General features: G+C 45.0%; 1 protein-coding gene across 3 annotated transcripts; it reads right to left on the reverse strand.

Annotated features, from left to right (window-relative positions):
• Nucleotides 1-2,978: 2,978 nt before the first annotated feature.
• On the reverse strand, nt 2,979-110,865 carry ZNF532 (zinc finger protein 532). Of its 3 annotated transcripts, none has more exons than XM_082853603.1 (10): nt 110,757-110,865; nt 108,097-108,206; nt 59,057-61,419; nt 46,907-47,088; nt 42,314-42,490; nt 34,986-35,148; nt 30,812-31,093; nt 7,924-8,036; nt 5,587-5,734; nt 2,979-4,207 (listed from the first exon to the last, which is right to left on the reverse strand). In XM_082853603.1, exons 3-10 carry the CDS (start codon nt 61,400-61,402, stop codon nt 3,713-3,715), a joined length of 3,906 nt encoding a protein of 1,301 aa, XP_082709729.1. In that variant the 5' UTR covers nt 61,403-61,419; nt 108,097-108,206; nt 110,757-110,865; the 3' UTR covers nt 2,979-3,712. The 3 variants fall into 3 exon arrangements, with proteins under 3 accessions (XP_082709729.1, XP_082709728.1, XP_082709727.1); XM_082853602.1 differs by lacking the exon at nt 110,757-110,865 and adding an exon at nt 108,291-108,401; XM_082853601.1 differs by lacking the exon at nt 110,757-110,865 and having other exon boundaries at nt 108,097-108,405.
• Between the last annotated feature and the right edge of the window lie 15,338 nt (nt 110,866-126,203).

Raw genomic sequence — 126,203 nt, forward strand, 5'->3', positions numbered from 1 at the left:
CCAAGTCCTCATGCCCATGTGGACCACTGTGTCGGCACCATAGCTACTTCGATTTCAACTTTATTCCTGTGATGGTCATTTATGCTGTGCCAGTATTTTCAGTCTTCTGCTTTCCGGGCACATGGTAGGATTGCACTTCTTGACCTCCTTGTGATTAGGTGGGACCATGTTACTGGTTTTGGTCAATGAAATGTGAAAAGTGACATCTGTCACTTCTGTGCCAGAACATTCAATTGCACTTTCTGTCTGCCCCAATAAGCAGCAATTTTGTTGCAAGTGGGGTAAGGGGATCAAGAGATTTGGAGCAACGTCTCCAGTCTGAGCAAGAAACAAGTCTCAGGGGACTTCCCTGGCGGTCCAGTGGTTAAGACTCTGCACTTCCGCTGCAGGGGGCACAGGTTCAAGCCCTGGTCAGGGAAATAAGATACTACATGCAGTGGGGTGCAGCCAGAAAAAAAAAGAAAGAAAAATAAGTCTTGTTAGAAGCCGTTAAGATTCAGGGTTATAACCATAGCATAACCTAACTTATGCTGATTGATACACTCCCACCATCCATCTCTTTTTTGTTTAATAAATTTATTTATTTACTTTGGCTGTGTTGGGTCTTCATTGCTGTGCGCAGGCTTTCTCTAGTTGCAGTGAGCGGGGGCTACTCTTCATAGCAGAGCCTGCGCTCGGGCTTCAGCACTTGTGGCTCGTGGGCTCTAGAGCGCAGGCTCAGTAATTGTGGTGCACGGGCTTAGTTGCTCCACGGCATGTGGGATCTTCCCGGACCAGGGCTCAAACCTGTGTCCCCTGCATTGGCAGGCAGATTCTTAACAACTGTGCCACCAGGGAAATCCCTTCCACCCTCCATCTTAAGCACTGTCACCAATTAATCTGGTAGTCACTCCCCTGTCCAAATAATTCATCTCTATCAGAGTACAAACCCCCGAAGATTGTCATTCAAGGCTTTTTACACCTTGGACCCAGCCTACTCTGTCAGCCTCGCCTCCCCTTCCCCACCAAGAGGAAATGGGATTCCTAAAAGTTCATGGAATGTGCCCCAGTTTTCTACCTTTGGTCTATGTCCTGTTTCTCAAATGCCCACATTGACAACCACACCCAGTATCTTCAGCTAATGAAAAATGGGTAGAATTCACAAGTCCCAACGTGGGTTTTTTGCTCAGCATTCACCATGTTAACCCAAGTATTCATGTCTTTTCATTAACAGCTAAGAATTTTCCACACTGGCTCTCTCCAGTTCCTTCTATTCCCCCTCTGGAGCTCCTATGAAACTTGTTAGAGCTGCTTATTTCGTCCTGGACTCCTATGCTCTTCCATATATTTCATCTCCTTATCTCTTTGCTGCATTCTAGGGAATTGCTTCACAATCCATCTTCCAGTTCATCAATTCTCTCTTCAGTTGAACCATCCAGGTTTCCTCCCAGGGCTACAGCATTGGGTGCTGTTTTTCTACTCTGGATTTTAGTTTCTTCTTCATTTTGGACCTCTGGGCCTATTTTAAAACGTTCCTGGATGCTCATCTAGGCATTTAATAGATGCTAATTTCATATTACCCAGCACATCTGGGTATTTATGAGTAGACAGCCTCCCAAGTTATCTTATAAAAGTCATAGTGCCACAAACAAAAATTTCTAGTATTGTGTTTTGCATACTTTTTATTTGTTGAATAAAGGAGTATTTGTGAATATGTACATAAACACATAGAGCGAGCACTAGATTTAGAGCAAGAATATCTGGGTTCTAATACGCAAAGCCACTTACCAGCTCTGAGGGCTTAGGCCAAGAACTTAATGAGTTCAGCTTCCTCGACTGTAAAACTAGGCTATTAGACCCGTGCAGCCCACCACACAGGTTTATTGCAAGGTTCAAATGCAGAAACATATGAAAAGTGCTATGAATACAACTTAAGAGCAATACAAGTATAAATATAACAAGTAACAGCAACTGAATTTCAAGCTGAGGCGTACTTAATCACACCCTCGGGTTATACCGATGTACGGATGGAGTCGATATGTTAGCTGATTGCTAACAAGAATGAATATGCCGCTCTCCTGAGCAGGGAGAATTCTGCAATATCCCGTAGCCCAGCCCCGCAATGAATCACTCCCTAAACTTCATGAAGATGTCAGCGACCCACCATCAATAACTCTCTCACGGAAGCACAAGGGCCAAATGTCCCACGTTTATTTACATATGAAATGTGTTTAATACAGTTAGGATGGATATGGTTAGTGCATGACACCTGACAGCAGCAAGACCTTCTGAGGAACCGAACATTGACTACAGTATATCATGCAAGTATATCTATATATACACAAAAGAATTTCTTCTCTTAAAAAAAAAAAAGTACAAAACATGTTTAGGGATAAATACAAGATATAAAATGCAAAAGAAAACACAAAACACAAAACCAAAAAGGATAACTCTCCCAGAGAACTATAAACGTTTGGAAGGGACAGAAGAGTACCTCGGCTGCACTAAGAAAGCGGAACTACCGATGTTAAAGATACTTATTTAAATGGCTGAACTAAACCCAGGTGGCTCAGTGCTGACTCGAACGGCCAATTGCGACACGCCGGCTGCTGCATCAATAAGGTGGAAGTTGTGCATCCCAAGTCTAAGTACCAGGACGTATGGCAGTAGCACCCTGAACAGGAAACGCCAACTCTTTAGACAGCAAAGGGTTAAGTCAATTGTGATTTTTTTTTTTTCCTGTCAAGAGCCAGAGAAATACTTGATATTTTTAGTTGTGTCTTTGCAATAGTTAATAAATTACATGACAAAAGCTCGACTATATAAACCTATTGGTCTAACTACGTATTTGTAACTTTTACAGTAGTCCAGCCCTTTCGCTGCTGTATCTCCTTGTGCTCTTTAGAAGTCAGCCTTGCAAATCGGCCCAGAAAGCCACCGCGGCCCCCAGCCACCCCGCACCCCCGCGTTTTCCCTTTAGGATATCCTTCTTCCCCATTCTGAGATGGAATCAATCCACGCTCCTTACTGGATTTCTGGCCCAAGTTTTCATCCCCCCACTGAGAAAGAAGCGACCTGCAAGGCTGCTTTCGACACAGTTTGGCCTGGAGAAGACGCCACACGCCGGGCTGCGGTCCTGACGGGGCCGGCACCCCCTGGCGGAGCAGGCACGTTGAGGATAGTGCTAAGACACTTAAAAGTCCCTAGTGTTTTTGAGACCTACAATCACCTACGATTTATGTAGTGAATTCTAAAAATTAAAAACACTAAAAAAGGCATTATCGTAGCCTGTAATTAGTTAACCCATTCAAATCTGTGACATACAAAATGGTTTATTTGAATTCAGGAACTGCCCCTGATACTAAGAACTGTTTTAAAGAAACAGTACAAAAAGAAAAATTCTAACTCAAATTAAAAAAAAAAAAAAAAAAACCAAGAACGAAACAAAAAAAAAACTTCAAAACATTTTCCACTAAATACTGATATAAACATGTAACAAAGAGTATAAAAAGTTATTCATTTAAATATATACAAACTCTTTTCAACTCAAATACTGTTTTAATACTTAATCGAGGAGGATATACAGGAGGAGGCGGAGAAGGGAGTGGAAGGAGGATATATTGCAACAGCCTAGACAGTACTGTTAACTCTATGATAACTGCCAACTTTTTGTAAGAAAACTGTCTCTTTGCTTCCAACGTGGACCGGGACTCTCGGCGGGAAGGGTGCGCGGCTACTTCTCCGCTGAGCTCACTCTTTTGGATTTGATGAAGGCCATGCCGTGGGTCCGCATGTGGGCGTTTAAGGCAGCTTCCGTCTCGAACGTCTTTGCACACACTTTGCACGTTCTGTCCGACACGGGGCCGTCGGCCGGCGCGTCCTCTGGGCCAGGCTTGTTCTCCTGCTGGCTCTCCTCGCCGGCCCCGTTCTGCTTGGCCGCTGGCTGCGGCTCCTTTAGTTTGTGGACGATGAAGAGGTGCCGGGACAGGGAGACGTGCGACGTGTAGCAGAGGCCGCACTCGCGGCACTGGTGGGACGAGCCGTCTGACTTGTGCTGTGGAATGTGCTCGTGGAACTGCAGCAGGTTCTCCGTGGTGAAGCCGCACACGGCGCACTTGTGCACCTTGAACACATTGATCTTCAGCTTCTTCAGGGGCTGCGTGATGGCTCCTCGGGGAGGTCTGAACTCTAAAACGGGTTCTTCCAACTTCCGCTTGGGACTGGGAACCTTGGAGAAAAAAACAGAGCGGGTGACGCACTGAAAACCGGTCTCTGGGCGGGTGACGGGCGGTTGGTGCTCGCGGGCTCCGGGGCTGCGGGGAAACGTGTCCCAGGAGCGGGGGGGGTGCGGGCTCCTTACGGCTGTGTGGCCGCCACCCCACCCAAGGGTCGTGCCTTCCAGCCCCCCAACAGTTGAGGTGGACTCAGCTCCGGGATGACCAGGCATCCTCCAACAGCCGGCTTGGTAGGACAGACAGGTCCCAGCCCTCGTGGGACACAGGCGCCAATGGAGTGACGAAGAGCCACGAAGGAGCCAGCGTGCAGTGTGGCAGGGACAGCCTGAGCCAGGAGGCCACACGGGGAAAGGGGCCCAGGAGGCGGGCCAGGGGGCCCAGGGCAGGGCGACCAGGTGAGTGTGCAGATGAGGCCGAGGAGAGGCAGGGGGCGGGCGGACTGAAAAGCACCTCGTGGAGGAGAAGATGTCCGCACCTGTGCTTCTCCCGAGACTCAGGCGGAGCCACCTGATGCCCTTTCCTGCCCACTCACCTGCCTCCCACCCCTTCCCCTCTGGCCTCATCAAATGCCCTCCCTTCCAGCTCTCTAAAGAGCCAAGGCGAGGCGCCGCCCTGTCCTCCCAGCTCTGCAGCCGTCCTGCTTTTCCGCCCTGACCTAGGGCCGCTCCTGCACGCACATTCTTTAATTCCACCCCCGCCTCCCCATCACTTGAGGGAAAGGGCTACAATTTAATGCGACACGAGTCTGACTTGTATTCTGATTTCAACGATGAACTCCTTGAAAGCACACACAGGCTTTTACCCAGGAACGTTCCAGACGCAGCACAGGGCCAAAGACGGCAGGTCTCCTAAGTGTCTGCTTTACTGCAACAGCACTTGCGACACACACACACCGTGTACTCAGGTTAGTATACGTTCTGTTGTCTGCTTCATGTTCACTACCTACTGATAAGGCACTATCTACGAATCTTATCTTAATCCTTTATCAGTACAAAGAGAAGCTAAATGGAATCAATTCTGATTAGGTACCTCTCACAACCAATATACTGCCAATGAAGAGGAGTCTAGATTCATACAATCTCCTGGCTGAGAGACCACTTCTGAGTCAACATAACATTTTATATGTAAGTAGATCAATCCCTAAAGTTGTGTCTGGAAGGATACAGAAGAAACTTAATAAAGGTTACCTTTTAGGAGCAAGATGAAAGCTCAGAACGAGTGCAGAGAGAGCTTCCCTATGATTTTAAAGTTTTAGGCACAGTCTGAATTTTTAAAACTGTGTAACCGTAGAATAATTTAAATGCAAAAAAAAAAAATGGCAAAAGCAAGTCAACACAACTTCACTGTAAAGAGAACACGTGCAGTGTTTGACCTTGGTATCTTCTTTTATTTCTGCTTCCTCCTCATTGGTGGCTTCTGTCATTTCTTTCAAGTCAGGATCCTTAATTCCGTGCATGAGTTGGATATGTTTCTCCAGCATTAACCGTTTCGTGAAGGTACGCCTGGAGTCTGGGCAGTGCCTGTGAGGAAAAAGACAAGGAAATAACCTACTTGCTTTAAAGGAACTCACTGAGGCGCACATTCACTGCTGAAAGCCCCGCTCAGAGGGGCCAGGGTCGTCTGCATGAGTACCACTGGTCCAAAGCGAAAGAGTAATTTTGCTATGAATCATAGTTTCCAATTGGTGGGAAAAAAAAAAAAAAACCTCTTGCAGCTTTTGTTAAACGTTTTCTATCAGTTTTTGTGTCCTTACAGGATCAGCCTAATTTGGGTCAGATGGAGTATTTATTTTCTGAGTTTGGTTAAAGTATTACTTAATTCGTTATTCTAGATGGCTGTAATTTTTAACATGGAGAACATTAAATTTCAAGTTTCCTTTCCAGTGACTCAGACGGTTCCCTCAGAATTTACGTCATGAGACACTTTGATAGGAAGAAAGTCCCTGCCTGACTCCTTCACGCTGGTGTTAACGATTCCTGTCCACTCTGCCGTAACACAGACAAGACAGACTGTCTCCCCATCAAATTCCTCATCAGAGCACAATGCAATATGCATGGTTAGAACCGCAGCGCTCAAATACATGTGTTCAGTCAGTCGATTAAAACGTAGAAAACTGTGAACAGATATCCAAGACAGGTCAATTATTTAAACTGTCATTTCAGCTTGTGCAAAATTATGTTAATTACGATTACAGTTCTTCTTTAGAAGATATGAATTTATCATTTTCTTAATCAAACAGGCCAAACACAGGTAAACGGAAGTTAATGACCATGGTGATTACAGATACGCTAAGCCAGACATCAAGAATACCACTGCAGCGAAGGTGGATGGCAAGTTCCTCACGGCTTATGAAGAACCAAATTTGCTGTCTTCAGAGAGGCGTCTAAGCATTTTATGATGACTGGCTCCCAATCCTGGTATGTTAGAGACGCTCTGTGGGGCAGCAGTGGGAGTCAGCACCGACACCAAAGAGCAGAAGAAATAGCTGGACAATCCCGGCGTCTTACTGCCTTACAGGCACTTCACGAGGAAACGAACACCCCCGTTAGAGGAAGGACTGTGCCATCCACGCCAGCATCGCTTTCCATTTTCTCAGCCCAGGGTTTCCTCCTAAATTCACTGATTCTTTCAATGCAGTCTCAACATACAGACTATATTTACAGAATGTTCTCATCTCACCAAAATCACTCCCAGCTTCAATTTCACGGAAGGAGGGTCCCTGTTTTCCTACCCAAGAAACATTCCCTACCTAACCAAGACACAGCAAAGCCCCGGCGATCCGGTGGCTGACTTTCTCACGTTCCCTCAGCCACGTGGTACACGGAGCCCTGCTTTCATCACGGCCACACGCTGGCTGTACGGCTTCTGTGTCGTTTAGTCCTCTTTTATGGGAAGTGCCTTGAAGTAAGTAACCCTGTTACATCACCTCACTTCAGGCATGTTCTGAGTGGGTGAGAAAGCTTTCTCACTAATAATAATATGACAATCTCTGACCTTCACACACAAAGAGTCTCATGGACTGTCCACTCAGTGGGTTGGCCCACTCAGTTCCTTGAATTTGGTCTCTAACCAACAGCGTGTGCTGAGATGAGGGATGCACTGCAGCCAAGGGGCAAACGTCCAGCCCAGGACTCCAGGACTCCAGGACTGGCCCCACCACGGCCTGCTCTGAACCCTGAGTAGATCTACCAGCCCAAACGGCTTACTGATGCTGCTGCCAACTCCCTGTGTGTAAGAGACCGGAGAGCATCTCATTCAACCGTGCACCTACCTGCCCGTGAGCCACTTTTCCAAAATTCTCAGTAATAAGATGCCTACCTCTGTATAATGGATAAGAACATAGGTGGGAATTCCCTGGGAGTACAGTGGTTAGGACTCTGTGCTTTCACTGCTGAGGGCCCGGGTTCAATCCCTGGTCGGGGAACTAAGATCCCACAAACTGTGTGGCCAAAAAAAAAAGAACAAAGGTAACAGATAAGAACATACAAAGGGTGGGCAAGGGACTGCTCCTTTTTATTTTAATATTGTTAAGTGTTACAAACCAAGCAAGAATGGTCTGTCAAAACAAAACACAATTCCGAAAGGAAATCCATACACCATGGAGCAGAGAATGGGAAAATGGAAAGTTAATGGTGAAATGGGAAAAACCCTCGAGAAGTTCCAGGCTAATCCTTTCACTGTGCTTCCCACATTAGAAATCACGACTTACGAGCAGGTATAAACTTTCCTGATGCCTTTGTGCTTGATCCGGTTGTGACGGCACAGGCTGTGGGATGAGCTAAAAGACTTGTCACACTGGCGGCAGGGGTGCTTCTTCATTTGCTTTATTAGGAGAAAAGAGAAAGAAAGTCACTTGAGAGAACAAAAACGGAAACACTTTACAAATTAAAAACTCTTTTGTAAGAGTCTAAGTATCACTGCTGTTTAGCAATACAGTAGCAAGACTAGAAGATTTTAAAGGTGTAACAGAGGACTTCCCTGGTGGTGCAGTGCTTAGCCTGCCAATGCAGGGGACACGGGTTTGAGCCCTGGTCTGGGAGGATCCCACATGCCACGGAGCAACTAAGCCTGTGCGCCACAACTACTGAGCCTGCCTGCGCTCTAGAGCTTGTGCGCCACAACTACAGAGCCTGTGAGCCACAACTACTGAAGCCTACGCGCCTAGAGCCAGTGCTCCGCAACAAGAGAAGCCACCGCAATGAGAAGCCCGGGCACCGCAGTGAAGAGTAGCCCCTGCTCGACGCAACTAGAGAACAGCCCGCATGCAGCAATAAAGACCCAATGCAGCCAAAAATCAATCAATCAATTAAAAAAAAAAACGTAACAGAAAGGGTGGGTAGGGCTGGAGTAATCATGGAGGGGTTCATTTCTAGAGAACACACTTTATCATAAGACTAAAAAACTATTTTTTTCCTTAAAAAGACTTATTGTTTTGATTGAACACAAACACCCAGATAGCTGAAAAGAAAACATTACATAAATTTTCTTTGCGTAAGAGACGTTATTTTTAAAAAGCAGATAACCTAGAAAAACAATTCTTCAGCAGATACCAAATAAAGCCATTAGTTAATTTGTTATATCCAGAAAGAACAGGTTTCCTTCTCCAATATGCCATTTTAAATTACATCTCTGGCTAATTTGAAACATTTTAGCTTCTCCCCCTAATAACTAATTATTGCTTAAATAAGGAAAGAGTTTTCCAAGAATGCTTTTTGTTTTAAATGATACCACTTGGTTATCTCAAGAACACAAGTTTGAAACCACTTTGGGGATATTGCCTGTTGGTATATGTTGTGTGTGTGTGTGTGTGTGTGTGTGTGTGTGCGTGCGTGCATGCAGGGGAGGGACACTGAGAAAGCAAGAGAGCACGATCAAGAGATATATAAAAATCTGGGCTTCCCTGGTGGCGCAGTGGTTGAGAGTCCGCCTGCCGATGCAGGGGACACGGGTTCGTGTCCCGGTCTGGGAAGATCCCACATGCCACGGAGCGGCTGGGCCCATGAGCCATGGCCGCTGAGCCTGCGCGTCCGGAGCCTGTGCTCCGCAACGGGAGAGGCCACAACAGTGAGAGGCCCGCGTACCGCAAAAAAAAAAAAAAAAAAAACCAAAGAGAGAGAGAGATAAAAATCAAAGTGAAAGTTTCGCACTTTGGCTAAGACATAATGTTAATTCAACAGATTCCCATGTGGAAACTTTGAAGTCAAATTAGTGGCTTAACATTTAACACAAATTATTTGGGCATGATACGCACTGCAGTCTGGAAGTAATGTCATATCACTTGAAATGAAATCAAGAAAGAACTGTTCGCCTCGTGAATGAAACACATTTGGCTCATCAGCCCTCGTAAAAAATAGGGATGAAGAAGGAATAAGTTCTCACGTGAAATTGTGTTACTACTTTGGCAGTAAGAAGAGATAAGCAAGCACTTTATCACTGTGACCTAAGTGATAAAGAAATGATGTTTTCTAAAAAATTATTTTTACATTAATCACCTGACAAACACATCCTTATTCAAGCTGGTAAGCAAATCTATTCAGGCGGCTGAGAGGAGTCCCAGAGATGGGCTGGCACCTTTTCTCCACCACTCACTAACCATGTGATGGGGGAAAGTGTCCCAACCTCCATAAACACCCACTCCCCAAGCTGTCAAGTGGGGATCACAGCAGTGCCGTCCTCAGAGAGAGTGCTGGGGGAAGGGGGCCACTGAAGGGCTGGCACAGTGCTTGGGACACAGAGAAATCCTCAATATGTGTTACTTTATTAGTAATAATAAAGTTACATGTCCAAGTTTCATTTTTGAAAAAGTGGAAAACACAGTCTTTTAAATAAAACAAATCAGTCCGGCGGACGCTGAAAAGGTCTTGAACCCAGTCAAAGGCAAAGGAGGTAGTTCCTTCTCCAAGTTAAAGATGAAAGTCGTACCATTGCTTGTACTGCTTTCCTAAGCATATCCCCGGGATATATGCATATACATCATGTATCCCAGACTGTAAGAATCATCTCTGGGGAAAAAAAGACACAACAAAGCAAGTGACCAACTAGTGCCTGAGATATCCTGTCCCTTCTCCTTCATAAAAATTTTCGATCACATTAAACAGGCCATCCCTAGTCTCTTTTATTAGCATATGTAGCCAGAGAATGAATAAGAGGTTTCTTTTACAATAAAACTTTAAGTCAAGAACAGTCAGTTATGAAGAGTTCTACTATGTTTCAATAAAGGTTTTTAACATCTACAAATACCTAACTCCTGTTGAATTCTGTACATATAAGATGGACAATGTTAAGATCACCTGGGAGAGCTGAAACACAAGACATCTTTCTAAAAGCAAGACAGTTGTAGCAAATAATCATAAAGGAGGGAGACAATGGAAGTGTATCTTTCTAAGCACAGAACAGGGTAGAGACCTCAGAGACATGCAGACTGGATTTTCTATTATGGTGAAGATTTTAATATTCTACTTCTTGTTACTGTGTAGTTATATTAATATCAAATCAAAATTGTAATAGAGAAATATCAATAAAGAAATCCTCAGAAGATAATAAAATAAATGAAGAGCAGTTTAGCTAAATCAATAATTATTATTTTCAAAAAGAGTTGACGATGTATGAGATACTCTTTTTCAACATCTTCATGAAAAAAAATTGCAGAAATGAACTGTGCAATCTCAAAACAATGGGGCAAGGTTTCAAAATCACTGGTGACAAGAAAACTACAAGTTAAACTCCAGTTTCCAGATCAAACCTGCCATGTTCACAATACCTATCAAGACAAATGACTTTCTTCTTTGTTAAATTTTAAATACTAACTTGTTTAAAGGTGCTTTGCCTAATTTATCTTCATAACTTGTATCTTCAATATTATAATAGTTCATACTGCTACTTTATGACACAGGGAGCAATTTTTAATCAAACAAACATGGGAAAAAACAGTATTAAGAAAGTGTAGGACTTCCCTGGTGGCACAGTGGTTACGAATCCACCTGCCGATGCAGGGGACACGGGTTCAAGCCCTGGTCCGGGAAGATTCCACATGCCACAGAGTAACTACGCCCGTGCGCCACAACTACTGAGCCTGCGCTCTAGAGCCTGCGAGCCACAACTACTGAGCCCACGTGCCCCAACTACTGAAGCTCTCGCGCCTAGAGCTCGTGCTCCGCAACAAGAGGAGGCACTTCAGTGAGAAGCCTGCGCACCGCAACGAAGAGTGGCCCCCGCTCGCCGCAACTAGAGAAAGCCCGCGCGCAGCAACAAAGAGCCAACACAGCCAAAAACAAATAAATAATTAACTTTTAAAAAAAGGAAAAAAAGTGTAAAAGTCTATCATCATTCTGTTTTCAAGACTTTTAATGTCCTTTACTTCTGCTGGCTCCAAGGCTGCATAAACTGATATCAACAGAACCAGGGCCTTAAGTGCACTCTTTATAGTTAACTAAAATCAGAAAAGAAATGTATGAATTATAAATTATTTTGTTTTTAAATAGAACTCTTTAAAGAAACAGTGAACTAATAAGCTGGAAGGGTCTGAAAATTCTGCTAAAAACGTTAGAGCAAAATATCAAATAAAACACGTGGGCACACCTCCTGAACTGTCTCCCTCATCTCCAGTTTCTGACTCTTTCACCTTTGTGTCCTGTAGGGAAGAGAGCATTATTATTAGCTGCTCTTACCAAACAAACTCCTTTGCTCTACATGCCCCAGCCCTGGGCTCAGGTCTGAGCTGTGGGATTTAAAATGCCTCTGAGAGCCATTCTTTTCGGATGGCACTGGGTGGAGGTGGGCGCTCTCACGATCAGACATTTCCATGCTGATAACCAGTCCCTTCCTGTCTCTTGGCCTGAAGGCCTCTGTCTCAGGTGACTCTGAAGAAGTTAGAGGGAGAAAAGCCACAACTTCACACTCCCATCTGGCCAGACACCCACGCATCTCCATCTCTTCTGCGATTCCCTCCTCCACGAGATATCTGCCTCACACCAACACGCACAGGGCCTCCTTGACAACCAGCACACGTCCAGAAACAGCCACAAGTTTAAGATTAAACGGGAGCGAAGTTATTCCCAAAGCACGCTGACACACATCCTTCAGCTCTTATCACAGTGGTTTTTATGAAAAAGGAAAATCAAACCAACTGCATAATTTACGCCTACCACAGCAGCAATCCCTCAGAATTTAACTCCTAAAACCCTGGACCCTTCCACTTGGGAATCTATTCTACAGATAAACCCGCACATGGTACAGTCAGTTCTGATTTAACACAACATACATAGAACACGTGCTCTAAATCACTGAACTATGCAGAATCAGGCAACAAACCCCACAAGACTTCCAGCAACAGTGAAGTTCAGGGCATAACTTTCAAAAACTGCCAATGACCCATTTAATAAAAAACTAAACTAGCATGGATTTGCACATGTTAAACGGTTAAGAAACACATATTAGGTGCTGCAAAAAATGGGGCACTTTACCTCGAAAAAGACCTTCAGTTTGCTTGTGGAAGTGAGCGCCAGGGGGCTTGCTTGAGTTTCTGGGAAGTGGTGTAAGGAGGGTTATCTGAAATTGGAGGGAAGTTGTAACACCAGGTGTGGACCTGTGTGACTCAGCCCACGGGGAGATGAGGTCACTGGTGAAGGCAGAAGATGTGTGCACAAGTGTGCCGGGGGGACTCCTACACAACTCTGTTGCACAGTTTAATGATCACCTAGTGTTTCTCAGGGATGGAATCACACGAGCAAACTCGGAATTCACATTATGCTTCAATTGTTCCCTGATGTATCAACTACATTGGAACAAATCTGTGTTTTCAACACAGGCATTACAGCAGAACTGACTGTACATACAAGGTTATTCACTGCAGCACTGTGTGTAAGGGGAAAAGATGGGGAAAAATGTGGGTCCATCCAAGGAGGAATGGTTAAATAAATGATACACGCTCAAAACAATATTCTTGTCATGCAGCAGTAGAAAAGAATGAAAGATCTCAAAGCACTGGTATGAAAAGAACTGTAACATAAATTACATGGAGATGGAACCGGTGCAGAAAATTAACTTAATAAATTGTGTTCTGTGTTAAAAAGAGGTAAAAATGAGAACACAGATGCATATACGATGATACTGGCATAGAGAAACTTCAAGGGTGGCAAGGGTAGAAATAATGAGGCTTTTAACTGCATTCCTTCATATTATTTGGATTTTTGAACCATGTGAATATAGCTCATATAAAAAAATTATTTTTTTTCTGTTACCTCAAAAAGATCTTAGGTCAGGTTCACTGAGGTATTAATTTACGAAATGTAAAATTCACTTTTTAATGAGTTTTGGGAAATGGATACAGTTAAGTAACTGCTACTACAATCAAGATATAGAACAGCTCCATCACCCCCCAAATTCCCACGTGCCCCTTTAGCGTCAACCCCTCCTTCCTACACCTACATCTTAAAAACCACTCATCTGTTTTCCATCCTACAGTTTTGCTTTTTCCATTTGTCACGTACGTGGGACAATGCAGTATGATGTGTGTGGTTTTGTGAGCCTGGCATCTCTCACTCGGCATCACGCATCGGCAACTCTATCGAGTGCATCAGTAGTCCGTGCTTCTCGCTGCAGAGGAGTACTCCGTTGTGTGGACAGACCCCTGTTTGTTTACCACTTACCAGGTGAAGGACTTCAAGGCTGTTTCCAGTTTTTGAAAAGTATTAAAGTATACAGTATAAACTATAAACATTCATGGACAGGCTTTGGTGTCAACATATGATCTTATTTCTCTTGGGTAAATACCTAGGAATGGGATTACTGGGTCCTATGGTAAATTACATAAGAAACTGTCAAAGTGTTTTCCAGATGGCTGTACTCTGTTTTTCCACCAGCAATGGATAAGAGCTCCAATGGCTCTGCAGCCTTCCCAGCACTTGATATTGCCATTTTGTTTTATTTTATTTTATTATAGCCATTATCAAGGGTGGCTAGTGGTATTTCATTGTGGTTTAATCTGCATTTCTCTAATGACTAATGGTAGAAAGGTAAAACTTTTTCAGTTAACAGATAAAATACCTATTTATATGGTGTGCCTCTTCCTCCAAAGAAAAGCCCTGAACTCTGTTTTTGGTTCTTTATTTTTATTTCAGGAGGAATTTCACTCTCTTGTAAGGTCCTTGAAAACAGAAGCTGTGGATCATTCGTCCTTACAGCCCTGGCATTCAGCACACAGAAAACACTCAGTAAACAGTCACTGTGTAAATGAATAAAAGAAAAAAATAACTGAATACACAATTATCTACTGGAAAAATACGAGCATGTTCTACAAAGTGTTCACAGAATAACAAATTTACCATCAAGTCCTGGACAGAGAGCAAGCACTGCTTGTTTCTGGAAGATGGGTGAGACGCGGGCATGTCTAAATCCTGGTAAGAGCCTCTAAAAAACAAAAACACTGGGCTTCCCTGGTGGCGCAGTGGCTGAGAGTCCGCCTGCCAATGCAGGGGACACGGGTTCGTGCCCCGGTCCGGGAGGATCCCACATGCCGCGGAGCGGCTGCGCCCGTAAGCCACGGCCGCTGAGCCTGCGTGTCCGGAGCCTGTGCTCCGCAGCGGGAGAGGCCGCAGCAGTGAGAGGCCCGCGTACCGCCAAAAAAAAAACAAAACAAAACACTGAGGACAGAGGTGGGGAGACAGGGAGGGACTCACACAGAAGGAAGAGCACATCCTCCTGTGTGACTGGAGATAAGGCTCTGCCCATAAACAGGTGCAATGCTTACACGGCCAGTGGTGGGCGGGTGAAGAAGGGACTGGGAAACGGAAGGAACTCCTGCCTGGCAGCTTCCATATCAAAGTGAAGTGATACGATGCATCTAGATGCTGCAGCGTTCACTTTCTTTCTCTTACTGTTGCCAATTATAAAAATAACAAATGGTTATTGCAAAATAAAAGAGAATGAGATTGCTTCTAATCTCACCAACTGAGGTAACCACTATCAATTTCTAGCTGTATATCCTGCCCATGTCTTTTCTGGATACACGGATTCACGTGCATTTATGAGTCTATATTATACATATTGATTTGTCACCTGATTTTTTGCTTGTAAAGCACACACAGCTACACATGTTTTGATGATTCCACATTCTTCTGAATCCACCATCGTATTCTATTGTATAAATGGACCATAATCCATTTAAATATCTTCTATTAATGATTTAGATTATTTCAACTTTCACAGATAAAATTTTCTATAGTCAACCAATTATTTCCTTTGGATAGATTTCTGAAAATAGACTTTCAAGTTGTAAAAATGTTAAGGCTCTGTGTCCCTTCTTGCCGAACTGTCCTCAAAAAGGACACCAGTGACCTAAGTCGGTGTCTCTTCATCAGGAGTCTTCAACACCAGGTCACATTCTTCAACTCTGCCGAAGTCAATGGTAAAAATTCTACTGCACTTTTGTTTCTCTTCAATGCCTAGTGACGCTGGACATCTAGGCACATACTCCTGAGCCATTTATATTTCCCTGGGGAACTGCCCGATCACATCCTTTCCGCGGTTTTCTATGCAGTGAGGGCTGGAGACAGCAGGTGGGGAGCTCAGAGGGCAGACAACAGAGCCTTGCACACCATGGTGAGGGCTCCGGATCATCCATGAGTGCGAGGAGGGGGCACTGAAGGGTTTGAGCAGAGGACCAATATGACCGACACAGTTTAGATGGGTCACCCCGGCTGCCAAGTGTGGAAGCAGGGAGCCAGGGGAGAGATCCTGTGCCCTGGGCTTGGGGAAAAAGGGTGATGATAAGTGGTTAGATTTGGTATGTACCTCCAGGGTAGATGTATGGATGGGCTGAATGTAGGTGACAAAGAAGAGAAAAAGAGGGGTCAGTCATCACTCCAAATTCTTTGGCCTGGGCATCGGTGGAGCAGAGTTACCAGCTACTAGTTGGGAAAACAGGGGAGAAGCAGGATTAGGGAAGGAGAGGGATCAAAAGAGTTACGTTTTGGATACGTTAAGTGTGAGAAACCCACTGGAGATCTAAGCAGAGATGTTAAATAAATAGGTGGTTAGCGTCAAGTCCGGATCTCAGGGGAGAGGTCTGGCTGCAGATACAGATCCGTGAGTCACCAGGACATAGATGCCACTCTGAGTCATGGGCCTGGATGAGAACTGTCTGAGAGTCAAAGGACACATCAACGTTCGTAAGATGATAAAGACCAAGAAGAGCTATCGATGAGGCAGGATGAGAACCAAGAGAAGACAGTGCTTAAGAGGCCCAGCAAAGAAAGCACTTCTAGGAGGACAGAGCAGACGAGTGCTTCAGGCAGGTCAACGAAGACGCCAACTGAGAAACCCAAGCCCCCTGAACTCAGGGACACGGAAGCACTGGACAGGCTGGCAAGAGTGGCTCTGGTGGAGTCGGGGGACAAAAGTCTAAACGGGAGAAGGAAGCAGAAAACAGAAGGACAGAAAACGATTCCAAGGAGATTTATTATAAAGGGAGGGAGAGAAAAAATGGCAGTAGGGAAGGGGGGTGAGGAAGGCTGCTTTGCTAGGATAAGGGTACCAGGGCAGAGCTTTATGATGCTGAGAAAGATGCAGGAGAGAGTGGACGAGTGCGGGCGGCTGTGACACCCTCGAGTGGTCAACAGGGGGCTGGATGGAGCGTGCAGATGGATGGGCTGCCCTTACAAGGGGCGGGGACGCAGGATCATCCTTTGTAATGGGAGATGACACAGTATTTGAGATCAGATGCAACAGGGTTTTCACTGCACCGTCTCCTTATGTGTAAGGCAAAATCCAAATTTCTTGGCTTTCGAGACGGTCCACAATCTAATCCTCAAGCCACCATTATGACTACATCTCCTGGGACTTCATAAACCTTCCATTCAAAGCCTCTCAAATCCACATCTTCTGGAGACCATGACACATTCCTCCCTGCTCTTCTGAGACAGCCTTCCCTCTCCTGGACGCCCATTCACACCCTTTCCCCCTCCAGCCAGCTCAGCTCTCAGGTCCTTGGTGGGCCTTCCGCTCTCCAGCCACCTGCCTCTCCTTCTCTTGCCCACGTCCCACACAGCTACGAGTGAACCTCTGGAAACACACATCTCAATGTGTCCCTTCTCTCCCTAAAGCCCACCTGGCGTTCTCTGTAGCTTCAGGGAATGAGGCCGTTGGACTTGCCCGCCTCACCCGTCCCAGCCTCCCATCACCCCCTTCCTAGAGCATCACCCTCCAGTACTACGTGCTGGCAGCCACTTGGCAAAGCCGTGACGGTTTGTACCACATATCCATTCTCCTCCTGCTCGTCTGCACACAGGGCAAATCCCTCTTGTGCACCCTCCAAATACCTCTTTGGATAGTATGAGGTAGCATTTCTTCTGTGCAGCCTTCCCTGGCATCTCCCCACCCCTGCTGATGTCCCACGGAACAGTGACGCTCAAATCCTGTACCTCAGATGTAAGTCTAATTCTTCTCTTCCACGTATCAGACCCAATTTTAAAGTTCACTCTATCCGCCCGTGGTTTAAGGCTGGACTATATTTTGTTGCTCGCTTTATTCACAGAGCCTCAACAGGTACTGAGCTAAAATCTGAATTGAAGGCACCTTTCGCTTAGCATTTAATTATGTTCACACCTTGTGATGCTCCTGAGACTCGTTTCATACCCAACTCAAACTAGTTTTAGCTTTAAAAGTATTTATCCTTTATTTTTCTACCCAGCTATAAGCATCTATAAGGCAAGAATGACATTTCACACTTGGAGCTCCCTCATAGCAAACACTATGCAATTTGATAAATATGTACAGAATAAAAGAAAGATACATACGAAGAACATGGCGTAAAGCTAAACATTCCCTAAGTATGACTGAATGGCCTGTTCTAAGCAGTTTCAGAACTGTACATTATTCCTATAATATGCAAGTACCCAGAGGCACCAAAGACTTTAAAAACAAAACAGTCTAGACTGATAACCTGAGCAGGTGAAAAACCTATATATATATACATATAGTCTAATATATGCCTCCTGTAATATAAATTAGCTTCTCTACAGAATAAAAATGTACTCAGATTACATATAAATAACTCAATAAGTTGATTATTAAAAAAGAAATTCACTAACAAAACATGCATCATTAGCATATGTATTAAATAAATAAAAGGTATAATTTGCATTGTGAGGATTCCTGAAACTTTTCACCAGGATAAATAAAAAGTAATGCTTCATTAAGTATTTCATTCATCTATTCCTATTAGATCCGGATATAGTCAGTATGTGCCCACAAAACTGTAAAGCTTTCACTCTGTATGAGTATTACCTACAGTCACGGATGGTGAATCACAAGAAATAACCCTGCTCACCCAAGCCACCTGTGCTCTCTTAGAAAACGGTCTTGTACGTACACAAGTAGAGTAGCCTTCCTCCGAAATCTGGAATACTGTGGGTCATAAATTCTAGTCTTTTCTGAGAGAATTTAATATCTAGGACACTAGTGAGATTTTCCAGTCTCACTACATCTAAGAATAGACAAATAAAAAGGTATTTAGATGAACACAGCACAGGAAGCTCAAACTTCGTACATGTGAAAGCGCCAAGAAAAATAATTTTTGAGTACTAGACCATCCAAGCTTCCACAAACTGGAACCGCGTGGTTTGGGGGAAGTACATACAGAGTATAAATTTAGACCAGAGGTTGGCAGACTTCTTGTGTAAAGGGCCAGATTGTAAATAGTTCAGGCTTTGCAGGCCATAAAGTCTCTGCTGCAACTACTCAACTCTGCCTTGTAGTTCAAAAGCAGCCACCACAGACAATGACGAATAAATGAGTGGGCGTGGCTGTGTTTCAATAAATTATTTACAATAACAGGTGGCTGGCCTGTGAACCAGTTTGCTAACCCAGATTTAGACCCCTGTCTCGTATTCTACAGAAAACAGAGCCAAGTCTCAATCATTCAGAACCAAAACTATTTAACAAAGTAAGTAATCCATCCGGGTAAGAAAAGAAAAAGTCATAACTACCAAGTGAGGAGAATGGTTTCCTTTCATAGGAAGTGCTCAGAACATGTCCCGCGCACCAACAGGATCTAGATTACTGAATGAACACTGAGTGGGAATCTGTGACCTCTGAGTCACCTTCCAGAGCCATCTATTTTATGATTCTTACCAAGTCAACCATGGCCTTGTATTTTCTTTGATGCCCCCACTTCGGGATGTAAAATTATTTTCTGGTTGTTTTGGGCTTCAAGGTAGTATCAGCTTACTGAATCGGGTGCTGAATTATTATTTTTTTAATTTTAATTTTTTGTTGGCGTAGAGTTGCTTTACAATGTTGTGTTAGTTTCTGTTGTACCACAAAGTGAATAAGCTGTATGTATACGTATATTCCCTCCCTCATGGACCTCCCCCCACCCCACCCCATCCCACCCATGTAGGTCACCACAGTCGGGTGCTAAATTCTTAAAATTTAAAAATCTGGTCTGCCAGTTGGGACTTAGGAACGTATTTTCCTAAAGAGATTACAAATGGATGCTGCATTCCTGGTCAAGCGCACAAAAGTCTCCTCACATCACACCACAATACCGCACCAATATTCTAAAGCCTCGCCACCATTCTTGGATCTGGTTCAATGAAGAAACCCAATCCCAGAGCAAACCTGGACACTTCAGGTCATAAAAGAAACTACTCTCCTCCCCTAGCCTCAGCCCACTGGATCTATACCTACATCTGCCTGCCGGGGATGCCACGGGCAGGGAGGGGACGCTGGGGCACAGGAAGGGACTGAGGTTTGACAGAGAACAGGGGGTGGGACCCTGGGAGGCTTCAGTCTGCGTCGGGGGCAGTGGAAGCGGAGAGGAGGAAAACTGCTCATTGGTGACAGCGAGGGAAGTCAGTCCCCGGCTTCAGGCAATGTTTTTAATAACAAACGTTCTTAGGCCAGCAAGTCCTGGTACATTCACCCAAAGCAGACGGAGACGGTCAAGTCTCGTATTTCTCCCATCTGGCAACAGCACCAGCCCAGCATCTAGGGAGCCTCCACTTCCTAAACCTCGAGAGATAAACAGAAAGAGCCCAGGGAGGAAGAGTCTTCCTCGGTCTCCAAAATCACAGCAACCCTGCTGGGCCGTGCACTGCAAGCACCTGAACGTCTGCAAACACCTCAGTCCCTGCAGGCGCGGGAGGCAGCCCTCTCTAACCAGGTGCTGCCTGCACGCTCCCAGGGCAGAGGACCACCGAGCTGTACTTCACGTGCAAAGACACGCTGCGCTGCAAGGAACTATATTCAACACCCTGTGATAAACCGTGATGGAAAAGAATATGAAAAAGAATGTATATATGTGTATAACTGAATCACTTACCTGTACAATAGAAATTAACACAACACTGTAAATCAACTATACTCCAGTACAAAAAAAAAAGATACCTTGTGCTGGTCGGCAGCACCAGTGCTTTAAGTTCGATGAGCTCACACTGATCCAGCCCCTTTTGGCCAGAGGCTTGCACATGCCAGGCGGCAAGGTAAAAAATACAGGTGCTATCCACACTTCCACAAAGGAGTGAGAGTAGCCAGCCAGGGCCTGGGCCTGGCCACACTGAAGGCCCAGACAGCCTGGTTCTCCAGTACCCCATGGGGCCCAGGGCTCTCTGATTCATTCCACACTGTTAACTGAGCTCCTACTTTCAGTCACCAGGATCTCCCTGCTGTGTAGCGGGAAGATCACAGTCTGCTGAAGAAGACAGAAAAAAAATAAAGAGTGGATGTCCCATTTATGACTGCAGTGGCCACAGGCAGGCGGAAGAACACAGAGGGGCCCCACGGGCACAGGGGCACTGCTGCTGGCCACAGTTAGCTGGATCCACCTGGGGGTTAACCAGGCAATGAGGCAAGGACAGGGATTTCCAGGCAAAGGGAACCGAAGTGGCAAAGACAAGGAAGAGTGTGGTGTGTGTGAAGGGACCGTAAGCAGCTCTTCTTGCTGGGACCACAAGGCCTGGCAGGGCAGGTGTGGGAAGGCCCAGGGGAGACACCAAGGGCCTCGGGACTCCACCTCAGACAAACCCACAAGGGTCCACCCGTGACAGACAGACAACATTCCCAGGAGATGCTCTGGCAGTCGTGCGGGGATCTACCGCTAAGCTGTGTTACCTGCTGCTGGGTCTGATCTCCTGAGTTCTGACTGCAGGGCGACTGGTTCTGTTGGGGACCCTCTCTTTTGGGACCACTAGCAGCTCCCGCTCTGGCTCCACCAGCCCCTAAATCCTACAAGACTTTCAGAGGCGACCTCACTGACCTGATGACTGAGACTTAACATATTTGCCTACTACTTTGTTATTATGTTTATTGTACATCTTTTTTTTTTGGCCATGCTGTGAAGCTTGCAGGATCTCAGCTGCCCGACCATGGACTGAACCCGGACCACGGCAGTAAAAGCGCCAAGTCCTAACCACTGGACAGCCAGGAAATTCCCTGTACATTTTTCAATTTGGGGTTTTATACTGAATATCCCATGGAATGTGCAGTGACATGCCATGTCCTACAGTGAATCAGAAAACATTCACTAAAGGAGCTCACAGAGAAAGCCATTCTTATCCTTTAGACCATGTAACTGGGCATATATAGATATATATTTAGGGCTTCCCTGGTGGCGCAGTGGTTAAGAATCCTCCTGCCAATGCAAGGAACATGGGTTCGAGCCCTGGTCCGGGAAGATCCCACATGCCACGGAGCAACTAAGCCCGTGCACCACAGCTACTGAGCCTGCACTCTAGAACCTGCAAGCCACGACTACTGAGCCCACGTGCCACAACTACTGAAGCCCACGTGCCTAGAGCCTGTGCTCCGCAACAAGAGAAGCCACCGAATGAGAAGCGTGCGCACCACAACGAAGAGTAGCCCCCGCTCGCCGCAACTAGAGAGAGCTCTTGCGCAGCGACAGAGACCCAACGCAGCCAAAAATAAATAAATTAAATAAATGTATTTTATAAATAAATAAATTAAAAATATATATATTCAAAGTCCTTCAACTTTGTTTGCAGAAATCTCTGGTGAGTTTACAGAAAATTGTCTCCTAAAATAGCTGCAACGGATGTACGAGCAGATATAAATGTTTTACATCTAAGAGCAAATCTTCTGAAGCATCTGCAAAAAAAATCTCTTCTGGCTATAAACAAAATTTGGAATAATATTTTATAGTCTCATTTGAGTCACATTTTCAAAAGAACTTAATCTTTCTTGAAGGTTTTATTTTTCTTCATTTTCTGTCCCTCATAAATTTCAGAAGTGGAAACTGGTCACTCAACTTGTCCTTTCATCTTCTTTGAATTTAGTGCCAAATCTCATAGCTCCTTCTCTACATCTGTAACTGTATTTTGGTTCAGTAAAACAAGGCAGAATTGCCGGGAAGGCAGGGGCTTTCCAAGTTCTTGTTCAGGGTTCAAAAAAAAACAGGTCTGCTAAAATAGTTTAACTGGAATATATTAGAAACTAACATCAAAGAAGTAATTATTAAGCTTTTTTTTTGGCCGCACTGGGCGGCTTGCGGGATCTTAGTTCCCTGACCAGGGATTGAACCCAGGTCCTCAGCACAGAGTCCTAACCACTGGACCACCAGGAAATTCCCTAAACTTTTTAAATGGAAGGTAATGCCCAAGATAAAAACTTGCTGCTTTCTACATGTTTTAAAAGATATATTAACTCCTAAATTGAAGTTATTCTCCAGTGCCATCTCCCTGTTAGGCATCAGTAAGAAGTGAACAGTGAACACCCTCAACAGCTCATCATGCAGAGTCAACTAACTAATCCCTTCGGAGCAGAACTTCAAGGGACAAATCGAGGGGAGGAGTGTGACCAAGTGTGATGCTGTCACAGTTACCCACGGTGGACCCCACCCAGGTCCCACCCGCCTCTCCACGCCCCAACCCCCCAGACCCAGACCATCAGACAAAACTCTCATCCCGATTCTACTCTCCCTGAGAGCCTCTACTGTAGGTAACTCCTGGAGTCAGGCAGCGGACTCCTCGCATTTCTGCAGGTTTCTGAGCTCTCTTTCTGCAGGAAGATCCTCTATCTCCCAGGAAGCCCACTCCCGCTACAATCCACTCAGCCACAAACACAACCCAGGCAGTCTCTAAGAAAGGGGAGCCACCCCAAGCATCCCGAGACCCCGCAGGAAGACCCGCACAATGAATTAACGACACCTCCCATCACTGCAACCACTCCAGGAAAGCCGTGGGTCCCAGCTAAGGAATCTGAGACTGTTACGCTCAACCTTCTCCCTAAACCATAGACACATGCTCGTTTAAGGATGACATAAACAACTTTAACCAAGACCGAATGCCTAAATTAAAGTGACGATGGATGGAAAGTCACATATTTGCTAACTGTTCCACATCGGTATTGAAAGATCCAATGAGACGAAAAGTAAGCTCTTTTTGAAATATCAGGCTTTCCTGCTCTGCAAACAGTAGCTGCTAGCATTACACTGGGGAGTCTGGATCGGAATCCTCCCTCTGCTGCTTACAAGCTGTAGAGCCTGGGGCAATAAATCAACCTTCCCTAAGGTTCCATTCCTCGCCTGTAAAACGGCATTTGTAACAACGTCCACCTTACAGCCTGCTTCAAGGACAAGTGCACTACTTATTAAAATGGTGCAAGCCACACAGGCAGGAAGTCCTCAAAGCCTGTCATCTCATCACCCCACCTTCCAAATCCGCACAACTCACCAACATCATCAACAGGTGTGTCTTAATATGCTTTCAACTAAAAACGTTGACATTTTTACATTTAAAGTTTTTGAATCACATAGAAGACTTTTATAAAACCATATAAACTATACTAATAAACTATGTAATAGAATAAAATATACTAAAATTATAATAAATGTATAATTTAAATTATATAGTAAAATATAATTAAAATATATTCTAAAATTTTACATATTATAATTAAATTATAATAAAAGAATAAATATATTAACAAAATATCAATTTCAGTGGCCAAAATTAAAAATAAGTCTCCTGAAACCAGCAATGATGTACATTTCTTGCACAAAGCATTAATATACAAACTCTAACTTATGTGACTTTCAACCCTTGGGTTCAAATCTGATGCCAAACATACAATCAGGTGGGAAACCATCCTTCACTAACAACTGACCAGGAATAGTGCAGAATACACAAGTGACTTAAATACACTTCTCCTGAGACCTTGAGAAATCACAAATAAGTTCTAAGCCAAAAAGATACGAGAAACTGATTTTTTTCACCTCTTGCCAGGGTAGTATAATTTTGGCAGAGTTAACACCACCACAGCTAAAAGACTGAGTTTCAGAATAAAAACCTATTCCTCTTCTTACAGTCATATTAATTAAAGGCCTTTTCGTATTGCTAAGTAACGCAGGCATAATGACAACAGGATGAACTCTAACTAAGGCTAAAAGAATGAAAGTGAAAACATCTGGCAATTAACTGCAAACAGTTAATTGCAAACAATATGTTCATACTCTTAACTAATAATCACCACCACAGTAAAGCAGGAAGACAGAAACAAAAAGGCGATGTAACATTTTATTACATAATTTTCTCTAAAAGTGTTTCAGAAAGATTAAGGGAAAAGTATGCCCTATCATATATTTTATAAGCATGGCTAGGATCCAGGTCGGATGGGTGCTTAAAAAAATACATACATAAACACACACACAGGGCTTCCCTGGTGGCACAGTGGTTGAGAGTCCGCCTGCCGATGCAGGGGACGCGGGTTCGTGCCCCGGTCCAGGAGGATCCGGCATGCCGCGGAGTGGCTGGGCCCGTGGGCCGTGGCCACTGAGCCTGCACGTCCGGAGCCTGTGCTCCGCGGCGGGAGAGGCCACAGCGGTGAGAGGCCCGCGTACCACAAAAAAAAAAAAACACACACACACAAACGTACACACAAACAGGAAACTCAGCATCATTTAAAAAGGCAAATGCCAGCATGCTCACATCAATAGCTCTGCTGAACTCCCAGACACTCTCATTGTTTCATTCTCCCATTTTCCGTTTCTGCCATTGCCCCCTTTTCACCTATACCTCTGAGTATGCTGAAAGTGTATTTCACAACAGAAGAGACGAAATAATATCAAGTATTCCAGGTCACGCGCAACCAGTACCAAAAAAGGAGGCGATGAGATCTGTGGACTTTTTTTTAAAGGGTTTACAAACCGATTAGAAACAGAAACATTAAGACATCCTGGAATAGTTTCCAATTAGGCACTGAAGAGTGAGACTCTAGGCCCAGCTGCGCGTCTACTCACTAACGTTGAACTTTGCATGAGTTGTGTCACCTGCATTCACCCGCAACAGTGAGCATTAGGCGGAGTCTCGTAAACAAATGCGCTTGGGACCAGCCTCCCCTGCACCATAAACCAGCAAAGGTGTGTGCTTCAGTCAGATGAGCGAGGGCCACAGCAGGTCCCTGGTGATACCAGTGCTCTTGACCCTGTCTACACACCAGAATCACCTGGCCTAACATGCCAATGCCAGGTCCCATCCCCAGCATCGCCCAGGAAATTGGCCTGGGGAGCACATGGGTGCTGGGATTTTAGTGTTCCAGGTGATTCTAATGCGCGGTCACTCTGTTGGACTCAGTTCCACTGGGGGTCACAATGACTTTGTTCTGCAAGTTCTGCTGCAAATCAGATCAACTGTAAGAAGAAATGCTTTCTGCAGATGGATGGAATGACTTTTAGACTATGATCGCATACAGATGCCTACTTCCTGGTAGCTAGGCCACCATGCATGTATTACTACAGATGCTTTCATTTAATCCCGGTGTGAGTCTGAAAGGCATCCTTTCTATTCCATCCCTTTACAGGTGGTCACTTGGCTGCTGCCTGAATCTACCTGCTCATGACAAGTAGGTAGGTATTTCACCCACAAGGCTCCAGCTCCCCCGTAATTAATCATGCACTGGTCCTTCTATGGAGGATACAGGTATCTAAAGACAGCTATAAAAGCTCCCTCGGACTCCAACTTCTCTTCCTCCTTACACTGTTTCCAGACGCTCACCCTTCCGGTTACCCTCCTAAGTGCTAGTGTCAATACCCACCTTCAGTCAGTGCCATGAGAACCCGGGCACACCACTTCCAATGCCGTAGCCACCGCATGGGGCATGGTAAACGTTGCCTGTCGTTTCCCCCTCCCCGGCCCCCCAGCCGGGGCACAGTGAAGACTACACTGCCAGTGGGTCTGGTCACATGACCTGTACTGGCCAATGGTATGTGTTGCATGTCACAGCCAGAAATATAAGGGCGTGTGATTCTCTAGTCTTTTTTCCCTACTGCAGGAAATGTTGAGATGATGGGGGTGAAAGAAATGGTCTTGATCACTGAGTCACTGGAAGGAGAGCTGCCCCAGAGAACTGCTCACACCTGTAACAAACTCTGCATGGGCAAGAAATAAGCATTTCTCGTACAAATCGATGGGCTCTAGGGGCTTTTACTGCTACCTAGGGTACACCAACGGTTCTCAGAGTGGAGACCTATAAGAGATGCAAATTATCAGGCTCCATCTCAGACCTACTGCATCAGAAACTGTGGGGGGGGATGGAACCCAGAAATAAAGATTTTAACCAGCCCTCCCCCAGGGGATTCAGCTGCACAGTCAAGTTTGGAGAGCCACAAGCTAGCTTACAGCGCCAAATCAAAGGGCATCCGCCTCCCTGATGGGAATGCTATCTCTGCAGCCACAAAGGATGGTGGTCTTAAGATGGGCAAACGAAGGTGGAATGTTTTTTCACGTAAGATGACTAAACCCTATCTTCTCCACGTGATATCAGTGTGCTTGATTTTGTTAAACCTAAATGAAACGTCTGTGTTCACTTGTTAAGATTTACCTTGTGAAATCCCCCCCAGTTTCTTTCCCTACAGTCAAAAGTCACTGATAGAAATATTGGGTAAACTCTGATCCAGAATGGAAGCTTTCTCTCCAACAGAGCAATGAGTCGTGAGCCAGCTATAAACTCAACGTCTCATCAGGCCCTTCTGTGCGATCCTACACAAAGCAGTACTGAGTGACTCTGTCAAAGGTTGTGCAAAACCCACTTACTCTCCACCTCTGGTGTTACTCTACCTACCAGCAAGTACCCTGGTAAACGGAAGAAAATAAAACTTACCTGGAACTACCTGTAGTTAGGATTCACCACATTCTTTTTCCTGGTGCTCAGAACCAAGCTACTCGACAACCTGTTCTCTGAAATGGTTGGGCTCCGTAAGGCCAGAGAAAGAATTCAAACCCAAGTCTGTCAGGCTCTGAAAGCCCAGGCTCCTCCCAATTTCTAGACACAGAACTGGACCACATCTATACCCCGAGAGAACCTCAGCAAGTCTCATAAGGTCCATTTTGATGGCATCTGAGTCCCAGAATTCAGTAAATGCAAATCTGCTTTAGGATCTTTCTATTTAAAAGTTAATAATGGCCCCTTGATGGGTCGGGGTACCTGGCAGCAAATGAGAAAATGGCTACAGTTATCATAGATCACTGAGTAATTCTCAAGATATGAACAAGTACAGACAACTTTCACTTTTTTATTTACTATCAGGTGCCTTAAATTCCAGATTTATTTGATCTGTGAGAATGACCTCAGACACTATCTCATTGAGGGGATCCTAATCTGAGGTCCCCAGGACACCCCTAGAGCAACCAAGAAAGTATCTCAGGAGGTACGTGAGCCCCTAAAATTGTATATAAAATTCTGTGTATTTGTACATTTATCTGGGAGAAGGCTCACAGCTTGGATGAGATCACTGGATTAATAATACTGACAAGCTCATCTTTCTGATTTTATATTTGAGAATAGTTTAAGTTCCTTGTTGAACAGGCTTTAAAGCTTCTGTAAATGATACAAGAAGCTGAAACACTTAGTAAGTGGCTGGATTTCAGGGACTGGAATACAGGAAAGAAACCAAAGCTATAAACAGAGATTTGGAAGTTATCTGCACATATATTGATATATATGAGAAGTGAAGCTGTGAGGATACCTGAAACTTCCCAGAGAGAGAATTACCAGGAGAAAACACAGGAGAGAGTGTACTGTTCCACACTTAAGAGTAGAAAATGCTTTTAGGAAGAACTGTCAGTCAGGTGAAATACTGCAGTGGGTCAGGGACGTAAAGACGGAGAAATGACCACCTGCCTCGACAAGGAGGTCACGAGTGAGGCGGGTCTGGTGACGGAGCCCGCAGTGGTCAGCTGAGGAGCACAGGGGGTGGAAATGTGCAGAAGGCAGGATGCCTGCTGGCTGTCCGAAGGCAGGAGAGAGAAAAGAAGGGGGCAGGAGATCTGAGGAATGGGGACAGGAGGGAAGAAGGAAAGAGTGGGAACAGACACAAGGACGTCTGTAGGTGGGGTGTGGAAGCAGAGGGTCCAGTCTGACTCAGTGCGGAGAACTCGCACTTTGGTTTCTGACTCAAGTTCAACACTCTTTTCATTTCAAAACAGCTTATAAAGATGTGTCTTTCCTTCCCTCCCCACCTCCCTTTGGTTCTTTCAGGAGGCCCAAGTGAACAGAATTGAAGCTGTAATCTAACCTGATGTGCCTCACTCCAAAAGGCAGAGAGTCTCAACTTCTTCAAAGCTAATCCTAAAATCCTGCTAAGCTAAACATTTCCTCGGTGCCGAGCGGTGCCCCGAACGTCAGGGCTCACACCGCGTGCGTGGCGCGCATGCGCACACGGCCGGCTGTGGTCCTGCAGGAAGGTGTGACATTTCATCCCACCAACTCTTTCAACGAGCTGTCTCTTCATGTTATATTCTAGACCCAATAATTGTCAGACGTGCAAGATAAAGATATTAAAAAAAGAAAGAAAATAATTCTGAAAGGTTCCAAGTTGGTTACAGAAATCTCAAATGTATAAGAAATGAACGGTTCGGACTACCAGATAATTATTACCGTCTGCTCTCGTTTCAACATTTGTTAAATCCAGTTTGGATGCCGAGAAAAGAAGACTTTTCCTAGAATCATCACACTGGGCTCTGAAAGAACTACAGGTCGTGTATTTATATACTAGGTCTATCAAGTATTGCTGCAAAAGAACTACCAAATATTTAGCACGAATATTCTAAGATGCTACGGCCCATGAGGGGAGCCTAAGGTTGAGACAGTTACATGAGCGATGTGCTTGCTGCTAAAGCCATTTATATTCTCTAAGTAACTAATTCTTACATGAGGAGATACTGAATTAAGTGTAGCTAGACAAAATATAATAAAAAAACATCTTTTTGCCATCTGTGATCATTGTGATCAACGCTCAAAGGCAAGTTTACATTGTTTGGATGGCAGGAAGGCCAAACATGCCAGCTTCATGAGTACCTCAAATAAACAGCATAAATGAGAATACAAAAGTAATGCTTTTAACTAATTCGTAAATGCTACAGAAACAGACTTTTCAAGGATCTAGTATATACTAATCACAAACCAATTCTTACGCACTTTTTACACAGGTTCCCCAAGAGTAACTATTTGGTTTTATTGGCTTAAATTAAAGCAATAAGATGGTTTCTTTAAAAGTACAGTGTCATCTGAACCAAAAGTAGGACAAGCTGGTATTAGGTGCCTCAGGATGTGAAACAAAAATACAGCAACGATGACGTATTCCCATCTAAAAAATTCAACCTGAATCTAATCCAATTTCTAGGAATTATGGGATAAAGAGAAACAAACAATGTCAAAAGGAAGCAATTACCTAAGTCCAGAAATGTGAGGGACAACTACAGGACAGATAACCCAATTTTTCCAACATATACAGCACATTAAAAAATAAAACAAAATGGAAGAAGGAATGCTAGAGAATAAGAGATTTAAGTTATACAACAACCAAAAGCAAAGCAGACTCTTTGGATCCTAACTGGAACAAACCAACTTTGAGACAATGAGAGTAATATTAAAAAATAATCTTGCTAGTTTTATTAAGGCTAATAACGGGCATTAAAAAAAATCCGTAATAGTTAGAGATGTATACTTATTATTTTAAAAAGAAAAAGTATGCACACTCAGATTTTTCAGAGATTTTGAGTTACAGAGCTTCTCCTGGATGGTTTATGGCTGAGGTCCTTCTCCTATCACCAAACTCAGGAGAAAATCACAGAAGTCAGACAAATGTTACAAACAGTTTTCAAAACACCCACTTTCTTTCTCTCCTTTCTCCTTTGTTTGTCATAGAGCTAACAGGCAAATTCAAATGTTTTTAACCTTGGTTTACCATGGTTCTCCATTTCCTCAGCTATAAACACGGCTGTGGTGGATAATTCCCTGCTGGCCCCGGGGAGGACAAGTGAAGGCGTTATCAGCAAAATCACACAAGATTATAAGGACTTGGAGAGTCTTTTTTTAAAAATTCTTTCGGCCACGGCACGCGGCATGTGGGATCTTAGCTCCCCCATCAGGGATCGAACCCGTGCCCCCTGCAATGGAAGTGCGAAGTCTTAACCACTGGAACACCAGGGAAATCCCAGAGAGTCCACTTTATAGACTAAGAAACTGAGGCTCAGAGATAATGAGTGATTTTAGAGGTCATCCTACTAATTACCGGCAGAGCCAAGCGAGCACCCACGTCTTGGGGTGTCCTCCTTACACTGACAGGGAGGGTTTCACTCGTCACTTACCTTCCCATGCTCCTTCCTCACGTGGGAAATGTAAACATCTCTTTGCGTGAATAACCGGTCACACTCCCAACACGTCCACCCAGGGCTGGCCACTTTCTTGGGTTCCAAAGATTTTTTCACGGGTGATGGGGATTTCTTTTCCAATTTCTCTTTCCCGTTCACGGATCTGGTGTCCTCTTTGTTTTGATTTGCTGAATTTTGAGTTGTGGGCTTAATGCTCAAAGGCAAGTTTATACCCAAGTTTGGAGGCCCTTCAATACTTTTCAATGTTCCATGCATAGACTATGTTATAAAAGAAAAAAAGAAATATCTTTCACAAGCCACACCACTAAAAGAAAGCACATGTGGGCTGTCTTACTACGTTATAGACATTTCAGTATGATTTTATTTTCACTCAGAAATATTTCTTCATATAGCAAGACGAAAACCTAAGCAAGATATACACATAAAAAGAAAGAAAGGAGTATTAACTTTTACAGCTGCTCTAAGTTATGCGTTTCTTGTTCCAAGTAATTTTTAAAAGCTTATTTGCTTGTGCCATTTTAAAATTTGAAAAGAAAGACTTCTGTATTGAGTCCAAATCATTCCTGGCACTCTGTCATCCCCCAATGTACCAGAGTGAGTCCTCTCTACCACAGACCACTTCTGGTGAAGAACATTTTACTTTCACGTCTACCCAAAAATGTTTAAATAGGCTAATATACTGGTAGGGGTTCAAAACCCTTAGCTAACCAACTTTAACAAACACCTGAGACCAATGTGTTAATAGCAAACCTTTCTCCCTCCCTTGAATGTCTTTCACATTCTTGAAATACTTCTTAGAGTTTGGGTTTTTGCTGGGGGGATTTTGGGTAATTTTAATCTCTCTACCCCTATCCCAATCCATCCCTTCTTACTGATAGCACCCAGACATGTGAACTATACACAGTAGCTGCTCAAAAGCCTTTCTAAACTGCCTGTTTATTATCATTAACATAGTAGCCTCCATAGCCTCAACTTAAACTCACAGGATTTCAAATTCCACTGGCGTAAAATTAGTGCAATTTGATCCCGAAGGCCTCACTTTGGTTTTTGTTTTGTTTGTGTTCTAGAAGCCTGGAGTCCAAAAAGAGAAAGCACGCAAATATGTCTGTGCCTCAATTTACAACTTATCTTTGGATGGGGCTGTCTCATATCAGTATCCTCTGAGTTCTTGAATCTTCAGAAAGACAACAGGACACGTCCTAACTCGTGTTAGCACGGCTACTGCCCTGGGCCACGGAGGCTCACACTGGCACAGACCTCAGCTCCCTACTCTGAGTGTTCAGGTAAGAAGCTGTTCCTCTGGCGAACTCACCGGCATACTTTCTCAAGGCAGGCTCTTCTCTAAACTGTACCAAGAATTAACCAACCTTCTTCAATACTGTCTCACCCCAGCGGGGAAAACGGGGCTTCTATAATTTCCTCATGAGCAGAGGTTATAGGTCTCCCCAGACAATCGTTAAACTGGGCTGTGAAAAGGGCCTGGGCTGAATGTCTAATGTGCCTCTGCAAAGAGAAAATCTGGGGAGAGATGTCATCTCTTGACACCAAAAACTGTGCATTTGCTTCTTTTCCACCATGCAGTGCAGAGGCCTCTGTGTTTAAATGGTCCTTTTCAAAACAGAAGCCAAATTTTTACATTTTTAACCACTTAAAACCCAAAGAAAACAAACCCCAAATCTTCTGATATACTTTTCATAAGGTTCTAGGCAAATGCACTTTTACTAACTAAAAAGTTGAAGAGAGGGTAAAGTATCAAAGTATTCTAAGATAGCCTTATGCTATAGAAACTCCAGAAAGGCAGCAAAAAGTGCTGCTGTGACCACAGAGCAATGGAATGTGTGCAAAAATGAGAATTTCTGATTTACTCATTTTGTTTTTATATTTTAAGTAAAAATAAAACTATTTTTTAAGGATGAATGTCTTTTTTAAATAAAAGAAATACAACTTAATTCTTCTGGAATTAATGCTTCCTTAGCTCCTGCAACAATAAAAAACCTGAATGGGGCTTCCCTGGTGGCGCAGTGGTCGAGACTCCGCCTGCCGATGCAGGGGACACGGGTTCGTGCCCCGGTCCGGGAGGATCCCACATGCCGCGGAGCGGCTGGGCCCGTGAGCCATGGCCGCTGAGCCTGCGCGTCCGGAGCCTGTGCTCCGCAACGGGAGAGGCCACAACAGTGAGAGGCCCACGTACCACACACAAAAAAAAACAAAAAAAACCTGAATGACTATAACTTGAAGGTTTACTTTAAATGTAGATGCCAACATGGAGCACAGGGGTCCCACACGGTGAATAAGTCCACACTGTGGTGGAACAAAGAAATTATACAAATTGGATTAAATTGGGCAAATAAAAATCTACCTCTAAATAAATATGTATGTAGAGAAACAGGGTTCCTGGGCTCCTTTCTCTTAATTTCTTCCTCATGAAAAACTGAACAGCACTGGTATTAGACAATGTAAATAAATTCACAAGCTAGATATATACATACATGTAAAAAACAAAAACAGGGTGCCCCTAAAACTAGCTTTATCCTTACCCAGCCCCAAACACATAAGGGCAGGATAATATTTTCGAACATACAGAACATACTTGAAATAAGAACAAAAGTGAGCATTCCCACTGTTTTTGTACCATGGAGTCTCGTGAAGGTTCAGATGAATAAACACAGTTCTCTCCTCCTTGTGGCCACAGGGTCTTACCAGTCTTCTTCAGTCTCTATTTCTTGGAACCTTGTATTCCTCCAAGTTCAGTATTAACACAAGGAAGACCCTGACCACAAGTCGGATGACACCACTTCCAGATGTAACACGAGTTCCAGAAAACAAATACTTTAAAAGCCTCTTAAGAAGCAACTTTTCTTCTTTTCCTCGCACCCCACCCAACCCGCATATCGTACACGTAAAATATCTGGGTCTGATTCCAATGTCCCTGTGTTTTTATTAGCAGTATGTAGTTTCTCCTGATCATGCATTAAATATTTATTGTCAAGATAATTTTGTAATTTTAGTAAGAATCTTTAAAACATCTTAAGAGGATTTTATTGTACTTAAAGTGAGAATGAGGAAACACTTCTCCCATGCATTTTATTCGTCCTAGTAATGCCACGCCGTCACCACCTTCACCTGGCTTCCAGCGAGTGGCCTCTCTGAGAGGTTTTAGGCAGTTATGCTCATATACACTCAATACGGGAACTTTCAAGAATTAAGAGTCCATTCATTTAACGAACATGAGGTTAGAATAATTTAGAGACTTGGTTTGCTCTTTAAACTGACCTTTTCTGTATAATACATTTAAAAACAGAAAAACTAAGGGAAAGAGAGATTGAGTTTATGTAATACTGGGTCTGTTGTTTCTCTTTTTAAAAAGGAAGTCACTTTAATCTCTGAGAGCCAATGGATATTATCTCCTAATGACACAGGAATCAAACTGCTTAACCTCTCACAGTGGACAGTTAAGGGGCTAGGACTAAGCTCTGTCCTTAGTGAGCTTAAAAGGCTATAAAGAGATTTAGGTGCCCCTTTTGGGGACGGGAGAGTGGGTCGTCCAAACTGGACATTTATTCATTTCATTAACTGAACACCCAGCAGGTGCCAGATGCTGTGCTGTATCCTGGACATTTCACTGTCAGTTTACATGCAAACTTGATTAAAAAAAAAAAAAGACTACAAGATCCAGGGCATCAATTATAATGCAAACTTAACTGCTTAAGTAATTTCAAGGGAAAACCTTCATTTTTCTAAACACACCAGTATTTATACAAATTAACATAATTCATCAGAGTCCCTGTCTATTTCTAAATCCTACATAACACCAAGTTCTCAAAAAAGTAAACTTCACAGCCTTCATTTTCACATATGGGGGGAAAAAAAAACCCTAAAGCTTGATTATTCTTTTAAAGTCAGGGCATGCATTTGTTACTTTGCTTTGATTTTTCATGGTATGCAGACCAGGGCTCGGGAATAAAAAGCATCCCTCAGTTAAGTGAACTCGTGATGACAGCATGTTGTAAACTGCTCATTACCAACGACCAGCGTCCATCCCTTCCTTCGACAGAGCACATGCTTTACCGGAATCTGCAGCTCAGCCTTGATTTATGACCAATGAATGGATCTGCGGTTCATTTAAAGGACGTAAGAGATGCGCACACACCTTGATATGGTCCATCATGAGTTGCTTCTGTGCGTATAAGAGAGAACAGTCTGGACACTTGAAAACAGACACCTTCTGGTTTTCGATGTGTTGGTCAAAGTGGCGATACAGCAGGGTTTGCAGGGTAAATACAGTGTCACACATGGAACACTTATATATTATTCTAAAACAGAAGAGGTGCAGGGAAATGTCAGTCAGCCCTCATCTCTCAGGCCAAAGGAACCACTACTTCACACCCAAGAATTCAGGAGGCAGAAGCAGCAAGAACAAACAAACACAATAAAAAGAATAGAGCAGTTTAGCTTTGAAACAAACTTTCGAAGGCAGCTGGCATCACTGGAGTGCAGCTCAACTTAACATTTTGGGTATAGAGGCACTGGATCACATTTGCTTAGAAATCATTCTACTACCCACAGATCTACAACTGACACGGTTTTACAAGGTCTTTACTCGTAAGCTACTTTAACACAGAGCAAAAGCATCCTTGATTTTTTTAAAAAATATTTTTAAAGATCAGACAAGGAGCACAGCCTGATGGTGGTACCCTAACTTGAGAGAATTTGACTGATGAACTAAGCAGGCCCACACGTCTTGGATGCCTGAACACACTGTTACTTGTTCCAGGTTTTCTTTCAGAGTTAGTAGTAATTTTACACTTGAACATCACTATTTCTGTACCTGTTCTTAACAACGAAAGCCCTGCACCAGGAAGCAATTATGCATGAAAATAAAGACGCGTACAACAAAATCCACAAATCAAATGCTGCTTCAACACCTGAGTGTCTACTGTGCTCTAAATGGTTTAAAATACTCACTATCCACTACAAACCATTTCCCTACCTAATATGTTACTACCAAGCAGCCTCCTGAAGTTAACTCAGCAGCTCTGAACCTTCTGGACATAATTCCTTTATCCATCCACACTTTCCTCTGGCCGTCAGGAGAGAGTCCTCCCCGCTGCCAACCTTTGCCCCCAGGGATTTGCTGGGTCACTGGTGAGCGCGTCTGCCCACAGGAGGTCACCCTTTCCCAACAGGGTCGTCCTGGGCCTTAAGGGAGGCCCTAGGGACTCCTGTGTTTCCTCTGAACAACCAGGATCACCAGAACAAAGAATCCCAAAGAGCAGCTTAGGAAAATGGCAGAGAAACACTGACCAAAGGTGTGAGCCACGTGAGAAAGAAAAAGGTGAGGTTGTTTGCTATCTCTACAGAAAAGTTAAAAAAAGGGAATGGCTTTCTTCTTGAAACCACTTGTCTCCTCGTAGGGTCTTCTTAAGAGAGCACTTCTCACGTACCTTCGGACTTCACTCTCTATTTCTATACCCCAAAATTATAGATTTAACTTGTTTCCTCTTTTTCCACATGAAATTTATGAATTTAATTGGCGTGAGTGACATGTTTTTAGAAGGTCCTGACATGTCAGTTACCCTGGCACAGAGCACAAGCACCCTTGATGGGAGAAAGGTTTTTTTTTTAAAGATCAGACAAGGTTTACAGGATTTCATCATTCAGCCCAAAGGTGGTACATTAATGATGTGTCACCCTTAAGTCTACCAGATGCGATGAAGATGTGCATCTCCTCACTGTCTGAAATAGCTTAGAGCTGGAAATAACCCAAACGTCTAGTAATATAAGTAGTTAAATAAGAACAATAATGTATGATTTTTTTTTAATTATGATGCAGACATATACCAATGACATGGAATGATCTTCATGCAAATTAAAAAACAGGTAACAAGACAGTATGCGGGATACGACCACATTTGTTTAAAGGGTATAGAAAAGAAACAGATGGTATATAACTATCATAATCTCTGCTGGATGGTAATTTTTTATTGTTTTGCTTGCTTATATTTCCTGATTTTTCTGTAATTAGCAGAATAGCCTCAAGAAAAGTACTAAGACTTACTAGCTAGGCTAAGTATTTTCTCAGGACTCTATTCTTACACTTTCAGAAATAACTCTTTCATGAAAAATGGCACGGCTTGTTTTATTCATGCTACATTCCTTTCAGGTTTTGTTTGTTTTGCTTTGTTGCCTTCTACTGAACTGCAAAAAAAGTATAAGACAGGACATAATCTATTTACTTCAGCATTTTTCTGAGGAACAGGTTTTTGGTGTAATACTGGAATACACCCTACAAACCACTAACAAATAACCAGGGGGAGGGACTTCCCTGGTGGTCCAGTGGTTAAGAATCCTCCTTCCAATGCAGGGGACGCAGGTTCGATCCCTGGTCCAGGAACTAAGATCACACATGCCGCGGAGCAGCTAAGCCCTCACGCTGCAACAAAGAGCCCGCGTGCCACAACAAAAGATCCCACATACCATAAGGAAGATCCCACGTGCCACAACTAAGACCCGATGCAGCCAAATAAAAAAATTTAAAAAACAAAAATTAGCTATCCTTAAAAAAAAAAAAACTAAGGGGAAATGGTGACCTCACAGTGCAGAAATCTGGCCGCTGCCAACTGGACTAGATGATGGAGGGTAACATCCCTAGAAGGACAGGTAGGCGGTGAGCATCCTCGATGGGATTTGATGAGGAGATTCCTGCCTGAGTATGTATCCTGAGTCCACCTATGAGAAAGCGGGGCAGGGCCGGGAAGGAGGGTCATCCTCAGAACACAAGACCGGTATCCTCTGCTGGATGAGAGGGGGAAAGACTGAGCAGCTGCTCCAGATGGAAGCGCGCTGATGGGCCGGGACAATTAAATGCAAACTGTGCTCCTGGGCTAGATTTTGTACCAGAAAGAAAGGGGAAAAAAAGACAATATCTCAACAACTGGAGAAATTTTCATGGGATCTATGAACTGGTTGGTAATGTAATCCACGCTGGTTCCTGGTTGGGAGGCTAGATGGTAGTAATAATATACATGAGTGTCCTTTTGGGGAGGAGAGGCAGAACACACTCAAATATTTATGTCATGATGCTCCATTATTCCTAAATAGGAGACAAGGAGAGATACAGAAAGAAGAAAATGAAAGGATGAAACAAATGTCAGAAATGCTAACAACTGGGGGATACGGGTGAAGGGGACGCACGAGTTCTCCACAGTGCTCTTTCAACTTTTCTGTAAGATAGAAACGATTAAAAAATTAAAAACTGGGGGCTTCCCTGGTGGCGCAGTGGTTCAGAGTCCACCTGCCGATGCAGGGGATGCGGGTTCGTGCCCCGGTCCGGGAAGATCCCACATGCCGCGGAGCGGCTAGGCCCGTGAGCCATGGCCGCTGAGCCTGCGCGTCCGGAGCCTGTGCTCCGCAAGGGAGAGGCCACAACAGTGAGAGGCCCACGTACCGGAAAAATAAATAAATAAATAAATAAAATAAAATCTGGTGCTAATGTCAAAAAAGAAAAGTCCAAATAAGGGTACCACGAACCTCACAGACATAGTGATAGGCCGTGACCACAGAGCAGACTCTCCAACTATTGCTACAGTGCAGGAAAGAACCACAGGGAGACTGGCAGGCAGAGAGGAGGGAGGGCTTTTGTTCAAGACAAGGAGACCAGGACTTCCCTGGTGGCGCAGTGGTTAAGAATCTGCCTGCCGAGGCAGGGGACAAGGGTTTGAGCCCTGGTCCGGGAAGATCCCACATGCTGCGGGGCTACTAAGCCCGTGCACCACAACTACTGAGCCTGCACTCTAGAGCCCGCAAGCCACAACTGCTGAGCCTGCGCACCTAGAGCCCATGCTCCGCAACAAGAGAAGCCACTGCAAGGAGGAGCCCGCTCACTGCAACGAAGAGTAGCCCCCGCTCGACGCAACCAGAGAAAGCCCACATGCAGCAATGAAGACCCAAACGTAGCCCAAAATAAATTAATTAATTAATTAGAAAAAAGACAGGGAGACCGGTGCGCACAAAGGTGGAGTCTACACGGGCACAGCATGCTGGGGACAGTGTGGCTGGATGCAGGGGAGGTACTTTGAAAGATAAACCTAAAAGTTTGACTTGACCCAACTGCAAGACTGAGTGAATGGCAGGATAACTGGACTAGAACAAAGGAGGGAGGAGGTGGCTGAAAAAAATCTGCAGGGGTGGGGAGGCAGGGGATGGAAGGTAGGGGAAGGAAAACAGGAGGTGGAAAGGAAAAAGTCAATCCAAAAACCCACCCTCAGTCAGGACAGAGTGCTACCCTTGAAACAAATGTAAAAACACATGAGTAAAGGATTCTAAGCTCAGAATTGCTGCCAACTGCCTCCATCGCCACTGAGTGAGTACAGCCAGGTACAAGGCACCGTCCGAGTAGGACACGTCCCCACACCTCCATTAGGTGAATCTGCACCACTGCCCCCTCACAGCTGGGAAACGGGCTCAGAGATCAGAGAATCTGCTTGATGCTGTGTAAATCCCAGGGCCGTGCTTTAAATTCAGCTTCGTCTGAATCAAAGTCCTCCACCACGCCGCTACTGTCGTTTTGTACCGTTTTATTTCTTAGGAACTTGCTCCAAAACTCCATCTCTTGGGACTTCCCTGGTGGCACAGTGGTTAAGACTCTGCACTCCCAATGCAGGGGGCCTGGGTTGGATCCCTGGTCAGGGAACTAGATTCCATGTGCCGCAACTAAGAGTTCACATGCCACAACTGAGGAGCAAGCACGCCACAACTAAGGAAACGGCGAGCTGCAACTAAGGAGCCTGCCTGGCGCAACCAAATAAATAAATCTTTTTTTTTAAAAAGGAAAGAAAGAAAAGAAAAGAAACTGAGACATAAAAAATTAAACAACTTGCCAGTAAATGGCAGAGCAAATAATCTGGATTCAGGGCCCATATTCAATCACATAGCAATCAGCTGAGCACTCATGATAGGAGACCCAGGAGTGTCATGGATGAGGGCACTCAGACTCTTTAAAAAAACAAAATGAAACGAAAAAAAGAACAACTCCATCTCATACAATTCTTCACTTTGATGTCCTCGTTGCTCTACTTATATACATTTGGAAGAGGCAAATGGAAGGAAGGGAAAAGCACCCAAAGAAACGGCTGGTTAATCAGACGTCGAGGAAGATATAAAAACAGTCACAAGACTGTATCCCCATAAAACCTAGTAGTGGACATTCAAAATGATCTTAAATTACCCAGAAAAGATTAAAGGGTGTTCAAAGTTCCCTTTGACACAGCAGGGAAACATGCCTGACCACACACTGGAAAACAAAGCACTGGAATGGTACCTGCACATAATAATCACTACATCTGTGAAATAAAAGTCTTATGTTGTGCTTTTCAAGTTGAGGTGCTGGGACTCTTCATGGGTGTATTTTCAGACTTCCATATATTCTCTAAAGGAAATGGGAGGTGGGATTTTTATATTGATCTTTAAAAATTAATGTAAATCATCTGCATAATTTTGAGTCATTTGCATAAAACCACCTTAACCAAAGATTTTGAGTCATTTGCATAAAACCAGTTAACCAAAGACTGCTGGGAGATTTCATGCCTGATGTTCTACTGGTGTGGGAGCTACTTATTTACGTGGGGCTATAACTTTAACAGAACAGAGATCTAATGTCGAACGAAAGCTTCTGGGTCAAATGTAGGCCAAGCAGCTCCCAGCATGGCACAGGAAGCCAGGCTTTATAGAGTGTGCATAGGGAAAGGTGGCACCTGTAGTACAGGGTGACAATCACAGGGCCGGGGAGCAGCATCTGCTGCTGCAGTGAGGTCTTGACTCATTACCCTGAATTAATGCTGTTAGCTGTGCTCACTGGTCTGGGAGTTTTGTTGTGTTTTACTTGTAAATTTGTTTTAGTTTTATAGTTTAAAACTCAATCGTTAATGCCCATCTTTGGGCTTGCACCTGTTAAAAAACCACTGTAGTAGAGAAAAGTTTTTAAGAAAATACTGGAATGATTTTTTTCCTATACATTACTCAAATTTGAGGAATATTGTTTTACTTTACTTTAATCGTTTGCTATGCTGTATTCCCAGGTAACAACTACTGTTCCAGATTTCATGCACATTCCAGTGAATAAAGTTTTATTTACTTGAATAAAAAAACCAAGTCAAAAACTATATTCACCGGGGGGTTGTGTGGGGAGAGAGTAGGGGGTAGGGCAGACTATGCTATTGTCCGAAAGGCTGATGACCAGGAACACTGAAGGCTGTTTAACTGACGTTTCACTAATGTCTGTCTTCGGAGTCAAGACACCAAGTCGTATGTGGATCCCCTAATTTGTAATGTGTTTCATTTTGAAGATCTACAAAGATCAGAGTGAAGGTCCTATTAGAATAAAATTCCATTTTCTCATAGTTTTTTAGTAAACAGAGTCACTTCTATCGTGTTTAGCCAATGACATTTCCCCCAAACTAAATGTTACATGAAAGCCAGACATACATAATATGGCATATCCACATATCTTCCCCCAATGCTTCCTTGATTATAGAGTTTTAGACAAAACACACCAATAGGTTTGAGGCAGCAAATCTAGCCTCACATAATTATCAAATTCCACACTGCCACAAACAACACAGGAAGAAAGTGAACATCAGGCCTGGCATCTGATCCAGGGCTGTGTGCACATCCAGGGACCAAGGAAGCAGGGACGATGCCGAGGCTACGGGCTCTCCGTGTGCCAGAGAGAGGGGCCACGTGCCGTGCATTTTAAAGACCTCACCCTGCTTTATCCTCACACAAAAATCCTCACACAAACCCGGGGACAGAAGCGTGACCCTCACTTTACAGGGGTCAGTGCCGGCCCAAGGTCACTCAGCTGGTGGGTGGCAGCAGGATTCTGACCCCAGCGCCCTCACTGCCTTGTCTTTGCGAAGCTGGCCACCACTGCAGGCGGGCAGCCCGTAACTGCCTGCTGAAACACAAACTCAACGAGGCAAACACTGACAAAATTAAGAGCGAAATCAAGCAAAAGATGAAATTTACTTTTTACTAATCAAGGATTTACATCGGCTATGAAGTTAAATGCAGGAACCAGTGTCTTAAGTAGACTTCATCTTATAAATGTACTGTGAAAAGTGTTTAAGAAACTATGAAAATTGAAAGAGGACAGTTTTTTACAGTCTTCCAAGAACCTATTAAAATCATCTTAGAAAAAGAACAAAATCATCTTAAGAAAAAGAACAAAAATGATAAACATTCACTTGTTTAGCAGAAACTGATGACAAGCGCATGAATGGTAAGTGACCTTTTAGGGCAAAGAGTCCCCCCTGGACAGGACTGAGAGGTTTAGGGAGTTACGAGCTATACTTCGCAGAGCATCAAAATCTGCACAGCGGCATAACTTTTCATATCTTAAATTATATCCCACAGAACTACCACCTCTTCTAAATTACTGATAAAGGAGTGGGGTAAAAGGCGAAAGGCAGCATGACTTACTTTGGCTCTCCTATCTTGATGCCGGGATGCTGCGTGTAGGCATGAGAATGTGTACTTGGGGCAGACTTAAACGCCATTGGACAAATAGGACACTTGTAGAAGACTTCACAGTGAGAACCTTGAATGTGAGACTTCAGTGCGGCCACATCAGAGTACACAACATTGCAATGCACACATCTGTTAGAAAATAAACACACAGTCGTTAGCACGAGACCACTAAACATGTATAACTTAACTGTGTAAAACTGGGTAAAATGAACAAATAGCCCTTTAAGGTTCTTAAGAGCTTTTTCAAGCGTGCGGGTTTTTTCTGTTTGTAACAGATCAAATTATTTTTATATATTTGAGAAAGAAGATCATGAAGAAGAAAACTATAACTCCAATGGACTATTTTCTGAGCATCTTTCAAGTTTCTAAGAATGAACATCCAGACGCCAGGCTGTGGTGAGACCAGTGGACCATGGGGCCACGTCAAGGCCAGCAGCACAGCAAGACCCTACGACTGCTGGCTTTGAGAGGACCCCCGCACGCTGGATTCTGAGGTTCCCACCCATCCCCAATACCCAAAGGAAGAAAGCTTTGCTATCTAATCCTATATGCCATCGACAGAGGGACCCAGAGGAATGAATGAGTACTGGCTCCAAAGCCACAGCCACTGTGTCGTGACCGCACGGAGGCACTGACCGTTCCTGGAGGCTACAGAGAAGGTCAACCACCTAGTGTGTTTGTCTCCTGGAAATTCAATTTAAGTACACTTACATTTGTTTAACAAATGACGTGAAAGATAAACCATCTGAAAAACCAACCTCCCTACGTAAATTGCCTATCTAACCTCTTCTTGAATTTCTAATAATTTGATGATTAGCTCACTCCTCACTCAAATCTAGTCCTACAGAAACAAACTTTAGAACTTGGAGACACTTCCCCCCAGCCTCACCTTTCTCACGCAAGGACGCCCAGCACCCCTTAACAGTCCACCCATCTACCACCTAGTCGTCCTTCTTTGTTCACACCTGAAAATTATTTGAGAGTGGTCTCTCTGTTGACCCTCGAGGGTCTGCAGGGGCAGACCTTTCACGCACCCGGCAGACGTGTCCTGGGTGTGAATGTGAGGGCTGACCTGGGGGAGGAAGACTGCAGTTGGGGCTGCCTTCCAGAGGCAGCGCTCGATGGCGTTGACACCTAAGACACTTCTGTTCTTAGAAACTCCCTCCAAATTCAAGGAGCAGCTTCCAGAGTCGTACAGGAGTGACACACTCTAAATTACACATGCTCTATAAAGCCTGCCATGTTAAGCTTTGCGGGCATTTCATAAAAATCATAATTAATGCCTTAGCATTTTAAATGACTTACGGCATCATATTCAGCAGTATATACATTAAAAGCACTGAATATAGGAGAATAAATACAGAATGCTCCTCTGTCCTATCTACTTGACCTACTGTTTTAGGCAATGAAGCCACCCAGGCACACTGCAACAATTTTGAGTTAACTAGAACCTGGGTTTTCTTGAACAGGTTACTGATCCTCTCTGGGCTGGTTTCTCATTTGTTAAATGAGAAGAGTTGGAATAGATAATTTTTTAGTCCTTCCCAACCCTAGAAGCCAGTAATTCCTATGAAAGAGGAAGATAACACAAAACAAAAACAGATGGGTTACTAACTATTAAACAAAAGAATCTGCTACATTGTGAATCATAAAGTATTTTCCCCATCAAGAGTACAAAGGTGTATTCAAAGGGCAAAACACCAAGGAAGGGCTGTTTCTCTGAAGTCACCTGGAGAGGAAGATTTAATCTCTAAGAAAACAAGCAGGAGGTTAGAGAACCTACAGCTGATAAAGAAGGTGGCTAAGGCTTGGTCCGAAGAGCCTCATGGAGGCCGAGGGAAAGCCCCCCTCCCCTTAACGTGAGGAAAGAAAGGAGAAAAATTTTAAAGAATTTGAAAGAAAGTTGTAAAATATCTGCCTACAAGTGGAAGAAAAGAGGCCATATGGAACGCAAATAAGACAGAAAAATAGAAGGAGAATTTGAAGGGTTCATACAGCATCCTAATGCTACTAAAAACCCAGTCTATTAATAAATATTTAATATAGCTGAAGCCCTGTGTGTTCTGGGTACCAATTAAGTTTCTCTTCATTAAAAAAAAATTTTTACAGTATACAATCCTATAATTCCCCTTCCTAGATGCAGATCTAGTGGATCAAGAAGCAGAAAAATTCAGAGAAATAAATGACTTTTACCAAATCAACCAGAAGCTAGAAATGGCCCCCTCACTATCTGGGAGATGCAGTGTATGATCAGGAAGAGAGCAGACAAGGCACCAAACCAGGAAGAGGCTGGGATCCTGACAAAGTCAGGCTGGGAGCCACGCCAGAGATGCTCCTCTGGCTAAAAATGAAATAAAAAAGTTTTTTAATTGGAAAAACTATAAAGCCAAAGAAGGAGGGGGAAATGTACAAGGTCAAGGGGCTGCTGAACCCCAGACAAGTAGCAGACTGGACCATTATTTGAAACAACAGGAAAAAAACTCAGGTCGCATTCTGTTCTATTACCTAAAGAGGTAAACATGAACTAAACTTCAGAATGTACAAACATGGTGTTTTTTATAGCTCTGGTAACCCCCCAAATGCAAGAAAAAACGTCTATACTAAAAACACAGAAATTTTAGTAAAAATTCAAAGTGCCAAATTTAAGCAACTCTGTGAATGAGGGGGGAAAAAAAAGAAAAGAAAAGCAAGGGATGGTCTTTTCCAAGTTGAGTTAATTACTTTTAGCTTGCCGGCAGAGCTTTTGTTTTAATTTAGAAAAGATACCAGGAATAGAGCTTCCCTGGTGGCGCAGTAGTCCAGAGTCCACCTGCCGATGCAGGGGACACGGGTTCGTGCCCCGGTCCGGGAAGATCCCACATGCCGCGGAGCGGCTGGACCCGTGAGCCATGGCCGCTGAGCCTGTGCTCCGCAACAGGAGAGGCCACAACAGCGAGAGGCCTGCGTACCGCAAAAAAAAAAAAAAGATACCAGGAATAGCTAGCATTATAGGAGTCTTACTTCCTTTATTCATTCCAACTTAAGTTCACTTTCATTATATTAGAAAAATCAACTATAAATATCTGAGGAAATTGGCATCCGTTAAAAGAACTGCACTTGTAGTTTTATATTAAATAAAGAATCCAGTAATAAGAGTTTCAAAACATGGGATAAGAACCAAAGTATCACTGTGTATGAATTCTGTGGAATCAAGGGCACCTTCAACGTGGAACATTCCTCTTAAGCACTTAGCATGCTTTTGGACTATCCTGTTTTGCTCTGTAACATGCCCACAGAGATGGAGGCAAACATCACACCCATTTTACAGACAGGGCACCAAGGCACAAAGAACACATGAATTAGCACACAATGAGGAGCCCAACTGGTACAAAAACCCTGGTTTCTAAGTTTCCAAACCAAAGGTTTTCTACTAGGGTGGTTGCCAATCCATTAAATATCTGTGCATCACAGGTTTGGAGGCATGAGATAAAAATGTGAAATAAGTCTTAGTGTTAGAAAAATGGACTGAACCACCTGGAAATTGGTGATGCCATAATGTAAATTTAACTGAAATAAAATTTTAAATCATACCGACTGGCCTTCATTTTTATAAAACATCATATCTGTATCACAACTAAAAGAAAAAAAATAATTGTATATTAACAGTCTAACATTAACAATACCAGGTGAACAAATGTTCAAGTTTAAGATAAATACACAATACAGTAATACCTCTATTAACAAAGACACTGTATATCGATGACATGTTTTCTTGGTGGACCTTCACTGGATCAAAATGTACAGGAATAAAATGTTTCTAAAAGGTACAGGAATGCATTTCAGAAGGTCACAAAGTGGAGGATCAAGTTCAAATGCATCATCGCTCAATACGAAACTAACATTTAGATTTGTCAGATGTTGTAAAAGACTAAACTAACATTAGCCTTGGCAGATGTTGTAAAAGACACATCTGAGATTAGGGGGCAGTGAAAGGGGTCACGGTTAAGATGTGCAGAGATGAGGAAGAAGCCTGGACTCAGGTAATGGAGAAGAAGGAATAAAGGAAGGTGATCTGGGGTGGAAGGCTCTTCCACAACGAGCGGTGGTAGGAAAGGACACACACCCAATCCTTTAACAAGACAAGATAAAAGTAAGGGACCATCCATACCCTTTCTGTTTTGATGAGAGCAAATATTCAGAGGTACAGAAATGCACTGCATTCTTGCAGGGCTTCAAATGCAGAGAGCGTGACAACAGAAGTATGCTAGAAAGGGTACAGAAAGTATAAAGGCTCTAACAGTCAATCAAAGCCAAACCTTACCACCTGCACACTTTTGCTTAGAAGGATGGGTCCCATTGACCCTCGGCTTCGTGTGGACCAGAGTCAATACCACATTACAGGATTCACACAGATCAACTCGACTACAAATGAGCCAGGTTCCCAGAGGATCTGTTAATCGAGGTATCACTGTATGACCCTGACAACGATGTGCACAGACCACTCAAAACCCTGTGCCCTCAGACGTGAATAAGCTTTATTTGCACAGAAATGAACGATATACTGACCGAAAACCAACTCTCCGCGTGTAGTGCAGACAGTTCTTGGTGACGTGGGTCTGGAAGTGCACCGACCTGCAGATGGCCCCGCACTCGGGGCAGGTGTAGGGAGATTTGTGCTGGTGGATTCTCTGATGAGATGCGTAACTGCACTGGTTAGGAAGCAGCATCTGGCAGACAGTGCAAGTCTTCTAAATAAACCAAAGGGGGAAACAGGGTTGGTCCTACGAAGTATTTTCTAATATGCAAAGAAGCTTGGTTAAACCTCAAAATAAGTATACAGCGGTCATTTCAAATACTACGATAATTGATTTCCAAAGAAAAAGCAAACTTAAAAGTTAAATGGTCAATGTAAAATGTCCCTGTAAAATGCAGACAATATGTACTATGTAGTCATGCTCATCCCAAAGTACGATGTAAAGAGACTGTTAGCATTAGGTAGACTTCCAATTTTGTTACGTTTACATTTTTTTTTTAGTGTGAAGAAGAGGTATCCTTATAAAGTATGTTAGTAAATCTACTTTAATGTATAATTAACTTTAAAATACAAGTTTATGGGCATCTATCTTGACAGTAGAGCTCCCACAACTCAAAAAAGTTTCTTCAAAATAATAAAAATTAATTAGTGGTTAATCCAGCTTGCTTTCTTTCTTTCTTAAATTTTTTTCACTTCAGTTATTTGAGATCTGAAACACAGGAATGCAAAAAGAATGGCCGCAGCAATCGGTTGCTTCTTTTTTGCACATGAACTGGTTTCTTAAGTGGATGAACTGATCATTATGACTTATGATTAAAACCAACGAACGAAGTTTAGATACATAAATTCAGATATTAAATTGAAACTTCACAGAGCTTAAAATCTAATCACATATAAACTAAAACAGACTGAAATCCTCTTTGGAAAGGGCTCTACACCATTCACTAACCAGGAAAACCTGGAACACACTACCTAGTTTTCAGCCCCTTAGATATAAGCACTAAACAAACATGGCATGTTTTTAGAACACAAAAAACTCAAAGTAAATATAAATAGAGAACTCAATTACTTCCATTCCAAAAATAAACCTAACATAGCAGAAGATAAAATGTGTCTGAATACTATCTGGACATTCGTGCCACAAGTATCTACTACTACCTTCTAAAATGTGTAATTTTTATTAAAGTCAGTTAAAGAAAGCCTCAAAATATAGACTCCAGCTAAAACTGAAACAATCTTTTGTACTGACAACAGAATTAAGACATTTTCAAAAGACTTTTTATTCTTTCAGCTATTGCAAACAAATTAAGGTTTAAACTTCTGAGGAACCTAAACTAAGAAAAATCAGAAACTCACTTGAAAACTCTTTCTTGGTTCTCTCCTGAAAGGCCTAAATTACAAATTTTATCCCATAAAATGTTTATTGCAGTCACAAAATAAGAACATTACAGGCAGCTATGATGAGGTTAAGCATCATTTAAAAATAGCATTCCTTTTCTAATAACACATATTCCAAAGCCACAGCAACGAAAACCAATCAACAGATGCATTAATTATAAGATCCTGGTGACACCTACATTATCACAGGTAGTCTGTTTCTTTGAACGAAGGTCTTCTATTCGCTTTTACCACACCGTCATTCATCCCAGGCAGTGAATGATAATGTCTGAATTTCCACAGACATCTCAGAATGTCTTGCACTTACTTAGGAATAAAACCAGTGTTTTCTACACTCAAGTCAAAACATTTTATGTTTATCATATGTATTGAGCCCATTCCGCTCTAAGCCAAGTGGTGAACTAGGTCCTTTAAACAGATGAACTTCGATACATCACCTCATCTGATTCTCATCATAACCTATGAAGTGGATAAAATTATCTCCAGTTTACAGATGAGGAAATGAGGTTTAGAGAAGTTAAGAAACTTGCCAAGACCTCACAGCTATGAGGTGGAAGAACCGGGATTTGAACTGGGCTCTGAATAATTAATTCCAAGGCCAAGGGAGGAGTAGGGTGGGGGTCCACAAGGAATAAACAAGCAAAACCCCCCCCACCCCCCCACCCCGCCGCTGGGCAAATGCACGTGAAGGACAGAGGACCACTGTCAGGGTTACAGGCCATCCCCCAACCCACCTCCGCAGCTTCTCCTTCTCGGAGAGTGATGTGGTTCTACCACTTTTATTATAGGGAGAGACAGCAACAAAAATAAAAACAGGAGATCTAAAAAGGAGACAAAGTATGTGCTCCTTAAAGCTGAAGAGAAGTTTCACATGATCTCTCATCAAGACATGTTAACAAACACCCTTCACAATACACATAAAATTCACAATGAATTACTTAAACACGCTCCCCTACTGGCTGCCTGTATGTTTGTAACACACATAACTATAAAAATAGTTATGGACCGGCTGGTGGGTGAAAGAGCTCTGTTACTAGCAGGTCAACTAAAATAAGTATCAAAATTATTCAAGAAGAGGTTTTGTTAATTAAAGTGCTCTTTACAATAGAAATGTCTGACTGCAAAGACTATGAAAAATGCTTTAGAGTAACAAGGTCACCCAATTACCAACCTTTCAATAGCGACCTCTCTCGCACCAGTCCTTGGAGAGGGGACGCATTCCCTTCACACTGCACTGTGCAGCGGGGCGTTCCCTGTGGCCCCAGGGCTCTGTGAGAGCAGGCGGCAGCCTCTGCCCTCCCTGTCCCCTCCACCACTGATGAGCTACAGGAATCTGCACTCAGCCATTTCCATGGGCTGAGGCGCCTCACCCACTGTAGGTACAGAAAGAAGTACAGGCGAGGGTGGGAGCCAGAGTGGGCTACAGCCCCAAATCACAGTGCTTCCATATTGCTGAAATGGGAGAATTCAGTCCCTGGGAAATCACATCAGATTAAGTTCTACTCTTTAGTTTGCACACACGGATGCATGTGTATTTGTGCGCAGACTCTGTGCTGACTCCCACGTTTCCGTTTACCTGTTCCCACTCCATTCCATCTTGAGAACAAGCAAGTTGTCTGGACTGCAGACGTTCTCTTCCTGGATACTTGTGTGCTAGCAATAGTTTTAGGGTTTACCTAATTGCTCTCCCTCCAGTTTTATCCACCGCCCCTGTTTTAGATAATGTGCCCTCTCTGCTTCCTGAGACAACGGTGACAGATCTTCACAGCACAGAGGAGCAGATGCCATTAGCTTCTCTGGGATACTGGGAATTCACAGTAATGACACACGTTCTCTGGATCTGCGGAGATGCATTTGAGGATGGGGGCAGGCCAGGATTTCTCTGTGGTCTACAAGAATCTGTCTTTTTTTCCTTACTTTAAATCAAAGAAACAAAAATGTATCTTAAAACTCTAACTCTCTACTATACAAGCTGAGGCTACTTTCGACGGGATAAAGCAGTTTAACGTGACAGTACCTGCCTTCTGAACAGAAAACAGTACGATAAAATGCACTTAAATAGTCTCATGTGTCTTTTGACAGTTTACTTATGTCATCTGAAAATGGAAAACGTTTGCAGTACTTAGGTAATAAGCGGTTAATTTCTAGTCTGGGGCAGACTCATTTGCTCAGAGAACTGCTACTTTTTAAACTAAAACATTATTTTTCAATACTCAGGTAACATGAGAAAGCTGAAAATAAAGCTGAAAAGTAATCACACTCAAACTTGACAGCTACCTGCATTGCACCCTTCTCCGCCCAATCCTAGCACAGAGAGTGAAGGCTAGGCCTCCAACGCAGGCTGTGAGGAACGGGGTACACTGGGGCCCTGGTAAGGATTCAGATAGCTCTAGGGCTCGGCACCCTCTCTGTATACAGGAGGAATTATCTGAGTAACAAGGAAAACAATTCTATGTGTTTCACCTCATGTTTTAGGGAGAAGAGTAGCAAGGGAAAAGATGAGGAAGGCTCGGGAAATGTGAGTAAATATAGCATCTACTGATGCTTAAATTTCAAACAGACCAAAAGCCTGTGACAGCATGAGACCCACTGATCCAGAGGTCAAAACACTGTCAACTTAACAGTCAGCCCAGATGCTAAGTACACTGTTTCTGCCTCATTGACAGCATTGCCTCATTGTAATTTTCCAACTACAGTATAATTACCAAATAATAGTAATAATAATAAAAGTATACCAGTTTGTTTTCTGGCTCTCACTTTCACCCAGTTTCACAATGAGAACACAGACAAAGCACTGCATTTCAGATCTCAGTTAAATGGAAGTAACACAAAGCAAGCATTATAGCAGAAATAACTGTATATGCCATTGTTCCCAATGCTAGCTGTTGGTGCTGGTTTTGTCCTCAAATCATTCTGCACTAAAAATCCCTAATAAAAGTTGACAGTGAAATGAGCAAATTCGCAGAAAGCAGTATGGTCCACACATATAATCCACTCAGATGACAATCGCTCAAGAAGACAGATAAATTAAGAGCTGATAACATTAAACTATCAACTGGGACAGGACTAGCCTGACCAAAATTAATAGTAAACGTTTAGGAGAGCAGGGCCAAAAACCAAGCTAATGATGGTGTTTGGGGTGGGCGTGGGAACTGAGGCGGCCCCACGGCCTCCAGAAGCAGCTGCTGGAGCAGAGTACGTCTAGAAATGAGACCTGGGGGAGGCTGCTCGGGATAATTTAATACACCTGGTATGTTCTAGTAATGATGCCCATAAACTCCCTGAACCTGAACTGAATCAGCAACCCCCCAAAATAAGGACCGTGGCAGATAAGTCACCTTCGCCTGCACCCTTGAAGCTAATCTGAATGTAACCCCAGGGTCCATTCTCAGAGGACTCCTATGGTCCCTGCAGCTGTAAAGTTCTATGCTTCTGCATCTTAGGTTACCAGCATCAGAAACTGGAAAGAATAGCTGGCAATAAAGAAATCTTGCCTCAGGTTCTGAGTTGGCCACTGATTGGGCATTTGTCTCTTCAACTGTGAAATAAAAGAGTTGAGCAAAGGACCTATGACATCCTCTGATTCTACGGCTCATACAGATTCTACGGGAAGAAAACTGATTTTACCGATTCGGAGGCTGTAATACGCGCTTCCAGTCTGTACTTGGCTAAGTTTAGTTGTGGTTTTACCAAGAGGTGAAGCAACAACATTCCAGTAAGTTTAATTTTCAATTATTAAAACTACAGTTGTCAGCTCTTAACTACTTCATGGAGAGGAGGGAAACTTCTCTAGCCCCTCCACCCACTCCTTTTCTCAGTGTGCCCCAAGGCAGGAATTATTAATGGGATCGGGTGGAACATAAACCGCCAACCAGGGCAGTTTTACCGGGGTTAGAAGTCGATGTCCATGTGCTCCACTTCTATTGCACCGCTTGGTTCAGGGCGGCTGGGAAGGGCATGACCCACCCCAGATGCTCCATCGCACCCCCACTCCTCAGGGCTTGCTCCTCGGCAGGGTAAGCAGATGGGGGCAGGGCAGACTAACCTGGGCCTGAGCTTGCCTGGGGTCCTGGCTCGGATTCAGGCTCGGGGGATGCAGGGTGAAGAGGGCTTCCAGCTAAACCACAGCTTCCCACCCGGCTCTCCACAGAGACCTGCATGCGGGTTTGCGGAGCACAGGGCCAGCGAATGATAAAGCAGCACTCTGAGTCCCTGAGTCCATCATTCCCTTGTATAGACTGGCCACACAATACCTTTAAGAGAAGGAGTAACTGACAAGGCAGAATTCAGCAAATGCCACCCAAACCTTACTTTAACCCATGACATGCTGGCTCCAGAGCCTGAGCACGTATGTACGGGGTGACGGTGAGAGGTTTTGCACAGACAGCCACAGCTGGTGTCAAAAGAAAAAGAAATCCTTTACCGGGTTCAAACAAGCACCCCTGGACCAACTTGGAAAAGGAGCCCTTCAAACCATAAACAGGGGTGAAAATATAAATAGGGAGAAAATGAAAGATAAAAAGAGAAGGGAGATGGTGCCTGCACTAAACCAAGAAGTCATTCTCGACAGAAAGGCTGAGGTCTGAGGAGGCTGGGTTCAACACACAGGAAAGGGAGAAGAAGAGACGCTCACTCCTGACAGCTGTCACAGATAGGCCAAGATGGAGGTGACCTCACTGAGCAGGCGACATGCCTCAGGCTCAAAGCGGAGAGGAGTCCAGAGTCAAGCGGAATGCTGTCCTCCCAGGAAGCCTGACTCCAAAGAGCGACTGAGAATCACAGGCCGGAGGGCCTCAGGCAGAGCCCAGTGATGTAACTACACACTCTCTCCTGGAAGACAAAACAGCTGTATTTGAAAAAATAGAGTGAAACTTCCACTTCAAGGGAAATGGACTAGAAGTACCTCTCTCTATTCCTTCCACTAAGTACAACTAACACTCCTGGGCGTTATATATACAACAAACATAATGAGGCTCTGGAAGGCAGAGAGGAGGCAGGCTGGCTAGGCACCTCAGGTCCCTAGTGATGAGTTCTCCGGGGTTCTTTGTGCCTCACGGATCCCAGATTTGGAGCTGAGGAAACGGGGAACCCAGGAACGCCAAGGGGCACAGACAAAAAAATCCCCAACAAAAGCCTGCTATCTTTAGCCAAAGGATCTGGAAAGGGGAAGCCTAGCAGAAGACAATTACTGCTCTACTCCAGCCAAACACCCCAGGAAGCACTGCGCCCTCACCCATAGCACGCCAAGTCCAGGGGGAGCCCAGACCTCCGCTCCTGAGGCTGTAATAAGGTGTCCTAGTACCCTCACCCAGATGGTATCAGAGACAGCAGCAGGGAAGTGGGACCTTCATCCCTACCAAGTGATAATGAGTCCCTCCACCAGCCCAGCGGGTGTTTAAAAAGAAATCCCAAAAAAAGAAATCTCCAGGCCCAGATGGTTTCACTGAAGAATTCTATCAAATATTTAAAGAAAATCTAACAACAATTATAAGTCCCTTCCTATATGAATACAGATGCAAAATACTAACAAAATATTAGCAAATATAATTCACAATATATAAAAAGAATTACACACCTTGATCAAGTGGGATTCATCCCAGAGATGCAAGGTTGGTTCAATATCTGAAAAATAATCAATATAATCTTTCCCCCCAAAAAATACCCTAAATCCAATAACGAGTTTAACAAAGACAAGGGATACATGATAAATACACAAAAATTAATTGTGTTTCCATATATTAGCAACGAACATGTGAACACTGAAAAATATAATACCATTTACACCTGCCCACGTGCAAGGGGGGCAGGGGGGAGGGGAAGCACCAACAAAACGTAAAGAAAGAAGGAAAGCTAGCAAACAAAACATGTATAGGGCTTGTATGATAAAAACTACAAAATGATAAATCAAAGAAGATCGAAATAAATGGAGAGACATTATTTGTTCATAGACTGAAAGACTCAACATAATAAAGAAAAGAGTTCCCCCCAAATTGTTATACAGGTTTAACATAATTCCTATCAAAATCCCAACAAGAATTTTTTGGTAGATTATAGACAAGACTCTTCTAAAATATATATGGAAAGGCAAAATAACCAGAATAGCTACAAAACGATTTTGAGAGGAAAGAATAAAGTTGGAGGAGTCAGTCCACCAGAGTCCCAGAAATGGCTCCACAAATATGCCAGCTGATGTCTGACAAACTGCAAAGGCAATTCAGTGGGGGAAAGGCAGCCTTCTCGACAAGTGGTACTGGAGAAAAAGGACATGCGTGGGGCAAAAGAAATCTCCATCCAAGTCTCACACATTATACAAAAACTAACCCAAAACGGACCACAGACTTAAACGTAAATCATAAAACCAAACTTTTTTTAGAAAAAAAACATAAAACAAGGTTCTCAGGATCTACAGCAAAGCGAACTTAGACCTGACACGGAAAGCACAAGCCGTAACAGAGAAAACTGATAAATGGGACTTCATCAAAATTAGAAACACTTATTCTGCCAAAGACCTAATTAAGATGAAAAGACAAGCCACAGAATGGGAGAAAAGACTTGCAAACACATACCGACAAAGGACCAGTATCTAAAATATATCAAGAACGCTTAACACTCAACGGTAAAAACAAACAAAAAAACTAATTAGAAAATGGACAAAAGAAGAGACATTTCACCAAAAAGCATAGGTAGATGGCAAATAAACACAAAAAGGTATTCAACATTATTAGCTATGGAGGAAACACAAATTAAAACCACAAGATATCACTACACACCTATCCGGATGGCTACAACACGAAATGATGCCACCACCAAATGTCGGTGACGATGTGGAGAAACTAGACCACTCATACACTGCTCTTGAGATTTAAATTGTACAGCCGCTGTGGAAAAGAATTTCTTGTGAATATAAATATGCAACTACCATACAACCCAGCACACAAAAGGATTTATCCTCGAGAAAGGAAAACTCACGTTCCCACAAAAACCTGCAGACAAATGTTTGTGGCAGCTTTATTCATAATAGCCCCAAACTGGGAACGAACTAGTGATACATCCAACAACCTGGATGAATCTCCAGGGAATTACGCTGAGTGGAAAAAAACCAGTCTCAAAGGCTAAATACGGTATGACTCCATTTATATAACATTCCTGAAATGACAAGATTATAGAAAGGAGAAGAGATTAGTGGCTCCTAGGGGTTAAGAGGGAGGCAGGGGTGAGAGGGAGGTGACTGGGGCTCTAAAAAGGCAATATGAGGGACTCTTATGGTCGTGGAAGGGCTCTACGTGTTGACAGCATCAGTGCCAACAGCCTGGATATGATACTGTTTAATAGTTTTGCAAGATGTTACCATTGGGGGAAAGTGGGTAAAGGGTACACAGGATACCTCTGTATTATTTCCTACCATAATCTACAATTACCTCAAAATAAAAAGTTTAATTTGAAAATGGGATGATCTGAGAAGACTCAAGGTGTTAATTAGCACGGAATACTTTCGGCATTATCACATAAAATTTTTAAACTACCTTGGCAATTATAAGTAGAAGGTGGGCAGGAGAAAGGAAGGGAGGAATAGGAATATCCCTGATGGGAGGCAGGGAGGGAAGGAGGAAGGAATATCCCCGCTGTCAGTGAACCGGCACACCTTTCTCTAGGTCTGGTAAACTCACACGTGGAAAGGCACGGAGCAAGGGCCCGGGGGCCTGTTAGTCTTGCCAGGGCCCTGAGGTCACACCCTTTAACCTCCAGAATCAACGCTAGCTGGGGTCAGTACAGGAAGCTGTTGTACATGACTCTAAGCCTACGTGCAGACGTAGGGAAGCCCGGCCTGGGCAGACCTGAGAAGAGCCAGAAGAGAAAACGGGCAGCTGCGGGCCCGCGGCTGACCCTGTAACGGTCCCCACCCCCGGGCAGTGAGGCAGCCTGCTCCGGCTCAAGTTCACGCACGAGTCACCAGAATGGGGAGGCCAACGGAGAAACGGAAAGCAAGACAGAAAGAAGGCACTCAGGCAAAGACTGGTGCTTGAGGTGCCCTTAGATCTTCTTACAAAATTGAGAGGTTGAACTGAGTGTTGTAAGTGCCCTCGTCAGAGAGGAAACAGTTTATACAGGTGGACTTTTTCCCCCACACTTAAATTTAAGTTCACAAACTGTAAACCGGCCAGCGGTCGTGTGAATAGCAAACTGGAGAAGACGAAACGAAGAATTTTTCTCTTTTCTCTCCCGTCCTTCCTGTCTTCAGCCCCAGCCTCCCATCGCCATGGGTACCTGATGCCGCGCCAGGGGCCAACCACAGGTGGGGACCACCCGAGCTCCCGCTACACTTGAGGCTAGGACAGCAGGAGCTGCACGGATGCCACTGGCCTCCTGGGCTGCAGGAGAGACTCGAGGAAGGTGTTAAGGAGGCTGAAGAAGGGGCAGCCGCTCCGCACCCAGGGGCGCAGGCTGGGTGGCCGGGCGACAGACCAGACCAGGCTGCCCCTGGGTGCGCAGAGCCCCCCGCTGAGCCTGAGAAGAGTGGCAAGTTGTGGAGGGGATACCGTGGTGAAGGGCAGGGTTTGGGTGAAAGCAGGGGCACTAGGAGCGGGAGACGTGCCTCGGGTGTGCTGGCGCTGCCAGCCAGGCGGTGGCTGGCTCAGGCGGCAGCTGAAGCTCACTCGACAAAAATGCTCTTCTCGGGTGGGCTGAGTGGACCCTAGCTCGGCAGAGTCAGAGGAAGGAACCAGAACAGGGTGACTGTCCGGCCTAGTATTACCTGGCCCTGGAGTTAACGTATATTCTGCCCTGACTCATCCCTCAGTGCTCCAGGGGAAACGGGGGAGCTGCGCTACACACCTGTCCCAGCAAAATACAAAGAGTCAAGGCAAAGCAACCACCCACACAAGGAGAGACGTCAATCTCTTTCCCTGAGGGAAAGCGCTTCCCTATTTGACCCCGGTTCAGCGGATGAGCCTAAATGGTTAAGAGAGAACAAAAACAAGGGGAAAACAGGGAAGAAAAGGTCCCCAAGGGAACAGACATCTCTCAAGGCAGCTCCACATGCCAATACGGACCAGCACACGTGAGCCGGGACATACTCCACCACCTGCACAAAATACCAGCAGAACAGAGAGAACTACGGAAACGGCTTTTTCTTTTTTTTTTTTAACTGCATCCTTTTAAGACAGAAGGAAAGACTGCCCCTTTGATGAAGCGGTGACCAGGTAAGAGGAACCCAGAAAGAACCCAAGCCCTGTCACCAGGACGCGCTTGGGGGGCTGCATCAATCACTTCTTCTTGAACCAGCTTAACCACCTGAGTGCTTTACCGTCAGAGCCAATGAAACATGTAACATCCAACGTTCTCGATGCAAGAATGTTCTCGAAACTCTTTATCGCCTCCATTTCCATTCAACTGAATGTTCACAGGAAAAGTCACTGAGGTATTCTTGATCTTTTGTTCCCCAAACTCAAATCCTACAAAGAACTTGACTCAGCAGTTACCCTTGGGAAGCTGATCACGGTGACAGTACCAGACGTCTGAACCACAGCATAAAGCTCCTCGTCACAAGACAGCGGAGGCGAGTAAGGGAAAGATCAGTTTACCACTGGGGCTTCCAAGACAGAAGTTTGAGCCAGGGTATATCAGCTCAAACCAGCGCCCCTTCCAATATCACACGTTTCCTGGTTTGCACAATAAATCATATGGTCTCTCTAGCTTGAATTAGTTTCACTCAACATGCCCAGTTACTTCCATATATCTGTAAAACACATTTATCTACTGCCCAGAAGTTGCCTCATGGAGAGAAGCAAATGGTAGAGATAAAACCGCCGACTGACGCGCACTGTGAAATACATCTCACCAACACCAACCTACACTTCACCACAAAAAAACACACCAAAAATGCCACAAACAAGGGATTTCCCTGGTGGCACAGTGGTTAAGAATCCACCTGCCAAGGCAGGGGACAGGGGTTCAATCCCTGGTTCGGGAAGATCCCACATGCCACAGAGCAACTAAGCCCATGCGCCACCACTACTGAGCCTGCGCCCTAGAGCCCATGTGCCACAACTACTGAGCCCACGCACCGCAACTACTGAAGCCCGTGCACTCTAGGGCCCGTGCTCCGCAACAAGAGAAGCCACCGCAACGAAGAACCAACGCAGCCCAAAAAAGAAAAAAAAAAAAAAATGCCACAAACAAACTCAAAGGTATTCTATTTAAATGGACGGGTTTTCCGTTAGAAGGTTAAATTCACTGCAGTGGAGAATATTACTGAATATACCAGACCAACACCTTAAGTAAGCAGGCATGCCTGAAAAGTGGGTATCAACTGGGTGTGTTTAACTGTAAAAGACAGTAATTATGAACAACAACAGGAAATTTTTAAATCCCACAACGGTCGCTAATAAATGACTCAGGAACACTGGTGACGTAGCCTGACTTGAACACTTAATCCAAAGGGTCTATACTATCACTCGCTAGAGCTCAGACTTCCAACGCAAATTCCCATCACCCAACAATTAAGAACTCCTTTACTTACCCCACATCTAAGGTGCCATGACCCAACTAGTACACAGCTTCTGTCTAAAACAACCATCTTCAAAAACACTGATTTTTAAATAAGATTCATATTTCAACACTGCTTTATGCAAACAATCCTCTCTCACATGTGAGTGTGTACACAAATAGACACACACATCCCCCCATTTAACTGAGCTCCCGCCCCTAAAATCAACGGGCATGGTATAGAGCACTCATGTCTACAGATTCATCACCGAAACACCAAAATGTAAATGATACTCTACTTGTCCACTTGTATCTGCAGCCTGCTGGAAGTGAGTGGCCAGCGACGTCTCATCCTGGAAAACTTCATTACACTCCAAACATTTCAGACTATGCCTACAGAGCTTAGATGGGTCTTCATCCAGAGGCATAGCTGGAATGATGGGTGTGCTGGAAGGGGCTGATATGACTGTCCCGGTTATGCCAGACTGAATTTTTGTTACAGTGTGTGTGCCGGCTCCCGAGGAGCTCGGGAGGGCGGAAGATGAAGCAGGAGTATTGCTTGATGGAGAAACAATCATCTGATCTGCTGGGACTGGCTTCAAGATCAAGTGCGAACACTGCATCACCACTCCCTTCTCCTTGTGCCCGCGGGCATGGGACAGGAGACTGCACTTGTTGTAAAAAACGAGGTTCTTGGTGCAGTGGTTGCACGTTACTTCGATGCGCACGCTGCGCCTGTCGTAGTGTTGGGTCAGGCTCTTCTCGAGGGCGAAAGAGTCCCCACACTCCAAGCACTTGTAGCCGCGGGTCGGTAACGTGATGCCCGCGTTCGCGGGAGGACTAAGGTTGGGGATGTAAACTGGGACTGGGTTGACGCTGCTCAGCACCTTGTTGAAAGCTTCCACCACAGAACTCTGCAGGGAGGACACCACCTGGACCCGCGACACCTTCTTGGGTGGCTGTGAGGCCGCGGCACTGATTATTGCCTGCTTTATTTGCTGCTGAGGTTTGGTGAGCACCTGGCGGAGCTCGGAGGTGGCCTGGGCGCCCTGAGGCAGAAGGTTAAGGTTGGCAAGGTGCACAGTCTTTGGCACGAGTTTGGCGTTGGCCAAGCTGGAGGCCGGCACCACGACGGTCTGCTGCTGGATGGCATTGGCGGCTTTAATGATGGCACTGCTGGCGCTCTGCACGGAAGCAGCAGATATGACCGTGGCTTTGACCGTCGTGTTGTTGGCAAGCTTCAAATTAATGACTTGAGACCCGGCCGTCTTCACGGCCGACACCGGGAGGAAGGCAGTCGCCACAGGCTTGATGGTGACCTGTTTGGGGGTCAGCTCGGCGGGGGCCACCGCGTTGGTAACGACCGCCGATTGCAGAGGCGCCCTGGGCGGGGAGGAAAGGACGGCGGCCGAGGTCGGAGACGACAGCAGCGACGTCACGGACGCCACCATGGACCCCGTCTGCTCAGAAGGCTTTTTTCCGGCATCGAGATCGACTTCAGGCAACACCCTCGTCACTGTTCTCTTGATTTCCCCAGAAGACGTCTTGATGGTTTTTATGCGGACTTTGGGAATTGCTGGTGTTGACCCTACAGGAGAGGATGGCGATCCCTTGCTACTGTTCTCACTGGAAATGCTCCTGGGACTATCCGGCTGCTTAAGGGATGCTTTTTTCGTCCCATCGATGAGACTCTGGGATTCCGGAGACTTTTCAATGGCTCTAGGGCTATCGTTTACTTCTTTTGGTAACGGAGAGGCCTCCCGGGAGTTGGTCACTGGTTCTTTAGAGGAGTCCGAAGCGGCCTTTTTAGCACTAAGAGCCGCAATTGCAGCGATGCAGGAAGAGAGCTTGGAGGATGGCTTGGTCCTCGAGGGCACCACACCGCCGAGGGAGGCGTCATTCTTCTCCGAGCTCAGCTTGCCCTCGGGGACCCTGTTTTCAAGCACCTTTTCAGAGTTTTCCTTCAGTTTATCCTCCATTTTTCTGACTTTGAAAGGTTCATAAACACTCAGGTTTATAGAATTTGTTTCCGTTTCTCTCTTGACAACTTTGTTTTTCTCTAGGTTGCCTGGCGTAGAGATGCCAGTTTTGCTTAAGCCTTCTCCCCCGAGTGCCTTCAGTTTGTCATAGTCCTGCTGGGGAACCGACCCTGTCAACACATTCGATCTGAAACCAGAGCGCATGTCCTCTTTGTCTGGGGGGTCGTCCACCTCTATCTTCTCATCGTCGTCAAACTCTTCAGCACTGGAGATGGGGCTGAACTGGCTGAAAGCGGAGTCTTTTAAAGTCACCTCTGAGGTAGGCACGTCTCCTTTCAAGGACTTCGATCCATCTTTACTGTAAGTGTCCAGAGAGGACGCCGAGAGAAACCCATTGTGCAGGCCGTTGCCGGTGGGATTGTGGCCGTCCTTCTCTGCGCCCTCGGAGGAGTCGATGTTCCGCACATTCTTCACAATAACACTGACGCCGACGTCGGAGGAGGACGGCGTGTGGGAGTCGTCATCCACGTGGGCGTTCTGCTTGATGTGGCCTTCCTGGTCGTCATGTCCAGATTCAATAGCTGCTTTGGGATCGACCATATCTGGGATGTCAAATGCTGCCAGGAGGTCATCAAAGTCTGGGGTCTTCATATCCCCCATGGTCATGAATTTGATCAGATGTTCTGTTAAACGAACAGAAAATAATTCCATCAGCAATGAACATGCAGATAAACACCCCTATGGGACTTACACGAACAGTGATGATTATCATGAAAGAGCGAGTTGCCAACTGCACTTATTATAATGTCAGGACATTGAGCCAAAGTGAACAAGCATCTGGAAAACAGGTATAAAGCCCTGACGATTACAGCTTTGAAGTAATTCCTCCAAAAGGCCGTGCAGCACTGCCAGCGTGGAGCCTCTCTAACAAGCTGATCAAAACTATTATAGCACGAAGAGCAGGTTCTGGTGTTAACGACTAGAAAATGTTATTTATCATTGGATTCACCTCACCATTTTCACAAAAAACTACTTCCAAACATATCTTGATCTTGACAGCATTTAATTCTACTGGCAAAACTATTGCTAACACAGTCACCGTCAGATTTGGGGTATCACATGAAAAGCAATAGATTACAGGCAAAACCCCAATTACAGATTTCAATTCATCCACAAAAGTGAGCAGCCCAACCCAGCACAGGCCGTCTACTGCTGATAAAGTTTCAAAAATCCCCCAGGAGCTCATTCCATCACGTTTTACTTAATCTTAATTTCCTCCATTATGTTAGGGAAAAAAAACACTCTCTAGGCAGAAAAGTGCAGTGTCCCTTCCATCTCCCTCCCCAGTCCAGTGGTTTCGCTAGTTAAGGGAATGCACAGCTGTTTCCTAATCAATACTCAGCCAACACAGTCTTGCAAATGGCTGTGGCAGCTGAGAAAGGCCTTCCACGAAATTACTCCCAGCACGTGACAACATGGACCCAAGTACGTGACAGAGCCTGGGGGAGGAAGGCCCTCTCTTTGGCAGCCAGGCTAGATCAGGGTGGACAACAGTCTATGAAGAAGTGCTTTCATTGGGGCTTCCTTGGTGGCGCAGTGGTTGAGAGTCCTCCTGCCGATGCAGGGGACACGGATTCGTGCCCCGGTCCAGGAAGATCCCACGTGCCGCGGAGCAGCTGGGCCCGTGAGCCATGGCCGCTGAGCCTGCGCGTCCGGAGCCTGTGCTCTGCAACGGGAGAGGCTGCAACAGTGAGAGGCCCGTGTACCGCAGGAAAAAAAAAAAAAAATAAATAAGTGCTTGCATTAATGTGCACGAAGCCCTGGATGGTAGAAGGATGGAGAGTTTTAGGAAAATGGACAGTCACAGCCGTTACTAAAGATGAAGGATATATAAATACACAGACTGCTTGGGGTCTTTACAAGGGGCCCTTCCACTATAGGGGAGCTCTTCCTCCTCCCTGAACCCCCGGAGCACTCCATCTTATGATTCGATTATGCTCTGTATGTATTACAGTGTGTGTGTACTTGTCTCTTCTTACCCACTGGCCTGGTCAGCTGCCTGAAGACAGGCAATGTCCCACTTGCCTTTGCACCATAAATGCCAAATAACCAACAGGACACAAGTCAGGGACCAGAACACAGGACTTACAATAAGAACAGGCCTTGACCCTGCTCTGCAGACAACTCACTGCCTCTGAGACCCTCAGGAAGTAAGGGCATCTCTCTGGGCCTGTTCCTTCCTTCTGCCATGGAGGCCAGCAGCCAGGAAGAGAAGGAAAGGGAAGAGGATGAATGAAAAACTGGAAAGGGAAGGAGAGGGAGAGAAAGAAAGCAAAGGAGAAGAAGGGAAGAAGAGAGGGGAATCAAGAAACAATCAATGTCGGAAGAAACAAGGATCACAGCTGATCTTAGGCAACTTTCAATGGAAGAATCGGCCTAAGTGATTTGTAGACACCTAGACTCTTTCCTTGTCAATATTTACTACATTATTCCTCCTTTAAGTCTGCTTTAAATCACTGAGAAGTTGTCTTTCGTATTTTACTAAAGTATTTAATGATTTTTTTCTTGTACAATCTGTAAAAAATCATGCATTCCTAATAAAAATAACTATATGAGGATCACAGTAGGATTTCTACTCAGGCAACAATAAACATACCCGTGAAAATTCACATTAACCATAAGTCCATCATCAGCTGCTAAGACACCCTCAGAATCTTCACCCACTCTGGGACACACCCAAATACTTCAAAGAATTTCGTTGGGAAAAACTACCGTTGAAGATGAGACAAACACTTATGGCTCAATAGGAGCTGAAGAATAAATCACTTTCCAGGGCTTCCCTGGTGGCACAGTGGTTAAGAATCCGCCTGCCAATGCAGGGGACACGGGTTCAAGCCCTGGTCCAGGAAGATCCCACATGCCACGGAGCAACTAAGCCCGTGTGCCACAACTACTGAGCCTGCGCTCTAGAGCCTGCTAGCCACAACTACTGAGCCCACGTGCCACAACTACTGAAGCCCGTGAGCCTAGAGCCCGTGCTCCGCAATAAGAGAGCCACCACGATGAGAAGCCTGCGCACCGCAACGAAGAGTAGCCTCCACTCACCACAACTAGAGAAAGCCTGAGTGCAACGACGAAGACCCAAAGCAGCCAAAAATAAATAAATTATTTTTTTTGAAGTGCATTAAGAGAGAAAGCAACAGAAAATATCATAAATAAAAGAATAAATCACTTTCCATGCACTTATGTCTCAGAAGTCACATGTGCTTTTCTCTAGATGGTTTGCTTGACCTAGAGAGAACACTCTGGGCCACTTTTCTCCCAGATGGGTGCCTGCAGGACCAGACAGGGAATAATGCACCCCCGGCATCAAAGTACAACACTTCTAAGCATATAATGACATGAAAACATCTATATGAAGTCAAATCTAGCGAGAAAGTTTGATATTATGATTTTCTTTTTTAAATGAAGCTGAACTGTAAAATGTGGGCAATGAAAAATCCATCTGTCAGACAATATACCCACTTAAGAGTCCACCCACTTAGGAATAATCCCTGAATGTCACCGTGTTATTTATTTATTTAATTTATTTATTTTTGACTGCGCTGGGTCTTCATTTCTGAGCGTGGGCTTTCTCTAGTTACGGCGAGCGGGGGCTACTCTTCGTTGCAGTGTGTGGGCTTCTCATTGCAGTGGCTTCTCTTGTTGCGGAGCACGGGCTCTAGGTGTGCGGGCTTCAGTTAGTTGTGGCTCGCGGGCTTAGTTGCTCCATGGCAAGTGAGATCTTCCCAGACCGGGGATCAAACCTGTGTCCCCTGCACTGGCAGGCGGATTCTTAACCACTGCGTCACCAGGGAAGTCCCTCACCAGCTTTATTTTTAAGCATCATACGGCCTTTATAAATTGAATACTCACAATAAAACCACCATGAGCGAAGCATCCCTATGATCTATCTTTACCAGCCATGATGATCCAAGTTTGTAGATCACTTTTTAGAGAATTCAAAACATAGACTCATGAACCACCCCCAAAACCCCACTGGAGTCGAATGGGTCTGAAAGGTGGTTTTTTAATGCCACCACTTATCCAAAGCTGGGATCCAGCCTCTGGATGTCCCCAGTGGTGGCTGGGCTCTGCCTAAATCCCTCAACCCTTTCTTTACAGCTACATGGGATTTATGTCATTTGCCCTCTCCTTATGATTTTGGTGAGCAAAGGACGTCATCCAGTTTCACACCATTCATCCTAGAGGGCAGTCGGCTCAGGAACAAAAAGAACATAACAGAAAATTCAAATACTCAGTGGGTGGTAGGCCCAGAACACACAACCACAAGCAATGATAAAAGGGTCACCACGTGAAACACAACTTGCTAAGCGACTGGCAGTTCACACTGGCAGTGCAGCTGGCAGGCATTCTGATGAATACTTGGAAGATTAATACATGATTCGTACCATCTCCCTCCTGTTTACACACAACAGGGACCTGCCTGCTTTATGGACACACAGGTGCTCACATATGGCGGCGACAGCAGCAGCATTAAATCTTATAGTCAATGGTAGGATGTCGCCCACCACACTGCCGTTATCTTTTCCTATCTGCATAAGTAAAGCAGAGTGAAGGCTTAGAAAACCCCAGAGAGGAACTTCCACGTCTGCAAGCCCCCCAAGGAGTCCAGAAGACATTCCTGATGCAGGAACAACTTTTTCTGTGGATATCTAGGCATACCTGCCCCCACCCCCCTTCCTCCTAACGCCTAAGATGTATACACTTTCTCTTTAGGGAAGAAGATAAACCCAGATGAACTCTTTGGGGTGAAGTACTGGGACACTGTGGAGAGGTAAGAGTGAATTAGCAGCAGTTTAAAAACATATGAGTCAGCTCTCCTAGTTCACCTGAAAGAATAAGGTGAAAATGCACAGCGGGCATAACAGGCCAAGTGCAGCGGCCGCTGAAAGCACATCGCATTGTCTGAAACCCAAGACCATAGTGGCGGTGAGTTCACCTCTCCCGGGCTGTATAATCAATGTAATAAACACCGCTGTCTGTAACTTCACACCTCTTTTTTGGTTTATAGAAATGTTTGTCATGCCCACAATCACACCGTCCTATTACTACCCTCACCCTTCCCACATTCTGGAAGGCAAGAGTGAATTTACCACTTGGGGGAAAAAATGCTTAACTCCTGCTTCATTTCTCCGTTCTATCAAGTACAGAGGGAAAGGTTTATGTTTGAAAGTTTTCTTTACTTTTGTTCACCCCAATTCCTAAGTACTGTTTTAAAAATAGATTCTTCTGCTTAAAAACATTACAAAGATAAATCTCAGTCTTCTCGTTTAAAAGATAAGATAAAAAGATCTCATTTTAGCTTCCCTTTCCCTCAACAGCTTGACTTTCAAACAGAATTAGTTTTAGTTATTGCAACAATGTCTTTCATCTCATTTAAACCCTGTAAAATACAGCTTCCTTCAAAGGCACTAACAGTCTTTTAATTTAAAACTAAACCCCCTATAAATAACGTATAATTCACTAACAGCATTTGTGCTTGACGTATAAAAGTCCTTTCACCTTGAAAATGTCTGGGGGGCGGGGAACGCTAGGCCTGTTTATAAAAAAAGAAAATCAAAGAACTCAAGTCTGTCACATGGTCACTCTATTCCCTCCTATGACACAGACAAAACACTTCCTTTCCTACCAAAGTCTCTTAAAATTATAGTAAGCTATTTCATCTTTGTTGGTAAAAGTCAAAAGTTATCAAATCAAAAGAAAAACTTACGAAAAACCCATTCACCCCTTAATCATACTTCTTATACTTTGCAATAAGAAACTGTTCTTCATGAAGGCACTTGTCAATTTCCAACTAGAGGATGACGGCACAGAAGCTCCCAGTCATAAAGTAACCACTGAACCCAACCGCAAATAATCCCCGGATACACGCCTGCAAAATGAATATGCAAAGGTCAATGTGACCGGTGACAACACATCGGCTTCCCCATGTAAATGGAGAAACTAACATTTTCTTTAATGAAAATCAATAAACGCTAAGTCATAATAATCCTAAAGAAAAACAAATCCAAGTCTACAGATGGCCTCAACAGCATTACACAAACTTTTCAAAGAACAACTATGATAATCCAAGGTCTGTTATCCTTCTGGGGGACTGTATTTGTCACTGTTTTCTGGCACTTATCTGGCCACTGAAGCCCTTTTCGAAGAAGTAATTCAACAGATTAATGAATCTAACTCACATTTCTAACCTTCATTTCTTCAAATATGCAATGTTCTTATGTGTGTTGAAATTATGCAATGCTTCACATTTAGTTTGCTGCTCACAGAAAATGACTTAGCACCCTCAGGTTTCATGTCTTCAAAGAAATAAGCAGGGGGTTGGTTTCTCCCGGCCTCTACCTCCCAATCCCTGCCTTTCCCCTCATACTAGTACACACACACCCTTGGGCTCTTCCTTCTTCACCAATCCCTTTTCACCTTTAGCATTTTCAACGCCCTCCATCATGACATCTCTTCAACCACAGAAGAGAAAAAGACATCACATCTCTTTTTCCCCAACTGACCATTTCCTTCTCCCTCACTTCAATCTGAATTGCTTATCAGGGAAAAATATTTTCTCACTGCAATTCCATCCCCAACAGCAGGTTCAGTTACACAAATCTGCTTCATGCTTCTTTGCTCGCTCTTCCTAAACCAGCTGGGAAGAGATGTCAGTTTTGTGGAGTTTAAAACAGAAACAAAACAAAACACCTGATTGGCTATGTCTCTGCCTCAGGGCTGCTCTCTAGGGAAGGGTGGGGGATGGACAACGAGACTGGGCCCCAAAAACTGGCAGACACTTAGGTCTCAAAAAAATAATAACTAAAAAAAATACACTCACTCACACACACACACACACACACACACACACACACACACACACACGAATGGCTACGTGCGTATAGCTTTGAGGGAAAAAATAAGCAATAATAAATGGAGCTATGGAATCTCTTAAATACATGCTAGTGGAAGGCCCCATACAAGTGCCAAAACGCCAGAGAGAAGTGTTTATTTTATCTCCATCCTCCACACTCATCAGGCCCTGGGTTGGATCTGGACGATAAGCCAGGGCACCATGTAGGTCTGAGGCTCCTCTCCAGCCACTGGGAAGAAGTGTGACCCAGGACCACAGAGCACCCAGTCCCTCTCAGCTTCCAGCACTGGCGGGCGTCCCCCCCACTCCCTGCACACCACCTGCTGAGGCCAGAAGAACTTCACTTTCTAAACAGCCCCCACCAGGTTAGCTGCCCATGTGTAAAAAGACAGTTTACACATAAGGTGAAAAGGAAGGAATATACGTTTTAATTCTGTGTGAGTTAATAAGAAATTAGTAAAGGCAGCTGCTATCGTCCAGAATAGATATCTTCTTGTTTCACTGAATCCTGATGGTATCAATATTGACACACAGATACTCTGGCCAAGGCCGTGTTTTCTTCTTCAGTTAATACCTAATATTCCTGACTTGAAAAACCACCGATGTGAAAGTTCAAACTGCTTCTGGAAACATAAACACAGAGGCACTGCATCAGGGCACAACCTTGGGAAAGACAAGAATACATCCAGCCCCTGCCCTTCCCTGCAGGTTATCCTTCACTTTTCCCTCAAGGCTACACCGACGAGCGCCTCCCCTTCCCTCCTCCACCCACCCTTCCTCCCGCAGGAACAGAAGCAAATGGTCCCTACAAACCTCAGCCTCTTCCAGAAGCTCGACTCACAGTTCTTGGCCTACTCCTCGCATCACTCCCCCCAACTCCAAGCACTCACAGGTCAAACGAAAGCTCTGCAGTAAGAAGCTCCTTTGCGTTTTCCACATGGTTCTGCAGCTGTCAAGGGACCTCTAGAGAGGACTGCAGCAAATCCCCGCTCCTCGTGCCCCAGGGCGTCCTGTGTCACTCTGCCCCACCACCCTCTCTTTTCCTTCTCCTTAACTCCCACCCTGCCAGGGGACAGAGGCTGTCTTCTAACCTTCCCCTGGTACCTACTCCACACCTCCTTCTTTCCACAGTCAGCTGCGAAGACAACAGGCAGGACCCCTCCCCACGGTCCACCTGCCCCTTCAGACCCTGCCTGGTCCGCACAGCTGGCCTTTCCCAGCTGGTCCTCACTGGGAGGTTGCTGCCCCGCTCCAGGGCTTTTGGCCACTCCTATTACCTTTACCTACTGGCTAAAGAGACGTCCCCCAGCCTCAACCTGGAGACCCTACCCTTGTGCTCTGTCCATGGGCACGCTGCCCTCACAGTCAAGTTCTCAGTCGTCGGGGAGATCCTACACCGCCCAGCTCCCTCCCCACCCCTTTGCTACCCACTAGCCTGAAACCACTGTTAAAATCCAGGCTGCAGGGGGAAACGTGGAGGTGACAGAACTGTTCTGTACCACAACTGTGGGGCTGGATACACACGTCTATGTCTTTGTCAAGACCCAGAGAGTTTTACTGTGTGTAAACAAAAAATAAAAGCAATCAGGAATGAGGAGAGGCCCAAAATAAGAGACCAAGTGTAACAAAGAACTAACTATATCACAAGCAAATGACGTAACACCCATGCTGAAGAGACCGTACGGAGGAAAAGAACCCACCCAAGTAACTTTGGAAAACAAAACCTTGACTGTATACTGTAAGGTTACAGAGAAAGGGAACTGTACACAAATAGTGTCCTCCACTTAGTTGAAAACTGCTGAAATTTGAGTAAAGTCTATGGTCTAGTTAGCATTATACCAATGATAATTTTTTAGTTTTGATTAATATGTTATAATTATACAAGGTGGCTAGGGAAAATTGGGTAAAGGGCACCTGGAAATTCTTTGTATTATTTTTGCAATTTTTCTAGAAGCTAAAATTATTCCAAAATAAAAAGTTAAATGACAATGCATGCGTACATTTAATAGTGTATAGCTACTAAATGAAATAAAGCGAGTGCCTCACAGCTAGAAAACACTCCAAAAACGGTCCATTCCCATTCTTTGTTGCCTTGTGCTGGTCCTTGTTGCCTGTGTCCTTTCTTACTGCCACTGCCTTTCAGCAGAATTTCATTTTCCAGCCATCTTGTCCTCTCGTGGACCCTGCAAGCACTGCTAGAAGCCCCTCGGGTTTCCCCTGACTCCCTGGCTCTTCCCCTCCTGGGTCCCGTCAGACTCTGTCACCTACCTTTGTCCAAAGGCAGCCTCGGCCACCCCTGTGGTCACAACAATCCCATATATTCACAGAACTCACACATTTCTACCTACAGCCCTAATTCTGCCTTCAGAGCCACCTTTCCAATTGCCAACTTTATATGCACTTGACTCTCCCAACAGGAGGTCAAACTTACACTAAAGCCCTCCTTCGTTTTCCCTCCCAACCTGTCCCCCGTCCAAGTCCTATCCACGTTGTCCATGACACTCACCTCCACTAGGAAAACAGTAAAAGCCCTTCACGTGCTGCACTTCACACACTGCGAAACACAGACCCCAGTTTTGAAGGACCTTACTAGGCTTTTCACAAATGCAGCACTGAAATACATAGAGTAAATGCTGAATTTTTCTACGCTGAACAGATTTCTTTCTGCAGGACAGCCTCTATTACGCAACAAATATTGTAAGTCTCCAAAAAGAGGGATGCTATAGTTCCCAAATTTTGATCTAACCATAGGTCATTTTTTCTGATCTGTGAACACAAATGCCAGAATGATTTCCCAGATGGCTGCACCAATTCTGTTGCTGCCACCATGCATTAGAGTTACTTTAAGCCCACCCTGCCCCCAACTTTATAAATATTTATGACACACAATGATGACTTCTTATACAACTTCTACATTACTAGAAAGTTTAAACTTTTCCTAATACGTTTGCTTACTAGCTGTAAAAGAAATATTTGTTCTGTGACTGATGAATGAATGCATGGAGGGAGATGATGAATTTCCTATTTACTTCTCTCTGCAGCTCCATGAAATCACTTACCGACCTACATTCTTGTCACTTAATAAGCAAGAGCATACAAAAACCCATCCATACAGTTGCCTAAAATAAACTAGTTTCTATGGACAAACCCTGGTGAAGAGAATGAGCTTTAATGTCCTAGCGACAACACACAGACAGCGGGTGTGAGGCCCAATGTCCCTCCCAGCACTAACATTCCCTGTGCTCTCTCTGGCTTCTTTGTGTTGGGAAGTTTTCCACCTAAAAATGGAGATAACAGCATACACCCAACCCCAGGGCTGTGCTATTTAGATATCTAGAGGGAACTTTGTCATGATCAAATACACTACACAAAAAGCACAGAGAGCATAACATTCAAACACGGAGGGCAGGTGGTCAGACATTTTCAAGGCATGTTCCTACTCTTTTCATCCCACAACCAGACCAGAGACCTGCAACCACAGCCAGGAGACCCGTGTGGCTGACAGGTTCCTCGTCAGCGTTTGGATCTGAGCAAGAAAAGAAAGGAGCCTAAGTGGGCAGCACTCTCAGCAGGGGGGCTGGTACCGAGGGGCTAGGGGTCAAAGGTCAGGGGCTCACCCTGTCCAGCACAGAACCCACAGGCTGAGGCGTGAGCCTCAGTCGGGATCAGAATTAGAGGCTGAGATGCAAATGACCCAGCAGGTCAGAACCAGGGGGGTGGACAAAGAGATGCTCAGACCAGAGGCGTGGGGCACCGCCCTCACTTGAGCTCCGCAGCGCCCAAAGGACAGCACAACTATGGACTAGCAACTCCATGGTGGGCAAAGCTTCCCACGAGCAGCGGCAGCAAGCTCGGCAGCCACAGCTGAAAGGATTCTGGCTGCTCGGTGCCCTGCAGAAGACGTACTGTCCTCCAGATGCAGGGAAGACCGGGGGTGAGACCTGCCTTCTCCAAATCCTCAGGACCCTCACGAGTGTTTTCCCCACAGGAGATCCAAGAATTTTATCAAGCTCTAAGTTTTGAGTCTCAGTTAGTAAAATAAAATAAAAAACTGATTAATAGGGCTTCCCTGGTGGCACAGTGGTTGAAAGTCCGCCTGCCGATGCGGGGGACGCGGGTTCGTGCCCCGGTCCGGGAAGATCCCACATGCCGCGGAGCGGCTAGGCCCGTGAGCCACGGCCGCTGAGCCTGCGCGTCCGGAGCCTATGCTCCACAGCTGGAGAGGCCACAATAGTGAGAGGCCCGCTTACGGCAAAAACAAAAACAAAAACAAAAACTGATTAATAATTAATGTGATGTGGGGAACAGAAAAGAAAATGTGTATCTCTGTTTTGAGACAAGGAGTGAAGATGAATATTCACTTCAGCTTACGGTCCCCCCTCACACTCAATAGCAAGACACATGCTCAGAAGGTTCTCAGGCAGGGTTTCCCAGGAAGGTCAAATACAGAGAAGAAATTACATCCGGAAGATGTGAATTTTATATCATTCCAGTTGCCTACACTATAATTAATCTCCTTCATTTAACTATACTGCTACCCTTGGCATTCTCTACCATCTCAGCTGCACCTTAAATTGGGGAATGATAAATGCAAACCTCTAGCTCCCAGGTCCATTTTATTTCAGCTGCTTATCTTGCCTTGATAAAACCAAATGCACAAAAGTTAATTTTAATAGGTTTTTAACTAACTCCCTAAGGTTCATGAATCTGTAAAATTCTTGTAAAAACTGTATTAAAAGACAAATCACAGACCAAAAATATCACCCACACAAATGCAATCTAAATTTGTAGCCAGATTCCTATGTAGTGTTGATACTAGAACACAAAACACGTTTTTAAAATATATAAAAGCAGCTTGATTGCCCATCCAAGGAATAATTTTGTATTGATCTAGGCTAAAATTCTGACAGCTATAAAAACCAGATCTGGGGACTTCCTTGGTGGTGCAGTGATTAAGAATCTGCCTGCCAATGCAGGGGGCATGGGTTCGAGCCCTGGTCCGGGAAGATCCCACATGCAGCAGAGCAACTAAGCCCATGGCCACAAATACTAAGCCTGCGCTCTAGAGCCCGTGAGCCACAACTACTGAGCCCATGTGCCACAACTACTGAAGCCCGCGCACCTAGAGCCTGTGCTCCGCGACAAAAGAAGCCACCGCAACGAGAAGCCCATGCACCGCAACGAAGAGTAGTCCCTGCTCGCCGCAACTAGAGAAAGCCTGCACGCAGCAACGAAGACCCAACGCAGCCAAAAATTTTTAAATTGATTAATTAGTTAAAAAAAAAAACAGATCTGGGCAACCATATGAAAAGATTTGACACGAAAATGAAGAAATGAGTCATGTGAGGTGAACCTAGCACTGGGGCAGATGCCTGGCAAAGACCAAAAGTGAGGACAGCCAGCACCGAGACCTGGGTTTCTAACACTGCTCTCCACTAGAAAAAGAGACCAGCGCTCCTTGAAGAAATGGCCAATTCCAGCACTGGGCAGGAAATGCACAAAATGAGCCTGGAGCATTCTGTAGTGCCAGAAATTAAGGAAGTGCTCCAAAACAAGACAAAAAGAAAGGAAACAAACTGCATTGAGAGGAGCATGTCAGAGGGACACAGAGGTGAACTGAAAGAGTTCCCAACGGCTCAAGCTGTTACAACATAAGCAACAAATAAAGCAATACTGGGTTGTAACCTGAAATATAAAATAAACATCCATGAGTCCATACTGATACAAATGATTGAATAAATGGGGAAGGGCAAACAAATCTGTGCAGAACTCCAAATACTTTAGGTAGATGCCCTACCCTTACGGAGGCGAAGAATAATCCCACTCCTTAAGCGACTCTCCTCCAAAGACGACGGTACGGAAAGGGGAGAGAAAAGAGTAACTCCACAGTGGAAAGGCCTCACCAACACTATCTGAGCCAGGTGACCAAGGGCAACATCAACAGTGATAAGTCATATGGATAGTACGTCCCCTTGATGTGACAGAACAGCAGGTTATCCCAGAAACACATCACACCCCAGCCTAACCACAGGGAAAACAGACAAATCCCAACCGAGGGACATTCTACAAAATTACCTGACCAGTCCTGCTCCAAACTATCAAGGTCACAAAAAACAAGGGAAGTCTGAGGAACCGTCACAGCAAGCGGAGTCTAAGGCGACATGGTGACTAAATGCAATGTGATCTCCTGAATGGGATCCTGGGACAGAAAAAGGACACTGGGTAAAAACTGAGGAAATCTAAATAAAGCATGGACTTTAGTTTTTGTTTAAAAAGTAAGACAGAGATAATGAATAGTTAAGAGAGTGGGGGAGTATTAAAATGCAAAGAAGGGAGCTGGGATGAGCAGAAGTTGGGTACTTCTATCCTTTTACTCCCAAAGAACGTTAGCAAATGGCATTATAAACAAGAAGTAATTCCTAAAATGTTTAAATAACAGCTCTGCATATGTGGAGATTAATTTTCCATTTTATCCTCTTACCAATAAGCTGCCTCAAGGTCAGCCACTGAGTAATCAAAACGGCTTAGCAACTTTTAAACCTAAGTTTATTAGAAATAGAATTTCTAAAAGTTTGCATTCTCCATGCTTTCTTGCACACAAAATGATGGAGACGACCGTTTGCTACTACAGGCAGCCCCAGCCTGTGGCCAGAGATGATAAACGATTTATTTGGTTTCCCTTTATGCCCAAGGTGGGCAGCTGGACTACTGAATCACTGACAGTTAGCCGTATAGAACAACAGCCTATGTGGGGACTTCCCTGGAGGTCCAGTGGTCAGGACTTCCACTGCAGGGGACACAGGTTCAATCCCTGGTTGGGGAACTAAGACCCCGCATGCCACGTGGCGCAGGCAAAAAAACAAACAGCCTGAAAAATAAGTCCCTCCTAGCAATTTGGTTATACAGGTCGCGTGGAAAGAAATGAATCATTTACCCCTCTTGTCATCCTTCAGGTGTCTTCTAACAAGGCCAGCCTTTCCTTTTTTACAATAACAGCATAACTGGGTTTTGCCATTTCAGAAGTTAACAGCTAAAATGGGAACTACTGTTTCCCTTTAAATAAATTATAAGCAGTATAAGTTCCCAACCAAATATTAAAATCCACACATATCACGAAGCCAATGTAATTAACAGCCCACATACAGGAAAGCAAAGCAAGGTACGCATTTCATTTTTTAAAACTGTGATAAAATTTACCATCTCAAATATATACATTTACTTTTTATATGAAATTTTTCTCTCTCACCAAGTCCTGTATCTTTTCCTTGGCAATGTTACATCCATGCTGAACATAATCCCTGTCACTCCTCTCACGGTGGACCATCCCATCTTACACCTAGAAAAACACAACACCCCGTTCTCTATGCTCTCATTCAGAATTGCCGGATTAATCTTTCTAAAACTACACTTTAATCCTATCTATCACTCCCTTCTATTAAAAATCCTTGAACCAGGGATTCCCTGGTGGCGCAGTGGTTGAGAGTCCCCCTGCCGATGCAGGGGACACGGGTTCGTGCCCCGTTCCGGGAGGATCCCACGTGCCGCGGAGCGGCTGGGCCCGTGAGCCATGGCTGCTGAGCCTGCGCATCTGGAGCCTGTGCTCCGCGACGGGAGAGGCCACAACAGTGAGAGGCCCGCGTACCGCAATTAAAAAAAAAAAAAATCCTTGAATCACCTTCCAAATTAAGTCCAAATTCCTTGGCCTGACACCAAAGACCTTATTCAATCAGAGACCAACCACTGTTCTCCTTGGGTGGGGGGGGGGTGGGACACACACACACACACACACACACACACACACACACACACACACACACACACACACCCCTTTCCTCCTAGGGCCGTGCTATTTCTTAACCTAGAATCTCTCTCTCTCTCTCTCTCTCTCTCTCTCTCTCTCTCTCTCACCCACACACACACACAGACACACACACACACCCCTCCATTAGCCAAGGATGAAGAACCCATTCCTCAGGTTTTTCTGAAGAAAGAGCCTTAATTTCCTCATCTTTCAAACGACAACTAATAACAACTTCCATATCATAAGACTGCTGTATTTAAGAAAACAATATGTATGAAAAGAACCAAACACGTAGGTATTAAAATGCTATTTTCTTCCTCTTTGTCTCTTTGTTAGAATAATAAAACAAACTAGGGGGAAAGAAAGGAAAAATGAAGAAATGTTCTTGAGACAAGAAAGTGAAGTAGTTTTGAGGTGATGATGGTCTGACTGGAGAAAAAGGAGGAGGAACATTCTTGGGTACTTACAGAACGATGCCCTGGCTCTTTATCACATCTCATTTCATTTCGAAACGCTGGCCCCTCTCCTAGCGTAGATGTGCCTCCGAGGCCTGCTCTCGGGATCACCCACTGGTGGGTCACCTGGAGTTCATACATTGAAAAGAATACCGTTTCCTCTTCAAGGGCAGCAAAAGGAAACCATAAACAAGACCAAAAGACAACCCTCAGAATGGGAGAAAATATTTGCAAATGAAGCAACTGACAAAGGATTAACCTCCAAAATTTATAAGCAGCTCATGCAGCTCAATAACAAAAAACAAACAACCCAATCCAAAAATGGGCAGAAGACCTAAATAGACATTTCTCCAAGGAAGATATACAGACTGCCAACAAACACATGAAAGAATGCTCAACATCATTAATCATTAGAGAGATGCAAATCAAAACTACAATGAGATATCATCTCACACTGGTCAGAATGGCCATCATCAAAAAATCTAGAAACAATAAATGCTGAAGAGGGTGTGGAGAAAAGGGAACACTCTTGCACTGCTGGTGGGAATGTGAATTGGTACAGCCACTATGGAGAACAGTATGGAGGTTCCTTAAAAAACTACAAATAGAAGCACCATATGACCCAGCAATCCCACTGCTGGGCATATACCCTGAGAAAACCATAATTCAAAAAGAGTCATGTACCAAAATGTTCATTGCAGCTCTATTTACAATAGCCCGGAGATGGAAACAACCTAAGTGTCCATCATCGGATGAATGGATAAAGAAGATGTGGCACATATATACAATGGAATATTACTCAGCCATAAAAAGAAACGAAATTGAGCTATTTGTAATGAGGTGGATGGACCTAGAGTCTGTCATACAGAGTGAAGTAAGTCAGAAAGAGAAAGACAAATACCGTATGCTAACACATATATATGGAATTTAAGGAAAAAAAATGTCATGAAGAACCTAGGGGTAAGACAGGAATAAAGACACAGACCTACTAGAGAATGGACTTGAGGATATGGGGAGGGGGAAGGGTAAGCTGTGACAAAGCAAGAGAGAGGCATGGACATATATACACTACCAAATGTAAGGTAGATAGCTAGTGGGAAGCGGCCGCATAGCACAGGGAGATCAGCTTTGTGACCACCTAGAGCGGTGTGATAGGGAGGGTGGGAGGGAGGGAGACGCTAGAGGGAAGAGATATGGGAACATGTGTATATGTATGGCTGATTCGCTTTGTTATGGAGCAGAAACTAACACCCCATTGTAAAGCAATTATACTCCAATAAAGATGTAAAAAAAAAAAAAAAAAAGGGCAGCAAAATTTCAACTCACAAAGCAACTCACTATGTCTCTGACTGCCCTATAACTCTCTCTTAATTCCGAAGCTCTGTCCTCCCAGTCGAGGATAACCAAGGGCGAGCTGCAGTCTCACCTGCTCCCTGCCTAACCCTGGTCCAACCCACACCTCTGGACCATGTTCACACGCTGACTGACAGGTCACCAGAGCCCAGCTCAGACCAGGCCCCCCTCAGAGGGCTGAGCGCCAGCCTGAGCAGCCACAACACGCCATGGGCGGATGAGCGCCATGCTGGGAGCCCAGCATCATGCCCCCAGCCAGGAACCCCCATCCTAGAGAAGCAGTGTCCAAGTCCTAAACCAACACCAACAAGTCACTGCACCAACAAAAGCTAGAGAAAAACAGGAATGCACACCGGGCTTGGAGAAAAGTCAAAGCAATAGTGGGCTAAGTGCCCCCCATATTGTAGAAGCATCCACCTCGTAGCCACCTAATTCTCTGGAAAGATGAGTTCCCTTTCTTCAGGGAAAGAGGAAGGCAGGCAGTCTTGGAGGTGGGAAAGGCGAGGACCACAGCCTGGCAGGCTGTGAACGCAGTAGGTGAGGTACAGAACCTGCAGAGGAGTCCTGGAGTCCAGAAGAGATGGGGGCAAGCCTCCCTGGCAGCTGCCCCAAGGAGAGGTTAGTATCCACTGTCAATCCCAAAGGCCATGAGAACTTGTGACCCTGTATTCATCACCATTTATAACAGGTGATGTTGTCTGTCTGTGTGTCTGTCTTCTCTACCTCACTGGCTCAGTCAGAGCTCAAAAGTCCATTTTCTAAGACTGCCCAAGGGCAGGTGTTGACTGACTAGTGAATGCACGAGAGTGAGAGCTGTTAAGTGACTGAAAGTAATACCCACTTTCCAAGCTCAGAGCCTCAACCTAGAAGGTACCTGGGGGCCTGGATTCAAAGGCTGACCTGCCAGCTCCAAATCACCTACCCCATACAACCACTATTCAGACACTTGAAAACTCCAGAAGCCAAGAGAACTTGAAGGCCACTCGTCTGGGCTTGGCAATTCCCAGCTCTGAAAGATCAGAGTTTCCGGTCAAGCAAGGGCATTAAACAAGGGAATTAAAAAAGGCGGGGGAAAAGAGAGAGAATACAAGGAAAATTCCCACGTCTGTCAAAGGGTATTTCAGTCAATCCTCAGAATGCAGAAGTAGAGAAATGGGCAGAATGCTTTTATATGTTAATATTTTATACATGGCAAGAACTTGCCACGAAAGAAAGTTGACTGAATTCATGAGTTTCTTTCCCTTCCCTCCTGAAATCCTACAAAGATGACATTAAAAGTATTTTTAGAAAGATAAAAATAGCACATATAGACAGAAAGTAGATATGCGGTTGCTTAGGGCTGGAGAGTTGGGAGAACTAGGGAGAGACAACTAAAAAGCACTGTATTTTTGTTTTTATTTTTACTCCATTTTATTTTACTTTTTTATTATTTTTTAAAATTGAGGGACTTACCTGGTGGCACAGTGGTTAAGAATCCACCTGCCAATGCAAGGGACATGGGTTTGAGCCCTGGTCTGGGAAGATCCCACATGCCGCAGAGCAACTAAGCCCGTGCGCCACAACTACTGAGCCCGTGCGTCACAACTACTGAAGCCCGCACACCTAGAGTCCGTGCTCTGCAACAAGAGAAGCCACCGCAATGGGAAGCCCGCGCACCACAACAAAGAGTAGCCCCCGCTCACCACAACTAGAGAAAGCCTGCGTGCAGCAATGAAGACCCAATGTGGCCAAAAATAAATTTAAAAAAAAATTTTTTTTAATAAATAAATAAAATTGAAGTATAGTCGATTTACAATGTAGTGTTAGTTTCTGGTGTACAGCAAAGTGATTCAGTTCTACATATATATCTATTCTTTTTCATATTCTCTTCCATTATAGGTTAAAGATATTGGATATAGTTTCCTGTGCTGTGCAGTAGGACCTTGTTGTTTATCTCTTTTGTATATAGTAGTTTGTATTTGCTAATCCCAAACTCCTAATTTATTCTTTCCCTGCTCCCCTTCCCCTTTGGTAACCATTGGTTTGTTTTCTATGTCTGTTGAGTCTGTTTCTGTTTCGTAAATAAGTTCACCTGTATAATATTTTAGATTCCACATATAAGTGGTATCATATGATATTTGTCTTTCTCTGTCTGACTTACTTCACTTAGTATGACAGTCTCTAGGGCCATCCACGTTGCTGCAAATGGCATTATTTCATTCTTTTTAATGGCTGAGTAATATTCCATTGTGTGTGTATGTATATATATATATATATATATATATATATATATAGTACATCTTCTTTATTCATCTGTCAATATTCACTTAGGTTGCTTCCATGTCTTCGTTATTGTAAATAACGCTGCTTTGAACACTGGGGTGCATGTATCTTTTTGAATTAGTTTTCTCCAGATATACGCCCAGGAGTGGGATTGCTGGATCATATAGTAACTATATTTTTAGTTTTTTAAGAACCTCCATACTGTTTTCCATAGTGGCTGCACCAATTTACATTCCCACCAACAGACAGGCTTTCTTTTTGAGGTGATGGAAAGCTCCTATATCTGACTGTGGAGATGGTTACACAACTCTTGTGAAAAGACCAAAAACCACTGAACTGTATGGTACAAACGGGTGAATTGTATAGTATGTGAACTGGATCTCAATAAAGTTGTTACCAAAAATATACAGTATACACCCACAGGATAGGGCCATGAGAATGGAGCCAAAGCCAACATAAGACACCAGTAAAGTTTTGGAAAAGGGAAGAGGACAGTGGTCGAGAAGTTATATCCCAAGGTCCTGCAGGAGGGGGCTGCAGACATGGAGGACAGTTAGTCCCAGGGACTTCAAAGAAGCTCAGGCCTTGGAAGGAGTGGGGTGGGGCTGAAAACAGGGAGTAGATGAAGTCCACATGTCCTTGTATGATGGGCATGCCCCTGTAAGAGCCCCTGGATGGTGCCCTGACCCTCTGCTACCTGGCACAGCTGGGGGAAGGGCAAGAGGAAAATTCTCTGGGTTAACCAAAGCCATGGAGGCTCAAGGTTCAGAGCCCCCATGGTGAGACAGGAGATGGAAAAGCCTAGCCTTCCCTTTCCTCCACCCCTAAGGCCAAAAGCCAAGTTTATTCCCCAGGCAGAAGAATGGACCCTGGGAAACGAAAGCTCCAGGTGCTCATTTGGGGGATCCTTCGGTGGAGAGTCCGGCGCCATGACTGATCACAGAGAAGCCCAAGGACGGGTCTGGGCGGGCACCGCTTCCAAGGAGCTTGTCACAGTCTCGTCCTTAAAGATCACCAGACCTGTGGGAAAGCCTCCCACACACGACAGACCAAAGTAAACAAACAAATAAAAGAGCAAAATGAGGACAGGAATGCCTCAAAGAGTAGAGAAACATATGGACATACACAAACACTATCCTCAGAGGAAAAAAGCAGGAAGTTATGAGAAGCAGCACCCAAAGAACAAGAAGGGATGTTTAGAAAGAATAAATATTAATAACTGAAATAAAAGATAAAACAAGTAAAAAAAAAAAAGTCAAGGAAATCAGGGTATCTCTCAGAAAAGAGATCTGGACAATAGGAGAGAAAAGGCATTAAAAGTAAAAGTTCAATCCAGTGGGTCCAACATCTAATAAGAGTGCTTCAGAAAGAGAAAACACAGAGACTATATTATCAAAGAAATAATACAGGAATATATCTCCCAAGACTAAAGGAGCCAAGTCGCAGACTGAAAGGGTCCTCACAGAGCTGCCAGACACATCTGAATTTCAGATAAATGACAATTAGTCTTTCCCTAGAAGTACATTGTTTATCTGGGCATCCATTGTTTATCTGGGCATCTTTTTTTTTTTGGCTTATCCTGGCAAGCCTCTACCTCTGATGGCCCAGCACCTCATATGACAAACGTCCACACCACAGCCAAGTTACAGAACACCCCAAATTTAAGAAACACAGCAAACAACAGTACAGGACTTGGTGTGCCGCAGGCACTGTGGTGAGAGCTCTGCTTGTGATTCCCCGCAACAGCCAGGGGCACTCAGTACCTCTGCCTCCAGACAAAAGGAGCCTCTGCCCTGGGCCCAAGCTTCATACAAACCGTTTATCTAAACGCGGAGGTTTTTCTTTTTTCTTTTTTCAGTCTCATAGCCAAGTTTTGTTTCTGTTGGTTTTTGTTTTTAACTCTGGAAACTGGCTGAGTGACTGGGAATCATGGGAAAGAGAGAGATGGGGTGAGGGAGGAGGGGCATTTGCGTGCAGATCGCAGCCTCTGCCCCAGGGTGGCAGAGCCCCTGCGCCCGCCCCCCCCCCCCCCGAAGGTGCAGGTTTGGGGAGGTGCTTACAACTGCCTGGATAAGTCTCAGTCAGAAAAAGCTCCAGACAATTATCCCATTGGGAGAATCCACCCACAGCCAGGCTCCCTGGGAGGCTTGAGCCACTCGGTCTACAGCTGGTTCAGTGGGTCCAGGGCCAGCGTCCAGCGGGGCCGCCCGTGCAGGTTCCTGCCGTCACTCAGCTCACGGGGCTGCTCCAAGGATGAGGGCGTCTCCAGACTTTGGGTCTTGAGGGAGACGCTGGAGGAGCAGGCTCCCAGGCCCTGGGTGAAAACAGGGGCCAGGCCATAGCTACAGCTTGATTTAAACCTTTCAAATATTTAGGCATATGGTATATACCTTTTAAATATTTAAATGTATCTCTTAAATATTTCATCATCCCTTTTAAATATTTAGCCATCTGGCCTCCTTTTGTGCTCTTACCCCAGGCCCTGCAACATTAAGGGCAGGCCTGGGGGCCATTATTATCATTATCATCCCTGTTTTATACATCAGGCAGGGAAAGTTTAAGTATGTTGCTCAAGGACAAGATGGCCAGTGAAGGGGAGAGGATGGACGAGAACCCAGACCTTCTGCGTCCACAGCCCAGGCTCATCATCCCTACGAGAACAGACAGCCAGAAGGTAATTTCTAAAATGAAGAAGTCCAAATTCAGCAGCATAAGAATATTACTTTGCAATGAGAATAACAGAAGAACAGATCAAAGAGCTGACACTGACTGGCTACAGGGATAAGGACTGGAAAATACTGTTGGATTTTTTTTCATCTATGTATACAAGTATTACTTCAACAAAAAATTTAAATTGTTAAAAATCATTAACCATCTTAACTTCACATCACCTTCCTCAGTGTAAACAACTCAAAAATCACTCTGTTCCTCAAGCCTCGTTTCTCCAAAAATACATCAAATGTGTTCATGGCTTTTCCTAAACAGAAATGCAAATATGAAAACAGTTCACTGATTGTTACCCGTAGGCTGTTCCTGCACTTTGTGTGGTCTCAAAATTGTTTACAGTGAAATACAGCAAATTCTATTATTTGTCCCAAACTGTTATGTAACTGAAAACCCCAAAATAGTCATTTTCGATTCCAAAATTAGGTGTCATGAGAAAGAATTTTTTAATGTATTTTTCTTTGTTAGGTCTCTCTTCCCCAACCTCAATGCTTTTAGAAGACCCTTACTCAAGTGAGAGTTAAAAATCAAGGGAAGGAGGGACTTCCCTGGTGGCGCAGTGGTTAAGAATCCGCCTGCCAATGCAAGGAACATGGGTTCGAGCCCTGGTCCAGGAAGATCCCACATGCCATGGAGCAACTAAGCCTGTGCACAACTACTACTGAAGCCCGCGCCCCTAGAGGCTGTGCTCCGCAACAAGAGAAGCCACCACAATGAGAAGCCCGCGCACTGCAAGGAAGAGTAGCCCCCGCTCACCACAACTAGAGAAAGCCCGCTTGCAGCAACGAAGACCCAACGCAGCCAAAAATAAATAAATAAATTTATAAGAGAGAGAGAGAGAGATGGTCTATCGAGCGATAGATTCAAAAAATAAATAAAGGGAAGGAAAAACGGGGAGAGAAGAAAAGCTTTTGGCATTCAACTACTTTTAGATGATCTATATTCTGAAAAAAATACTTCTTACAAAACTGCTTAATTCAGAAACAGCTTAACTGTTCTGTCAAACTTACCCAATCTAAGAGCAAACATAATGAAATGTGAGTAACAATTCCCCCTTAGACCAGGATCAATATCAAAGAGAAATTCCAACCCAGAGAATTTTTTGTGTTTCTGCCCAAGTCCTGGGGGGTAGAAACAGAAAGAAAAAAGAAAAAGGCTTACAACCGAAGGCTTGACCCCAAAACAGAACTATGGCCCTTTGAAGAATGTATTCTGTGTAGCCTTTTATGTCTCTAGCTAACCAGGCTGCCCACTTTAAAATGGAAGGTCACATAAGGCTGAGATCTTGTCTCCCAACTTGTTCTTTCGCTGGTTTCTCTTCATATGCTCTATTCCTCTGCCTACTCTATCTTCTTCCTGTTCAGAGCCTCCTGAAGACACCTCTCTCTAACTGATTAATCCCAACCTGCTCCAGTCCGTCCCAAGTTACTGGTCTTTTCAACATTTATGTATATCATATGTTGTTTTATCTATATAATACCTCTAAAGAAGGATTTAAGGTGGTTGACAGTAAGAGATTCATATATACGGACCAAAAACTGTGCGGGGGGCTTCCCTGGTGGCGCAGTGGTTGAGAGTCCGCCTGCCAATGCAGGGGACACGGGTTCGTGCCCCGGTCCGGAAAGATCCTACATGCAGCAGGGCGGCTGGGCCCGTGAGCCATGGCCGCTGAGCCTGCACGTCCGGAGCCTGTGCTCCGCAACGGGAGAGGCCACAGCAGTGAGAGGTCCACGTACCACAAAAAAAAAAAAACTGTGTGGGGAGGAGGAATATAAAGATGCATACGACTGAGGATGTCCCAGGTATGTGCTGCAACCCTCCTTCCCACTGGACACCAGGGAGGGTTCGGCTGGGTCACAGCAGACATGCCAGAAAAAAACTGCTACACTTTCCACTTATCTAAGGTACCTGGAATAGGTAAACTCAGAGAGACAGAAAACAGAACAGAAGTTACCAGGAGCTGGGGAAAGAGGGGAAGGGAGAGTTATAGTTTAATTGATTCAGAGTTTTTGTTGGGGGTGATGGAAAAGTTTGTTGAGGGGATGCATTTAATGCCACTGAACTGTACGCTGAAGAAGGGTTAAAATGAAAGCTATTATGTTACATGTGTTTCACCACAATTTAAAAAAAAACAAAAAAACAAACCTGCTGCACTGAACAGGGAGAACAAGTTACAGTCAATTTTTAAATGACGATTTGAGAAGTGTATTCTAACGTCTGGTTCTCTTTTGCAACATCTTCCGGGAAATGGGCTGCTTATCAGCAGAGGGCTTGTAACCTTTAACAACCAGCAGTCTGAGGGGTGGGGAGTCCTGATTTTTAGTGTTTACCCATTTCTGTGATTTAAATACTCCCACCATGATACATTTCCAGGTACTGATATGACAATCCCCGGGGGTTGAGAAGAGGTACCTGCGATGGGCGCGGTGTGCTGGTGAGAGGCAGCCTCAACTCGTTTCCCACCATCGCAAGTCCCCAGAATGTGCTCTCTTTACAGATAGTAGGAGGGAAGGAAGATTCTAGGGTCCAATGGTTAAACGAAGTTTAAACTGGCTTCTTTACCACAAAACATTCCACAAAATGTGGGAATCTTTCTTCCCACCTCCTTTGAGATCTTCAACAGAGCAACATGCATCTTGAATCGCAGAGAAGGACTGGAATGTGGAATGTTTCCCAAATCTATTTGACCCCTGGACCTTCTTTTCCTTGGAGAACATCTCAGAGGTGCTCCATGCCTTCTGGGAAATACCACGTTCAAGAAATGAGTCTAGGAATTCCCTGGAGGTCCAGTGGTAAGGACTCCTCGCTTCCACTGCAGGGGGGAAGGGTTCCATCCCTGGTCGGGGAACTAAGATCCCGCAAGCCGCTCGGCGAGGTGCAGCCAAAAAAATTAAAAAACAAAAGAAAGAAAGAAGTCTATTCACAAGCAGACAGCCCCACACAAAGCAGAGACGGCCAGGCATGCAGAAGATGCCTGGTCTCTGTAGAACACCACCAATGCCGGTTGCGATTGGCACACGCTGTCAGACAATCCAAGTGGGGCAAGCCAACTGGGGTCAAAATTTAGTGACAATTTACACAGAAGAACCCAATTAGAGCCTCTGCTCATTGGCCCCGTGCCACAGGGATGTTAGACAAGAGGGGAAAGTTCGGGTACAATTTCTCTTGCCCTTTCCTGTGGGATATTAACTTTTTTCCAAGTCCCACAACACAGTTCTTATGATTCCAGTAGCACCTCCCTACAACTTTAATGTACATTAACGTCTAAAATATTCCAGGTAGGGCACAACATTAACCTAGATAAAACTGCCAAAATATCTAGAAAAACTTGATAGGCTAGTTCTGATCATAAAATGCCAAGGAGTGCCTGACAATGAAGCGAGTAAAGGGAGGATCAAAACTGCAGAAAAGGGCTTCCCTGGTGGCGCAGTGGTTAAGAATCCGCCTGCCAATGCAGGAGACACGGGTTCGAGCCCTGGTCCGGGAAGATCCCACATGCCACGGAGCAACTAAGCCTGTGCGCCACAACTACTGAGCCCGCGTGCCACAACTACTGAGTCCGTGAGCCACAACTACTGAGCCCGTGTGCCATAACTACTGAGCCCACGAACCACAACTACTGAGCCCACATGCCACAACTACTGAAGCCCGTGTGGCTAGAGCCCGTGCTCCACAACAAGAGAAGCCACGACAATGAGAAGCCCGTGCACCGCAACAAAGAGTAGCCCTCGCTCACCGCAACTAGAGAAAGCCCGTGCACTGCAACGAAGACCCAACACACCCAAAAATAAATAAATAAATGTATTAAAAAAACAAAAACTGCAGAAAAAGCAAATGATTAATTGATTCTTTCAGGAAGAGTAAGGAGGTCAATACTCCTAAAGCCTCGCCAATTAATACCCAGAGCGAGCCATGGTTTATTGGATTTGATTAATGAGAATATTATTTCACTTATTTTATTATTTAAACACTTCCTAAACAGAAGGCTTTTCCACGATGAAAATCATGGATTTATGCTTCTTTGCAAAAGTGCTGATAATGAGAAGACAAATGATGGACTAAGAACAAGAAGACAATGGGGATCCACTACAAAGGTACCAGCAAGACAGCACGGGGCCGTGGAGCATCTCTTCCCTCTCTAAGCAGTGTGAGTCTAGAGCCAGAGGAAATGGCTCCTCTATCGCACTACCAAAGGCAGTCAGTACAGGAGAAGGACAAAGCCACGATAAGCCCAGTGAACTCTGCCGGCTTTCCTGAAGGATTCGGATACGCTGGAACCACCCAGCTGATCCACAGTTAAATTCCAACGGTGCCACCATTCCGCCCCACACAGTCACTGCTCTCTCTGGCTTCCACACGGAGACACATAGGCCAAACAAACCCTTTAAAGATAAAATACTAAAGCCAACCGTTTCATGAGGAAGCTACGTCTTCAAGCAGCTCTAATATATTAAGTAATAAGCACTTAGATCCAAAAATGTATACAGCTTCCTAATTACCTCATTTCTGAAAGCTAACCATTAACGTACTCCACAATGGGAAGAGATTCACTGATGTCTAAAAGTAATGAGAAACTTCTAATTACTCTTTTGTTTCTTTGAAGTACAAATTAGAAATTGCTGATTTGATAGCCTGGAATAACCAACTTGCTCTCAGTTTACTGACAAGCATTCCTTAGACGTTCTGTGTAATGAACACTACAGCAACGATAGGGCAAGAACCCCATCATTTCGTCCGTCAGCAGCAGAACCTTGCGTCCCTCTGCATGAATTCCGCTGCACTAATAGTATCCTACCTCCTCTGTCTTCTTCACCCCCCACTCAGGGACCTTCCAGCCAACACAACCTCTTAGATTCTTAGATTCAAAATCTCTACGTGAACATCGCTAGGTCGTCCTTAGGATCACTCTTAACTGAATGCCCAGGTAGCATCTTTGAAAAGAGCTTTATTTAGACAACAGACTGCCATTTATTCAAAATACCTCTCTTCCTTTCCTGGATTTTTAAAACATTTTTCTTGTAAGAGTAGTATATGCTCTTTGCCAATATTCTAAAAAAAAAAAAAAAACAGAAGTATAAGCAACAGAAAGTAAAAGTCTCCAGGAGGCCCACTTTAATCACTGATAATATTTGGGATACAGACTTCTAAATGCACGCATAAACATAAAAACACATATATAATTTTAACATAATAGGCTTTTTTTACGTTCAACAATATATCAGACAACTTTCTATGTCTATACACGTTTCCATTATGTCACAGACATACCTCCACGTTATTTCAACACACACATTTGTTCAGGAGTACCCTTTTAAATACAGACTTTGATCTATTCCAAAAAGACTTTGCCAAAGCACAGAACCGCAAGAGAAAACTTTCTCTTCAAGAATTCTTGTAAAAATAAGAACACTTCAAAAAATAACCTTTAAGATATACAGTGCTGAGTTTCACCCATTTGCTTTAAAATTCTGAAGATATATTTTTAACTCATGTGATAAAGCGAAAGATGAGGGAAACAGAGACATTGAAACCATTTACTCACGCTCGTAAAGCGTAACCCTTGTTTACCATGTCTCAAAGAACAATTTCTGTCATTCCACTCATCAAGAGACCACATATTCTTGACTTCAGCGTAAACCAGGCTTGCCTACGGTAAGTATCCACATTTATGCATATGCCTGACATTTGGTACTCCTTTACTTTCACTTTCCTAAAGGATCTTAGCCTGAAGGAAATCTTTTCTAGGCAATCGACTACTTCCCCCAAGTCAAGCAAAGTATGAACCCAGGAGTTCACCAAGCCTCAGGAGAGAGGGCAAAGTGGTTTAGGCTGGCGCTTACTGTCCTATCATGCCAGGATGAGACAGAAAATGGTATGGTCGACAATGAAAAGCACTGGTCAGAAAGACACAATGAGGTAGCTAGTCAACTTTCCAAGGCACCTTTAGTCAGACTTGGTATAGATAAATTCTGATTTTATGTAAAAAGTCTTAAGACATATGCAAAACAATAGACCAAAACCAAGTATAAAAAAACTTTAAAACCCCATTTATAAAGCATAATCCATTTTATCTGGTGATTTTTAAAATATCCTTAAGTACAAAGGTCCCAGGTCCCAGGAAAAAGGAGAAAAGGGGAGGAGGAGGAGGGAAAGGAGGAGAAAAGAGGGCTGAACAGAGAGACAGAGGGGGAGGGAACAGAACATGTGTACAAAGACATTCACAGTTAAAAGAGTGGCTGGTAGGAATATAGGTAGTACTTGATATGTAACTCATAATTTTTAAATTTAAATTATATTTTAATTTAATTTAAATTTAAAGTACAAAGTACTTTTAAATTTCTCAAAAAAGGTTGGGGGGAGAATTCCTTTGGGGGAAGGTGGGGGCTGGGATGAACTGGGAGATTGGGATTGACACATACACACTACTGATATTATGTATAAAATAGATAACTGGGACTTCCCTGGTGGTCCGGTGGTTAAGAATCCGCCTTCCAATGCAAGGGACGTGGATTCAATCCCTGGTGGGGTAACTAAGATCCCACATGCCTCGGGGCAACTAAGCCTGCGCAACGCAACTACTGAGCCTGCATGCCACAACTAGAGAGACTGCGGGCCGCGACTACTGAGCTGGCGTGCCGCAGCTAGAGAGCTCGCATGCTCTGGAGCCCACGCGCCACAACTAGAGAGAAGCCCATGTGCCACAACGAAGAGCCCACGTGCCGCAATGAAAGAGTCTCGCATGCCACAACGAAGATCCCACATGCTGCAACTAAGACCCAATGCAGCCAAATAATAAATATCTTTAAATTAAATAAATAAAATTTTTAAAATAAATAAAATAGATAACTAATGAGAACCTACTGTATAGCACAGGGAACTCTACTCAATGCTCTGTGGTGACCTAAATGGGAAGGAAATCCAAAAGAGGGGATATATGTATACGTATAGCTGATTCACTTTGCTGTACAGTAGAAACTAACAACATCGTAAAGCAACTATACACCAATGAAAATTAAAAAAAAAAAATTCCTTCAACAGGGCAATGCAGAGTCACGGAGATTTCAGCAAGCAGATACCAGGTACAGTTAAAGGTCAAAAAACTAACTAGAAGTCATTAAAGAGGTAATAACCACCCTTCTGGTGAAAAAGAGTAGGAAAGAATGTGGAAGCCCGAGGCACAGGAACATCTGGATATGCCCCGGTTATGACAGGGGAGCACTGACAACGGTACTTCATTTTACTTAGGAGTTCATATTTTCTAAGCACCTGCTCCAGTCTGGGAAAATGCCCTTTCAAGTTGAATGTACAAGTTAATGTGATGCTGTTTTCTTAATAACTGTATTTTATAGAAATAAAGTCAAATATGTCTATGAAGAGGCAAGTAAAAGTAATATAAAGAAAAAGTAAAAGAAAGACAGCCCGCAGGATGGAGGGTCCACCCTGACAAACACCCTTCTTTATATGTGATGCCCACCTGGACACAGGGAGCCCACGAGGAGTTTATTCACCTCCACTTACCTAACTTCAGAGCTTTTAGCTCTTAAGTGTTATCTAAATGCTTGGGAAGAAGGGAAGGAAGAGAGGAAAATCAAAGAAAGAGAAAATATGGCCCACAATATGCTGAAGACAGGAGGAAAAGGGAAGGAAAGTCTGAATCACATAATCATTTTTTTAACTCAAAATGAAAATATTCTATTCCATCTTCACAAAATTAGAAAATATGCAACACTGAGCCATGACAGGGTACGTCAGAAGTGGTTCTTTACTTTCACATGGAGTTAAAACTGATTTAATGTTTGATTTTAACTTGCAGTTGGCTAAAATGTTCCAAAATGCCCCCATTTTACACATTTTGCTTTATTAATGAACACCCCGGAGTTCTATCCTGAGTCTGCCTGTAGAAAATTAAATATCCCCTGAAAATTGTGTTTTATTATTCAAGTGACTACATTCCTTTAAAATGCATTTGCGTTTTTGTAACTTAGATCAGAGCATAATCCCAGAAAACCCTCTTTGTGGAAGACAAACTCCTGTTCTTTCCATCTTCTGTTTACCCAGGTACAGGACATCCACAGAAAGACAACTGAAACAGCAGAGCAGTAAGAAATAATTTTTGAGAGCGAAGCACAAAAACATCAAACAGAACTAACAGAAAGATGTCTGCAGAGGGCTCCTTTGATTTCAAAGCCCCTGCCCAGAGGACAACCAATCTGCATGGGATGTCTGCTCCTCCCTGGCTGGCCCCGCGGGACTCCTGGATAAAGCAGCTTTCACAGAGCTCGCCCTCAGTCACTTCCTCAGGAAGTGGGACTAACCACAGCTCCCCCCCCCACCCCCCCGCCCAGCGTGGTCCTGGGATTTGGGAAAGGACACTTTCACCACGACTGGCACATCCCGCAGGGCAGAGGCTCCCGCGCGCTCAGCCCTGGGGTTCTGGCTTGGCTTTGTGGAGGCCCCAGTGGGAGGGGACGGGTCCCGCACTGCTGCCGAGGACCGGTTTATGTCCCTCTTCTGCGACCAGACCACCTCCCCGACACCAAGCGCGGGAGACTCAGGGTGCTGGACTGCCCCGTGACTGAAGCCGCACCCGACATACCCAAATTAAGCAACTCCAGTCCATCCACGTGACCGCTGTTTTCTTTCCCTGCGCAGGAGTCAAAAATAGAGTTGTGCTGACTTGCCGTGAGCGCCAGGGCTCTCAAACATGGAATATCTACTTAACCGAATACACAAAGCGTCCAAAAATACCTGTCCTGTGTTTTTCTTTAGAAAGCAGAATGTAAATTTGAAGGGCAGGACTGCCCTCGGGTTAGCATTTCAACATGATGGCTCTGCTAGAAAAGCTCGAAGGCCGGAGTCAGAGCTGACCAAATACCAAAGCCCTGCGTTCTGCCCAGACAACTGTGTGAAGGAGTAAGCCCCTAAGCGGCCGGCCAAACCCGGTTATTGAAACTCAGCCACCGGTCTTCCCAACGGGTGGCCTTCCTTTCACCTCCAGGAATGCCTTTGGGAACCAGGTCACCTACCTGGGCCGACGGTCTCTGCAGATATCTGGCGCGAGACAGTAAACAGGTGTTCGGGGCAAGGGGCTTGCCCAGACACCCTCCAAGTCTAATGAAAGAAAACCTTCAGCTGAGGAGATTACAAACTATGGGATTCTCTCTCCAAAACCACACTCACAACCAAGAAATTCTTAAAGTCCAGAAGGAAAAACCTGTTCTTTCCTTAGCTACTCCCAAGGGAAAAAGGGCCAGGATCCTAGTTGCTGGATCTGGAAGACATGCCATTGATCTTAGTGCACAGGCGCAAAGCTTTAAACCAGAGAAATAAAATCTTCCAAAGTGAGGGGCATCTGTGTAAAAATGTTTGGTGCACAGTTATTTGCAATACAGCAAAACACTGGAAAACGTATAAATGTCCATCAGCAGAGAAATGATTAGATCAATTACGGTACATCCTTTTTCTTTTTTAAATTGCGGTAAAATATACATAACATAAAATTTACCATCGTAAACATTTTTAAGTGTACAGTTCAACAGTGTTAAGTACATTCACATTGTTTATGGTACATCCTTTCTAATGGAGTGCTATGCGCTCATTAAAAGTAAGGTAGAGCTATTATAGATACTGACATGGAACAATCAAGATACACCATTTAGTGGGGGCGGGGGGGAACCAGTTCCTAAAACAATATATACACTACATTAAAATTAAAAGGAAAAAATAAGCATACTGCATTGTACATGTTTATACAGACAGTTATGTAAAATAAGCATACTGCATTTTATACATTTATACATATAGATACGTAAAATGTACAGATATGTAAAGTTCATAGAAAGGCTTAGGTTTCACACTAAACATCTGACGCCTGAATCCAGAAAGGGCAGGGGCAGGATGGTTTTCAAAGTTCACCACCTAAGCATTTTCACAATCTCTTACCTACAGGGAAGTAGATGAAAGTTTACATTTCCTATGAACTCGGGGAGAGTCAGGATCATCAACCTTGGCAATTCTGTCAAAGGTACTTTTGCAAGCGCTCTATCTCCCACTGGATATTCCACATTCTTTTAACTAAAAGGCCCCTGTGCCGGCAATTCACTAATTTGTCCGTGAGTTTATAGAAATACTGAAAGGGTCTGGGCTAAATCTGTCACCATTAATAAACTTCAGAAAAAGTCATTACAGCCTCTGCTTGAAGTGGGTTATTCAAACAGTTTCAATGATGAGAGAGCAAGAAAAAAATTTCTAAATTTCTTTGCTATTAGTTGGATACAAAATGCTTCGTGTTTGGTGAATTCCAATTATTTCAAAACTAAGAAATCACTTACAGACCCATTTAAGTACTAAAAACAAAAGATCCTTGGCTTAAGAGAAAAACTCATGAAGGCTTCAGAAGCATTCCTTTGGCATTTTATAAATGCCACACTTTTCAGTAGCATCTCTATAATTCTAGCTTGAAGCAAAGTACAGATTTTCTAAATTAGAGGTGATATTTTGAGAGTACAGACAGGAGAGCTTCCAAGCAACTTTCCTTTGTCACCTGAATAAGCCTTCCAGATTTTTGCACAAAAATCCTAAATCCTGCACAGAAGCCTTTGTCCCTGAAATGCTCCCATCAAACCAGCGGCTCTATCTTTTGCTGTTTTGTATTCATTTTACCAGCAACTTTTTTATTTTAAATACGAAACAAGCTATTTGCAAACATTTTTGAGACTTCCAGCGTTAGAAAACATGGAGGCGAGCCCTAGCAGCTGAAGGTATCTTGCTCTTCTCTGGGGATTTCACAGTCCAGCCACACGTGCTCGCCGGCTTCCCTCAGAGGTCTTTCTTTTGGAATTTTTACTAGCCCAGTTTTGAAGTGTCCTCCTTGCTACAAGGCTTTGAGTCAGTGGTTCTCAACGGGGGTGATTTTGCCCCTCGTCTGCCACCACAGACATTTAGCAACGTCCAGGACGTTTTTGGTCGGCACATCGGAGCAGGGCGAGGGGTGCTACTGGCACCCAGCGGGGTACTGAGTAGAGGCCAGGGACGCTGCGAAACATCCTACACTGCACAGACAGCCCCCAGACAAAGAACTGCCCAGCCCCAAATGTCACTAGTGCTGAGGGTGAAAAGCCCTGCTCTGCATGAACAGACATTTCCCTTATCACCTGTTCTCCTCCCACCAACACCTAATCCTCCTAAGATCACGAGAAACCTGCTCCCCCTGCGCATGCACACCAGAGCCACCTCCCAGCCTAGAGAGGGTGGCGTCACCACTCCAGCTACCCCTCCACTTCCTCTCCCACCAGCTGAGGAAGGGTGTAGACAAAGGGGCTCCCCGCAGGGTTATCACAACTGGTCCTGAATTCCAAAAGGAGGCCATTGCCTAGTCTTGCTAGATACCAAATTCACTTAAGGCATTTTTGGATTTATGAAAGGTAGTACTTTCATCTATAAAACATGACTGAGAGCATCCCCCAAGGTTATCATTCACAGCATGTCTACAGGCTGCTGACTCTAAAAGAAAACTCACTTAAAGTTCTCTTCCTGGAGTAGACAGAAAACAGAAACACACAGAGAAAGAGAATTGATCATATTTTTGTCCAACGCTATGTTCTATTAAAAGGAGGAGGAGGAGGAAGGTGTCTATTTCTCACAAGGCCCTCCCTCATTTTTTACTAATTTCATCAAAGACAACCGACAGCTTGGAACAATGGTCCCCCAAGAACACTCCTCCTGCTGTTCAATTTCCACCAAAAAGGAGAAAGAAGGGATTCTACAGTCTAGGAATTTGGGAAGTGCTGGATTCAGCACCCCCACACACACCTTTCTTTTAAGGCTTCTCTGAACCTGCCAAGTGCTGATGTGAACTTCTAGTGCGAAACTTCATTATGGGGATCCGGTGCCCAGGCCGGGAACCCTACCCAAGCTGATTTGATGCTGGAAGCTTTCGGGGGGAGACATCTTTGGGACATATGTGAAACAAGGTCTAATCAATTATGCCCTCCTTGGAAGACGTATTAGGAAATAGGAGTTCTGCAGCCGAGTGTGAGGGAGATTCTTCCTGCCTGTGTTTCTGAACAACTCTACCTCCATGTTTTTCTTGGTATTTCCTCTCCAGGGGCACCTTTGCGTCGACCCAAGACAACTTAAGGAAAGAACAAGAGAGCAGAATCTCCAAATATGGAGGAAGAACAAGAGGTAGTATTTCTAAAGGGACTCTGCCATAGAAATGACTATAAAAACAGCGTTTGACCGGTTCTGTGAGTACTGCCAAGAGGAGGCTATCTGTGTTGCCAAACGCACATGCACACAGGTAGGCACACGTTTACGGTAAAGGAAGAAAAATCAGGGGACCAAGGTATCTCTTAATGTTCACCTACTCTCAGTAGCCATAGCCACATCAGGGTCAGGCAGCAAACAAGACTCACCTCCTGAATCTTGACAACAGGAGAAGTACTGGTTGACCCAGAAGCCGTGGCTTTGAACCTCAGAGATATCTGAGCCTCCCACTGGTCAGCTATAGACGTGACACCTCTAAACCACAGTACGTTGTGGCAGCTAAAACCTGGGCTTTGGAATAAGACAAATTGGAGTAAGTCCTGGCTCTGCTCTTTAAAAGTTACAAGATTCTGGGCACGTTACTTCTTTAAGCTTCTGTTTTCTTGAGTAGAAAATGGAGATGGTAAGATCTACCCCACAGTTATTGTGAGAATTAGATAAAACAATCCAGGTAGGTGCTGGCTATAGTACCTGGAATATAGTAAGTACATATTAATGTGAGTTATTAAAAGATCAGAACAAGGCCAGTGATAGAATTCTAGCATAGAGAAAGCCCTAGAAGAAATTCAGCCACAACTCTGATGCCCCCAAATAGGGGACGATAAGGACACAGATGCCACCAGAATTCTCAACAACTACATGGACTTAATAATGAGCATCCTTCACTCAAATGCCTCTAGCAGAAAGGCAGCCCGGCAAGGTCTTCTAAGAAGCCAGCAGAGGCAGAACACCATTTTCCTATCCTCAGTGACCTGAAATTAGAGCACTGTGTAACCAAAGAAGTTATAGCTAAATCTGAAACTCCAACAGAAGTCAACAATACCCTAATGCCCAAGATTAGGAGGAAAAGAAATTTTTTAAAAATCTGTGAGTCATCTAAATGAAAACCAGCAAAGCTTAATTATTATTACTCAAGTACTAAACCACGTGTTTAATCATTCCCCCAAATGAACGTTGGACAGCTAAACCAGACTTGCATTTTGCCAAACAGACATACACCTGTGAGGGGCCTCAAACATTCATACGCTCACACCAAGCCCCCGCCACCCCCCACGCGAGTCCTCAGATATACATCTACGCACCCAGGAGAGACCCTAAACATGACGCTTGAACAAGTCCTCCAGCCATTCGGCCAGTTTTCCTACCCCCAGTGCCCCAGTCCAGTGCATGCCTCAGACAAACGCACGTGCTATGCACTTATGGAGCAAATACTGAAAGCTAAACATTCTGTTTTTGTGATTTTTGAGTAAACACAAAATAGAGAAAAGATTGCACTTCTACACTCAAAAGAGCTCGTACACCTTGGCTCCTACACTGAAGAATGTAAAAGGTATAGGCGTCGGGTCCCAAAGAGGCAGGTGTGAACACCGACTCCAACAATGACTGGCCACTCAGCCTGGCGTATCTGTTCATCCTCGGGGCCTCAAGTGCCTCAGGCATAAAATGGTTTAAGGCCACCCACTTGTCAGGGCTGCTGTGAGGCCTGATGATTCAGAAATCCAGAGTGCCTCCGAACAGACACAGTTTCCTTCACTGCACTTTCCCAAAGTGACCAAGTCACCCTTTAGCTATCTTCCTTGCAACTCTTGTTTTCTGAGTCATTTCCTGCCTCAAAATCTCTGTCCCAGCCTGAAGACTCTGCCCGGCGTCCTCTGCACACGTCGTCTTCTCATGCCAGGCGCTAAGCTTTCCCATCATTTCCCTCCTTGGGTCTGCTTTCCCTTTTTGGAAAAACTCCATCCCTCTATTTTTCAAAACTGCACCCGAAGTTTATCTTTACTGGAACCGCTACTTCCACGCAATGTTTCCTTTTTTGTGTATTTCCTCCCACCTCTACCTTTAGAAGCCAGATGAGCCTATCAGAGAACAGTGTGAAAACCTGACACAAATTCCACTCGTTTATGGCTGAGCTGTTTCCTGACAGTAACGAATTACGGCAATGCTACAGGCTGCGCTCCCTAAACGGTGGAGTCGGAGAGCAACCCCGGGCTCTAGGCTAGAGAGGAGAGCAGATGAAAGACGGGACAAACCAAGGAGACCCCATCCTGACTGAAAAAGCCAACAGCTGGTCCACAGCATCGTCGTCACGTGTGAACAAGAGCACGTTCTATAAAAGGCACCCCCCCCCCTTCATTGCCTCCTTTTGGCCTACAGCCTGTTGAACTTCGCTAATAAACACGAGCAGCTCGTATTTTCACAGCCTTTACTCATCTACTTACTGGTGCACCGATGTGAGAACAAAGGCGGCCGCCAGACCTTGCTCTTCGGATGACATTCTCTAGAGCATCACATCGTACAATGGGGAATGCCTGGACCAGACGCACCAAAGACAGCTAACACTGCAGCCATTTGCCGTTATGATCCCTCTACTGTAGCAGACATTCCTCAGGGTGTTGCACAAGCCCACTGGCCACCTCCTCTGAAACTACTGTCCCCTGTTTAGGGTCAGCAGTAACCCTGCCCTCCAAGCCACAGCAGATGAGACCAGGACCAATTAGGTTTTTGGTCTTGAGAACTGGCAGTGAGACTGAGGAATACAGGTGATGTCCACCGGCGGCTTAAACGAGGACGCGGGGACACGTGGGCTGTGGGACAGCCACATGCTCAGGAAAGAGAACGCCGCTGTACCAAGGGAGAGGCACAAAGTGACAACTGAGGACGCGTGGCCCTAAAAAGAGCAAAGAATAATCTTAGAGCAAGATGATGTCTGAGTTCCCTGTTTCAGGTCCTCGTGGCAGCAGCTGGGGCCTAACGGCTAGCTCCCTTTCTTATGGTGTTGGTTTAAACAGCCGTGTCCTGATCGTGTGTCCTCTAAAGTCAAGCAAACTCCAAACGATCTAGTGTTGCAATGCCTTCCCACGTGAATCCTGTCTACAAGGAGCTACTGCTTCTCCCAATCCGTCTCCTCACCTCGGCCGCCTGAGCTGTCCTTGGTTGTCACCATCCCAAGTGAAGGCCACCTCGTAAGGCTGGTTCCGATTCAGTTATCCAGGGACCATGGGCACTGTATCTCCTACTGTGCTCACTCACTCACCTGTTCACTAACTCGTTCCACAATCATCCCATGGGGCTCTCCTATGAGCACAGAGATCGTGCACATCTCCTGGTGCCTGTGGTCCTGGACTCTTACATGCTGCGCACTCCCAGTTCTTTCCTAGCTCACTGCACTGGGGACCAGCCATCTTTGCTTTGCCTTGTGATGTTCTCTGCACGTCTATCTGCCTGGTCTTTGACGCTGACTCCTGGCATACTCCAGTAAGGCTTCTGACTCACTACCCCACTACATCCTGAACTCACCCCCAACTCAGGTTAACATCCACGGTTCCAATCCTTTTCTCCAGGGCTGCCTCCGTGGCCGTGCCCGTCCTGAATGCCCAGACTTGTCCCTGCTCCCCGCACGGCAATGTGACACCACGGACGACATACTCACAGGTCCAAGACACGTACCTCCACCACCCCAGGCAGGGATTCTGCACGAAACGAGGAGCTGACGGATTTAGCCAACAATTAATAAATCGTATTCAATGTGCTGGATCCATGTATCATAGAACTCTGTGTCCAAATGTCCAGTAAGAGCTAAAACTCAACTAGGATTTCTGTGAAATGGGAGGCTTTACTTGTAGAGAGATGGGGTGGCAAACTATCTCATGGAACAGATACCATTTTATCCTTACAACTAATCTAATCAATGTCCATTCCCAACATCAGAAACAAGCCAACTACAGTTTCGTAGTCTACAGTTTATCGTTCAAACGCATAACCAAACTCCTTCCTAGAACTCAATCTCTTGTTTGGCCCAGGCCCCGGAGTGACCTTTCCCAAGGCATCTGGATCCAGGGACTCCAGGGTGGTCGCCTTCATCAGGCGCTGGACAAGCAGGTGGTGGGGATTAGCCCTTCTTCAACACGGCCCTGGGAGGCGGCTCATTAGGACTCCCATTCTAAGGGAAAGGCACAAGTCACCCAATTCCTCGTCAGGTACGGAGGCAGAAATAGTGGCCGGCTGACAGCTCCGAGTCCTCACCTCCCATCAGATCCCAAGTCCCTGATCCAAACATGGCACAGTCACTCTTACGTGTTGACTTAAGGCCTGAGAGTCTTCATCACAGTGACTTGAAATGGGTAGGAGCCCTGTCGTGTATCTCCTGGATCTCATCTCAATATTAAAATCACCTTGTCTCATCAGACTACAGATGCCAAGGGGCTCAAGGTAATAAAGCTGGAGTAACGCAGGTATGTGGGAACAAGAATTAACTGAGGATCCAGTCAGACCCCGTGTACCCAGAAATCAGTGTTCACGCCAGACTGGGCGTCCATGGCTGAAAACCAGGGCTGACCCCAACTGCACTCACTGGCATCAGATGCAAAGCGAGGGTGAGTTCCCACAGTCAGGCAAGGCTGGGAGAATCAGATCACTCTGGAAGCAAAGGCAGCAGGTCTGAAACCAAGGGAAACAGTGGAGACTTCCGCTACTCAGTGTGGTCCACGGGCCAGCAGATCACCATCACCTGGGAGCTTGTCAAAAATGCAGAATCTTGGGCCCGTACCAGTCCTATTGAATCATTATCTGCATCTTTTAACAAGACCCCCAGGTGATCTGTATGTAAATTAAAGTGCGAGAAGTCCCATCTGGATAACAAGGGCACCCAGGAAGGACATGGGACTGTGGGCCGCAGGTACAGGACAGCAGCGGCAGGTAGGGAGAGGCAGCAAGAAGCAGGGAAGAACTCCAGAGCCAGCCAGACCCTGGTCCAAGTCTAGGCTCAGTCTCTCACTAGTGGTGCCACCTCTGGTCACTTAGTCTCTCTTTAAGTCTCCCTGGGGATATCCTACCTTTCAGGCGACAGTCAGTGTAAAGCATCCAGCACACAGTAAACTTGCAGTAAATGCTAGTTCCCTTTCCATTCAGAAGCAGACACCAACCGGCACGCATGTTTAAACCCCATAACCCGGGGATGAATTAGGAATATCTGGGAGAGAAAGGGAGCCCAAACTAGGGGAGAATGAGTTTCTCTAACAAGGAGACCCTAACGTAGTTCTTACACTATTTTTTTCAACCAAAAGAGGGACTCAACATCAATAAATATGAACACTGCAGGGCACCAGTGGAGTTTCACTGTTAAATTTATTTAGTTGTCCATCCAACAATCCAGACCAGCACTGTCCGACAGAAACAGAATGAAAACCAAATACATGGTTTTAAATTTTCTATTCCTATTTTTAAAAGAATAGAAGGGAGGGAATGTTGTGAAGTAAGTTTTAATAATAAATTTTATTCAACCAAAATGTCCTTTCAACATATACTATTAGTGAGATATTTTACATTCTTTTTTTGTGTAGGTCTTCAAAACCTGGTGTATACTTTATGCTTACAGCCCATCTCAATTAGGACTAGCCACGTTACAAGTGCTCAAAAGCCATGTGAGGCTGGTGCCTGCCGCACTGGACAGGGCAGTCCTGGACAGAAAGGTCCCAGGGATCCCTTCTCCACTCAGTCTTCCATCACCTCCAAATCCAAGTGTGCAAGACACGACTATCTGGTCCCTGCAAGCGAACATGCGCAGGAAAGGGACGGAAAAGAGGCTTGAGCTACCTGCCATATAGTCACGATCAAATTTTGCTTGTTTTTAAACTCTGGTTGACATAAATTACACCAGTAGACGGACAACCCAGACTCTAGCCACTCGCCGACTGGGCTGAATTTTTCTGGGAGCAAAGACAGTTGTAAGATTACAACTACAAAATTTGTCCAAGATTTTCCAGCTACAAAAGGAAGTGCAGCCAAGTAGGAACAAGTACTCTTACCTAGATTTCACCCACTTTCACCAGATATAGGGCAGCTGTAACTGAAAACCTAAAGGCAAGGCAGGAGACACTCACTGTGTAAGTTTTCACGCCCCACCCTCCAAAAACAAAAATCACTACTGATAAAGGAGGTGAAAGAACAGGAGAAACACTACCTTCCAAGACAGAAAATGTCAGGCCTAAGGCCCTTCCCCTATAACAGGAAGCCTCGGGAACACGACAGCTAAGATTTTAGGGAGGTCTCGTCACGCACCAGCCACTTCCCTAAGCACTTCATATGCATTTAATCTTCAAAACAACCCTCAAGAAAAGTATGGCTTAGAATTTCAGTAACTTGCTTGAGGTCTCACAGCTAGCCGGGGCAGAACACAGGTTTGTATCACTGAGAGCTGACCAAAGGCAGCTGAAAATCTCCACGGCCTTTCCACCCCAATTTAAGTAGAACACTGGCCATAATCACTTCTCAAGCTAGAGACCTCAAACTACCTCCCCCACTCTCCCTACGTTAAATCAGCAAAACCGTTAAGAACCAGCTTATCAATGAGTACCTACATGAGGGCTTCATTTGAATCCTTCAACCTCTCAGGTTCACAGGATGTAAGGACTGCAGGTATGAGCTGGCCTATATATACCATCAAAATACATATGAGAAATTTTGGAAGGCAGAGAGAAAGGAATGATGGCAACAGTCTTAGACCAGGAGGTCTAGAGTGCTGGGTTCTAGTTCCAAATGTGCTATTGATATTAACTACCTGCTGAACCACCACCCCCCGGCCCCGGCCGGCACTACTACCGATTTAGGCTCACTATAGAAAATAAGGAGATAACTGTAAATATTTAATGTATTTCCAGCTTTGTGATTTTTTTTTAACACAGAGCTAGAAATTTTCTAACCTAGAAGTTTTTCAAAAATTCTTACTGCTCAGATACCTAAAGAATTTATTCCCCACAGAAGAAAATTATCAAAATCAATACCCATTACCAGACCCATGAGTCAGCAGGAGTTTGGTTCCCTAGAAGGTAAGACTGACTTGAGAAGACAGACATTCAAGAACCACACCACTTGACTTTACCTTTAGGTCTCTATGAATCCTTCAAGATGCTCAGAATCTCTAATTATGTACAGTTGTAGTAATATCTGACTGAAAACAAAACCTGCATTTGGGGGCCCTAACGACCATCAGCTAGAGGATACTTGGTGGGGAATACTTGAGACAGCTAAGAAGGCCACTCTGAGTTCATCTAAAAATTACTTATTTCAGTCTCCAGATTTAGATTAAGTAGAATTTTCTCTCCCCCCTCATTCTAAAACAGGCAGAATTTAGAACTTCCTGTCTATAGCAGATGATTCAAAGAATTCTTTAAACTATGTTTCTGTGTTAGAACAAAAGATTTTCACAACACCACTTTCAGTTTCCTTTGATTTTCTTATCCTTTTCAAAGAATAAATAAAACAAAAACACCTCTTGGTTCCTTCTCCCAATTTGTACCTCACCCTAGTACCCAGAAAAAAACACTTAATTAAGTCTTTCCAACAGGTTATTCCTAGCACTGTCCGTCTTGGGTGTAGATACAGATTCTCCCCTCTCCGTGACGACTAAGGTCAGGAAAACCTGCCTAATTACAAAGGCCCACTACTGTGCCTCCAGCTTCTCCATGACACACTCACCGTCCTTAACGGCCACTCCCAACGCAAGAGTCTTCGGTGCCTTTGCTGTTTACCAGCTACTTGTGTCTCTAGCCTCCTCCCCACAAGCACCTTCCATGGTTTCCCCTTGTCCCCAAGGCAGAAGAGCCCAGTGACAAGGGACATGCTTCAAATTCTGCCTCCACCACCATTTCTTTTTTCTTTTTTTAAACATCTTTATTGGAGTATAATTGCTTTACAATAGTGTGTCAGTTTCTGCTGTATAACAAAGTGAATCAGCTACACATATACATATGTTCCTATATCCCCTCCCTCTTGCGTCTCCCTCCCACCGTCCCTATCCCACCCCTCTGGGTGGCCACCACCACTTCTGAGCTGGCACACCTTGGCCAGGATCTTGGTCTGAGTTTCCCAACCTGCACCATGGGAATAACAGCATACAGCTCACCTCATCATCTTGCTATTAAATGCAGGGAAAGGCCACCACAACGGACTGTGCTGCCTGCAGGTGTCAGCTACTAACACGTGCTCTGCCTTTCTGGAAATGTCCTGCCCTCCAACTTTCTGAAGCATGCTTCTCAAGTTCTTCAGCTCCTACCTCCCCTTTATTTATGCTTTTTACTATAGAAACCATTATCTTATGGGAGCCCAAACTCAAACCTTTTCATACCTTTCTTCTATCATCTCTGTTCTGTATTAGTTGCTGCCAGTCTAGACCTCCAGCTCAAACAGATCTGGGAGGCAAAGGACACCCCGCGGGCAGGCAACACAACCCAAACCTGAACTCACTGTATCAACACCTCCACCTCCCAAATCTTTTCTGCCTCCTGAGTTCAGAATCTGATAGACGCAAGTAACCCGTGGCGGGAGGTAACCTCAGAGAGCAGCCTCTGCCCCTACCCCTCCATCACGCTGCATATCCAGTCGGGGCCCAGCACACACACACCTGCACCTGATGCAGTAGCCACCTACCGCTCCCTCCCCACGCCAACGCCTCAGAGGGAGCCCTCCTCCTTTCTCCTGCACTGCTGGGGTGGGGCCTCCCCTCTGACCTCCCTGCCTCCAGCCAGAGAAGTCCTCAGTCCTCATTCCATCCTCGTGGTGCTGGCCCAGGACCTCTGTCATGAAAAGTCTTTCTGCCTCTGCTGTCTACACAGGGAAGCCCACGCTGGAATGGACGATATAAAATGAACTTCAGAAGCCTGGCCCTTGTCAGCCTCGTAGCTTCCTCCTACTCTCCCATCCCCACCTGCGACACCAAGCTCTCCCAGGGCCTTTCCACACGCCACTCCATCGGGCTCTCATGCTCTTCCCCCAAGTCTCTGCCTGCCTACATACTCTTACTGGTTTTGCTCAGCAGCCACCTCTTCCAGGGCTCCTCCCTCCATGCTTGGCACTAGGTGGCCTATTCACATTCCTATCATAGCATCTGTAGGCTACTTCCCACTAGGTTTTCCTCTCTGGATTCCTTTTCCCTCGGTCCTCCCAGTGCCTAGCACAACGTCCGGTGCTTAGTAAACACGCAGTACCTGCTAAATGGATGAAATAATCCCCAAATTAACAATGATTCCCACTTCTCGAGCTCCTCTCCCTCCACACGTCACCATAACCTCTCCTGATCCTGAAAACTGCTTTATCCTCTAAAAAAAACCAAGCTGCTTCCAAAATCTCCCTACTTCAGTGCTCTGATGTTGCTTAAATACTTTCACTTCTTTAAAGGACACAAGGGCTTCCCTGGTGGCGCAGCGGTTGAGAGTCTGCCTGCCGATGCAGGGGACGCGGGTTCGTGCCCCGGTCCAGGAAGATCCCACATGCCGCAGAGCGGCTGGGCCCGTGAGCCGTGGCCGCTGAGCCTATGCATCCGGAGCCTGTGCTCCGCAACGGGAGAGGCCACAACAGTGAGAGGCCTGCGTACCGCAGGGGAAAAAAAAAAAAAAAAAGACACAAAAGCTGAATAATAACTTCAAATATTAAAATAACACCAATATTTTGACAGTCAATAAATCTAACAAATTATCATTAACGATAAGTTCTTTCTGCGGCTAAGATTTCAACAGAGCTCTTTCGGACCCCTTTCCAAAATTTCAATTCTATTACTGGTTGGTGTTTTATGGAACCTGCCGAATGCCTCTGAGGAGATGAGGAATAACTGCTGAAGGGAATAAAGGCCATTTCACCACTGGCAGGTTCTTGTTTCCACTTTCGGCTAATTCCAATTAGTTCTGGGTTATAAAGCCTGTCATCCCGTTAGTGAGTGGTCTATTATCATGAACATCTCTCAAGTGTCTTCAGATAACATTTGCTATGAAAAATTTACTTGGGCAGTCTTAACTGCAGCTGACAAGGCTAGATCTTTTTTGTGAGGAATGACCAGCTGAATTTACTTTCATTCCTAACTTCTAATTCTTATCTACTTACCATATGACCCAGCCATCCCACTCCTAAGTCCTTACCAAAAACTTATGTTCAGACAAAAGACCTGTATGCAGATGTTCATAGCAGCTTTATTCCCAAACACCAAAAACTGGAAATAATCCTAACGTCTTTCAACGGGAGAACAGAGAAACAAACCGTGGTACATCCATACAGTGGTCGACACAACTTGGCAACAAAAAAAAGAACCAAGTATGGATATAGAAGACAACATGGATGCCCTTCAAATGCACTTTGTAAGTCAAAGAAGCCATTGGTATGGCATTCTGGAAAAGACCAAATGTAAGGACAGAACAAATCGCTGGCTGCCGGGAGGCTGGAGTGGAGAGAAGAGTCTGACTGCAAAGGGACAGCAGGAGGAAAGTTTTTCAGGCAAGGGAACTACTCCCTATGGGTAGTGGTGGCGCATACACAGCACTACACGCTTGTCAAAACCCATAAAACCGTGGGTTTTACTGTATGTAAATTTAAAAGTAAAAAAAGGGTAAAAAGTTAATTATTTAACCATGACATAGTTAAAGATTATACGCCAAATACAGGCATACCTCCTTTGTGCTTTGCTTTACTGCACTTCACAGATACTGTGCTTTTTTTTACAAATTGAAGGTTTGTGGCAACTGTGCATTGTCAGGTGATAGTTAACATTTTTTTCAGCAATAAAGTATTTTTTAATAAAAATACGTACGTTGTTTTTCTAGATACGCTCCTGCACACTTATTACAGTACAGTGTAAACATAAATTTTATATGTACCAAGAAACCAAAACATTCAAGTGACTTGCTTTACTGCGATCATCACTTTCTTGTGGTGGTCTGGAACCCAGACCCACAGGATCTCTGAGGTACTGCCTGTATAATTAACACAAAGGTGTGGATTTCCTCGACATTAAACAGTGGCTGTTATTATTATTTTGTTGCTACTGTATTGCACTGATGAGGAAGAAATGTTAGGGGGACGGGGTGGGGGGCAACCCCAAGTCTTTCCCCCCTCCCCGTGCTGGCAACCTTTGCGAGGCTCCACAGGAAGGCAACCTCCACACCAGCTGTGAACAGCTAAATGGAGTTCCACCAAGGATATGGGAAAGGTTATTCAAAACCAACAGGAGACAGACGGTACCCCACAGTACAGCCCAAGAAAGCATTTCAAGGGAAGAAATAAAGGCGGGGTGGGGGGAGGGGGGAGAGACTACAAATCCTGAAGTTCTAACTCATCCTAGTCAAAGGCATCAGCAGAAAATTCCATCCACGTGTTGGCTGCAGCATTCCTAGACCCTCCTTCAGAAAGGAGTCAAGGTGGGAGGTGGGTGGGGAATCTCTTTGTGAGAAAGGACAGCAAAAGAGAGAGAGAGAAGGCGAGCAGAGTTCTCCTAAACCAGGAGGCTGAGAGTTCTAAAAACCCTGGATCCAACGTTCTTTAACATGGAAAAAGTGATGCTAAGTAGGCAAATGATAAAAACAAGCAAAGGTTCACCACCCAGTGACACTTTCTTTCCAGCGGACCCTCCTCAGCCAAACCGACGCATTCTTCCTCCAGAGAGGACGGCCCGCCAGTCGTCCTTGGAGACTGCCCCAGGCAATCCCGAGCAGGCGCTGGGCTCCGGGCTCCAGGTGTGGCTGCCCACGGGGCGACAGATGGGGGAGGGGGACCCGGAGGGCGCCAAGAGTGGGTTCTACCCTACTCCCACCTGGCTCTTCTGGGCCAGAGGATACTGCGGCTTCTCCGCACTCACATTCCCGAGCCCAGAAAACTCTGTTCCTCTCCGGGAGGCTTGGGCCTGCCACATCCTCAGAGCCCAGCGTGAGATCGCCACCTGAGACAAACCTCCAGCCAAGATGGGCTCCTGATTGCAGCCCTGGAGAACCAGCTCTCTGACCTGCAACGGCTCTCTGCAGCTGGAAAGTGGAAAGACGGGCCTGCGTGCAAAGCAAATGCTATTTTCCAGGCGCCTTCTGGGGGGAGGGGGAGTAACAAATCTAAAAACCACAGAGAGTAAACCAGAACGTTCTGGGACACGCCACGCCTTACAAAAAGGGCTTTAAAACATCCTATCAAGAAACAGGCACTGCAAGGGGTCAGCTGTCAAAGGTAAATAAAAATCACTGACTTTCTAAAGATAGGAGTGAAGGACTCAATTATAAAACAGCTTATTGTAGTATTAAGCTAATTAAGGTTTATCACATTAGCCATCTGAGTTTTAGTTGGCACCAGAAAAGCAGGAACGGCATATCATGCAACGTGGATTGGGATCTGCTTTGCAAGCAGATTTCTGCCACATTCAGACACAGAACCTCTGGCAGTCAAAAATGTTGCAGAATTGAAAACCAATTTTCGCACAGTGATTTGTCAAGAATCTTGTTCCATCACGTGAGCTATTTACTGGTCTCCCGGTCCGAGATTACATTTATCTCTATTAAATACCACACAAAGTATTCTGAGCTAACCATGCCCTGTTGTTTCTCTTTTGCCAGTTTTATCACACGCTGGATGCTCTGAAATCCTATGAAAAACATTTCAACAATAAAACCCTTGCATACTTGACACCCTTCACTGCAGATATTCTGCCCACCAACTGTCAGCACAGAACCCATTCTAAGACCCTCGGCACTTCTGAAAAGACTGCTCTGCTGAATGCAAAGAGGAACAAAATACCCTCCACAGAGTAGGGGAGAAATTTGTTTTCAATCGTGTCTTCTATGGGCTCCTCTTGACTGTACTTTTACCAAACCAGAAGACAGAACTAGTTCTATCCGTTGTTGGCGTTCATCTTGGATTTGATTCTGGAACTGCTGGTTTCCTGTTTGGGGAAGTTGCAGTTCTTTTCACAAGGAACCCCAAGGCGAAATGTTTCTTATTCCCCTGTGAGGTCTCACTGCCTTTGTTCTTTACTTTGCTACCACTGATCACTGCTGCTTCTCTCTTCTCCTCTAAAACCTCTTTTGGTTTTGGAGGATGCATAAAAAATGCCAGCTCAAAGCAAACTGTCATCCTTTAAGGCCCTGGACATTTTCTACCATCCGCTGCTGTAAAGCTCTGAGTTAACAGGCATCTTTGCACAGAGGAAGCCAGACTACCCAGTCTTCTCCTGGCATTGCATTAAGTATTCCATATTAAAACGTATGCCACAAATAATCCAATGGCAAACTCACCGTCAACACCCCACCCCCGCCCAAATCAATAAAAGCCATTCCACCACTTGACTCAGAGTGAAAAGCCTTTCAGGTTAACACACAGAGCAAGGTAAAAAGAAAGGTGATGAATGAACAAAAGGCAAATCTACCTGCAGACTCCTCAGATCCCAAAAAGGTGGCTAGGCTGCCTGGATTTGACAAAGTCCTTCCATTTCCCTGTAATCATCGGGAAAATGCCCCATGTGTACTGCTTTAGTCTTATGCAAAACAGTGCATTCCCCACAAGGCCCTGACGCCTACCATTCTCTTCAACTTGCTTCTTTTCAGGCCTGCCTCTTATAAATGACCAGCCACATGCGATTTAATGAAGTCATTCTGATTTCGCCTTGATAGCAACACTATCATAAAGTCACCCTAATCCCATTAAACTTGGCTAAACGTCAAGAGTATTTCTTCTCCACTCTCCACCCAATATTATCTCCAGGGTACCAATGCACTGTCAATCTGTGTCTGAACGGATCTTCAAATAAATACTTAAATTCATGCTCAAAATTATCATATCTCACCTTGTGAACCTTGACCTTTTGGAAAGACTTTGGACCAATGTTCAGTTACTGTCACACGGTTGCATTCTCTGCAAATATGAAAGGGTTAAAAACAGCCCCAGTCAACAGGCCTACAAGGAAAAAAAAGACAGCATGTATGCCTTACAGCATCACTGGAACGCATTTATGCTCATTTCCTAGAACAATATTGTTACCTTTTGGCCTTCATAATAGTCAGAAGCATCCCCAAAACCCTTTAGTAGCTTCTAAAAGGAAAAGCACAAAACAGAACATACCCTGCAAGAGAAAAAAACATGCAAAGTAGCATTCTCCAGCAACAAACTATTATTACAAATCCATCAGTTCATTTTGGTTTTGTTTTGTTAAAAACATAGAGGAGAGAGAGAGAGAGAGAGTGAGAGAGAGAGAGAGAGAGAGAGAGAGCGAGCCTGCAGAAACCAAGTGTCCCCACCCTAGCAAGGCACATTTTTTTCTTTAATAAGGGTCATAAATCTCAGCTCCTTGTCCATCCCTTAAGCAAAAGAAAAAGGCAGGAAAAGCCCAAGTAATCTCAGACCTTGCAAACCTGCACATTTTCCCCATCTTCTCTACACAGACTCTTCTAGGGCTCCATTAGTCACGTACCAGTGCTGTGTGGTGTCTAAGTGTGCATTCACATACTGTGTTGGGATGGTCCCTTCCTGCAAGCTCCTCTGCTTTTGGCTGCCATGAAGGGAGGAAGCTGCTATCCCACTGTAGTAGCTCAGTGACTGCATTGTGCTCAGGAGCTGATCTGCCTCAAACCAGTTTCAACCGGTTCTGGTCACCCTACATAAAAAAGCTATGGCAACCCTCGCTGAGTTGCCAACAAGTCCCTGAAAATCATCAGCACAGGGAGGATCTCGCTGGGGGTGGCTGCTCCCTCTTAGGTCTTGGTGAGGACGGGAAGGTCATCGTGGGTCCCCTCCACCGGCGCACAAGCACACAGCCCTGGAAGGGCTCCCCTCACGAGCACCCCAGAGCCCCTCGGGCCCATCCCCCCTCCCGTCCACCCCAAAGCCCACCGCAGACACTGCTGCCCCTCCTTCTCCTTCCCCCACTTACCTCCCACAACCTGGCTCAGAGCTTTGTGTACGTGTGTGTCAGTGTGTGTGCTCTGGGTTGGTGGCTGACAAAGAGCCCCCAGGAAAGCAATCTATGTGTGTCTGCTCACCCTGGCTGCGTCGGCGGCAGGGGCCGGCCTCGGCCTCCTAGCAGAGTGCTGCGGGCTTGTTGACCAGGCTCCTCTCTGCCTGTCACCCCCCCACCCAGCCCCCTCCTCCCGTTCCTCTCCTCTCTCTCGCAGCCCTGTCACCACCACCAGCAGCCCCCCAGTCTCCTCCTCCTCCTCCGACCTTCTCTTCTTTCAAGCACCTGGGGGGAGTAGTCCAAATCCCTTCACCTCGGGCAAGAAGTCTAGGGCTGCCCGGGGTGGAGGCGGGGGGGTGGGGGGGGCGGACTCGGGGCCAGTGGGACAGAGGGGCACAGAGGCCTTTTAAAAAATCCGCTGCGCAGCGCCAACGCCGGAGGGGGGAGGAGGCGAGCGGCGGCGCTCACGTGGCCCCCCTCTCGGAACCTGCGGGGCCTAGCCAGACCGGCTGGTCCTCGGCCCCCCCAAGGAGGCCGGCGGGGCGCGAAGGCCGGCCGGCCCCAAGGCCAGGGTGGGACAGGCCGCGGCCGTCAGGCCCAGGGGCCGGAGCCTCACGCGCCGGCCCCGACCGCAGGGCCGGGCACGAGGGGCCCGCGCCCCCGCCCCTCGCCGGAGCCCGCCCGCGCCGCTTCCTCCGCGGCCCTGCACCCCTCGCTCGGCCCGGCCGCCCCCTCGCCGCCCCCCGCGTCCCGGGCGCACACCCACCCCCTGCCCGGGGTTGGCCTTCGCAGCGGTCAAGCCCGGGCGTCTGGGCCGCAGCTCGGATGACCTTTGTTCAGCGCGGCGCCGCCGGCGGCTGCTGCTGCTGTAGCTGCTGCTGCTGTCGTCGTAGCGGCGGCGGCGGCGGCGGCGGCGGCGGCTTCCATGTTACGGGCGTGTCAGCCGCATTCCCGCTGCCGGGGTCGAGGTGTGCGTGTGCGGCGGAGGGGCCTCGCCGCCGGTGCCGCCGCCGATGCTGCCGATGCAGCCGCCGCCGCCGCCGCCCGGGCCGCCCCGCCGCCGCCGCCTCCACCGCCGCCGCCGCGGCCTTGCGGTGCGCCCGGCCCGGGTCCCGCGCCTCCCCGGGCGCCGCGCTCTAGGCCGCACGGCGGCGGCGGCGGCGGCGGCGGCCCGCCACGCCGGGGCCTACGATCGGGGTGCGGGCCCGGGCGGCGGCGGCGGCACCGGCGGCTCGGCCCGAGCGGCGAGCGAACAAAAGGGAGCGCGGGAGAGGGGGAGGGGGCGGCCGGTGGGGGAAGGGAGGATCGGGGAGAAGGAGGCGAGACGCGAAGCCCCGCAGCCCGCGGGCGCGGACGCTCGGCCGGTGCCGACTCGGCGGAGGGAAGGCGAGCCGCGCGGACCTGCCAAGTCTCGCCCATATGCGGCCGCCGCATCGCGGCTTCGCCCCGGAGAGCGGGGTGGTGGTGATGGTGGTGCTGAGGGCCTGCTGCTTTTTCCAGCGGCATTGCAGGCTCTCACCCAGTCCTTTTCATGGCCCCAAGCCGCAACTTACTCGAGTGGAAGGAAGCAAGGCCTCGCCAAAGATGGTTGCAAAAGACCGCGAGCCTCTACCCAGGATCTTGAAGCCAAGGTGGTGTTTTGTTATCCTCGTAATGGTGGCCAATAAGTCAGAAGAGAGCACGCTATCTTCAGATGCATTAAATCTGGAATTCTCCCTGGAGGTGGAAGAAGGGGCTCTCTTCTGGGTAGTTAGTGGTTTGGAGCCCTTTTCGCCTTAAACTGAGCCACAAAAGAATGGAAGACACCCCCTGGGGTGGGGAGAAAGCCCTGGTGTAAAAGACACACGTTTTGCTTTCGGAGAAAAAGCCACTGGGGCCAGATTGAAACATGGCATGTTCAGTTCATGTAGCTTTTTTTTTTTTTTAAATGGGGGAATGATATTGAGTAAACAAGATGTAATAGCCAAGTCTTTAAATTCACGAAGGGAGATGTGTACAAATGTAACAAGCACATATTGTACATACAGCAGGTGGTCACAGCCTCCAGAACACACACACACAAAAGATACATACATAAACCCCGTAAAGACTACAAAGGTGTGTAATCGTTAGCACGTCCGAGATGGAGACAATATATTAGCACCAAATCAGGTATGCTGTTCATATAGCCTTGGGTCCTGGTTCGTACAAGGTTCACAGACGTGCACTCGGTTGAAAGGTTTTTTAAAAAACGAGGAACCCCCAAATCAACCGAATTGTGCTTACCCTAGAAATAGGACAAAATGGAAGGATCTGAAAACAATGTCACCAACACCTCTTAAAAAGGCTCACTCCTGTTTGATCGGACTGTGAAGATACTAACGTTACTCGAGGAGCCGTGAAGATTCCCAGCACAGGAAGCGTTTCTGTGCTTTATTTTAAATTACATTAATTGGTTAATATTTGCAAAGTGTGCTGCAAAGTTTTCTTTTGTTAGTTTTTTTTGGGGGGGGAGGGTGTTGTGTTTTTTTGTTTTGTTTTGTTATCTCAGTGTGCCTCTGCTTTGCATTAACTTCCATCGAGGAAGCCATTGTTCTCTGTTATGGGGTCATTGTCTGATGTAAATTGGAAGCAGCATTTTTGCTATTTAAGACTTTTCATGTAAATGAACTGAATGTTTCACGGAAGAGTTGTTGGTCTTTAATTTCAAACAGCAAATTGTTTGGAGTTGCACGTAAATTGGGACACATATTTACACGTGTTTAGAAGGACCTATGTAATCTGCACATTTTGACAGCCACGGGATCACATTTATCAATGTTACAAAATGGTGAAATTGAAACTCATCTTCTTTTAGCCTGAAAACGGTGCCAGTACTCTGTGGGTTGAGTTTCAACTTTACCTGGGCTTGATTTCATTTGAAAGGAGGCCTTTTTTCTTCTCCCGAAGGTGGGCCTTTATTAATGTGCATGTAAAAACATTACGTGCAGTGGAAAGGATACAAGGCCTTGCTTATCTGAAATCGTGATCCACTACACATATTACGATGTATGGAATTTCATAATGTCCACACAATAGTAAATCCTAGCTTTCCTCGATTTAGAATCTTTGTTTACTTAGAATACCTTCTTACCCCTCCCCCAATTCCCTTCTCCTAAAGAGTTGAAAGCACAGCACAAAGTGTTTGAATGGTTTCAAGAATTGTACTTCCAAAACTCAAGTCTGGATTGCTTATCGCAGGAGCCTTCGGTTGTAGAACCACCTCACATGGCTTCAGAATATCATATACTTTTTGAGCAGAGCTCTTTACAAAGCCCAGTATTTTGGTCAAGCCTCGGAAATTAGTTTGAAAGCACAATTCATCATTTGCACAAACAGCAACAGATAACATTGCATCTGCTTTTTAAAAACCTTAACCAACCAGAAGTAAAAGATAATAATTTCTTGCAAATTATCTCAGTTCTATTTTTACAAAGAGGATTTCAGAGAAATCCCTTTGCCAGGTAGATCAGTAGTGAAAAGCAAAGCACCCATCTTTATTCTATGAAATCACTGAATTTCACAGCAGAAAAAAACAATTTTTAGTGTAAGTTAAAAAAAAATAGCACTACCCCTCTTCCAAAAATTAATACAAAGGTTCATTCTATTATTGTGCATATGTAAGGCTATCTTGGGCACCACCCTGCTTTGGGCAACAATAGAAGTAAAGAATGAAATAAACTATTATTTGACTGCTGTAGATACGAAGGGGCAGAACAAAGAAATCATATTATTCTTCTGTCAAATAGAAACTAAAGGAATTCCAAATCCTTTGGGATTTTGTTGTTGCTGTTTTTATTGCTAACTCTTAATGTCTTCGTTTATTCCTCCAGTCAGTGTATTGCAAAATCCCAGCATTTTTTTTTTTGCTTTTTTTTTTTAAACCTTTTGTGGTTTGAAGCTGACTTTGTAGGCGCATATAGATATCAGTCTACACATCATACTTTTCCTCTGAATTCCACTATGAGATTGGGAAATTCCTTTGTTAGGCAGAGCACACAAAAGGTGTGTTCCTTGAGGGAAAGGAGAAGGAAAACAAAAAGAAAAGCCTTTTCTTTATCTCACCATCAAAAGGCCCGACAAACCACTCCTTAAACTGACAGCCCCCTGACTTGAGCTACATATTTTGTAGCTCAAAACTAAGACTAGGCCTAGGAGTTTATAGAGTTTCATATGTTAAATTTGTTGGCTTGTTTTCAAAGGAAGTATTACACTATTTAACACTAGCATTACAATTTCAAGAGTGGCCAGCAAAGGGGAAAAAAAAAATCCATCCTACGTCTTCAACAAAATATTGAAAGAATCAGAATTTTTTAATATTTTCCAAAAACATACATTTGAAAGAAATCATAACCAGATTTAAGTTATTATTATATTAACCTGCCAGAAATAGACTGAGGGGAGGTCTAGGAGAGGATTCCCCTTATTTTTTGTTAGTTATTTCACAAACAGATTTTCCATAGCAAAGCTACCTCCCCTTTCCCAAACCTTATCTGGAAATACCTGCAGAGCCTTCACTCAGAGACCTGAAGGAGGTGGGGGCTACGTCCTATTAAAAGATAAACTGAGACACATTAAAATTTTTAAAGGGGATTTGAGCAAAAATCTATTCCACTAGGGCAGTGCCAAACCGGAAGTGCTAGGGGACTCCACCTACAGAGGCTGGGGAGAGGCATCGGGAGAAGGTGAGGACTCAAAGCAAGGAAATTATTTGATTGGCTACAGCTTAAAACCTAGTTGGCTGTTTGTGTTTGGCCGTCCTTTATCGGTTTTGATTTTGTAACCTGGAGGTATTTCCGGGCTAAGATTTTGGTTTATTTAAGTAAGTGGCATTAGAGCCACCTCAGTTTAATGGCCTCCTCATTTAATTAATTTAACGGTGCAAAGTTGGGCATTATTTAAGAGTCCCCCTAGGTATCCGAATGACCTCCGAATTCCTGGGCCCTGGATGAATTCGCTAATCTTCATCTCCTACTGTCTCTTTAGGCCTAAATGCTGAAAAGCCAGCCTTGCCTAAGGAAAGAAAAGGATAGGGACCGAGGAAACGGTTGTTGTATGAACTCTAGAGAATCAAAGAAGAGCAAGAAATTTGGGGATTGGGATACCAGCAAAGAGTCATCTTCAGCAACTATGGGCCAACAGACAATACCTGTTGAGAACTTTGTAAGATTTCCTAACCCTTTGTAACTTTTACATTATGTCTGGGCTTCTTTGAAAGAAACTGGTTGTTTGGGCTTTTTCCTACTAAGAGGAGGAGAAGAGAAAGGGGAGAGCTAGGAAGGTATATGAGAAAAGGAAAGACAATCAGACTTAATCCTTTAAGGAGGAGAAGCTAACACATAGGAAAGGGGACTTACTTCCACCCAAGAATGGATCTCATTGGTTCCCTGCAGCAGAGAGGCTACCTGGGCACTCTGTATGTGCATCTTCATCTTTGCATCTTCCGCCCCCCACCATCTGTAGCAGTTAGCCCAATACCTTGTACATCCCATACTTGAAATTAACTAGTTATTTGTGAACTAAAGAATGGATAATAAACCCACAAGTACCTAAAAATAAGCATGTCCCAAGCTAAACATAAGATCTTTTGCCACTGTAGTGGATACTGTAAGCGTTTTGTCTAGAACCATCTTTGGGGTATACACGCCCATCCCCTAGCTGCTGAGACTATTGCTAGCTGACCACTCACAACTGAGTCCCCGGCAAATTGCCTTGGCTATTTTGTGCCAGGTTCTGTGAACTGTCTCACCCAAGTTTACACTCCTCCCCCCGGGAGCAGCCAATGTCTGGCTGATGTAGCAAGACCAAGGCTTGCCTTAAGTTGGGCCAGTTCTAAAGAGCCATCCTAGCTCCAGAACTCCCTGGAAACTGGCTTAGGCCTCAGTCTCCACAGCACTGTGGGTCAACTCCTTCTACCTAATCTGGCCTTCCTCACTCCCTCACAGGTGGCTCTCCAGAGATTATCCAGAGCCTATTTCTAAGAAACTCAGCCCCAGACACCAACCAAACCAGATCCACCTCCCCCTTGATTCTGCCACCTGATGACACTTACTGCCTCATCTATTCCATCGCCATGTGCTGAGGATTCTACCTCCCGAGGATCTGTTGATTCCAGTCCCTTCTCTCCGTATCCATCACCTGGACTCAACCTCCTGCTCATCCCCTCAGCTCAAAACTGTTCCCTAACTGATCTTCTTGCCTCCAACCTGGCCAGCTTCCAATACATTCTCCACACCGAGAACTCTAGGAACATTTCTAAAGATGCCAGCTTGTCACCCCTCTTCGCAAACCTTTCCATATCTCTCCATTGTCCTTAGAATAAGGTCCAGGCTCAGAAGACTCTCCATGAGTCAAGCCGTTTGCCTGTCCACATCCCTTGCCCTCCCTCCTCACACTCTAAGATCCAGCCTTGTAGAACTTTTCGTTCTTTGAATGAGACCTGATGGCTCTCGCTGCCTGGCCTTCACAGCGCTGTTCCCTCTTTCCGGAAGGCTCTCCCCACCCTTCCCAATCCCATTCGTCTAACTAACTCCCATGTATCTTTAGGTCTAAATTTACGTCACTCACTTGGAGAAGCCTTCCTTGACCTCTCTCTACATGTACAAGCTGAGTGGCCCTGACATGTCCCTAAGTTATTCTTTTCACGTGATACTTGCTGTGCGGCTTGCAGGATCTTAGTTCCCGGACCAGGGATTGAACCCCGGCCACCATGGTGAAATCGCCGAGTCCTAACCACTGGACCATCAGGGAATTCCTGACACTTGAGTTTTTGGCTCCCTCCCCATGTGACAAGAAACCTGTGAGATCAGGGACAATGATACTTTGGCTCACTGAGGTCTCTCCAGTGCCATCATCACATATAGAAAGACATTGAAAAATTAGGTGTTCAGAACATCCAGATTGATTAAACGCCCGTAGGGATTTTTTTTCTCAATGACATTTGGAGATAAGAGATGATTAAATATAATTTTTGCTAAACAATGATAAGTTTATTTAACACCAAAAGACCCAAAGCCACATATCACTAGGGAAACATTGGTTATTTCTGGAGAGGTAGAAAACACAAATATAAACCAACAAATGTTAAATTAGGAAAATAATAACCAGAAAATATGACTGCAAAATAAAATACATTCATTTGTCAGCAAACAGTTGGAAGATGCTTAAAAAATATTGCTGTAGATTTGAGCAAACACGTATTAGAATAAATTACACAGTGTGGGAAGATTGCTGTACTGTTGAAAGAGAAGAGCAGCTATTTCTAACATGCCACTGCTTAGGGTATATATGCACGATCCCGTTCCAGTGATGACAGAGCTGTACAAACTGATTTTTTATGAACAACTAAATAAAAAGTTTAGCAGAGAAGGTATATTCTCAATAATAAATGATTTCTTTAATGGAAACAATATATGTTTTTTAAAAACTCATATATTGAGTTTATGTTATTGTAACAATAACAACCAAAGAAGCAGCCACTCTCCAGGAATTTTTAATTCTGGGATTAAATTACAAAACTTCTAGCACATAAAATCGATCACTGAATCATTCACAGATAAGCTACTGCAGCCAAGATATTGAAGCCAAAATTTCAGAGAGTGCTACAGGATATCATCAGTGAGGTTAATTTTATTTTTAAAGGGGGGGTGGGGAGGTATAAGAAGGACTTTCCTGCCAGAAAGACTCAGTCTTGGACTTTGAAAGATGAGGCATCACTACTGAAATCTTCGTACCACACAGTGGTTTGCTGGATATGTTACAGCAAAGAACTTTATAAAGATAAGCTATTCGTTGTCCTCTTAAAGACAGTAGTTTCAAATCTGCTGTCCTTTTCGTTAGTAAATGCTGTCCATTACACACTGCCTGGCAGATATTTTGTTAGAACAAAAAAATGCGTGCGAATTCCCTGGCGGTCCAGTGGTTAGGACTTGGCGCTTTCACTGTGGTGGCCGGGGTTCAGTCCCTGGTCGGGGAACTAAGATACCACAAGTCTCTCGGCAAGGCCAAAAAAGGAAAAAAAAAAAAAGCTTAATCTGTTCTTTTAAAGATAATGTTCTAACCATGAGGAAAAAAGTGATTACTTTTAGAAAGAAACTCACGCTATGGAGAGAGCATTTTAGATTTTAGAAACAGATGTTTAGCAATCACTTGTGATTTGGTGCTAAAAATTATGTATGAATGTTACCTTTAACAACTATCAAGTATGTAGTTTATATCATAAAGTGAATTTTCTAAACTGTTTAAAAAAAAATACAACTCCCAGATGAAGAGCTTTGGTATATTTGAACCTATTTGCTTAAAATATAAAAATGCAATTGCAACATCTTCCCATTTACAGGAACAACTGACTGACATTGGGAAACAGCGACTCATCACCCAAATTTCCACTCAACCTTTTGCACAGATGGTAGGTGGAATTAAAAAGTGAGCATTATCGGGCTTCCCTGGTGGCGCAGTGGTTGAGAGTCCGCCTGCCGATGCAGGGGACACGGGTTCGTGCCCTGGTCTGGGAAGATCCCACATGCCACATGCCGCGGAGGGGCTAGGCCCGTGAGCCATGGCCGCTGAGCCTGCGCGTCCAGAGCCTGTGCTCCGCAACGGGAGAGGCCACAACAGTGAGAGAGAGGCCCGCGTACCTCAAAGAAAAAAAAAAAAAGAAAAAGTGAGCATTATCATTAAGCACTCGGTGAAAATGATCCGCCTGTTCCAATGGTACATAACTTTTCCCACTAAGACAGCGTTTAAAACAACCAACGTAAAAAGAAACTGAATTTAGAACAAGATCTCCAAATCACTTTATCACAATGTGTTCTACCAAGATTTCCCAAAAAGATGCAGGTTGAATACTAAAAGTTTTAATGAGAGCAAAATACTTTATACTGCTCATAAAGAAAATTAAATTTTAATGACATTGTTTAGTCCATCATAATTTCAACCTTCTTTGACTTCTGTTTTTGCATATAATTTGTAATGTACAAGACATATCAGGATAGTACTCTCTGTGTTTAATTTATAAGTGAATATATAGGTGTGATTCATCAAGAGCAAAAGCCACTGGGGACTCCCCTGGTGGCCCAGCGGTTAAGACTCCACGCTTCCACTGCAGGGGGCACGCGTTCGATCCCTGGTCAGGAACTAAGATCCCACATGCTGCGCGGTGTGGTCCAAAAAAGAAAAACAAAAGAGAGAGTGAAAGCCACTGGACTTGACAATTTTCCTTGAGTGGACAAGCTCAATTTTTGCTAGATAGAGTGAAAACTTGTATTCCTTAATTTCACTGCATTGACAGTCCAGATTTGGGGAAATAAATAACCATGACCAGATAAATAATCATCATCACACCCGTCTTGAGTTTCCACCTCAGCCTCTCACCAAATAGAAAGGCAATCAACTGTATCACTTCCAGAGGATTCCTGGATCCTCCCTTTCCATCAGCGCCTCTCCTCTGACCTTTCTCTCATTTTGTCCCTCCCAGCCCATCACACAGAGTATTAAGTCAACTTGACTGTAGCACGTGGAAAATTCAGAGCATAAACCACAACCAGTTAAACTAGAGTAAGTCCCCTACCTACGAACCTTCAAGTTGCAAATGTGTGTTCGCATGTCCAACTACATAAGTTAGTTCACATGTCTGAGGTACACTGTCACATGCATGCATCCTCTACAGGTGGTTGTGCTTTTGTGTACTTCACAGTACTGTAGAGAGTACAGTAGCACAGTATCTTTATTTCAAGCTAGATCTGCAGGAGGATGACTTCATTGAACTCCTTGCTCTGCAACATGAGGAGCTTACTGATGAAGACCTGACGGAATTGGAGGCCCAGAGAAAGGACCAAGAAAGACAAGGGGAAGAAGTGACTGAAGAACCGAAGAGATTCACGACGCAGGAAATGGCAAGGGGATTTTCTATATTTGAGGAGGCACTGTTAGTTTTTGAGGCACAGACCCGGATGTAGAACGGTACACGAAGGTCGCAGCAGCCCTTCAGAATGCAATCCAGTGCTACCGTGTCATCTATGACAAGAAAAAAAGAGCTACTACCCAGACATCACTGGATCATTTTTTCAAAAGGGTAGACAGAATTGAATCCAGCAAGGAACCAGAACCTGTGCCATCAGCGTCAGGCGTGAGTGAAACTGCAGCTTGTCCTCTGTCTCCCGTTGCTGACGATCCTTCGGCTCTACCATCTCCCACCTCCTCTCCCTCCTCCAGTCAGTAACTCTTCTTGCAATGCCAGCCGCTGTATGCCAGCTGTTGTACTGTACTACTGTACTTTTCAAGGTACTGTACTGTAAAATTAAAAATGTTTTATCTTTTGTGTTTGTTATGTATTATTTGTGTGAAAAGTATTATAAACCTATTACAGCACGGTACTGTATAGCTGGTTGTGTTAGTTGGGTACCTTTGTTGGACTAACTTTGTTGGACTTAGGAACGCGCTCTCAGATGGAACTCGTTCCTATGTAGGGGACTTACTGTACCTTAGCACCAGGCACTGCACACCACAGGCCCCCCTAAGTTGCTTTGCAAAGGGAGCAGTAACTAAGCCCCTCCAGGGGCTGCCACCCATCTTCCTAGATTCTTTTAACTAGTCCATCCTACCCTTACCCTCTAAGCACAAATTAAGTCAAGAGGAATAAAGACCCTTTCTCTTGGGGCGTAAAATAAACCCTCTACCCCTCTTTCTGGCTGCCTCCCTAATGAAACTATAGTCTGAAAGATTGTCCCTACTTTGGGAATTCTGCATGGAACTCCTCACATCAGCCCCTTCTTGAAATTCTTTCTTTCCCTTAGCTTGATGCCATTCCCCTTTCTCTAAAGATCATGCTTTCTCAGCCTTTCTTCCTAGCTGAGTTTTCTGCAGTCCTCTGTTTAATATGGATGTTCTCAAAGTTCTTCTTTTTTTTTAAATAAATTTATTTATTTTTGACTGTGTTGGGTCTTCGTTGCTGCGTGTGGGCTTTCTCTGGTTGCGTCGAGCGGGGGCTACTCTTCATTGTGGTGCGCGGGCTTCTCATTGCGGTGGCTTCTCTTGTTGCAGAGCACGGGCTCCAGGCACGCGAGCTTCAGTAGTTGTGGCACGTGGCTCAGCAGTTGTGGCTCGCAGGCTCTAGAGCGCAGGCTCGGTAGTTGTGACGCACGGGCTTAGTTGCTCTGCGGCATGTGGGATCTTCCCGGACCAGGGCTCAAACCCGTGTCCCCTGCATGGGCAGGTGGATTCATAACCACTGTGCCACCAGGGAAGCCCTTCTATCTTTTTTAAAAATTTTATTTTTTATTGAAGTATAGTTGAATTACAATGGTGAGTGAATTACTGCTGTACAGCAAAGTGATTCAGCATATATATATATATATACATATATATACGTTCTTTTTCATATTTCAAGGTTCTATCTTTGACCCTCTTCTTTTCGAACTCTGCATTCCTTGGGGAAACATTCGTTCTCAGGGCTTCAAGTATCTCTTTATTCTGGATTCCCAAATCTCTGTTTCTAGCCCTAACATCGCCTCTAACTCCAGATCACAATGAATTGTCAAGTAAGCTCGAGAAATGACTCACAGTCATGTCTAACTCGGGACACCTCCTCCTCTCCCACCCTCCATGGTGGTACGTGACTCAAGGCCCCCCGCTCCTTTCTCCATCCCTCTGCCATGTTGCACTCCTGCCTCCACAGCCAGGAGGCGAGGACTGCCTGTGCTTTCTGCAGCCTTCTCCGTGCACCTGTCCTCTGTCCCCAGCTCTGTGGATGCCTTGGTTTAAGGAGCTCCCTCTCACCTGCTCTCTCTGTTTTTGTTTGTTTGTTTGGGCCGCACTGTGCAGCATGCGGGATCTTAGTTCCCCAACGAGGGATCGAATCCGTGCCCCCTGCAATGGAAGCGCAGAGTCTTAACCACTTCCCTCAAGGGAAGTCCCTCTCCTGCTCTCTTACAGAGACTTCTTCACTTATCGCTAACCTCTTTTCAAGCAATTTCTGCTCACCAAACAGCCCTTAAGCAAGCAGCTTATCACATTAAATGCACATACACCATGTTATTCCTTCCGCTGGAAGAAAAAGCGCCCCCTTCACGTGATCATCACCACCTGCTGACGAGACAAAGCTGAGTTGAAGGCTCACCACAGGAAGTCGGGGAGAACACTCCTCAAAATGCTTGCACAGGGCTTCTCTGGTGGCGCAGTGGTTGGGAGTCCGCCTGCCAATGCAGGGGACACGGGTTCGTGCCCCGGTCCGGGAAGATCCCACATGCCGCGGAGCAGCTGGGCCCGTGAGCCATGGCCGCTGAGCCTGCGCGTCCGGAGCCTGTGCTCCGCAACGGGAGAGGCCCGCGGACCGCCAAAAAAAAAAAAAAAATGCTTACACAATGTCTCATAGGGAGGGGGAAGGTCAGAATCAGGGGGTGGGGTGGGAGGAGGGGCGAGGACGCGAAAAATAAAATAAAAGAATTTACTGAGAATTGGAAGCTTGGTTTAAGGTGGGCCTATCCATGTGGGAGCTTGGCTAGGAGGCATGAGTCCAGGATTGATAAAAACAGCAAGGTGAGGACTTAGAGGCGAGGGATTTGAAGAATCTTAGTGCACGGATTACTGTGTCCTTTTCATCAAGAGTTGATGGGTCTTTAGAGAAGTTCTTCTAAGAAACAACCAAACCACTTTCTGGGACAGGAGAGCTCTGGAAGAATAAAGAAATGCTAATTAAAATAACGGAACAGAAAGTGATGTTAACATAGACACTAAGGTAGAGTGTAGGTTCTCAAAGTCCAGGCTGGGGTGGGGAGTGGCCAGTTCTGGTTCTTGCTGCTTTTGCCTCTTCAGGGCCTCCCTAATTGACTCTAGCCTCCTCCATCTCATCCATCCTGTCTGAGGTTGTGGTACCAGGTGACTAGAGAAGAAAGAGAAAACATGCACAGAAGTATCCCTAAACCTTCCTCTCTGGAACCTACTAAGTAATAAAGCATTTGGGTAAATAAGGACAATCTCAATTTGAAAAAAGGTCTGATCCCTTTATCCTTAGCAAATCCAAGGTAGCTTGCCAAAAAAGAGGGGAAAATCTTACCCTCTGTAAAACCAAGACCATCGCAGGACTCCTCCACAATCAGGTGGGTAGGATCTTAGGGGCACATATGGCGGATCTGAGGAAAGAACTGTTTTCAATTTTCCTTCTCTTTATTTATTTCGTGTTAAAATATTTATATTGTTTCTGCTAGGAAGCTTGTCACAAAATAGATAATTTTCCTTTGTGATTACTATCCTAGCTAATATACCAATAGGCACTTAGAATTTAATAGCAAAAGCCCACGAACAAATATAAAGCCAAGGAAGGCTTACCTTTGCCTTAGAGCTTTGGCTCTTTAGGTAGAATTTGGAAAACTATTCTTTTTTTTTTTTTTTTTAATTTATTTATTTTTGGCTGCATTGGGTCTTCATTGCTGCACGCAGGCCTTCTCTAGATGCGGCAAGCAGGGGCTACTCTTCTTTGCGGTGCGCGAGCTTCTCATTGCGGTGGCTTCTCTTTTTGCAGAGCACGGGCCCTAGGCGTGCAGGCTTCAGTAGTTGTGGCGCACGGGTTTAGTTGCTCCGCGGCGTGTGGGATCTTCCCGGACCAGAGCTCGAACCCGTGTCCCCTACATTGGCAGGCGGATTCTTAACCACTGCGCCACCAGGGAAGCCCTGGAAAACTGTTCTTGATCTGTTATCCTGGGCACTTTTTTTTTTTTTTTTTGCGGTATGTGGGCCTCTCACTGTTGTGGCCTCTCCCGTTGCGGAGCACAGACTCCAGACGCGCAGGCTCAGAGGCCATGGCTCACGGGCCCAGCCACTCTGCGGCATGTGGGATCCTCCCGGACCGGGGCACGAACCCGCGTCCCCTGCATCGGCAGGTGGACTCTCAACCACTGCGCCACCAGGGAAGCCCCTGGGCACTTTCTGATAGTGAAGAAGTCATGAAGTATACGTGCAAGTGTAGAAATAATAGGAGTGCTCACACTCATACCAAACTATTCTGCTTGTAGGATGCGATTTCTTTTTTTTTACATTTTATTTTGTTTTTAAGATTTATTTACTTGGCCGCACCAGGTCTTAGTTTCAGCATGCGGAATCTAGTTCCCTAAGCAGGGATCGAACCCAGGCCCCCTGCATTGGGAGCGCGGAGTTTTAACCACTGGACCACCAGGGAAGTCCCTGCAGGTGAGATTTAAAGCAGCCCTTCCATCTGACAGACTCGCCTGCCTTTAGAGACCCCAGTAGTACTCTCTAGCATAGAGCAAGGTAGCAGTATAAGGTTCCACAGGAGCTCTCCCAGTACCCTGGTGTGGAGCTTTGGGGCTGAATCCCATCCTCAGTGCCAAGGTCAACAGTTCCACGTACTACCCTTCTTCCTTACCGTTCTTTGTCCTTTTCTACTACCCCCCCCATCACTTAGACTTTAATAATACACATTGCAGAATTAGGATATGATATGAGTGGCGAATAGAACCGTGGACTGACCTGGAGTTAGTTGATTTCAGTTATTAAATGCTTACTGGTGCAGAGACCAATTCGTGACCCTAGTACTGGACCTCGGGGTCTCTGCGGTGCTGTTCCTGCTGTCTTGGATGGCTTTCCACAGATATTTCCCAGCCTGGCTCCCTCCCTCTCTTCATTCATGTCTCTGCTCCATCATCACCTTGTCAGAGGGGAGCTTCCCTTGCTGCCCTAACTAAAATCGCCCCCTTCTATCTCTAGTTAGCCCTTTACTGTGTTTTATTTGTCCCATAGCACTTACCACTACCTGGCATTATATTTAAGGTTGCCAGATATAATACATCCCATCTTTGGAACCTACTTAACACTAAAAAATTCATTATTCATCTGAAATTCAAATTTAACTGGGTGCCTTGTATTTTTATTTGCTAAATCTGGCAACCGTAATTATATTGCATCTTTCATTCCTTTCCCTACCATTTGAATGCAAACTCCATGCAGCAAAGATGTGGTCTGTTGGATTCACTGCTCTAAATCCCCAGCATCTAGTGTTCTGGAGTCTCATCAGGCTGGGCACACAGTAGGCACTCTGTGAGTGTTCAGGAAGGAAAGAAGAAAGCACAAAGCAATACGGCACCATCTGAGGACTTTGTGCTAACAGGGCGATGCATGCCGCATTCCCATCTGGCTTCCACTGTCTCCTTGGAAAATTTTCAATTGTAACGGGGATTCCAAAGATGAAAACGTTTGCTTTCTGGTCCAGATACTGGATTAAGACCACCAATATGTACCAAACTGCCAAACCCCAGTCAAAGGACAGCTTACAAATCCCACTGATACGAATCAGAATTGAGCCATAAATTTGGCAGTAAAAACAAAATCCTTTTTTTTTAAACAACCCCTAACCATTCCTTGTCTTGCCAAGTGTTCTCCATCTACAATCACCGGATTTCCTTCCCCAACTGCATTCACTCTGTTCCTCCATGGCGCTCTTGTTCACATAAGCTAGAAAACAAAACGACATCCATCAAATATTGTCCTCAACGGCCAGTCTTTAAAATACTTGGCCGTGTCTAGGGTGATAGTTTGGGCAGCTTCATTTGATGTTCTGACAACTGGGTATTGTTAGTTTTGACTTGGTTACTTAGAGAAGACTTTGTAATCCTCCCACCCCCAATCACTCACGTGTATTTACTCAGCTAAGTAACTCTTGTGACCCGTGGCGTTCCTCTTATGGGTCTTTTCCAGAGGCAGGAAGCCAGAAAGGTGGTAGGAGCTCAGAAAGCACACCTTTTCCACGCAGCAGCAGAAAGTATTTCTTGCCGTGGTTTGATCTTTAATAGCTTCCACCCAGATGCAAACCAAGTTTTCTTTTTCTTCTGCTTATTCCATATCTCACCCACCTGGAAGAAAAAAATAAATAAATAAAATAAAAATGGAAAACATCTACCTTTATACAAAGAAATAGCCACGTATGTCTTTTGTCTTGCTAATGCCTTTAAGCTTCGCTATACCTTCACCCTACAGCATAATTATGAGCAATGTATATCTCAGGATGTCTTGAAGTAAATGATGGGATACCAAGAATACAGTGGTGCGATACAGGAAGAAAGTGAGGTTAGCTGGCACAGTTTGCTACTGAGAGCCTGCCAGGAAAATTTCAAAATCCAAGAAACAAGCCCATTAAAGAAAAAAATGGAAACAGGTGCAAGACCTAAATGGCCAGGCATCTTGGAGCTGAGGTTTATAGAAAGAGATACCATACATACACTGGGTGGTTTAGCACTGGATCTCTTGTGAATCTATGTTCTGTCCAACTTAACATTACTTCTAAAGTTCATAAGACATACTCCCACCTTCATGGGCGAGCCATTTTCTGAACAGAGTCTTTATGCTGTCAGTAATTGTACTAGAATACAGTGAAGATTTTCGTATACTTTGGGTGCATAGGTTCTTGCATCTGTTTCTCCTGGTACTTCGATCTTCCTTGAGCCTCTAGGAGTTACTTTTGCCTTTCCTAGGGAACCTACTTCCAGCACCTCCTCCTTTTCTAATCAGCTATTGAAACCAAGTAATCAAGTGTGTAAGAACCACGACTAAACTAAGAGGAGGAGCTCCAAGTTCCTGGCGTTTCCTTCACCTGGCAGTTTGTAAGCTTCTCCCTCCCCCTACACTCCCCAGACCTGTGGTTCTAGGTGTGTGAGTTGTAGTAGCAAGGACAATACCCAACACTGACGCTGCCCTGACTCCCCGCCAGGTATTGTTCTAAGTATCTTGCTCTGTATCTATTATCTCATTTAACCCACATTCTCACACACACCTATGAGTTGAGCCCTGTGATTATCTCAGTTTACAAATGAGGCTGGGTAATTTTCTCGAGCTCACAGCCTCTAACGATGGAGTCAGCATTCCATCGCAGGCAGTCGGGCGCCACGTTCTATTTAAAACCGCACCTCAGATGGGACTTGAACCCACAGTCTTCCAACTGAAACTACACAACTCGTCTCAGGATCTAATGAAACTCA

This window comes from Leucopleurus acutus (assembly GCF_964270905.1).
Source record: "Leucopleurus acutus genome assembly, chromosome: 13".
Taxonomy (NCBI): Eukaryota; Metazoa; Chordata; class Mammalia; order Artiodactyla; family Delphinidae; genus Leucopleurus; species Leucopleurus acutus.

Excerpts from the sequence above, each read along its gene's own strand:
- ZNF532 (XM_082853603.1), bottom strand. The coding sequence starts at position 61,402 with ATGACCATGGGGGATATGAAGACCCCAGACTTTGATGACCTCCTGGCA. Across the intron at positions 5,735-7,923 it reads AGGAAAGTTTATACCTGCTC|GCACTGCCCAGACTCCAGGC; the intron begins GTAAGTCGTGAT and ends TTTTCCTCACAG. Across the intron at positions 4,208-5,586 it reads AAATAAAAGAAGATACCAAG|GTTCCCAGTCCCAAGCGGAA; the intron begins GTCAAACACTGC and ends TTTTTCTCCAAG.